The sequence below is a fragment of the Embiotoca jacksoni genome, unplaced genomic scaffold, assembly GCF_022577435.1.
Source record: "Embiotoca jacksoni isolate LCO1_2020_lvr unplaced genomic scaffold, fEmbJac1.0.p SCAF_8, whole genome shotgun sequence".
Taxonomy (NCBI): Eukaryota; Metazoa; Chordata; class Actinopteri; family Embiotocidae; genus Embiotoca; species Embiotoca jacksoni.
The window spans coordinates 19,249,205-19,354,870 of NW_027185436.1; the positions used below are offsets into that span (position 1 = coordinate 19,249,205).

Consider the following 105,666-nt stretch of genomic DNA (forward strand, 5'->3'; position numbering starts at 1 on the left):
ATGCCAAGTAGGTTAATAACATGCAGTGGATTAAGGTTTTAGTATAGCTCTGCAATGCTGCAATAAAGAACTGATTTACCAGGGAATAAAATAAATCTATCACAACATACTACATTCTTCTGACTCGCGGGCCTGTGCTGAGGTACATCATCGTCAAAATACAGTGACAAGTTCGTTTCTGTCTTCAGAACACAAAGCAAGCGAAGCAGCCTTCGATTGACTTCAGAGGCCCAGTATATTACATGAGTTAGTCATGGCTCATACTGAATTAAACATGGGAAGAAGAGTTTCTTTTTATCTACAGCCAAAGTCCTAAATCTGACCACTGCAACCGATACTCACTCACTTCAAATCCTCCCTTTGATAGTGAAAGCGTAGGAGCTTCAAATGTATCAGTTTGTCCTCATTTTTTCGCATTTCACTCGAAAAAACACCGGTTGATGTTTGCAGCAAAAAAAAAAAAAAAAAAAAAAAAAAAAAAAAAAAAAAAAAAAATCATACAACAAAAAGCATTTTCTCTGCATAGCAAACGTGTCAATGCTACATTTTGGTTCCTCTTTCATATCTGTATTTATTCTTTGTTTGCTTCACAGGTAGATTTAATCAACCACCAGCCGGCTGACAGTTTCCCTCCAAATCATCTCTGGTAGGTGCAACAATAATTGCACTGGACATGAATAGACAGGCTTGTGTGATCACCCGCAGTTCTTTTGGAGTTGGATGATAGTTGGATAATGCTCTGTTCAGTTTAGAGAATTCTGTTTTGGTTTGTAGGACTCATCTTTGCTGGTGTGGAGTTGTGATATTTTTGGACAAGTAGGGATGAAAGCCTAAGGTCTTGTGGCTAATGAGATACAGAGGCAGTGGGAATGATGGTTTTAATTACTGCCCAGGACTGGTCTAAAGGGGGTGATTGCTGAAGAGCATGCTGAGTGTCCTAGGTTGGGAGTTCAGACTGATGCCAGTCATGCTGTGCCTGGCTGCCTTTGATGCTCACTCCCCTCTGCTTTATTCCCACATTGTGCTTATTAGATTCTTTGCTGCTGATGCTTCACTGCACCTTTGTTCAAACCAACGCTTTTGACAAAGAGAGGCATAACCACTGAGATTTTAACTTCAAACCCCCTGAAATTTTTAGTGATGCAGAAGGGCAACTTAATCTTTTCTGGAAATTAAATCTGCAGCGCTCCCATTATGCAGTGGCTCTCCAGCACAGGAAGGAGTTTGCTGGAAGAGATGGTGTGATATTTATCGTTGAAGAATGAAAATGCAGGATAGGATACATGGACGTGAACTGAAACGGGTGCTAGAAATAACAATTGCTTCTGTGAAAACTGAATAGTGGAGGATTCGTCCTCGCTCTCCGCTCACATTTCATGGGCGATGAATACAGTAGATTCCCATGCAGGCTGTGAGTCCGCCGCCTCCTCGGCTGCTCCCAGTAGGAGGGTGTTGCTACGTGTCTGCTCTCTCTCTGTTTTCCTGCAGCCCAGCTGTGGACCAACCCTTGTTGACTTTTCAAAGATCACATGGCATCCTCACTGAGGTCGGCTCTGAAAGGGGTTCTGCCTCTGTAGGACTCTGCTATGGTCAATGCCGGCCTCCTCCTTCTCCCGCTGCCTTCACCCCCTGCCTCTCCAAAAAAAGGTTGGGCATGCTAGTGTTTGAACGAATCAAGCACATTCAGAGACACAACATTGAAAGAAGTCATTCAATTTCTCTCTTCCTCTGAGCAAACTGACAATTAAGTGACTGACAATGTTTGCTTTCCACTTTTATAGTATTCAATGAAGAAATCCATGCCCATTGAAGCAAATGTTTTTCTACCCAGATTTCCTGTTTCTGTAGACATAAATATTCTTTAATAAGTCAAGGCCACCAGCCGGAGGTTTTTGTTATCAAATGAACAGGAAACAGTTTATTTGCCAAGTTCTGTATGAACAAAATGGAGCTTGAATGAGATGTGTCCTTGGTGCCCATGAGAGCAGGAAGTGTGGATAAGGGGTTGAATCAATTATGAAAAAGCAGTTCTGTATTTTGAAAGCCATAATAATCATTTGTTTGAACCCAGTTAATGTTTTGGTTTTTATTGGTTCAGGAATTCAGCCGTAGCTTTTGGTTTTTGAAGGATAGGTTTTGTCCGGTTTATAAGAGAGGGTTGCACATGGAAGAAAAAGGATGAATCATACGTGAAAATGATCAAACATCAGACGTAAATCCTTGACCTCTAAAGTCTAGCCACTGTTTAGGTTCAGTTTGATGCACAAGCTACTGTCATCTCTCCTTTTTTAGATACATTGTTGCCCCAAATTTAAGCTTGCACATGGAAAACATGAGAAATATAAATACTTAACCAAAAATAAAACAACATTACTCAGCTACCTAAATCATTTACTATATTGAATTTTCCTGCATAGTAAATATAATATACAATAGGGTGTTAAAATGCAAAGTTCAGTATTATTATATTGCAACAACAATGGCTTCTCTTAACTTAAAGTTATCTTCTGATAATGATCATTTCCTATTAGTCAGAAGACCTCCAGTGAAGGTTATGAGACATTTAAAGGTCACAAATAGGGTTGGACTATGTCTCATATTATTACACTTCTTTAAAATGTGTTTCCAATAAGGGGTTGCATTTTTAAATATTTCCCTTCTCTCTGCTCTCTTTTAAACAAAAGGTTGATAGAGCACGATTTATGGCTTATTGAGGGAAGCACATTTCAATCTATAAATGTTGCAGGAACTCACATGTTTTGGGAAAGAAAATAATTTCTTCTGGTATTTTTCATTCAGAATTTGCTTGGAAATGATCCCCACACCCACTGATGGAGGACCGCTGCTGTAGATGAACTTCAGTGATTCTGACAATACCAACTGTGCACAAATCACTAACAAAGCCAGAACTGCCATGGTGTTTTCTGTCTTCATTATAAATAGAACACCCCAGTTTGTTTTATATTTTTACATACTCTATGCTTGCTTTGACTGCTCATTCTGCAAGGGTTTCAGAAACCGCTGGTGCAAGTGTGTGTTTGTTTGTCTGATGCAATGCCTGCGTCTTTTTAAGGGGGGAACACACTGATGCAGAGCAGATTAGGTTCCATGGCAGGGAAGAGAATAATCTAATTTTCCAAACCAGCTTACTGATATCATGGCATGGTAGATCCTTATTATTCAAAATCCCCTCCTGTTCTGGTTTTGCAATCAGGGGTTCAAGCTTAAGGGAGAGGCTCTGTGATGTACGTGGAACAAAAGCTTTGATCCAGTTTTGTTTTTAGTCACTGAACCCGGAAATGAGATTGAAAGCTATGGATATCATGCAATACTGTGTATCAATATAGAAATGATGATGATGTCCATGTGTTGATCACAATGTAAAAATGAAAAGTGTGCTTGCCAGTTTGATATATTAACTGTGTTCCATGTTTCCTTTCATCAGCTCTAGGCCGTAGTATCTCACAGAGCATGATTAGCGTAAGCGTGGAATCCACACCGCTGGGGGCTGCAGGGCGAGTTTGAAGCCTGAAGCGCATTCATCAACGTCCCTGGCAGGGTGCACCTTTCTCAGCCTCACACCACTCAGCTTGCAGTCCTCTCCCTGGACCCGTTTCTTCTTTTTCTTTCATTTTTTTTTTTTCAATGGCCTTTGTTGTTTTTTAAGAGATAGTAGAACTTTTTTTTCTTTCACATCAAATAATTTACAGTACTGGACCTTTTATGTAAGCTGCATATTGTTCAGCATTTTGACAACACAAAATTATTATGTTTGTATAGTTGAATTGCACCTGTAACTGTTCACAAGCTCAGACACACGCATCATCGTGTTTGTTTGTGACCCATGTAGCGCTGGGTTGCAGCTTTCCCTTTTTGCCCAACAGTCAGGATTGATGACACTGATGTCCCTGCCTTTTGCTTCAGCTCCCTTCAGTCTTCTTCCAGCAGGTAAACAGTGACTAAAACAGGTCCTCCCAGACTGGTCCCTCAGGTCTGAATATGTAATCACACTTAGATCTCAGACATGAAAGACTTGCGTACATCTTCCGAAAAATGCCCTCTGAGGTGCTAAATTATGTTTTAAATGGTAGGATGTTGAGAAGAGAGGACAAGCTTGGGAGGAAATAATAGCTCACGATCATAGGTACTTCTCAAAAGAAGGCCATAAGATACATTTTTTTACTTTGTGAAAGCATTCTTCACGCATTTCTGACTTTTTAATTGAAAGTTAAACTTGTCTAGAAAGGAAATGACACCAAGCCTTTTTAGTCCTGGAGCAGAACCTCATGAAATAATTAACTAGCCTACATAATCACAAAAGGTCCAGTCAATATCACTCAAAAATTCTGGCAAAAATTCTGGTCACACTTTATTTTTACTGCTGTCTCCAGGCCTCATTTCTTCAGCATTCAGCATTTATAGAGTAAAAAGTAAAAAGTAAAATTCACCATTATTGAGTTTGGAATCACAAAACATAAGCATGCTCTTTCAAGAAGATAACCTATCATTCAGTATATGTGTGTTTTATAGCCTACCTAACATGTTTTACAATGTTCACAATCTGGAAGTTATAGCCGAGTTCAAGGGACGTATTAGGAAATGTACTTTCTATCTTTGAGCTGTGGGTTGAAAGCTCAGCAGGGCATCTGTCAGTTATGGTGCTAATTTATAAATCATCAACAATATGTTTGAGCACTGAGTTTCATCAGAGGCTCAGTAAAGTAAAAGTGTTTGTAACGCAGCCAGAGCCTGTATACATTTACTGTGCAACTTTGCTGCCATCTAGTGGCCTCTATTGAAGTCGCAGTGTAAATTATTTTTACCCACCACAGCACCAGGTAAAATGGATCCTTGCACTTAAAAATATAGTACTTAGGCTTTTCATGACTTCATTTTTTTCCAGCAACCCTTAAATGCCACTTTTGAGTGGTTAACTTTGAATCGTTAAACTTGTAAAAGATAATCACGCATCATAGAAACTGTAAATTGTTGAAGAAAGTAAAGGAAAATTTACGAGCGTATTAATTTTTATGAGTGAAAAAAGGCCTATAACTGATTTGACGCATTTCTCTTCGCTCTTTCCATCTCGGATGCACTTGTAATGGAATAAGTTCCCCAAGTAGTTTCAATCTTAATTCTTCAAAAGTGAGTATATTTATTCAAATGCATACAGTGTATGTTCACAACGACTTTAAATACTGTAATCTGATTTCTTCAGGAAGTTGAAGATTTAATTGAAATAATATTACTTTAAGCGAGTCAGTTCAAGGTCTTTATGTCTGATCATTGGCTTGCAAATATTGAGAAATTGCCTTAACTTATGGTTAGCAATATATTTAACGAACATACTTTTAAAATGTGATGCTTTATCCTGTTAAAAGTTTGTTTTATAGGCATGTGGCTGTTAGCGTGACTTAACGTAATTATTCGGCGCCATTTTGTCCGCAAGAGGAACACGCATGTAATAATATTGCCACAGTAATAGTTTTCCTCAACTTTCACCCTCAAATCATGCCTGTTGCTACGTCGCTCCTAATTTTGCATTAAATATTGCTTGTTGTTTTTGCATCAGGGTCGAAGCTCGAGACTGTCCCGACAATGTCTGGCCGCGCACGAGCAAGGTCGAGAGGCAGAGCACGCGGTCAGGAGACCGCTACACCTGGAGCGGTAAGAGCAGCCCCAAAGTCACATGTCAATTAACCTCCCCCCCCCCACCTCCACCCCTCAGGCATGATCTCAGCTATAACTATATAAAATAAAATAAAAACACCTATTTGACCCAGAGCACTTGTAAAGAGATCATTTTACCCTAACTCATTTTTCAAGTCTTTAGTAAAAAAAAAAAACATCCCATTACTGGTGTGCATTAATTGTTCTGGTGCCTCAAATGGGTAAACCAAAGTCTCAAGTTCATAATAGTAGTATATTACGTCTAAAAAAAAAACGGACTTTCTTCTTTGGGAAAGAAAGGACGTCTTTAACATGCCTCATGTCTAACTTTTCTTCCCTGTTGAAGAGACAGATTGGAGAGCCTGCCCCGTCACCTGTCCCTCCCACAGAGGGAGACCTAGGTGGAAGAGGGAGGCAGAAAGGTGTTCCAGGACCCTTTTCTGAAGAAGGTAGTTGAATCCAAAGGCTTCGTGTATTTTGTTTCTTTGTCGAATGATCTCGGCTGTTCTTGCTTTTTAAGTGTATGTGGAAATTTGCGTTTAAAATGTAAATTGACAGAAAGGTCTTCAAGAAGGGTTTCATCATTGTCTACACTGTCCCCACACCGAGAGCAAAGTTGACCGTGGCAAGCACTGGGGTGTGAGGAAATTGGCATTTCAAATCATGGGAAAAGAGAAAGAACATTTTTTTTTTTTTTGTATTAGCTTCTCTGCAGATTTCAGCTGGATTTCAGCAGGTGAAGCTCGGAGAAAGAGGAGGACGCCGCCGGGATTTTCATGATGTTGGGGTTAACACCAGACAGGCGATGGAGCATGTCAAGGAATCAAAGTGTGGTCTGTCATTTTGAACTAACATGTATTCACATTTTCATAATGTCAATTTTTGTACTCAGTGGAGAAGATAAAAAAAAAATGTGTGCGTGTCTGTTCTTCTTCAGGAACAAGCGGTGCTGTCATTCCGTTGACAGCGAACTACTTTCGCATCCTGTCCCGCCCTGAGTGGGTCCTGTATCAGTACCACGTGGACTTCAATCCACCAATGGAGTCTCGACGCCTGAGATCTGCCCTCCTCTTTCAGCACGAGGAGATACTTGGCTCAGGACGAAGCTTTGATGGAGCTCTGCTTTTTCTCTCTGTTAGATTGCACAACAAGGTACATTAAGAGGCATAGAATATTTCGAGGAATACATATATATACATACAGCTGGTCCTAACAACATGTTAAGAGAAAAGACAGGAAGAGAGTTGGAGTTGAGAAGTTAAGAGATTGCTTTCCTTAGAGCCTGTTACTGTCCCTTTAAAGATAAAGTAATTGCTATACAGTGAGTTCCTGTATATCTTTCAAATCACCAATTGTCACGTAACACATTGTCAGACAGGGCAGGTAAACCTGAGAAAATAACTTGGGAAGCTGGAGTGCTTTATTTTGCTCAGTCTGTTCCATTCAGAGAGACTTGTAACGTGACCTGAAGGATTTATTAAAACCTCCTTTTGGAGGAAAGTTTCATTGATAGGTTTTCTTTTCCCCCTTCGGAGAAATTTGAGTCTCCTTCCTTGTCATGAAATATCCGACTTTGTGTTCAGGAGACCGTGCTCCATAGCGAGACCAGGAATGGAGAGAAGGTTCAGATAACGGTCACCTTGACAAATGAACTGCCACCCACATCTCCAGTGTGCATTCAGTTTTACAACATCATATTCAGACGGTAAGTTTTCCTGTTTTGAAAATACTTAATGCACAGCAAGGAATCAAATATGTGATGCATCAGCAAAGGTAAACAGATCTTCCTCTAGTAATTGAATTTTCTTTAAACAATACGTTCATTATTTCATCTGATAACAAAAACCTAGATGGCAGTACAATTCACCACAGTATTTTGTATCAGTGAAAACTAGTAAATGTGCCATTCATGGTGTTGTTTTTTTTATGTCTACAGGATCTTGAGGATTCTCGACATGCAGCAGATTGGACGCAACTACTACAACCCTAAAGATTCCCTCGATGTGCCACAACACAAGTATGTCAGCCATTACTTATTGTTTGTCATTGTTTTGGATATCACATGCAGTGTAAAATGCAATGAGCTTTTCTTTTTTTTTCTTAAACAAGCCAAGTAGTCCAGGTTTTATATAACAACACAAGTGAACAAATCAATTTAATGTCATTTTTCTTAGGGCACCTTTAATTAAACTCTGCATTACAGTAATTCAGTCTTGGTTCCAACAATTTAAATGTTCTCCACTGAAAGTCAAGACTTTCTTCAAAAAGTACTTTTTCCTCTCAATGGGTGTAATGAACTTAACTCCTGCTTTTGTAATTGTGTGCTGCGTAATAAATGCAGTCTATAAAATCGGACGGGTTCTACCAGGCCTGTATTCATCAATCAACAAAAAGTTTCTGCAACTACTTTCATGATTTATTTATTTTTTCCCCAGTAGTTTTTAAAGCAAAAAAAACAACAACAACAAAAAATCCTGATTCCAGCGATTTACAGCTTTTCTTTGTCCCGATACAACCATACATAAGTTTTGACTCAAAGTTGTAATATGGAAACAATAAATCAGCTAAATATACTTATTTCTTAAAATTAGATTTAGTATGTAAAAGAGTGATCCTGTCCTTTTTTTCTTTCTTTTCTTTTTTTTTTTTTGTAATTTTAGGCTAACCATCTGGCCGGGCTACACCACCACCATCCTGCAGTACGAGTCATCTGTCATGATGTGCACTGATGTGAGCCACAAAGTGCTGCGAAGCGAGACGGTCCTCGACTTTATGGTCAACCTGAGGCAGCAGGTTGGAAGTCAGCGCTTCACTGACATCTGCACCAAGGAGCTCATCGGTCTGATAGTCCTCACCAAGTAAGATCCACGTTTCACACTGAACTACTTACAGTGGACCTGGAGGGGAAGTTGCATCATCCCAACAAATACTGAACGTCATTTGTAAAGTGCTACTGTTTAACTTGACCGTACCTATATGACCCTACATCAGGGGTGTGCCATATTGTATCGTTCTCAATATTATACTAATTTCTAATACGGTTTACAAAAAAGAATATGGTGGTTTATGGCTTTATTCCGACTCGTAGAGGTGTTTGTAAGATGTCATTATGATTGTAACTTGCATACAGCAACTATAAACAAAGCCATTTTACACAGAATGGGAATCTCATTCTTAGTTACTGTTGTTTACAAACTAAACAAGTTAGAGATGATTTTTGTGTTTGTCCTCAATATTTGAAGGCAGAGGGTTATATTCATACTGACATAAAACCAATGATACTTTTTTGTTGTTTTGCAATTGTATGTCCTCTTCAAGAATATTGTTGTCCTGAAATATCATATAACTTTAGGGCCATATTGCCCACCCCTGCCTAATATTTGTGCTGAACTGAACTCTTCACTTTTTCATTTTTAGGTACAACAATAAAACCTACAGGATTGATGATGTTGCATGGGATCACACTCCCAACAACACGTTCACGAAGGGAGACAAAGAAATTTCCTTCAAGGACTACTACAAGTCTGTAAGTGTTAACACAAGTATTGCTATAACTGAGAAATATTTGACACAAACCTTCTTGCCTTACCACATCAACAATGACAACACATGGATATAAGAAACAAAGCAGATGCTACATTTAAAGGACTCAAATTGTACTAAAGCTGTTGAGCTTTTTAAGTGCAGAGTCCACGACTGAAATTTTACAGGCAAGTGATTACATACGAGTGTTAAATAGCGTCACTCGTGCCTCTGTCCTGCTTATACTTTCTGTTCTCAGCAATACGGGCTGGCGATCACTGATGGGAACCAAGTGCTGCTGGTCAGCCATGTGAAGAGGATGGGTCCTACTGGTGGTCCTCCTCCCGGTCCAGCCATGCTCGTCCCAGAGCTGTGCTACCTCACAGGTTCACCTTTATTCTGCAGTGTTTAACTCCTAATTTAAACTGAGCATATGATCATTTTGTGCATTTACAGCATCAGCTATACTATAGCAAAGTTCTCATTTTAGTATATTCTAAGGAAACCATTGTAATATAAACAAAGAAAGTTATTAGAAAAATATAAGAATCTGTTGTTTGAGAGTTTTGACAGGAACACTCATCTGTTCAGTGTTGACTGACTCTGACATCGTTGTGTGGTTACAGTCTGTAAGGTTTCATCCATGGAGAAACCATTCAGTGAAATCTGTTCAAATTCAAAAGTGAAACTGGTTGTGTTTGACAGGCTTGACTGCTAAGATGCGAGCTGACTACATAATAATGAAGGACTTGAACTGCCACACCAGACTGGAGCCAGAGGAGAGGGAGGGACGCCTCAACAGATTTGTGGCCAACATACAGAAGTAGGTTAAAACCAGCACTTGCACTCTGGAAAGCAGAATGGGAATTCTTTTGTTTTTAGCTTCAATTTAGCAGCTCCATGAATCATACACTGAACATAAAGCATTCAAGTTGTGTCTTTTGTCTTTTACTTCTAAAAAAAACAGAAGTGAGAAGTTACAAACATTACAACAGCAAATTGTCAGATGTTAACTTTGCCTACTAGAAATTAAACTTATTGTAATATTGATATTCATCATTTAATCAACCATGAAGATTCAGGTTCTCCGCTACTAGTTGTTCTCATCGCAACAGCTTGTGTAATCAGTCTGTTCATATGCACAGATGTTAAAATGGCAATTGTCCCTTCAATATCTCCTGGCAGTATAATCCCTGGTTTTGATTTAAATTCTGAAAATTATTTCTCAGGGATGCTGACGCACAGGCAGAGTTGGATAAATGGGGAATCTGCTTTGATAAGGAGCTTCTACATCTGAGTGGCAGAGTGCTCCCAGGGGAGAGGATGTTACAGGGACAACGATCGGTGTGATATGCTTGTAGCTACATAAATGTGTTCTTCTGACTAAATTCATTGGGTTTTTGTGATCTTAATTGAGAAATTAAAATCATTTGTGCCACCTAGTACACGTACAACCCGTCGGCAGGTGACTGGTCCAGAGAGATGCGTGGAGTGCCTCTGATGAACGCTCCTCCGCTGAACACCTGGATTATGTGTTACACCCGTCGCAACACCAACGAAGCTCAGGGCCTCCTGCAGACCCTCAGCAGAGTCTCAGGTCCTCTGGGTATCCGCATGCAGAGAGCTGTCATGTGAGTTCACTGTAGTCGCTGGGCTATTCTTTATGGAATACGTATGGAAGTTTCACGTTCACACTTTGAATCAGCTTTTTCTTTTATGTCATATTAAAGGTTAGATTTTTTTTTTTTTTGTATTATTGTTGCCCAACCTAATTTTTTTTTTTCTTTTCTGTTGTCATTTCATAATCAATGCTCTCCTTTTTTTGCAGGATTGAGTATCAGGATCATCAAGAGTCTCTCCTCAGAACCCTGCAGCAAAATGTTGGACCCCAAACACAGATGGTCAGTGATGAAATAATCAGTCTGAAAGACAGAAGACCAGTTCACATTCATAACATTTGACTAGTCAGTTCTGTGACGTTAACCATAGATGAATTGTAGCTTAGTTTACAACATCAACAATAACTTGAGATGGAGTACATCGTCATGTCAATAAACACCTGGGTGAGCTGTGTTGTGCTTTAAGGCATCGAGAGATGTCACGGTGATTTACAAAGCCGAATGAGACCCGAGTGTTTTCCATGTGTTTAGGTGGTGGTAGTCCTCCCCAGCAACAGGAAGGACAAGTACGACAGTGTGAAGAAGTACCTCTGTGTGGACTGTCCCGTTCCCAGCCAGTGTGTTGTGTCACGCACGCTCAGCAAACCTCAGACTCTCATGACTGTGGCTACCAAGCTTGCCCTGCAGATGGCCTGCAAGATGGGAGGGGAGCTGTGGAGCGTGGAGATCCCTGCAAGTCCCGTGCTTTCTAACTGATTCACACGTTGAAGAAATGAAACCTTAATTTGTCTTTCAGTAAACAGGAATGGGCATTTCAAGCAAAAAATACGATTTGAAAATTGCTCTGAACTATTCGTACTGCAGAACCTGATCTCGGAGACACGGTGTTACTTGGCAAAGCTCCGGAGTCTGATGGCAACATGTTCTCCTTTTTATGTTGATTAATGGTGGCTGACAAACAGCTGTTGGGTACTTTACAGCCACCTACTGACGGGAGCTAAATATTACATCCAGGCACGGGTAAAAATGGGAAATAACAATAGTCGCATTTACTAATCAATTAAAATATATATATATATATATATGTGTGTGTATATATTTTGATAAATATTCAAGACTTATGTCCCATTCCTAATAGGAAAGTAAGAATTAAGTCAAATGGTCAAAACCGTATCAGATGTGAAACCGTCTCCCACATTTGTATCAGTGTAACATTTAAACCCTGATCATTTTGTTTATTGGAAGATTTGGGGCAGGTTTCCCAAGAGCTTTATTAAACACTCAAAGCTCCATCTGTGCCCATAATGGGTATGGACTTTTTTTTTTTTTTTCTTTTTTTTTTTTACTCTGTAATGATGTTTGTGCTTGGTCATATCAAATATTTGAGACAAAAAAAAAAAAAAGATTCCCTGTTTTTATCGTTCTTGTATATTGTGGATATTAACCGTACTGTACCGCACTGCTCACCTGTTCGTGCAGCTCAAACAGCTGATGATTGTGGGCATCGACTGCTACCACGACATCACTGCTGGGAAAAGGTCCATCGGAGCTCTGGTGGCCAGCCTCAACCCGACCATGAGCAGGTGAGGAGCTACAGCAGACGGGCAACCGAAAGTCGCTCCACCGGCATTTGCCTTTTGTCTCCAATCAGAATTTGATTGTTTTTCACGCGCGCACAAGTCGGCCTCTGTCTTTTGAATACGTTTTAATAAATAAGTTGCATCGTGTCTGCAATTTCTTTTCAAGGTGGTACTCCAAGTGTGTATTTCAGCACAAAGGGCAGGAAATCATGGACGGGCTGAAGATGGCCTTGAATGGCAAGTTGATTTCCTCAGTTCAACAAATATAATTTGATTATACCCATTAACAACATACCGCTTAACTGTCATAACTTTATTTTCCAGGTGCATTGAAAGACTATGTGAAGTTCAACAGCTCCCTGCCGTCACGCATCATCGTGTACCGAGATGGAGTGGGGGACGGCCAGCTGCACAGCGTGGTCAACTACGAGGTTGCACAGATCCTCGACTCCATCAAGTCCATGGGACACGACTACACGTGAGTCGAGTCCAACCTTTTATAAAGCGTCTGCACGCCATGTCTCCTCAACATACAATCGTGACCCGAATTAAAAATCCTGTGTGCTTCCGACTTGTGAATTACATTGAAAAGTAATGACAAAAACTGATCAACTCGAACCAGACTCTGGTTTGAGTGTGATCCTCTTTGAACTTCTTTCATATTCATTTCTGACTTGTGGAACTCGTACATCAAAATAAGGAGACACGAGTCCCACCGGTTATGGAATTTCTGGAATATCAGGGAATTATAAAACAGGTGTTCAGACATAGAAAGGAGGGAGGGAGGGAGGAAGGGGGAGAGGGAGATCATCAGCGCTCTGCCGCAGCCCAGTGGAGGAGAATCTTAATTCAGGAGCAGCCCGAGTTAATTCATTCATTTTGTTCCTGATTATGAATGAATATTTTGTCAATTTTTTTTTGAAGCAGTTAAAAAAAAATCAAATGCCTGTGAACTAGTAACTAAAAAAACTCAGATTGCTGGAAATACAATAATGTGGCTGGATTTTGTCTGATCAGCACTTAGATGGGGTGTTTTTAGTTTTTTAGTCATTGAAATTCAACTTTTTGGTGAGTGAATGAGGGAATTTGACTTTATAGTGGGAACCCTGACGAGAATAAAGGGTCACCTTTGAAAACGTTTTTCTAATGGCGTCTCAATCTGATCGGCGTAGGCCCAAGCTGAGTGTGGTGGTGGTGAAGAAGCGCGTCGGCAGCAGGTTTTTCGGCCAATACGCCGGCAAGGTGATCAACGCTCCCCCGGGAACCGTCGTCGACTCCGAGGTCACCCGCCCAGAGTGGTTTGTTTTTGTTTTTGGTCTTCGTAGCTGTTCCTCCGTTCATTCAATCGGAGTTGGTTAACCGTTGCAACGTTTGTTTGCCAGGTACGACTTCTACATCGTGAGCCAGGCTGTTCGCTCCGGAAGCGTCTCGCCAACTCACTACAACGTGGTGTACGACACCAGCGGCCTGAAGCCGGATCACATGCAGCGGCTCACCTACAAGCTGTGCCACATGTACTACAACTGGCAGGTAACCGTTTGAAACCACTGGAAAAGTTGTTTTAATGTGAATTTTTTTTTTTATTTTTTTTTTGTGGGGGCCTGAAAAAGTTTTGAGAAAATCTTGAATAATTATTTTCATAAATGTTTAAACACACTTTAAGCAAATTCACTTTTTCATTCACTTTGCTCGTGTGATTGTGTCGTAAAATATTTAGCATCTGGAACCTTGGAGAGGCAGCACTGAGGATTCACCATAGATTTATCATGTTAGGGACTTTCATCATCAATTAGTCTGCAGATCAAAGAAGCCCAATTTGGGGCCCGTGGGCAAAGTGTGGCCCGCAGCATCTTTGTTTTGGCCCACCACACAATTGGACCGGGTGGTGCTTTTACCGTTTATTCTGAAGTGCTGTAAAAACCTAAAACAGAATGACTGCAAACAATAACGTTTGTTCAGGCTAAAAGTACATAATGAGTTTAGCATAGTGCTGTTAAGATTCCCTAATAAATTGCATTGGCCTTTATTTTATCTACAAAGAATTATTAGTATTGTCTGTCTCCTGCTGATGCTCGTGTGCTGTCAGTGTCCTTCAACACTGAGAAATCGAGGCAGTGGAGAACATCTCGAAAAAATTGGAAAGACAGCTGTTTTTTTTACAATCATTTCTGCAAAAATAAATGATTATTAAACAAATTGAAAAAGTTGTAATTATTATGGAATTTAATTTCAGATTTAGAATGTTGATCTTATGTCAAATATATTGTAATGATTTGTAATTTCACAAAACGGTAACATTAATATTTGACCTGCTGCCCTCAGTCCAGATTAAGTTTTGTCCCCGCATAGAAAAAAAAAATGCGTTCACCTCTGCTGTTGATTATGTTCTCCATTAATCGATAAACTGTAAAGTCTTTCAAATTTAGAAAATTGTAAAAAAAAAAAAAAAAAAATGTCGACCAGTGTTTGATTTCAGAAGCTGAAGATACTTTTTAGTATTTCTTTCATTGAATAAAGATCGAAAACAAATAATGGATTATCAAAATAGTTGATTTCATTTTCTGACAATGAAGTTTCTCCACAGGTCTTGAAGATGTTTTTCCCGTTGTCACACAGAAGTGTTGGTAACTGAATTATTGTTGACCGATATCATTCCCCCCCCCCCCCCGGGGAAATTGAAAAGGTCAACGTGGTTTTGGACCAGTGTTAAATATTGTTCATATTATTTTCCCATCTGCTTCAGGGGATCATCCGAGTACCGGCTCCCTGCCAGTACGCCCACAAGCTGGCTTTCCTGGTGGGTCAGAGCATCCACCGAGAGCCCAACGTCGGGCTGGACGACTACCTCTTCTACCTTTAAACGGACGCTCAGCGTACGCTTCTCAAGCAGTTTGAGTTTTTTTTTTTTTTCCCCACAATGCAAGTCAAAATATTTTACCTGTTTTTTTTGTTATCCAACAGCCTGGTGGTCGGAGATGGTTTGTCCTCCATACTGCAGAAGCAGCGTTAAAAACCTGCTGAAAAGTTTTTTTGTCGTTATTAAGGCTCGTGAATCAAACATTTAAGTTACGTCACAAATGGTTCTAATAAACTTTTCTTTGTGTTGTACGCCACTCGTGGTCATTCCAAGGTAAATCAGACGTACAAACGTTACAAAATATCAAATTTATTTAGATTTTTTTTATATAAAAGATTGCACATGCACACCCACACAATAATTTGTAACCATCAATATAGGCTGATAATTGTTATCATAAAGCTAGCACACAATTGCAGACTTTTTTAATTTTTTTTTTTTAAACAATATGGTCTTCAAGACACCATGGGGAAAGCTTGCACTGTTTGATTATAAATTTAAAATGTACAAAAAAGGCAGTTTGAAAATCAAGTATAAACATTTAAAAACAATTTTACAAATGGACAAAGTACAAAAAGAGCAACAGTCACTCAAAATGAACAGAAGCAATGTCTGAGGACGTGGTCCGGAAATAGGAAAAGATGGTCGTCAGTTTACTGGAGGTTAAACATGGCTGTCCGGCCGACAATTGTACACAAAGTTTCACAGAATGTTTTGCATACATTCCTTTTTTTGTTGTTGTTTTTTTGGCAGTTTCAGTTTAACTCTTGCATTATAGAAAAAATAGATTTTAAAATAGATGGGAGGAGGATGATGTGGAGAACAGAGTGGTGTGAGGAAGAGGAGGAAGAAGTGGACTGTTTTTCATTTCACGCACAAACACGGACATCTGCACAATCCTTTTGGGCAGCTTTAAAAATACATTGGCTTTCAATTCATTGTACATTCACTACTCTACATTAAGGTGTAGATATATATATTGATATACAGTACTTGTATCCTGCACCAACATAACGTGGGACACTGAACAGGCATCTATGACAGATTGGCTTGAATAAATATACTTCAGATCTGGTCGATTTTTTTTTTTTGGGGGGGGGGGGGGAGGGGGAGATGAGGGGCGGACGGGGGGGGGCGGGGCGGCAGCGTAGAGGTAGCCTTGTGTCTCTCTGTTCACTACTGTGAAATCCTCCAACCTGTAGTCTTTTAGTGAAGCTCTAAAGTGTCTGTACATAAACAGGACTTCAATTTGCTGACGCTATATCACACAGATCAACAACTTCTATTGACTCGGGTCTACACCATCTGTAATGTTGGTAGAGCTTTCAGGTCTAAATCAGACGAGCATCAGTGGCATCAAACACAAAAATAAAGTCCCGCCCTTTTCCTCCGTTGCTCCAAAATTTGGCATTGAGGGAGAACTTTGGACCTTTTCCGCACTCTTAACGGCGTTTTCTGATTTTCTGGGGCTCAATGGACGACAGACGTCGTCAACATGGGTCACTCTGGTCCAGAGGAAAACACCGCGGTCACACAACAATACCCTGCACGTCACAAGTCAGGATTAACGTCCGCAGACAGAAACGAATAGTCGGCATGAAACTGTACGCTCTTACCGGACAGAGTACGAACCATTGTGCGATTATAAGGCAAATACATGGAGGTTTGATCTACTAGGCATTTCCACTCAGGCTGATTTTACTGCAGAGACCCTGTAGTAGATACAGTATGTGCTTGTTTTGTAAGTGTGTGTGTGTGTGTGTGTGTGTGGGCGGGTGGGAGGGGGACACATGCCTCTATCACAGCTGGGCAGAACAGTCGTCCCAGTACACGGCACAGTATTACAGTACTGCATGCTCCAGGCTTTACACCGAGCCCGTCACATTGCACGTGCTCTTAAGAGGGGACGGGGTGCGGGGGGAGGGGGATGGTGGTGGTGTGTGTGTGTGGGGGGGGGGGGGGGATGTGCTGAAGTAAAGCATGCAAACCTCTCTGTTTTTTGACCAAGCTCGAGTCGGGACACTCCAAAGTCCGATTCTAAATGGACTCCAAGGTTTATCTGAGCCTTCGGTTTATGAATGACATTCTGGTGTCCGTATCCAGAGACACGAGTCACACTTCATGTCTCAGCAAAACTTCACCAGCCGCAGACTTGGAGGTAAAATACTCAATACTACATCGTCCAACACCACGAGGTCCTGGGACCAAAATATGAAATGTGTTATTGAAAATATGTCGTTGATACTGTTAACAAAATACAAATGTTCTAGTATACAACAGATGTACAAGAATAAAGCATCTGCTAAGCTCACAAATGCCACCTGTCCACTGTATCATATTTTTAAAACACTTCAAGGACGTGGATGAGATTATTTTACAGAGCCGAGTCTTTGCAATAGTTTCTTCCCTTTGGAGAGCAGTCCCTTTTTCTTTTTGGAGGAGTACATGTCCATTGGGGCCCTGATGGGACTGCCGGGCCCCACGGTGGCGGGGCCAGAGCCAAGGATGTGTGGACGCACTGTGGGAGAGGCTGCTCTTCTGGGCGCACCCGATTTGTCCGATGGAACCTAATGGGAGACCCGTAAGGGACAGTTGAGGGTGTTAAAAAGCCAGCCGTCTGTCTGTCTCACACCTCAGCCACTACTCCCCTCCTTCTCTGTAAGTCCTTTCTGTCTCTGCAGGGCTCTGAAGTCTACCTCCCTGGATGTTGTCCTGTGCACTCAGACATAGATACACCCCCCCCCCCCCCTCTCTCACCCCCCGCCCCCACCTCTCTCCTGCCACATACAAACAAATGTCTTTTTCCCCTCTTTTTTTATGAAGACGCTATGAATAAGCTACAACAACACATCATGACATCGACTAACTTCCACACCAGTGTAAAGGTGAAGGTATTTCCCAACATTGACTAACAAAGGTAGGGCAGTTCCTCTCACATTAACATACATTTTGCATTTTGGGGACATATTGATATCACATTCACTTTCTGGGTTACAGAGAAGCTACTAGTCACTAGTCCTTTTCTGTAATCATGAGCTAAAAGGCTGCTTTAAATTGCACTTTGGGAAGACAGAGGAGTAAAGATTCAATTTGAATATTGTCTACGGCTCGTTTTAGTGTCATCTACACACCAGAACATGTGACTTTAAAGCAAGACTAGGTAACTTGTGAGAGAGCAAAATAATTCTTCATCTTAAAAAAACTAAATGCAGCGCAGCTTCAGGGTTTGTAGCTGCAGCCTCACTTGTGCTGGTGTGAGCAGGAACACGGTGGTTAAATATTGCTGTATAACAGACACTCACTGATTCTTCACCATTTCAAGTTGCGTAGTCTCACTTTAAATCAATAATCAGACAATTAATCTTGGTTCAAAGAAGTAGCACTGATTTGAAAACCAAGACATTTGCTAACTAAAATGAATTTAAAAAAATATATTCCATCCATGAATTGTTCTATTTACTGATTCTACAAGAGAAGTGGTTTTAAATTTGGCTTCAGAAAAAAACAAAACTGAATTGCATTCTTGGGGTCTTTTGCATAGATTTAGAAAGTCTTCCACATTTCTTTCCTGGATGCAGCGCGTCACACTGCACTGATGTCGTTAGCAGTTCTGTTTACTTTTTAATCATCGAGCGTGGTTGTGCAACAGTGGCCTTTTAGCTTCCCATGAGTTACAGCAGGAGATTTATTGCAGGAGACGGACATTGTCATGTACAACACTCAGAGAAACAACTGAAGATACCATACTTCTTGTCTAATGCATTGGCTAGGGTCACTACGTCCTACCAACAGACAGCACTGAGTGTTGATTCCTGAAGCTAACTAGAGGCAGAGCTAAAGGAAATGTCATACAGAGTATACATGTTGCATACCAGAAACTAAGGTACCCATGACATCTGCATTAGACGAGGGGAGCGTAATCTTGGTATCCTCAGTTGCTCACTTACGTGACGGAAACAGAGCCTTTAAGGTGTGAAATGAACACTCTTCTTCTGTTTTGCCAAGCGGGTGAGGAAAAGAAATAAAAAAAAAATATGGTGATGGCATTTCAATAGTTTGCACTATGACAATGGTAAATCAGAACACAAGGAAATCAATATCTGATGACACCTAGTAATAGTTCAACAGTTGCATTATTTGTTTAACAACAAAAATAACATCACATATTTACATTTAGTAAATAATTACTTCTGAAATTACTCTTCTCTGATGGCAACATAGGCTAAGTGACCTCTGCGTGCTACTTTACAAGAAAGCAATTTACAAAACAAGGCGTTGAGGAGCAGATACAAAAGTTACACTAGACTTATCTTTATATAAAATGGTCAAGAAGTCATGCATCTGGACTATATACCATGCTGAGCTACAGACTACATAGTTCATCTTTCAGTACAACAAAACTATTTACTCTATTAGAAATGAATCAAACACAGAATATATTCATAAAGCATCTGTTCCAATGCTAAATATGCATGTACAAAAAAGAGTTAACTGCTGCTGTTCAGGACATGACGGGTAAAAAGTCACAGGAACTTCGCCTCTTCCATGTTACTCTCATTGAGAATGCTTTATGAATACAATAGATCCATGTATTATACAATGCAGAACCCCCCCCACCCCTCCCCCACCCTTCACAGCAGTAAACATGAAAAATAAAAGTTCCTCTGTCAAGTATTAGTCTTAAAGTTTCTTTTCTTTTCTTTTCTTTTTTTTTTTTTTCCATAGACATCTATTTATTTACAGTGTAATGCTCTAAAAGTCAGAAAAATCCCATTGGATCAATGAGACACACACACGCACAGACACAAAACTGAAGGAGATAGAGGGAACTGAAAAGAGTAAATGGATGACAGAGGGCTAGTACTGCGAAGGAGCATGTACCCTTTTGGTCTTTATCCGTGCTGGAGTGTCCTGGGGGTATCGAGATGGTGAGTCAGTGAGAAAAACCTCTACATCATCAGGCACTTCTTCTAGAAAGTTGGAGGGAACGAGACCCTTGTGTCCGTTGAGCTCGCCCTGCGGAGCACACAAACACAGTGAGACTCCCTCTGCTCCGTTTCACTTTAAACGCTTCTTCACAGGAATTTAAAATAAGACTGCAGCAGAGCTGAGAAATGAAACAACTGATACCACAGTTATATTTCTCCTCTGCTGATTGGCCAGTTGCTAAGCCCCGCCCCGTCTTTGATGGTGTTTCCATGACTGTTAAGGTTTCCATTCTCACGGAGGATCAGGCGGCTTATTCAAACTCATCGTTTTTACAAACTATTGAACCGGTCGAGCTGATAGCAGAGCATCACCTGCAGGCCGCCGAGGGGGTTCAAATATTTGCCCATCACTCTGTATGTAACCGCAGCGGGAACACTCAAACTATGTTTTCCTGTAATAAACTTTTTAAAGGCGTGTGAATTAAATAATATTGAGCTAAAAGACTGAAGCTAAAGCTGCATACTGCACTTGATAACTCATCGTCCTCACAGCATGTAGGAGATGTTTCAATAAAGATGCAGTGTTGTTATAGTGTTACAGCGTCGGGTCAAACTTATATTATTAGAAAAGATAAGATCAGACTGTTATTAGTACTCTAAACAGAATGTTTCTAACTTTACAACAGAACTGAAATATGACACCATCCTGCAGAGCATTTTCTCTAAATGAAAGTCATCCACATAGAAAACTGGTGGATAATTTAACAAGACATTTTAAATAGGTTTATATTCATTATTTATACCTGTTTAAGAGATTGCCACTAGTTTTAATTGCTTCTGCTTTGGTTCTAAAATATCCAGCAGAGCGCAAAAGAACTTTTCATTTGTATCTATCCTACTGTATATTGCCTGATTGATCAGATCACTCCCAAATTCATTTTGCAACAGGACAAACATGCGAGCAGACTCATTAAGAGTTGCGTTGAGCTACAAGAAGAAGGAGTCCTGCTACAGGCGGTGTGACTCCCACAGATCTCTGATCTCAACATCATGGAGTCAGTCTGGGATCACATGAGGAGCCAGAACTGACGGAGACCTAAATCCAGACCTAAAACTGTGGAAGTGCCAACTGGTTCTGTGTCAAAGGCAAAAGTGGGTCAACTGGTTTACTGCCGACTTCGCTGATAAATAAAAAACATACGTGGAGAGATTTCTGAAAGCATCCTTACTTTACTGTGAGTGTCTGAAACTTTTGAAGAGTTTTAAAAGCTGCTTCGTCCTGCAACAGGAAAACACAAACGTTGTGTACTTACATAGTAAAAGCCATCTTCATCTATTTCACCAAAAACATTGATGACATCACCGGCGCAGAAAGTCAGTTCGGCCTGTCGAACAAAAAACAGCGTTGAGATGCTCTGCTGGACTTTGACTCTTGTTTACAGCAGTTTACCGAAAACCTTCCAAAACATCAAATATAGTGGGATTTGATGAGTTTGAAATGTTGTGCTTCCTTCTCCAAATCAATGTGATGCATCTTAAACACGAGTGTCAATTCAGTCTCGGCAGACGGACTGTTGCAACTGTAAATGCATCAAATGTTGTAGCTTTGAAGATAGGATTGCAACACACCGGGCACATCTCTCCGATGGGGTTCTCGAGAACACACAAACCAAACACAGCGTATGTACAGTACGTAGGAGAGAGGTCGACACAAAAGACCAAACCGAGGAGGGGGGGGATGCTGACTCAGGCAATGCATGGGAGGGAGGGCGGGGCGGGGGGGGGGCTATATTCATGACCACTGAGGACAGAGGCCTGTCGTCCGAAGCCCACCTCCTCCTCTGCACTCCAACAAACGGGGGAGGAAACACACACAGAGCAGACAGTAGAGTTACCCTCCTCGCCCCCACTCACCTCCTCATTCAGTCTGTTGCCTTCATACTGTGTCGGTGGCAGTGCCAATAGAAAGGTGAGAGTAAGTGAAACCGGGCGGGGGGGACGGGCCAACAAAAAAAATAAACAGCACTGGAAAGTACTTTCAATCCTCCAGCTAACACAACGCTAACTGTAACTCCTCATTCAGCATCACCTGCTGCCCTTAATCGGATTTAAAGGAATACATGGACATTATTTTGTCAAGAGTCCGACAAGAGGATTGATACCACTCTCGTAAGTGCGATCAAAAGGTTCGGAGACTTTTCCTGTTGTGCACGAACGGAGCGCAGGACAGTAATATGCATGAGGCAGGGCGACGCTGTAACTTTTGTGTCTGAATATTTGAAGTTATGGTGACTGATCAACATCAGCAACTGTTGCACGTGTTTTTGTGACCACTGGTACGTGTGCATCTGGGATTTCACCCTGGACTTAAGCAGAGAGTATTCCATTCAATTTTGTGTCACACTCCAAAAAATCTGTAACGGAGACCCTTGAAATGTTTCAGAAAATCTTCAGCAACGAAGCAATGAGCCGGGGGAGGTTGTTAACAGACGAGCTCTCCTCCCCTGGATTCTTGTATCTGTTGATTTTCAACACACAAAGATGACAGCGGTATCAATCTTCTCGTGGTTCTCGGCAACAGTGCGACTGGGCGCATTTCCCAAAATGTCAAACTATTCCTTTAACTTCTGAACCTGGAAAAAAAAAAAATCTCAGCGCCCGTGCAGCTCAAAATGCTTCTGTGCTTTGACAGCGTCAATGCTTTTGCTAACATGATGGTTGTGACAGAGAATGGTCAAGACGAGGTGGAGAGCTGCAACTGTAAGGGGACAGTACCTCAACGTCAACGTTAGGGGAGCTCTCTCGGGGGTCGTAGTCGTACAGAGCCACCATCCTCCGTGTTGACATCGGATGCTGACGCCCGCTCCGCCGGTTTCTTTCTGCGAAGAGTAGAAGCAAAAAAACCCCACAGAAACAGAAGATTAATCTGTGATGATAATGTAAAATAACTTAACTAGAAATATGATTAACAGATTAGGGGAAATCTTAGCGACAGCAAGTACAGAAGGAATTAGCTACAGACACAGATGAGGGATGATGGGGAGTGAAAAAAAGCAGAGAGCAGAAGAACTTCTCAGCGGACACAGACCTCTCTTGGACTTTCTGGACCTGCGGTTTATTGAGCGGCCATCTTTGAAACGGTCGCAGTTCACTTCACAGGAAAGCAGAAAAACATAATTAAGTGGGGAGAGTAGAGGTAAGGAGAAGCGAGTCAGTACCAGACAGTTCAGAGCAGCATTAAGCTGGCCGCAAAGACACGGAGGTTAAAAGGGCAAAAGAAAAGAAACAGTGAGGCGTCCTTTAGGGAAAATCGTGTCTCACCTAACTTCTCCACAGGAGTGTTGAGGGGGAGGAAGCCCTGTTTCAGGAGCTGGTCCATCATGTCGTCGTCCTCCGTTTGGATCTCGGAGACCATGTTACAGGGAATCAGACCCACTCTGTCTCGGATCTGCGCCCTGTAGAAACCATCCGTGTCTTTATTCCCGAACACCTAAAAGGACGACAAATTGTCAGAGGAGGGCGCTCGACCAGAAACAAAAGGACAGATGCCATCGAACCTGCAAAGCATTAGCTTTTATTAACACCTTGTATTTGCCTTTTAAAGTTAGCTATGAAACACATCGATCTGTAGGACTTGGTATTGTCGAGAATGAGTCCACCACCTTGATGATCTGGCCCTCCTTGAATGGCAGCTCCTCGTCAGCAGCATCAGGATTGGGGGACATGGACAGCGGGTCGTAGTCGAACAGAGCCACAAACACTCGGGTCAGCTCCTCCAGCTCCGACTCCTCATAGTACTCCGGGGAGCGCCGCCCACGCCCTTGTCTGCGCCCGCCATAGCCGTCTGAAACATAGAGGAGGCCTCTGCTGCTACTACCAGCCTTATACAGCCACGCTGGCTGTAGAGGCAATGAGAGCAGAAGATGTCTCTCTGTTAGAGCTGACAGGGGAGAGGGCGATGAGATGCATGTGTGAAAAAAGAGCCAGGGGTCGAATGCCATAAATTATAGTTTTAATCCGTTTCAAAATTATGCTCCACGAAAAGCAAAAATACGTTTTTACAATCGAATCGTAGCACAGCAGGGTTCTTTGTTCACACATCTCGCCTGGCTGGCGTGTCAGTTACCAAATATCACAGAACACAGTACAACAGCACACACGGGAAACACAAGTCAAGCAGCGTTTGGGGTGCAAAGGGAAACTGAATGACTGTGCACACCAGGAGGACACAAATAACACTGCACTACTGTTCATTGCTGTTTCACTGCCTTATCTCACAGAGGCTGATTAACATGCATGCTTTTCCCAGGATTAAACATGACAAAAGAGATCATTCCTACATCGAATGCAGGTGTGATGTCATGCTTTTACGGCCACATCTGGAAACAATGTGCAGAAGAAAAAAAAAGGGGCAAAGGAGGCGCGTTCCCATGGGAGGCAACACATCGAATACCCCGACAGCTCCTGGCAACGCAGATATCAGGGACAGTGAGGGGGAAGGGATGAACCTGATATCAACTCCCCATGCTTCTCATGGATCACCATGTTAAATGTTTAAATGGCAGATTGTAAGTCTGAATAATGGCTCGGAGAAGTTACAACAGCTGCGAACTGAGGAATGTGCCTTCTGGAAGATGTAAAATGTGCGTCAACGGTGTAAAACACGTTTGTTTTGGATGGCAGCAGAGTTAATGAATGTGCAACTGAGTGATACCAACAAGGCAAGAATGCACTAATTCATCCAATAATGTATCTTTCCTTCTCACTGCACTGCACACGGGTCATGCAAAATCAACAAAGGAGACTGGCTACTGTCTCATAAAGGCAAGGAGGAGAAGGAAAAGAGGAGGGGAGGAGGAGGGTGGTGGGTGGTGGGGTGAGGAGTGGTCTGGACATGGAGGGTGAATGGGAAGAGTGGGTGGGTTGGGGTTTCTTGGGGTTGAAGGTGTAGGAGTACATACAGGAAAGGGATTTTTCATTCTCCAGCAACGGAAAAAAGTGGCCAGTCTTGTCTTCCCCCGTCAGCTTTATTCAGCTAAGCTGGGCTAAACTAAACAAAGCAGCTAGCTGTCCAGCACAGAACACAGACCACCATCATATCACTGCATGTGTTCAAGAACGGTTTCTTGGCCTTTTCTGGCATTGTCAAGGTGAATTGTCATCTTGGAGAGAAGCTGCACCACATACCATATTGATCCTCTGAGGACATAGATCGCCATTTCCTGCGCCGAGCTACCCTGCCATAGTAAACATCCGCCTTGTCGGGTGAGAGGTTCCCCTCACTCCCCTCACTGTTACTGTCCATGGTGATCTCTACAGAAGACACCAATCACAGCGTTACAGTCAGAGATCCCCCGCACACACACTCTGCTCTACCCCATGGCCCATTCACTCATGCCGAGACAGTAGGATGATGAGGTTGCCCTGAAGTGTGTGTGTGTGTGTGGGGGGGGGGGGTGTACAAGGCAACAGGTTTCACTCTGGAGTCACTGGGTGTAAAACAGCAATGCTTGCACTGTTGCGGGCGGGTCAGATTGGGTGGTCAGGTAAACATGTAAACCCACAGTGAACACAGGCATGGTCGAGGGGTGGGGGGGGGGGGGGGTGTCTGAGGTAAATTTCCTGCAAAAACTGCGTGTGAACATTTGGGCAACCCAGTTCATGAGGATGGACAGCTACAGGGTGAGCAAACACCCCACAAAGAGGGTCTACGTGGTTGTTAAAGCTCTATGTGAGAGATGTACAGCTCGGCTCATATGGGGAAGGGAAACACATGGTATAAACAGCACAAACATCAGTGGCCCTGCAGGTGGAGATCCTCATGTGGTGACCTCACTAACCAATGGATGGGATGGCTCGTCGCTGAGGGGGGGTGCCGATGTGAACCGGCCTCCTCCCTGAGTGGTCCAGACGATTGCCGCTGCCATGTGACGATGAGTTCCCAATGATCTTTAGGGTAAAAAAGAACAGAGACGAGGTTAGGATGACAAACCGCCTGCAATGTGGATGACAAGTACACACTTAAAATCATTTAAAAGAATCCCACAATCCTGTTAAAACAACTGAAAAACCGTAAGAGCAAATGATGTGGCTTCCATTTGTCCTTAGGGAGGCAAAATAATAGTAAAAAAAAAAAATAGAATAAGGAAACCCAACAAACCATCAAAACAAGTAAATCAAATCAACCCCAACACAACAACATGGACTGGGGTACAGGAAGGGTCAGATGTTTCGCTAAAGACCATTTGTTTGGTTTGTTTTGTTCTGTGCATGTCAGCTCCTTGATGAGAAAAGGAAGCAGATGATGGCATATGAGACATGATGAATGAAGATCAGAGAGAATGAAAGGATGAGAAGAAGAGCAGAGGTGGAGGGCGAGTGTGGTCCAAAATGGTTAAAAGATGTGTTTGGATGAGCAAAGCCATTTGAGCTTCAGCCTGAGGCTTTGGATTATACCAATCAAAACATTTGATATGTAATATGTGATATGATGAACAAAAGATTTTTTTTTTTTTTTGCTGAAACTTCTGAAAGAGACGAGCAAGAGATGATGCGTATGGGTTGAAGGCTAAATGAATCCCTGCAGGCAGCGAAAGTCTTGATCGTATGTAAAGCAATGAGAGGCAGCAGAAATAAAAGCTCCAAGCACAAGGTGGAGCACTACAGCTGCAGCTCTACAGGGCGACACATGGAGAGCAACATATGAGGCCGGCAGCTGGGCAGAGAGGAGGCAACAGGCAGAGGAAGAGAAGACGGGGGCAGCACGTCTCCATGCACTGCACGGACACTGTCCTCTAAATGGAGCCTTTCCCCTCAAGACATGAGAAGTCAAAACGGAGTTAAATGGCCTTTAGGTAATTGAAAGCTTTACTGTAAAAATCCACCTAACACTCTCAGTACAAGCAAAGTAATTCACACAAAATAAAACTCAGACCAACTATGAACATGTCAAGAATGGGAAACAAATGCCAGATGAAAGGGAAGGGGGGGGGAGGTTCATCATAAACCGAAAGAAAAAAAAAACAGACAACATTAAGAAAACAGAATGGCGGCAGCTTGCTGATGGAAAGTACAGCAGAAAGTCTGAATCACACACCAGCACCTGGTCCCGGTTGAGCCTGGACAAAGACTGGGCCCTAGCCTCCCTGTGGGGGCTGTAATAGACCCTGTCCAGCTCGTTCAGCCTGCCCTCGCTCAGGGCCCCTTCCCGGGTGTAGTTTCGTGGCCCGGCCTCCCGACCCGGCCCAAAGTGCTCCCTGTTCCTAAAGTCACCCGAGTGTATCGACTTGGCTGCTGTCAGTTGGACGTCAGAGAACTCCTCCTCCACGCTGCACTGGCGGGTCAGAGTTCTTTTACGACCCATGGCCAGCGCCCGCCTTTCTACCGGGCCTTCACAGTGGATGATGCGCACAGGACCCCGCATGGGGCTCCCGTGAGCATAGTACCCTCGATGACCCCGTCCTAAAGAGCCTTCTTCCTCACTGCCGCAGTCCAGGCCGCTGTCAGGACTCTTGGTGTTCTGGCGGTTGGGTCGTCCAAAGCTGCGGTCGTCTGCGTTGTAGCCGTAGCGGCTGTCGGTGAAGCGAGGGGAGGAGCGCTGGCGCTGCAGGCGCGAGTTCTTGCCGGGGTTAAAATGGTTGCGCATGTGAGAGTCCTGGGGGTACATCCTCCGCTGAGTGTGCGGCGTTCCCGGCCGGCTGCCGTCTTCAAAGCACAGGCGCTGGCCCATGCCGTCCACGCAGTCCGACTCTTCCTCGGCCACCTCGGGGATGCTGTGGAGACGCTTGCTGCGGAGCGACTTCTGCTTCACCACCTCCCTCTGGAGATCCCAGCAGTCTCTTTCCTCAGCTAAGTCCTGACGCTTGTAATAAGCCTTCAGTCATGAGCAGGTGGACACAGTTTTTACAGTTCATTCAGAGTCAGTTCAAGTCAAAAGGTTCAGTTTAGATTTTTGTGAGGGGGTTTGAAAAGTTTTTTCGAAGGTTTTAGAACAGGCAGGAAACAACACAGTATGTGAATAGAACAAATGGGGGGGAAAGACAAAATAAAGACAGAATTAGTTATTTGTGGCAATGTAGTAAGACATGCAGTGTCATTCCGTGAGGAGGAAATGGCATGCTCTGAACAGGAATCTGTCAAGGCTCAAAGATGGAGCGATATCTTTTAAACTGGGCACAGAGGTTATACGTGGAAATATCCAAACAAAAAGTAGGTGAGAGGCTGAGTTAGTGTCACAGGTGAGGAGAAATGAAAACATCAATGTGGATGAAATGAACAGATAAATATTTTTTTTAAAAGACAGAAATCAACAATGTGAAGCCGAGTGAGAAGAAAAATCAGCCACTAAGAACATGCTGTCTGTTCACAGAAATCAGTAGCAGAAGCAAAGTTGACAGTTCATCTTTAATTAGCAATATCTAACTGGTCTAATTAATTCTCAATCATGACTGTACATATTTGAATAATAATAATAATAATGTTTTTACAGACATATAAGGAGGATGGAAAATGTGCAACAGTGATTTACAAATAGATGGTGATGACCAAAAGGAGACGCAGTATTGGTGCATATAAAGAGTACATACACCAATGTACCCCTCATGAGCAACGCATTACTATACAAGTTTAAACTGGACAAACACAGGAAGAACCTCACCAAACCTGCAGGGATTTTCTACTGACTTCTGAGAGCAAGTCTGCTATAATAAGAGGACAAATCAACCACTACAGTACCTCTTACTCTCATACTTTTTTTTATCATGATGGCTTTACATCCACACTCCCCCACTGATGGACCACATGAAGACAGGATCATGTACCAACAACATTACTTACATACAAGACATGACGGACATAAACAAAAGTGAATATGTCCATTTAAGTACTCACTTAAATGAGATTCCCATATGCACTTGATATGCCATGACCCTTTGATACAGTACAGTATATTAATATTTACACTTCAATTTCAACATTTAACTGTAACACTTTGTAAAACTACTCTGGTGCAGTTAAAATGCAATGCACACCATTAAAAAAAACATTTCACAGCCTTCCAGTCTCTCATGCATCTTGTACACGCAGCCGTACCCGAGAGCTCAGCCTAGAATGAGTAAAGCAGCGCTGGTGGGGCGGGTTGGAGGAGCAGGCTGGGGTGGGGAGGCTGGCTCAGCTAACGAGAGGCACGGGAGTTCAGCCGGGCAAAGCCATGAAAGGCCTGGTTGTACAGCTCCAGAGAGGTGTCAGGACCCTCCCTCCCTAAACCCCCTGTCTCTCCCCACCGTCCCGCGTCCTCCCCCCTATTCACCACAGACTGAAGGTGCGCAGTGAAGTGTTTACCTTAAGAGTGTTGTGAGAGTTGATGCTGCGCCTGCGACCCTCCTCCAGCTGCATCTCGGAGTAAAGATCTTCCTCGTCCTCCTCCATGATGTCGGACAGGTCGGACCCCCGGCTGCTCTCTGTGTGGTACTCCTCGCTGTGGCTGTAGTGGTGATGATGGTGCTAAAGGAAACAAGGGACAGAACGATGAAAAAGATTATTACCAAGAGATCAGAAAGCTCATAAAGTTTTATATTTAGATATTTTGATTTTGGTGACATTTTGGTGTGATTATGTGGAAATAGACAAAGGAAAGTGTTTCTACACTCTACAGAGAGAATACGACAGCCCTGTCTGACTGCAGACAATGATGTCACCTAAAGACAAGTCCAGAAGCAGCTATAACCTCCAGTTAACTGCCTAGCACGCAGAATCTCCTTTAGTTATCAACATGATATTTAACAAGTCTACTGGCCGCGAGGTCCCGCTATTGGCTGAATCCAATCAAAGCCGAAATGTGGTGCTCACAATGTTGAGCACGTTGGTGAAAACTCCTCTGTAGCTACATCATCACTAAAATCATGCACGTTTAGCTAAAATTCATTTTACAACTGGATTACACTTTTTCCTCCAACTCTTAATGTCTTTGTTTTTGAAAATGAGGTATACAAGATTCTACTAAATAAAAACAATACAGAGACAAAGATAAAGAAGGGCTTCATTTTTAATGATTTGACAACGTGATTTGATTTGCCTACATGTAGGTAACTAATGCACACGCACTGACAGGCTGAGCACAGCTCGGGTTCCCTGTAACGTACCTGTCTGCCCAACTCTGAGCCCCTGAGGAATTCATCCACCGAGGCTCCTCTCCTCCTCGCATGAGGAGAGTCGTAGCCATCCTCCTCTTCATCAGAGTTGAGTGGATGCAAGGCATTACCTCGCTCACTGAAGATATTCCTCTTCTCAACCTGGAAAAAATAGACACGAACAACCAAGAAGAATGAAACAAAGTGATCACAATGGGTGAGATATTTACTTTTTCCCTTTTGTCATAATATAGTCCTACATGATTTTAATTCTGTAGTTTTAAGAGCCAATTTTAAACAGTGCTATCTTGCAACCTGATTTTCAGAAACAACTCATGTTACGGCATCAGATATTCCCAATAAAAAAAAAAAAAATCAAATTCCTTGACTCGGTCCTAAATTCTATTACATGCTCAGATAATGCTTCGTATTTAAATCCTCACTCACCCGGTTGCCCTCAGCAAACACTCTCTGGGCAGCTTCCCTGGCCATGGCCTTGGCGATAGTGTTGGTGATGGGGACTCCCTGAGGCTGCGGCAGGATCCTCTGAGGAGAGGGCGATCGGCGTGGCTGGAAGTGCGGCGGCTCCAGGTTGGGTCCGCGCATGGGAGGCAGCGGAGAGGGGGAGCGCTCCCATGGCTGGGCTGGCCGAATGCCCACCTCATGCTCTTTGGTTTCTGGCTCTCTGGCACTTACTAATGGTTTGGACTTGGGCATGGAGTGGCGCTGAAAATGAGTCTGAGAATGAGGAGGAGGGGGGTGGATGGGCTGCGAGTGCGGCTGTGCGTGGGGCAGCGTGTGGGGCTGGGCTTGAGACAGAGGCTGCACCTGGGGCTGAGGGTGATTCGGGGGGTATGTTGATGGGTAAGGAGGGTGGGTTTGTGAATGCACCGGATGGGACTGCGGGTGTGGCATAGAGTGGGGAGGTGCCATGGTTCTGTGGGAGAGGTGTGGAGAGCCCAAGAGGTTGTGTGGGATGACGGCCACAGGCGAGTCCTGTGACTCGCCTTGTGTTGATAACGTCCTTACAATGACTTCCCGGGCCTCCAGACACTGAATCCTGTTTAACTCCACGGTCACATAGTCTGCTGTGGGGTACAAGACCTCTGCTATCTGCATTCAGAAAGGAACCACAGAGTTCTTAACAAAGGGCAAAATGTCAGCATACACAAGCACTCACTCTGCATTCATACAAACATACATGTCTCCGATACCCTGGCTGCAGGAAAATACCTGTTTTATTCAACATTTAAAGTCACTTTATACCAGTCAAGGCAGACAGACTTGTATTCTTGTAGCTCTGGCTCTGATGGCTGACCATTCTTAACTATAGCACATACTTCACACCTGCACTACAATACTTGTTTGTAGCTCTTGCCAGCACACTTGCTTTTGTTTCTAATTTCATGCTTATGAGACAGAATTTGTTGGGGTAAATTTTGTGTCTTATTTCTTGTCCCTAGGGGCAGGATACCAGCATTTAATCATTTCTCCAGGAGATGGCAATAGAGCACCACTCACAGAGGTAACCTGTGTTGAAGAAGGCAAAGGCTACCTCCTCTAAGATCTGCACGTAAGACAAAAAAAAAAAAAAAGAAGTTTGTCACGTTTGGTACCTTTTGTCCCTTTGTGCACACGGCATAACCAATCACACTGGCCCCGTTGGAGGTTCCTGAAGGTGTCAGGGGCGGCGGCTTCCATTTGATCTGCAGGACCCCGGGAGTCTGACTACACTGGACCTGCACCTCCTGGGGAGGGAGAGGGGGCCCTGGGGAGCATAACACACACACTGGATAAGGAGAGAAAACAGAGACACCTCAGCAGCGGCTGAACCACTCCTACCTATTCCATCAACAATGAATGTGCTGACCTCAGTACGGTGGACTTCTTGCATTCAATATCCATTTCACTGAGGTATGAAATAAGGATATATTCATTCTAGGGGAACTGTAGAATATGTGTCAACTCTAAAGATTGCATAACAAGAACTGTATTAAAAATAATGTAAATTCAAATTATTCTGAAAGCATTTTTAAATTGACCAAACTGAACAGCTGGTATGTGCTAGAATTATAGACAGCCTAATATTAGCATCTATTACACCTCAATGTAGTAGTTTGTAGGATGATGTTGTTGTATTTATGTTCATCCCTGTGTAGGTTCATGATATGTATCCCATGGTTCATTCATATGCACATCGAGGGTCAGGTGCCACGTCGGTTGAAAAATCTGAAGTTTGCCAAAATACACCCATCAGCGTGTGTGCAGCAATATCCTGTTGCCAGATTCTTGCTGACAATTTTCTATGGAGCATCAGAAAAACACAGTTTGCTATTGCCACAATCTGTCGGCTATGCCTGCATACTAAACAACATGACCATCTGTCCAGTGCTGCTGCTCACCTGTGGTCACATGGTGAGCGAGTGTGCAGATGCGGTCAGCAATATGTCCGAGTCACGACGTGAAGCGGTGTGACCGTCCGAGAATCCACATCAGTGCAATCTAAATCACATTTCTACGCTGACTGTCAGCAGACAACACGCAGTCGTGGAACAGCAGCAGTGGCTGTTCAGAGATTTCATTTCCTCTTGTCATTTTTAAACTACATCTGACATAAACAACAAGCTCCTCTGAGAGCTGAAATCAGAGTTTAAATTAATAATTTAGTTGAGCCACTTTCATTAATACTGGACAAAAAACAGCAGAGACTGATTTCCAGGCAGTGAATTGGTGGCTGCTCTGTGTGACTAATATTAATAAAAATGTTGTATCGCTGAGGACTAATGAAGTCACTTGTTTGAGGACCACGTGCTGAGTGCGAAAGCCTAATATAGTGCTTCCAGACACTGTCCTCCATATTGACAACAGCTGTCTGCCACCAGTACTGAGACTATTTCAGACGCCTCTCATTAACATGTCCAATATATAGATCATTTAATGAACTCTCAGCATGCGGGCTCTTCAGCTGCCAACAGGAAATGTCAATCCAAACTTTAGTCTCATTCTCTCTCTGTCCTCCCCTCTTTCTTTTTCCTGACTTCCTAATTTCTTTATTATTTCTTGTTTGCCACTAACTTCTGAACTACTATCTATATAATGAGGGTGCTCTTCTTCTTTTCCATGTTAAATAATCACAATCCCATCTCTTGAGTGCTTCGTGAAATACATGGCAACATGTCTGAGCCACATTTAATCTGTGCCTACAATTGGCTAACCACACTGTGCCTCTACATTTACTCTCACAAAACAGTGGCATAAATGTAGTTAACCTTGGAGAAAAATCCCTCTTATTGCGTTCTCACTTTAAAAGACTTCCCGTGGCCAGACAGTCAGGCTGCGAGACCCAAGTTAGTGCTGGCAACAGTGAAGTAACAGCGAGCCTCCTGGGAGCAGAAATCCCAGAGATCTGTGCTCACTATTTACACTAATTTGGCTGCGAGAAACTCTTGTTTCCAGTGTTTGGCAGCTTTTTTCACAGAATGCTTCTTGAATGTTTTTTTTTTTTTCTACCAAGCATGTGTCTTATCGCAGTAGCACACACACAGATCCTTGAGGGCAATCTAAAAGTGGCTGGGGAGAAATGAAAAGGGCTAAGATGTTTGTCAGGTTGGTAAATGTAATGGGCTTAAAGCGTGTGGCTGAGTAAATAAATATAGACTGCTGTGTTGGATGTAAATCATCAGCTTTCATTGTGAAATAGATGACTTTGAAGCAGCACAGAGACGACAACAACTGAAAATTCCATTGGGGAGGGAAAGGAAAGCGAAATTTCCCATTTATCCTAAATACACATTTCAAACAAAACTCACAAAAATGATTGCGATTGCAAACACTGATAGAACTAAGACTCAGGTTCAGTCTGAGTGTTTCCTTTTCAACTTTGTTTCCAGACAAGGCAGGCAGTTGTATAAAGCTCTTATAAACCTACTATACACTATAACTGCCCAGCACCTATCAGCAGAAAAAAGTAGCGACTAGACAGTAAACAGAAATTGAAGCATTTTGCTGCTAAAAAAGCTGGATGCTTTTCTCAGGGCATTAAAAACAGTAAACAGGAGCTTAAAAGGGAGTGAATATCAGACTTTCATTTGCCAGGTGGGCAAACACGCTGCCAAATGAAAGCTAATGTTGCTGTGTGTCTGCTGGGTGTGGAAATAGTCAACATCCACTTCAACAACTCTCAACCGTGCCCAAGTGGCCAAAACTTGTATATTTAGCACAGCTGAACTTTACTACAGCAGGAACAGGACTTTAGGTTCAAAGTCACACCACCAAGGACTTTTGTGAGGCTGTTTTTTTTTTTTTTTCGGTAGGGCGGACTTACCAACCAACCAACGCTGCCATCCCTCGAGCCATGCTAGAATTACTTAAAACATCCCAGTAGGTACAACCATGGCCAAACAACCATACACATGGAGAAGAGAGTCCCTGCATTAACTGTGGTTTACAGATCCGATGAATGTGCTAATGTGAGTAATGGTTTAGAGGCTAACCTGCATGCTGAGTGCAGAACTCCACAGAGATTTCCCTCTTGTCCCTTTGATCCATCGGAAGCTGCCAAGGCACCTGATGTGGCTGCGCGACAACCTTCACCTTGTAAACTGTCATCGGCTTCAAGTTGAAAAACTTGTACTTGTAGCCCCCAGCCTTGACCATGTCATACTCTGCACCGTTGAGGAAGATGGTGTGACTATAGTTGCTGTTACTGGGCATCCAAGAGAGCTCAGCAGAGACCTGCGTGATGCCGTCCACCCGCAGGTAGTAAGGTGCCACCACCACATCCTTCCCCACCAGAAGAGTGCAGCGGAGTTCGTCCGACGGGCCCCGTTCAGTGATGCTCTGCACGGAGATACGGTAGGTGTTTGTGGCTAGATTGAGCTTTTCAATAAGAGACTTTGTCCTGCCCCCGTAGGGGACACTCATGCGAACCTCCTTATCCACCAAGACATTGTAGCCACTGATGGAGCCCCAGCCCGGTGGGACTACAGGAGGATCCCAGCCGATAATCACACTCTTGGCCAGTTGTTTAATCAGGTTGATGCGGCGGGGATAAGGCACAATGTCTTCACCGACTTCGTCAATGTTGACATCCAAGGTTCCTGTCCCGTTGCTGGAGGAGCCCAGAAGGTCCATGCCCAAGCTGCTGGTGCTTAAACAGTCTAGTTTGCTGTCAGACAGCAGGCTGCTTATGCCCGTTCCCGTTCCTGTGCCGACCCCCAGTCTCTTAGGCCCCAGGCTACTGTGGTTGAGGTAGCCAGGTTCTTTAGCCACTGTGTCCCTGTGCTGGACAGAGGGTGTCTCCTCATCTTGAACAAAATCCACAAAATTGGAAGGGACGAGTCCCCGCTGTCCATCCAGCAGCTCTCCTGAGAGACAAAAAGGAGATAGCTGGTACTGTGATGATGTCATGAAATACAAAAGATTAAACAATGTAAATAAAAATAGGCCGGACCTTCGTAAAAGCCATCCTCATCCATTGTTCCGTAAACATAGAGGTACTTCCCTGACACCAGGGGGAGCTCTGCCTCAGGATGCTCATTGGGCCCATCATAAGGATTGTAACTACAGTGAAAAACAAATGAACAGTTAACTGCCAAAGTATTGCAGTACACATAGTTTTTTTTTTTTTTTACAATAACTCTGCACCTGTTCTGTCAAACTCTGCTGCAAATCTAATGTATTTCAAGGAAAAACAATTTGCTGCTTTGAAAATATGAAGTTTGTTTTTATTCTATTTTTTATTTTGCTTTTTACAAATATGAAAAAGCAGTGGGCAGTGTTGGTTGGAGGCTCCGGCCCTTTTTCACACATCTGTGTGCTGAGGATTCCAATTATTTTTTGTGCTGACAGGTAATTTTCTGTAGCGATAGAAACACTGAATCATCTTTAGGACCACAGCCTAAAGCTCTGCAAGAGAAAGCAAATTTTCTCAGCAAATAATCTCAGTGATATTTGTCCACCACTTGTCTACACTGAGCAAACAGTTCGGTTCACTGTAAAGGATTTTTGACCACCTCTTTTTATAATTATCACGCTTTCCAAGTATTTCACTTTGGGTTTGAAGGTTTCGCTAATAAAAAGCACAAAGCTGTTACCGCTGACTGAACACTGCAAATGCACTGAAACCAAGAAAAATGTTACCAAAGTTAAAACGCTATTTGGACTTGGAAGAACTTAACAGTTTAATTTGGCACTAAAACAATAACAATTCTAAATAGCAGGTGAATAAGTAAGTGTGTGTTGTGTATACATACCTATAACGAGCAATACACAGACGAACCTTCCCTGTGAACCGTGGTTTGGACCTGGTAGTTGATCTGAGCTCTTTGTCCATCTGCAGAGGGAAAACACACAAGTAATCCTGTTTTTAACGTCAAATGCTCCTTTTTCATCTCGTATTGAGAAAACCAGAGTGGCAAGCTTTTAAAGTTGAAATCATTTCACATTAGAAGAAACAAGCAAACCCATTTGAACATTTCACATGAAAATACCAGGAGGTTCAGTGACAAAATTACTGGCTCTTTCTATCCTGTTGCCTGTGCTCTGTAATTTCTTTGAATCCGTTTCTTTGAATCTGTTATCCGCCAAATAATTATATTTCTCAAAGGAATAAACATGATATTCTTTTTGGTTAAATGTTTAACCTCGTGTGCCCCAAATATATTTTTGTCTGGTTGCCTGAGTAAACTGGGAGCCTCCCGGATCCCTGCTGTGTGGCTTTTCTCTTGTTCAGCCCAAACACATTATTCAGATTAAAATGAGACAGCATTTTCCCAAAATTGTTACAACATGCTGTCTATAGTAAAGGATAACAGTGATGCAATGGGTTTAATGTTAATGAGTTCAGCTCATCTAACGATGTTTCACAAACACTCTTAAAGCAACAATATGTAACTTATTGAGAATGGCACCTCTTTCATTCCATCTCAATGCCCCAAACGCCTGTTCTGGCACTATGTAAAAAGCTACGTCACACGTTAGCATGGCACTGAGAGCCATGTCTACATGGTGCTGGCTGTTCTTCATACAGACATCGTGGCAGAGATGGAGAAACCAGAGGGTAAATCCCAGACGGGCGTTTGGTAGTTGGTGAGTGCTTTTGCCAAATAAAAGGCTGCAAGGCAGATGCCGAGCTGGCCTTCTTGCTGTTCTAGTAAATAATATCATCTGGCTTGCTATTTCTTCTGTTGTTGCACTTGCTTGGTGTTTGTCTTTGTTAGCAAAGTTGTTGACTCGAGTTTTTGATCATAAGCCAGGTCAGCCCATTTCGACAGAGCTACCTAGACATCTCGAGGTGACGCTGACAAACTTGTTAGATAACCCAACCCAGACGTAGGTACAGGTAATAAGTGGTCTTGCATCAGTTGCTGTCCAGCTGCGTTGGTTAGCTTGCCACGTTTGCATTGCTTCAGGTGTGGAAAGCCAACTTTTCTAAGATGAATTCAGTTTACTAGCTGTTCTTTGTCCGTGAGCATCCTCTGTATTCTGACTTGATATTAATTCTGACTTGATATGAGTGTACAGTGATAACCAGGACGATTTCTGGTTTGTACTGAAATTATGATTTCGTGTGACAGCCCCTTGTGCCCTCAGAAGCCACTGTTTCTGTAGCTCAACAAAAGTAAATATTGTTGCTTTAAGTTTGGTTTTGTCACTTGCTGTTGGTGGAAGTCCACACACCTGCCAAAGAGAAATTCATCTGCGTAAACAGGGTGGAACAAGGCATCTAAATTACTGAGGATTCGTCTCTGTTGATATTCCTAGGCTGTCATTTAAGATGTTTTGAAAGTTTTGCCTTGTGCAGCATGAAGTTGATTAGATGCCATTTGTTTGAGATGTACGAGATGGATCAGATTTTGATCCGATCCAGGAGCTATATGAGACACAAACACTCAGATACCTCAGAGAGGAAACCCCGTGCTGGGCTGCTGGCTCGACTGCGAGTGAGGAATGTTGGCTTGACGGAGAGAAGCTCGGGCTTGTCTCCACTGATCTGGAGAGGTCGAATGAACTCGGATATCAAAGATCTGCTTGTCGGAGCCTCATTGCCTGTGGAGCAAAAATAATGTCTCTCATTAGATCCTCACATCACAAAACAGTAGAACTATTATCAAAGTGCAAACCATAAATAGTATTCATATCCTCATATTGCATTCGTATTTTCATGCCTAACCACATGCTGCACAATACTGCAAATATGGTAGTTTTTTTTTTTATCAGCTTACTGTCATTTAAAAGATTGTACTATTTGAAAAAATATGATTTTACTATCTTTTTGTTAATCAGATATAATTTACATGGACATTTCACTGTAATATATTTTTCTTTTTCCAGTCACTTTAATATAGTTAAATAGCAAGAGTTGAACAATACGTAGTACTGTAATTAGTGAGTTGTTCGCGTATTCATCAAAATAAGTCAAATACAAACCGAACAAGGTTTGCAAGCTGAAGGATATTTCTCACTGTTATTGAATACATAATTAACAGCGTTTACAGCTGATCAAGTCAGAAGCCTCTCGGACTTCATGTTTCAGATGTAATTCTTTCAACCTCATCGTGAGAGACTGAGTCCTCTCTGAATATGTACAATGTGAAGTTCCTACCAGCAGCTCTCACATGAACGAAATGATCAAGTGTACAGCGCTTCAGTAACAGGAAGCTGCATCAAGCCAAATTAACGTGGTGGCTTCTTATTCATTACTTTTAGGCGTAAGTGAAAGCTCAGTCTTTTAAACACTTGGGACGTATCATCATAGCTATTTCCTTTGCTAAAATTATTTTGTGCCTAAATGCTAATATGTGACCTGCAAGACATGAGTAAATACATACCTTTCCCTATGGGGGCAGCCAGTCCATTAAGGAGCTGTGACAGGGATTTGTTGGGAGACCCCGGAGATTCACATACAGTTAGAGGTTCAGTGCTGAGGATGTCAAACTTCCCAGCCTGGAGCCGGAACTTCTCCAGCTCTTTTGACAGGAGGTTGAACTGCTCACTCTGACTCCGGCATTTTTCCTCCAGCTCACGCACTTTGGCCTGATAACGGTGCGGGAGGAGAGTCATCGAGAGAGGAGTGAGAGAGAGAAAGAGAAGGACAAACAGAAAGATAAACAGATGGGCAGAATGGGAAAGGGAGGGACAGGACGGGACAAAGAGAGAAGCAACAGAAGAAAAATAAAGACACCACAGGATAAACTTACAGAAACAGTAGAGTATACACATGTACAGTAGGTACGTATATGACGCTATACGTCGACACAAATAGAAAATAGAATGACATTAACAGGGAGACTAATAACATGGATCAGTCATTACGGAGAAAAACTCCCTTAAAATGACTTTTTTAAACTTCTACTGAACAAATCACATGCACAAATACAGTACAGTTAAAACTGATAGTGAAATTTTATAAAATGTAGGTAGCTGATACTCTATATTTTTCCTTATTGTCAAGTAATACCTTGAAAAAACCAAAACCAACAATAATTTAACGCTACAAATGAGTCCTGTCTGTGTAGTGAAAGCCTGACATAGATCCTAAAATATTAAACTAAAAAAAATAGTATAAGCACATTTCTGCAGAGGGTAACATGTTTCTTACAACATGTGCAGTGTAGTTTATTTTAAGTCAATCCCACACACTGTACACCATCCTGCTGCTGAAAATACTCACTGGAGCCCCAATTCTGTATAAACCTGCAGCTGAAAATAGTCCCCAGCAAGTCACTGATTTTCTTCTGTTTGAGACATGTTTGCTGCAAATGCAAATGTAAATGCGTGACTTCACAGTTGTTTTGAAACATCACTGTGAATGAATGGACTTGGGGCTGAGAGCCACAGACAAGGTGTGTTACATTGCTGGCACGGGTCTTTTCATGGGATGTTAACAATAACAAAAATATTAACAAATAACGGCATCCACACACTTTAAGAGCAGGTAACGTCATTGCACAAACTCACACTTACAAACTGAACATAACTGTTTGGGCAGGTATAATGGAAATTCCAGGTGCTAGAGCATGATTTCGCAAGTTGAATGATGCAATGCCTCAGCAATCACCACTCAGTGGGAACAATCTGAAGCAGAGATGTTCTGAAAGACACTGAAGCTCCCGTGGAATTTTATAGCACTGCCCAACATGCAGCAACGCCTGCCGCTTCACTACTTTGTGTGCTGTTTTGTTTAAACACCGAGTCCATTTCATGCAGACAGGTTGCTGCTGAATATAACATGCTGCTAGCAAACTGACGACAAAGGAATTCCTGCATTAGAATTAGTAAATTAAAACATATTAGTTTGAATGGCGTCACACAGGTCTCAGCTGCATGGCAAGTTTTTAAAACACATGCTGGATAACATACATGCAATGCTGCAAAGTAAAAGGATCACATTCATCACTGAGTGGTGATGTATCCTTCGATAACAATGCAGTCCTTAACACTCAGAAAGCTAATACTTACTGTATGTTTCAATGTAATTTCTAATATTTACGTACTAAAAAACTGAAAAAGATCTCAAATACATGAAGCCTTCCAAAGACTTTTTATTGTAATATTTTACTAATTCAATATATCTTTTGCTTTCATTTATTGCAGTCTGATGTTTCGAACATGCTTTTAACCCATGTTTGGTCTCGTAAAGTGAAATTTGCACACCTCAAAAGTGTTGATGGGCTTTGATTTTGTTGAATTGAGGTTGCCGCATGAGGCCCCAGGAATTCATATTTAATTAAAGTGGATCCATATTCTGTAACTTGATGAGTCCTTTCATCAATTGTTAAGTGAGAGTTGCTGAATTTTTCTTTATGATCAAGTCTGAAAGACCTCTAGCTTATGCTGTCAGTCATGTTCCAGCCTTTCAAAAAGTCCTCTGCTTGTGAGCCTGCTTTGATGGGAATTGTGAAACTGAGCTTAGTTGGTAGTAGAGCCAGACAAAGACAGGGCTCTGAAGCAGGTCTGAATTGTTCTGAAAACTAAAAAGCGATGACCACACATTAAATTAGCTCATAACTGATGTATGCTTTGTGTTTCCATTTGGCCAGATATATCATCATGTTTAGCGTCAATTCAAGGATGATATCATGCGGAATTATTGGTTTGCAGAGCGTTATATCACCTCCTGGGCCAAAAGTAAATATGGGGGTGTATGTATGCGATTGACTCTACTGGCAGCAGCGTAACAAATATCAAGTAAATAAATAAAAGCAATTCTGAAATACCTGCATGCTGTCCAAGTGGTTCTGTATAAGCATAAACACACATCCATTCAATGACAAGAGATGTAGGAAAGAAATAAAGCACAATTACACGTGATCACTCATACACATCTTGAAAGTACAGCACTCTTGAAATTACAATCTTTTACACACACACACACACACACACACACACACACACACACACACACACACACACACACACACACACACACACACCTCATTACCATGCTAATCTAAAGATGAAATAACACATTGTGACATTTTGTTAAGGATGTATTCACCTGAAAAAAGCTATTTACAGAGCTCTGAAGTTTAAATGTGCATTTCAAAACAAATTCAAGAAGAAAAAAAAAATCTACATTCTCAACCAAGATTCAGATTTAAAAATAAGAGGATAAAAAAAAAAGAAAAAAAAAAAAAAGCATAAAGATTCGAGGAAGTGAGGTATACACATGCCTAAATCAGGGCTGATTGGTCCCTTATCGAGCAGCAACCACCAAAACACACATTCAACACCCCCAACCCCTCCCACAGTCCAGACGCTCACCTCTAACAGATGGACAGCGCCTTCATGTTCCTTTTTAGCCTCAACCTGAGCCTGGGAAACACAGGGTGCAGTTCACTTATATTGCAGTTTATAGTGCAGTTTAGTTTCAGTTTGAAGCACCACTGAAAGGCCGTAACAAGCAAAATGGAGAGACCTTTTGTGTCAGTGATGCCAATGGTGAAAATGGTTAAAAAGAAAATCGCCCATCTCTGCGCACGACGTGAGACTACACTAAAACCTGACACTTATCAGCAGTTTATTTACTCACATTTTATTTTTACTGACAGAAATCAATAGTTTTTTTTAACCAAAAGCAGCTCAACACATTGTAGCTTTTCTTTTACGATTTTCACCTTTTATATTTTATGTGTTTTTAAACTAGTTGTCATAACAGTGTCGGCAACATGAAACAATTACGAGCATGCAAGAAAATTCATAAAATAAAGGAGGCATTTATAGGTTTAAAAACAATTGCCTGAGACTCTCTAAATCCTGGGTGTTAAACTACAAGCCTGAGGTCAGTTGCAGACAGAGAAGAATTTCTTTATGTTTACCATTTTGGTTTTCCCCAATAGAGAAATACATTTTTTTTTCGAAAGAGGCTCTTTCACCAGCTGCCACACGAGCTACAAAGTGGTGCTTGATTTACATATGACATGTTGTGTTTTGTTGACATGTTATGCGGTTTAGGTTCAGCAATACATGAACAACAGCTAAAAGAAGGGCAGAACAGACGGTTTCAAGTCAAACATTTTTGTTGAATGCAACTGCTTCCTCAAGCATAGAGTAGAACAAACTGGCCACTGGGCTTTTGGTCATTTCAGTTTGAGAGCCCTCATCTACTTAAACTGTCTTAAATCAGACATAAACTAGATGTAGTTGTAATACAAATATGTTACAATAATTGTTCTGGCCATGATTTTTTTCTTCATATGACAGTTACCTATTGTAAATGGTCATTCTATCACTGAACACCTTGCCGGGGAGGATGTTTGAATGATTGTTTAGGCTACATCTAAGAAGAGTAGCCTAGACGAAGGCTCTACGCAAGCAAACATTTAAAATTATGTTTCAATAAGAAACTAAGGGCAGCTGGTACATTCAAGAGGAATGAGGTTTACATATTACAGAAGAATGGGACTGTTTAGAAAAAGCATAATACACATCATTTTTCTTCTGGGAACTACAAACATCTGTAGAGAAAAACAAGTGTTCCACATGAATATGACAGCATCTGTGGACTTTACAGTTTCATAAATCTACTTTGCAGGCAATTAATTTAGAAGAATACAGAGAGCAGCCAGTGTCTGAGGGAAGATAAGGCAGTAATGAGCTTCTGTTAATGAGAGAAAAAAGCTGAGAACCACTGCCTGTGAAAGGCTGACTGTGAAGTCAGAACACTGCAGCAACAGCAACACTGGGGTACACACACAGTTTCTAGAGAAGACACTGGTGACAATTCCTATCACGTTCACACTATCAGCAATTTCAGCCATTGCTGGGTTTGCTTTGACATTACAGTCAGCTCCAGTGTACAGAAAAGGAAGCCCGACCATCAAATGGCCTGGCCCAGCATTTTTTTTTTTTTTTTTTTAAACCAAGCCTCTAAAAAGTGTCATATCTACTTTGGGTTTTGAATGTCTGATTTGCTCGCTTGTAACAAACAAGAGAAGTGCTCCTGAAATGTTGAACACTCAGGGTTTGGAGAGTGATAGACAGCTGAAGGATGGGGTTTGGAGGATGAAATGAGAGAGCTTAGAGTAGTGCCAGTGATGAAAATATTGAGAGGTGAGTTCTGTAGTCAGTGGATAACACTATGCTCTCTATAATAATACAGTCTTTCAGTTGACTTTCACCTTTGTTGCACTGTATGTATCGCAACGGTGTTCGACAAATTGCTCTTTGACCCATGACACCGGCCAAAGGCTGGCCAAACAAGAAAGCCCGGCTCTCTGGTGAGTTTTCTTACCTTCTGAAGAAGGTCAATCTCCTGCTGCTTTGCATTGAGTACAGCCAAGGCCTGCTCATGCTCCAACTCTAGTTGCTGCCTCCGCTCCGCAGCCTCGCGCATATGCTGTCCGCAAGGGGTGTAGGGATGGAGAGCCGGAGGGGAAGATTGTGGAGGGGAGGCATAGAGAGGGCTGCTGTTAGTGGAACTAAAATCCAACGGCACTGAGCCAACACAAAATGCATCTCCAGTCTTCAATCCCACACTCAGAAACAACACAGGTGTTACATGTGCACACATCCCACATACAGAGGCTGAGTAACAGTGTACTGACCTTTAACCCCTTAAAATACAAGAATGACATAAACTATGCCACAGCAAAAATGCCATGTGAGAACATGTTTATGTTGAATGATCCGCAGGGAAAGATCTGATCAAATTTAGCACAAAAGGTGCTTAATGGATGAGGACCAGAGATGCTTTGCTGTGTGAACAAAAAAACTTCAATAAACAGTCACGTTTGCTGCCCCCTTTAGGTAACACAATACCTGTTCGAAGTCTGGTTACTAGGACTGTTTGAAAAGCTGCCCTCAGCGATGTTGTCATTGCATGATCAATACAAGGTTTTATGTTACATGAAAAGGGTGAGCAAACTCCGTAGCGTGCTCACTTGTCTGTGGTCATCCATAACAACAAAAGAAGCCATACAATACAAGGGACTGAATGCTAGACTCTTCATAATACAGTATGCCTGTGTCATCCAGTCACATCACTGCTCCCACTATGTGTGAAAATTTGCAACACTGTAAGGTGAAAGAAGCAAATGACATTTTCATGCCAGTAAAAATTAAGGTCTAAGATAGGTAATGCCATCAAGCTTGTGGGTGACATTATCATCATGAAGGGTGACCCAGTGTCCCCATCTCCTCTTTCTCCCCATCCCGTCATCATTAAGCCAAACTCTTTGTCCTGCCTCATGCATAAATCACATTCCACAGTGCTGTGGTCGTATAGCCACGTGACCATTTGTATGTCTGGTAAGCAGCCCACAGATAAAGGGAGAGATAAGCACAGCCACTGAAGTGGACAGGAAGCATTCAGAATGGGACTGAATAAGGACTGCTCCCCAACAGATGGACATAGCAGTGATACCTTATAAATCTAGCTGGGGTAGAGGGGACAGGGGGGGGAGGAAGGAAGGAAGGTAAGAAGGAAGGAAGGAAGGAAGGAGGGGACAGATCGGGTAGAGTAGGACAACATGAAATGGTGAAATAGGAAAGGGAAGAGGGCAGACTGCTCCAAGCTTCTACTCTTTCACAGCTCCTGGTCAGACCTCCCAACACGACACTGGAAGGCAACAGACATGTCGAGGACATTAGACAGTATAGCGGAACATAACCAGATGGAGGCAGTGTAGCACAGGTAGGAGAAAGGGTACTGGTAAAGGGTTAGGCTCCATTAAAATACCTGAATTATAACCCCAGGATAGATGGACTACTAGAACTAAAATGCACACAGGGTTGACAGATAGCGTCCGCCCTAGGAGCCAGCTTCCTCACCTTGAGCACCTGCTCTAGGTTCTCCAGTTTGCCTTGGAGCTGGTTCCTCTCCCACAGGGCTAAATCTCTCTCCAGTGTCACAGCACCAAGGGTCTCTTTGAGCTGGGCATACTCAGACTTCACCTATGCAGACAGGACAAGCAAGGAGCAAAGAGACTGAGAGTTTGAAAGTCCAACTGTGCCACAGTTTCTTTTTCCTAAAGTCAAACTAGGCAGTTAAAGCTCAAACAAGTTGCGATCTTATTTACTAATTTCGAGCCTTTTCTGTGATACTGTCAGGTTCATGTCTTTTGCTGAAGATATGTGGTTAGGTCTAGCTCCCCAATACAACAGGTCACCCTTAAAGTTCTGGTCTGCCCATCTTCTTATGTCTCTAAAGTTTAATGAACCAAAACTGGCCAAAAACTCCACCCTCTTTGTTCAGTGGATAGATAGCTTTAGTTTTTCACAGGGATAAGAATTATAGACATAGAAAATAGATAAATGCATCTATATTAGACACATTTGTGGCCCTCTTTTTTTCACGATAACAAGCTCTTACTTTTTGCTGTTGTTTTCGTTTTAATGCAGGTTTCTGCTGCACAAAGAAATTAAAGGGACTCTGTGGACTAAATTCAGTGTTTCTCATTAAAACTCATGGCATGCATCCTCAAGGCCATACAACTCTTCAAATGAATTTCCTTCATCTTAAAACACTTGCAAAGGTAGGCTTATAAGACAAAATGGAAATCTGCATTGTTTACATCCATGTTAACTTGCAAAGTGCTTCTTTCATGCATTTTTTTTTTTTTTTTTGCTATTTATTGGTGTATTACTGCCTCCTGAAAATCAATGCGTTTGCATGAGATACAAACAAATCTAAACATTGCTACTAATTGGAGAAGAATACCACAGGACACCCTGGTGTCACGGTGGTAACAATCTGTGCCACCATACCATTTTGGCAATAATAAACCTGCCATATTTCAAAAACTTTACATTATGTGCATAATGACAGACAAAAGTCAATGTAGAAGAACGTTTCACAAGTTATCATTGCCACAAAACTCGCTGTGTGATTTTAAATAAAATAATCCAGGTTCTGTTTGGCACAACGGTAGCCAGGCATTTGCAGCAATAGCCCAATTAATAGTTGGCATTTGCTTGCTTCTTTTATTCCAGGGTGGTCAAAATGTCAGAAATATTATTCAGTAATATATTCCAATAACACAACATCATCTCAATTGAGCATTTAGATGAAACCGTGTGAAACCGGGATAAGTCAAGTGATCTATCCAGTGTGTAACCTGCCTTCGCCCTAAATCATTGCCTCATTGCTACAATTAAAACTAAAACTGCGCATAATGTGCTCATAAAGGCAGAGGCTTTGCTGTTGTTATACTTCTTATATTCAGTGTTAATGTTAAGCACAAAGTATTACAAGCATTTAAAATAGGCAGAAACTGAGGCGTGGGAGCTGCCTGGTTTCAGTGATAGAACCCATAATTATTATTATAATGCTGGAGTAACATAATTCACTCACTCCCATTGCTATGGACCAAAACATTAATACATTATTCATGCGTCATTGTTAACCAAGCACTAAGCATTCAATTGAACCAAGCAATTGCACATTATATTTACACTTTACACCAATTCAACAGCAGTGAGGTCTCTATGGCCATTAAGAACAACATCTGGAAAATGTGACAATTTCTATTTCTGCATATTCTTCATAATCGGTCTCCCACAAATCAGTTGCATTGTTACTAAAGAAGCAGTATTTTTCAATCAGCTTTTTAAAGGTCCCCTAATCGACAGTGAGATGACTGGTTCCTGCAGCCGTAATGTGGTAAAAACCCCTTCCTCGGAGCAGCCATGAATGACTAATGATTCCTCAAGGAGGGCGTTTCAACAAACACCAGCAAAGCAAAACACAAACAGAGATCAGCGAGTCTGCCTCTGAACCACCCGCCTCCACACTGTAAAAACTGTCCGCATGGATAGGAGCGACCGTCAAACCTAATGTAGACAGATCGAACAACACTGTATTGGATTCAGCAGAAGCAGCTCAATAGTCTATTATGGGTAGAGGGAGGTGCCCTCTGTAGCCCCTCTTAGTTCAGTCAGAGACGACAGGTATCCGAACACAGGGGTTTTAAGCGAGGGCTAATATCCGCACTGCCCTGCAGAGTGCTGCTCTCATATCCGCCGGTCTGATAACAGTCCGAGATTGCTGCTCCGAGAGCCACCCATGTCCTGATAAGACATCAAAAACCAGCATCTCGCCCTTCTTCAACCCCAACAGCAAATACCTGCCAGTCAGCCGCTTCAGGAAATTGCCTCCCCATTCATACAGAGGCCTGCGGCTCTTTGTTTGTTGATCTACTTTGACTTCATGTTATCACTTCCAAAGACCTTCGAGGTCTTGGGGCTAATGGTAAGGTGAGGGTGTTTTAATAGAATCGGAGGCCTTGTTGCTTTCATCGATATGCTCCAAATATCCAGCATAAAGGTCAGTTCAGGTTAAGTTACAGCGTGACCCCCAAAGTCTTCAGACTGTGTTAAAGTAGTGACAGAGAAACAACAATACTGAGAGTTAAGTGCCAGGTTAGCCGCCGTTAGGCTGCACTTACACACAGCAAAGCTTTGTACAAGGCTTCTTCGCCTCTTACCTTCTCATACTCCGATGCCTTGTGGCTGTTGTTGAACAACTGGAGATTCAAGTGCTTGTTCTCCTGGAGGAAATCTTGGAGCTCATTCTCCTAAGCAAAAGAGGCAGAAAGAAAACAGTGTTTAGAACCCAAGAAGTCACCATGATTAGACCGGAGCACAGCACTCAAACCCAGCGTGTTGTTAGCAATAGCCTATGCATTATTCATCTGAGGAGACTGCTCGAGGTTCTCTGGTATGCTCTAGAAAGCATGACTAAAAGAAGCTGCCATTTCAGCCTCTACAGCGGAACAATAATAATGTCATAATAGTGTGCTTTAAACATGCAGATGTAATAAGAATCCCTGAAAACTTTCAACTTCATTGTTGTGTGTGGACGTAAACGAAACATGTATTCAAATACCACACACATGCAGACAACACTTATTCCTATTGAGTACTGTATGTCGAGCTGGGAGTAAAAAAAAAATTAAATCTTCATTGCAGAGGAGGAAAACGTAATTACATTCAAGCAACAGTCGTGAGGCGTGCCGTGGATGCAATTTGCAGTGTCAACTGGAGAGTTCTCTGAGATGTGCAATTGATTGCCGCTCCAGCAGCAAGTAGGCCAAAGGTTGTCAAGAGCTGAGAAAGCTACTGGGCTCATGCAGGATACATTTACAGTAAATACAGTGCTTCTTAATGGCCCGTGATAGTGCGCCTGCTCATGCTCCCTTCTGGTTTACTTATGAAGGATGTTTCAGAGGACAACTGGAGATAAAGACACTAACATTCATGCAAGGATACATATGTTAAAGGACTAAAAAAATGTGTAGCAATTTCCTTTGCTGTGGTGTTTTGGGAGTGATGCTTATAAAGCATTAAAAATCTGCAGAGCTTTTCTGCTACATGCAAGCCAGGAATAGTAAAAAAATGATTAACTACTCATATAATACAACATACCCTGACTGGGAAATGCCCCAAAACATGCTTAATAATGTGTATTATCATCTAATTATAATGCACATCATATATCCATACTAGATCAAATACCAGTGCTAATACAACTAACCCTACAGCTGCTTACTACAGTTACTAATGATAGTGATAGGTTTTGATGTGCGCATTAATTGTATAAACACAGTGCACATGATGTCAAGGACAAGCACTGCCAAGTAAACAACAGCCTGAAGACAGTACTAAAGTCACATCTGAGATCTGCTGCTTTTCCATTAATTTCATTTCTGTCACAAAAGAAATACAATTATTGGCATTTCAACCTGCATCAATTGTGTCCAGTCAATTTTAATGCTTCCCGTACAAGCAGTAGATTGCATTGGCATTCCTATTCATATCCATTGATCCTTCAATTCGGAGCTAATATGGGCTGGCTTAAGCCTCCGGGTGTTCGTTGTGAAGGACAAACAGCGACTGCAAAAAGAAAAAGTCTCACATTTTACTGTGCATACACTGACAGAACAATAGACCCGAGTACTTTAGAAATTCAAGCTTGTTGTTGATTTAAGCATTTCAACATGAATGCCATCCTCATTTGAAATCCTTTTTGGAATTGGGATGTGATAGCACACACATAATGATGCAAACCAAATTGTCTTGAACACAGAGAATCAGCTGTGTCTTTGTCCCGTATTGTTGACGTGTTAACGCTTTAAACAGATCAGTATACGTCATAATCCCTTGGCAAGACACATTTTTTTACGGAAAGCTTGTGAGCCCAGTGATGGAAAGAATCCCATGCAGAAAAAACTGTGTGGCCTATCCCAAGCTGCCTCCAGAATTACTCAGCTGTAATTTTTTGCTGAGGTGAGATTTGTTTGAATGCTACAGTCTACACATAAAGTGTATACACAAAAAATTTGACAGGAAAAAAGTATTACAAAAAAGTAGACAAAGGCACAAACAGGATGGTCGCTTTAAGTGTATTCTATTTTTTTTTTTGGGCAGAATAGCCAGAACAGTTCCAGGAATGATGAACTATTGAACAAAGTAATTAGGCCTGATGCCTCAGTGGGCGAGTTGCTGGCTACTCCCACTCCTAAAGTGCATTTCATCCAGACATGGTCTGACTCAGCTTGGTGTGCCACAGCAGCGTGTTTAATTTTGACACGCCAGACAGATGAATCAACTCTGCCATTTAACTCGTGAGGAATGCAAACAATTCACCCACTTAATCTCTGTTCAGAAGACTGTTCAGTGTGGGTGAAAGCAGAATTGGTTCTCAGTACAGATGACAGCCGCCTGCCTGGTTCTTTCCCTTGTTGTTTTTTAACCAAACTATCTGCATCAAAGATGTAAACATGTATTTGCTCCTGAAAACTGGTTTTGCATGAAAATGGTGATCTTTTATAAATAAATATCACTAAAATGTGACAGTGGGTACACAGTTGTACACATTTTAGAAACTCTTGGAGCCAGAAAGATGCCTAAAATATGATTCAAAGTTATTCAACTGTGCAGCTGACTTTGGCTTCACTGTGTAGTCCATTTGCACATACTGCAATTCCCTTAACACACTTCCCCTTTACCCCTTTCTCTTGGCACTCCGCTTTAACACCACATATCAGAACTCCTCTTCAGCATTGCACTGTGGTGTACCACTAATACAAACAAATCACTGGCATTAAGTGTGATGCCTGGATGCAAAACATTTCAATGGCTAATGCATATCTGAGTAATTTGCAGAAAAATAATGGAAAAAAAAACAACAATGAGAAATTCATTTTTGCTTTTTGCACATACAATGCATGCCATGTGTCCCAAGCAATGACAGATGCCAATCACACCTTTGATAGAAGGTGTTTATGTTTACAAACAGCTGATAATGACAGCGAAGGCAGCATTTCACTCCAGCTGCTACTGAGATGAATCTGAGGGCAAAGCTCCTCAGACCAGTTCTTCAACCTGTTGCATCTGCCTGCTGTCTGCCTCACTATTGATCTTCGATTAGCACTGATACATATCGAGCGATGCCTGGCACAGCTAATGCTTGTCACCATGGTAACAGGCTTTAAATGCTAGCAGAGGCATTCTGTGCTGATGGTCTGTAGTTATATACCCGATACCCAGGAAGGTGGAGGTGCCAGATGGCTATGACAGTGTTTACTGTCACTCACACACTCAGTCAGACGATGTGTTTATATACACGGCAGCTGAACTCACTATTAGGAGACATTAATGAAACCTGGAATTTCAACGCTGAAAGAAAAATCAATGTACATTCCTGTATAGACGGTCAGGGTTTGCTAAACAGACCTACATCCACCAGCAGAGCAGGTGCAGAGTCGCTAACAGCTGCAGCTAATTCTGTATTTTAACTTGACAAGGAGAGGACAGAGAAGGAAAAATCCGAGGAGAGACAGGGAGTGGGAGAGAGGTAAGTCAGCTTAGACCAAACAGGGAGTGACATTACTGTCAACTTGCCATCCCCTCACAACAGCGTTCATTGGTCTTGTCTGTGTTCGCGTCTCTGTTCTCGAAGCTTGGTGCGGGAGGAGCTCAGAGCCGTGCTGCAGTCTGTGGAGACCAGCCTGCCATTTCTGCTCGTCATTTGGGGACAGTTTGTCCTTCGGGTAGCTTCCCCTGGACTGAGCGGGCTGACAATGGGTAAGGAGGGAAGTGCTGCTGTGGGCAGGGAACGTGAGAGGAGGGCAGCAAGGAAAACAGTCCTAATGGAGTGTTTATTTGGGGCACAGAGCCACACACAGCTCATCTAAAGAGGAGGGCTTGGGGGCACGAGGAAATGAATTCAAATGGTCTAGGACCAAACAGTGCCATTTAAATTACTGCTGAATCCCTCCAGCTCCTCCTTTTCATAGGAAAAATCTCATTTCGAGCCATCTGCACTACTCTGTGCCCACTTCTGTTTCAAACATGAATAATTTTTATGTAGTGTTAAACGTCAACTTTCATGAGGAGGCTTTTATGTCAGTCATACAACACCCCGAATAGATTTTTTTTTCAGCTCCCAAACCACAGACTATAAGTGTAGTATAAATATCTACATTTATGTATTCTCTAACATTCTAGTGAACAAAAAAAAAAATAAGGATTTTGCTGCAGAGCACATGGGGATCCCATTTAACACAGACTACTGGAACATCATAGCAGCAAGATGTTGTTGTCTCTCAGACTAAAGTTTTAACAGAAGTTAAGCAGAACAGCTCAGTACACTGTGATTTAAAGTGACTCGTCATTCTGCTTAGTGGGACAAAAGCCCCTTTGAACAGAACTGTCCACGTCCTCTTTCTGAAAGACTGACAGATGACTCCTCTTGTCTCAGGTCCTTGCTCAAATAAAAACAACATAGCAGGGTAATATGTCACTGCTGTTCACCGGTTACTTCAATGTCCGTGGTATTAAACCTGGCTTCAACTGTAAATCCTGCACTTCCCAGTATAACCATAAAATGAAGTTGTTTCTTTTACACGAACTGCCTCATCCTATCAGGCATATCAAATTCACTCTCCACAGCCACTGTGGCCCACAACAGAGGACTGATACTGGTAGCCACACCAGAGTAAATATTTCGTCTTCAGCTCTTCACTTTATCACATCTACGTGGTGACATTACTGATCACTGAGTCATTCCCATGGCAGTGTATTTGTTTCAACAGAAACAACTGTACATACAACATAAACTAAGCACTGATTTGGATTATGTTGTCGTATGATGAGTAAAAACGATTAACGGATATGAAGCCTTTATTTAAATAACTCAAAGCTAAAATGCCAAGACGAGACCTACAGCAGAGTTTTCTTCCTCTTAGCAGGATCCCTCTGTTTATTTTATTTTTTTCTATTTCTTTACCTTTTGCCCTGAGTCAAGGCCACACCAGCAGGCAGAATGACATTTCTGGGGCATTGTGAGAAAATGTCCTTCAAGAAACACCAAGTGAAAACGCTGGGGTTGTGTAACATGTCTGACCTTTTACAGTGGTGATCAAGCACAAATAGTGTTGTGTACTTCTGTGTGTTTAAATCACAGCAGTGTTGCACAGAGCTTCATGAGCTTTCGTGTGTACAAAGGAAGCCAATATAGCCGCTGCCTAAAGGGTCATGCCTGCAATATACAACATGTTTATAAACAGCATAGCACTATATACTGTGTTTCCTTTGTTTGTGCACAGGTACACACAACAAATAATTAGTACAGCAAAAAAAAAATCTCATTTTTAAATGTAACAAAATCCAGCCCACAGAAACTGCACCCTGACATGACCGTATCTACTCTGCTTTCCTAATTTCAGTCATTGCCTGAGACCAAGCTATCACTGCCACTCATTTTCTCAGGGGATGTTTGTGTGTGATGATAGCAGGCAAGGCTCTCAGGTACAAATCAATTTTAGCCTCCATCCTTTCATTTAGAGGCCAGAGTATATTTTTAGAGCACTTACCAAAGTCTGACATGTTTGATTCTTTTTCTTCACCTCTGTTTCAAGTGCTTCACACTCCTTCCTTCTGGTGCTGATCTCAGTCTCCTGGGGAGAGAGAAAAAAAAAAAGCAGAGGACAGCTGCTGTGGTTTGTCAGGAACAGAAGCTTCCTGAGAGAACTCAGTGAAACTAGGCAGGGAGAAAGGGAGCTGGAGGATTTCTGTATTTAGGTGTGTGAGGGTATGTGTGTGGGTTTGTGTGTACTGTATATGAATGCATGTGCGCAACAGAGAGACAGAGAGATTTTCAGATATTATCCACTAGATATTACAAAATGTTCCTCTTGTTGGGGAAACAGACAGGAACGCTTCAAACTGAAAGGGTCAGATGTTGAGGATGTAAAATAATGTTCTGAGAAAGATCAAGCAGAAATCTGTTCAAAAGTAACTTATGCTACCTTCAAATCAGGTCGTGTTTACTGTGTTAACGAAGTGAATCAATATTAAAGAGTCTATATGAAAGTTAAAATTTTTAGCTAAGGTAATATATTGTAATTTTATTCGTAGAGTTAACAATATGTCTGAGGAAAATGTTGATGTCCCAAACAGCCTCTTCTTTTCCCTCTTTATGTTTCCCGCCTGCTAGCTTGCTATTTGTTAGCCTCTATGTCTACTTGATACCGTCCATGTTGTCATATCCAAACATACCGTGCACATATTTCAACCACAAGGTTACAAAAAATAAGTTACATTTCAAGGCAGCGTTTCATTTCACCATTTTTACATACAGATGAGTCTGAAATATGTTTCACATTTGTGTCACGTGAACAAGGATACGTATGCAGGCATGCAGTGCCCAGAAAGAGCAATGCCCCTGCAAAGCAAAGGAAAGCAAAAATACAAAGCTAGTAAACATTGATGAAAACAAGGCAGGATTTAAAATTTAATCTTTAAAAAAATTGGTTTTGGAAATGTTTCATAAGGAAGGAATTGTATTCAGTACTTTAGTTAGACATTGAGGATGTACACTTGCGTGTGTGATACATCTGTTTTGGTAAGTAACACTCAAAGTGAACATCATTTTGTTTCTTTACAAGAAATGCTCATAGGGCATCTTTGACTGTAATGATTTGTCTCCCACAATCTTTAACAAGCCTTTTATCTATCTTTTCCTACATTTTTCACAGATTTTTTTGAGAGCATTTTGACAGCAGAGGTGTTAACTTACCATGGCAGGAAAATCACAGGTGCATCTAATAACTAATGATGGCTGTGTTCTATTTAAGAGCCTCTGTGAGTCAGCAGGCACTGATGCTTCTAAATGCAGCCTTCATTATGTTATTAATTCCACCTGTGCATTCTCTGCTGAAATATGGCAGAAGGTGTAACATGTGTCCCATCTAAATAAATATGGACACCTAACATTTCCTCGAGGTTTCTGAATGCCTCAAATGTTTCTGCCATATCAGTCATTTAACTGATCTGACAGCTGAATGCTGCAGTAGCTGGAATTACAAAGAAAGGAAGTTCAGCTCTCTTCACAACATGCGATTAGAGCCAAAACATGACTAAAGTCTGCCACAGTCACCACGTCTGGGGATGTCTTGCTCATTCTATCTCGGTAGGGGCAGAAAGAGAGAAACAGGATATCCCCATGAACACAACCAGTGTATTCAGTCCTGTTCTTGTTTCATTTTTTTGGGACTCCACTCTAATATGGAGGTCAAATTTCTGACAAGCTTGGATGCATTTGGTAGCTAAGGGTATACCCATTTACACAGAGAATACACAGCTTCCCGATGGATATTCATTCATTGCATAGCCAAAGATTGCCATGCTTTTACAGCAAAAACATTATGAAGGTGTTACATAACCAACCAGATCCTCTGTTCATCAGCAGACTGAGCTTTCTATCAGCGTGTGAGGAACATGCTTGCTATGGATGGGGGGGGTGAAAGTGTGGCTGGATGTCCCAAGATCAGTGTATAGAATTAAACAGGATATAATCTGTGTCAGTGTGTGCTCTCTCTCACACACACACACACACACACACACACACACACACGCACACACACACACACACACGCGCGCACACACACACACACACACTGGCAGCAGCAGCACATGTCCCTGAGCTCGACTAAAATAAACACCAGCGGAGCCACCAGAACCCCACAGCGCACAATACATGCAGCATGTGAGAATGCATGAATGTGCACTTCATCACAGCAATGCTAACAGCTTGCTTTGACTTTGAATATATATATATTGAAACCCACTCAAATGGAAGATATTTTACTTTGCTACATCTGCTGTTTTCCCTTTTGACCTGTAAGTGCTGACAATATTGAATAAGACAGTGAGCTATAAGGTCAGAGAGCAGGATAAGCGGAACGAGGAGGAACAAGCTTTGACCCGATTGTGATCTATAACCTTGTGGCTTCTCACCCCAGGCAAGTGACAGTTGGCATGATTAAATCTTAGACCCCTTATCTGGGGTAGCTGGTCCACTAGTGATCCAGCTCAACCGGATGTACTTTACGTGCGTGTGCTCTTGTATTACTGTCCCTTTAAGGATTAAACTGTCACATGTGAGATGACGAGGAAAATAAATGTCATCTGAAGTGAATTAAATTAGGATGGTGAGTTAAGATTAGGGTGCAGTTGAGGTTATGATCTAAAATTGATATCATGTTTGAAGATTATTTAAATGTGTTTTTTTTAGTTTGGGATGTGTTTAAAGTTTGGGTAACAGGGGTTGAGCCTGAAAGTGATAATAGGGAAGTTAAGCTGTGATAACTTTACATTGGATATAAAATTTAATTAAATCAAAAGCTGCAAAAAAAAGAGGGATGTTTGTGCTAGGATTTCTAACCCATACAACTCCACAGTTCTTCCTTACACCCAAAACAAATACATGCAAATATGAATGAAATATTTTTTTGAAATGAGAGGAGTGTAAAAGATTGGAGATGAACTGTAAAGTATACACTATATACACTACCATGTTGACTCTAAACGATTTCCTGTGAGTGAATCACGCAGAGCCTCTGCAGACAGCTTGCCATCTCCCATGTGGGCTGGTATCTAATGTGTACAGTTTTCAGAACCAGACAGCTACAACACTGCGCTAACTTCCACGATGAATATTTCACTCACACACTCACAGACACACACATACGCGCGCTCTCTCGTGCACACATACAAACACACAGCTTGCTGAGGCCCATTTGTTTGGAGCACATTTGCCCATGTTCAATTAAAAATCCCTCTGATAAAAGATTCAAATGGCTGCCATTGTGAGTAATGAGCTCCTGTATAAGTGAAGAGGCGTTTACTGCACAGCAGATGAAGATAGATGAGAAAGACCGTACCCTTAGGCTGTGTCTAGCATTTGTGCCTCAGTGGCACTAATGCAAACGTATGCATGAGAGAGGTGCTTCCACAGCGATCTATACTGCTCTACATTTATGTCTCTCATGTACTATATGCAGCAGAGGTTTCACATTTGGTTTTATGCTCAAATAAATCAAAAATCACTATATTTTTGCAGGTCAAGAAAGGGTCTCCAAAAAAAGGTTCTGGTTTGGTTTTAGGTTACACTTCAGAGAGCTTAAGTGCAAATGTACTGCGATATAAAAATCAATCTATTCGAAGTTTGTGTAAATGCTGTCGACTTAGACTTTTTACCTTACTTGAAAAGATTTAGTAATTAATTGATGAGCCGATCCACAGAAAATGAATGAGCCTCAGTTTTAAAAATTCATCTCAGTTTCCAGCTTCTTAAGTATAATAATTAACTGCTTTTCTCAGACTTTTTTCAGTCAGCATGTTGGTTAAAATCACAAAAAACAAGGCTGAGGGAACATGTAGTGCACATTTTTTTGTAAAGTCTAAAAGAAATCACTGATACAATAATCAATATTGAAAATAATCACTGCTTGCAGCCCAACAATCTAACTTTCACCACCTCACCAAAACCATTACATTTTCAATCATGTATTAATTTATAGGGTTTTCAGCCATGCTAGCTGGATGGTGGTCACCAAAGGATGAACTGGTTACTTCTTCACCAACTTTTCTCTTTTCCTATTAAATTGTTTAACATCTACAGTACTGAATGACCCTCACGAAAATCTGTACAGCACTCAATGTTCACAGACAATAAATAATAAGGGCTTATATTGGATGGGTTGCCATAACATTTGGTAAAGATATTGATGTTTCCCTCAAATTATTCATATTAGGTTTACTAATTCCCTCTTTGTTATAAGGCAAAGTATAATAATATTATTACCAAATACCTAGTCATTAGTTTGACCTGTCAAACTAATGACGTTACATCAGTGTCTGCCGTACTTTGTGCTTTTCGCGAATTAGCTTATGATATAATGCTAACATGCGAAATTAGGATGGTGATCATGGTGAACATGACAATGTTAACATTAGCACAGCATATTGGGAGCATCTGAGCATGCTTTTGTCAGCATTTAGCTCCAAACACTACATGACTAAGTACAGCCTCACAAAGCTGCAAGCTTGACTGTAGACTTGTTAGTTTCTGTCGGTAAATATTGATGTTTGCCATGCTGATGTTAACTTTGACAAAGAAAAAGTATATATAGCTGATAAACTACCAACATGTTGCTTTACAGTGGCTATTCATAACTATAGTAGTTACTTTTTACGCATCACTCGTTTTTCTTTTAAAAACAAATTCACAAAACACCTAAAATCTGGCTTGACTACTAATTATCATTTACTACACCAACACATAATCAAGCTGTGGAGATTATCATATGTTCCGCAAAATAAAGCATGACCTGAAAGCTGCCGAGCTTCTACTGTGAGCCCTGTACACAGCTGTCTGGGTGTTCAGCACCATGGAGAGCTCCCCTGGGACACCATAACAGTAGCATGTGGCGTGTTCAGAGCAGCATACAGTATGTCTGTTGCTCCTGTCCCTACTGTGAGTTAACTGCACAGCAACATCTTGATGAAATGAGGTTTACATACTACAGTATTATTTCTGCAATGACTAATTAACACAGGAGGCTTTCCCCAACCTATTCTCAGTGTTCAGTCTTCTGATCCTTTGGAGTTGAGAAAGCTGTGTTTAATCTCCAGTGAACAGGGGTAACCTCATTACTCTCTCTCTCTTTCTCTCTCCCTCACTCTCTTTCATTTTTTGTTGTGTTGAATATGCATGATGGGTAATAATGGATACAGTAATAATCCTGCTTATGGCTGAACAAAAAAAAACTGCTGAACTTTTCTACCATGGGGTAATTTTATGCAAAAAGCAGTTATCTTATGGAGATATCGAATTCTGACAGGCATGCACAGGAGCAAAACTTGCTCCAGGATGTGTTTAAAGCCGACCCAGCTCTTCTTTCAAAATCTTTTAGGTTAACTTCACATCTAATTAGGAACAAGAATGAATGCTAATCCTCAGAAAATTGCAGGCATACAGCATGCTACAACTCAACTAAGGCACATTATAATAAAACTGATGGCCACAGAAGACAAAAGGCACTTGACTTTTTACTGGGAGTAGTTACGCTCAGACAAACAGTACATCACCTCAAACTGAGGCACATAGTGTAGCTTAATAGCTAATTTGTTACCTCTCAAAAATGTCAGTGGTACTCCCTATATATATAAACATATATATTGTCCAAAGACACTTTCTTGTTATTATATGTTTGTTTCTTTTCTCTAGCAAGCTGCAGTCAAAAGAAAGGCTATTAAAGAAGCAGTCAGAAAGACTAGCAAAGCAGAGTCTCACTTCCTTGATAAAAGAGGATTCCCATCTTTTACCCTGAACCTAAGCAGCAGTTCCACTTAGCATCATATAGTGTATGACTATACTGCACGTACTGCTGGCCCAGACACACAGTAATCTAGTGCAGCACAGCAAGAGCTCGTGATTTCAAATCATTTGAAATGGCAGAGTAAGTTACATAACCCCCACAGCTTAAGTCTGTGTGCGCAGGCACAGATGCTTGCGCTCCACTAATACTGTACTTGTCTGCCGCCTGCAAATCTGTATCAGCGTGCATGTTTGTGTGTGTGCATGCGTATGTATGCACAGGAAAATGCAGACTGACTGCTCAATCACAGATTTTCTGGACAAACGTGTAACTGCCAGAGGTCAACAAGCATATCCCTTCACTCACGCACACACACACACACACACACACACACACACACACACACACACACACACACACACACACACACACACACACACACACACACACACACAACAAATTAAATGACACCCAGAACAGGGAGGAGGGAAAAGTTAAGTGAGAGAGAAAAAAAAAGTGACACTGAATTAACATGTGATCATGGACGAGATATATAAAGGCCTACATGTGAATGCAAATGAAAAAGAAGGGAAGGTGGGTAAAACTAAAAATTGGATGGAGGCAGGATTCACCGTCTAAGCTCCTCAGGTATGCAGCATTCACTGTTCCTGGTATAACACCTCAGCGAGGAATCTACTATGAGGCATATTAAACACCATGCAGCAGTGGCAAAAGGAGTAGTCTGGATTCTACTTTTTCCTCTTCCTTCGCTCTCTTTTTTCCTCATACTCTCTCTGTCTCCCCATCATGAAACACAACTCTCAGCGTCCTGCAGAATCAGAAATGAAGCTGCCACTCTCGCCGGGGTCTGACCTCTCTGAGCCACCGAGCACTATACTACCTGCCTGCTGATGTCTAACACACTACTACTGAAGGGCACAAAGGGAGGAAGAGGAGAAAAGAAAGTGAAATAATGTAACTAAGGCCAAGGAGCAGAGAAGGAATGATAATAAATCAAAAAAACAGGGGGAACTACATCACAGGGTTCTATAATCGAAGGATTGATATAAGGGGAGTGATGTGTGCAGAACAAAAAAAATGAACTAAGATCTATAATCAAATGTAAGGTAACTGGAACAAAAGGCTAATTTGAAGTAGCAGGCTCATTGTGTATGAGAGGCTCCCGAGAGAGGACTGTAAATCTGATAATCCCACTGCATGAACCAAAAGATGTCAGAGGAGACTTTTACCTTAATGGAAACTAAACAATGACTCATGCATCCACAACAGACTCCTACGGAGATAAAGGAGGGAGCGTTGTAGTGCTGTGATATCTATTCATTTCATTATGACAATGCAGGAATAAATAATGCAGTGTTATATAGAGAAAGAGTATTCTCAGAAAATGAACAGGTTTTATTTCCTTGTTTTGGCAGCTGAAACCATTTCGCTGACTAAAGGGCCACTGAGAACATCTGATGATTACTGCTGCAACCAAGCAAATGCTACAAGCCCATAGCTGTTGCCCACTCAGACACAGAGGCTTACTCATCCCCAGCTGGATTTGCTGGCCAAGATTCTGCAGACTGTCATTCAGTTCACATGGTAACCTTCATATCCAACGGCAAAGCGGTAAGCACCTTGTAACAAACGACAGTTCTCGTAAACATGCATCTTTTATTGTGACTATTGTCTAGGGAAGACTGTAGACCAACACATCAGCACAAAATACAGAGTAATATGTGTGTGGGCAAGAAGGTATTTTATTTATATGGACTGTAAACTTCGGAGATTGACTCCCTGTACCACAAAAACAGGGTAGCGTGTTATTGTTCTATTTTTTTTTTATTTTTTTTTTATAAGACTCCACTACACGCTGCAGAGGTCCATGGACATGCAAAGGCTCACAGCTGGCTTAGTCACATAAATACACACAAGCTAAATGCTCTGAAACAAGAACCAAATAATGCCTCGATGACATGCTCCTGTACCTTTTGACTCCACAACCAAACATCATTTTTCTAGTTTTGCACACAAATTTGGCTTATCCCTGACTGAATGATTTTTTTTCCAATTTCCTAAATTTTTACAACCACTTTCAATTTCTGTATAATAAAAATCTACTGTACAGCCAGGATAATGATTTCAGGTGAACCAAAGTCAAAACTCAACGGTCAAACTTGCCTGTGTGGGTACAACATGCCTTTTCAGACAGTGTTTACTCCCAGGATTTGCAATTTCTTTCTGACCAAAAAGCTCCAAATTGCATCACATTTTTTCTGATCATTTTTGGACAGATTCACAGTACATGCTGTGATTTCCTGTTGAGACTAATACTTCAAAATATAAATGACCCAGCAAGACATTTACAGAAATGAATCCTGTGGGATGGCCAAAGGATGGAAGGCCAACTTTCCCTGTAAAATATACATAGTGCTTCTGGATACTTATAAACCTCGACTCATCTTGCTTTTACGTTAGTTCTTCAGTGTTGCCACTGCTGCTGTCAGCCTTAATTCAAAGTCAAATGTTTGTTGCAACATTTTACTGTTAGAAGATGAAACATTCACTAAAATATACATAAACCTGAATTAGCATCCCGAAAAACCAATACAAGAAAAGATGAAGTGTCCAGTATGTGTGAATACAAACACTGAGACCTGAACAGGGTCACGGCTGGCTTTACATTAGAGTAGCCAGTAGACATGCAGGTGGATTAGCTGCTGAGATGATGGACTGTTCTCTGAGTGGTCCAGACAGAGTGTTCAACCCTCAGGAGGCAGTGGCAACACTGGAAACTGAGCAGAGGAGCAAACACTGGGCTACAAAAGAACCACCAATCAAGACACACTAATACAATGCAAATATAAACACAGAAAATCAAAGTATTTGTGGGGCGCAGCTAACACATTAGCAACAGCAGAGGCCTCTGTTTATTCTTTTTACCAGTCAGTGAGACACAGAAATAGTAATGGAGAGCATAAATTGTCAGTAACAGATTGTATAAGGGGAAATGACAAGAATGTGTAAATTTTAGCATCTACTGTATACTTCTATAAATGTGAAGTTCCGGCTCCTTTCTGTCAAAATTAAAATAACTTTCCGACCCTCCCATTGTCTGTAATGCTAACAAATAATCAAATCAGTGAAAAAATAATACAAACCTCATGCTAAAAGCTTTAAAAAAAAAATTAAAAAAAATACGTTGCTCTTCAGTATTTCTGGGTTATAATTTGCAGTCCTCATCTGAAAAGATGAATGCCGCTGGCTAAAAATGTCATAAATAAAGCACAAAAGAAATTTGCTTTGCCATACAGCTGATCTGGCCAGATGTGTCTGGTCTACATATTCTGTAATTCTGCAGTATAAATTTTTCAATGTCATTATAAAAGCACAACAAATTACTTGAGAGTTAACACACAAACAAACAATCAGACAATATCAACCAAACATTTCAGAAAACTGATTTGTCTCTAAATAAAAGAAGCAAAAAGAGGCAAGCATCTTTCTCTTCATGCTCTCGTGGCTATGTCAGATTCACTCACAGCCTTTCTACGGGGAGTTGTGCTCTCACATCTGCGCCCCTCTCAGACAGAAGCCAACAGAGAACGAGATTCTCGCGAACCTGCCATGATCAAATTAATTCACATCGAACCAGGCTGCCTGTTTGTCTGCACACTTGGGCCCCAACCAGATAAGCTGATTACAACACAAAATATTACATGCTGTCCTATTTGTTCTGATCCACTGTTATCCCGATGTCCCTGCTAATACAAAATCACTGACCTATGAAATGTCAAGGTAGACTAAGATGGATAATTACAAGGTATGTACAATGATCCTTCAGATCCAAACTGCTGCTGCTTTTGGAACAAATAGGACTGTTTATCATCAGCTCTGACAATTATGGCCAATAATTTCATCTGCACCTGAAATGTGTGAAATGATTGAGGAGCCACAGGACCAAAGGGACTCCCTCTTCCACCCACTACCATTACCACCTCTGCTCTGCTGTATCAGACAGCAATAACACTTCAGTGTTGATGTTGTGATTCATAGCATTAGTGCAGCAGACGTTGAACGACAGTCTGCACTGACCAGCACAGCCTTGGACGGTACATCCCCTTTCTTTAAAGCTCAGTTCAACAGAATGTAATGATAAGCTATTAAATGTTAATTCTACACCGGCTTCTGCTAATTTAACCATCTTCCTGCCCCATACAGTGAACGCTAAGGCTGTTATGGGCAAAGGTGATGTCACCAGCTGAGGTGGCTCGTCTCCCGCTTTGATCCTGTGCCAGAGCCACAGACATATGCTGCTCCATCCTGCAGGGAGGAGCTATACTGGATGCAGGGAAAAGCTCTCCATTGCCTTTCTATTCATTAACTACATCGCAGCAGCTGGTGACCAATTAGTTTGCTCTCCGAGTTGTGAAAACAATATAATGAGTACAACTTAACTTTTATATGCTTTGTCAAAGGGAGACAAACTTCATGTTGGCAAAATGTAGTTTGTACAATGCTGCCATTAAACAGCCAAGAGCTGGCATACATGCTTTGACACTGGTTTCTATTAAATTCAGTTGGCTGAGCAGATCCTTGCTCTTACTAACAGCACCAGGCTCTAACCTCCCTGCCCTCACCACAATCGTCAATGTCTGCCAAAAGCTGCTGTGAGTCTGGGCCCACCATGATGTCCATGAATGGGTCTTTAATGCAAGGGGAAGGGGGAGAAAAGAGAGGAATAAAGTCGTACGTGTTAAGAGTCGAGAGGATCATTTGCTTGTAAACATGCAAGTTAGAAAGACTGCCTGTCTATGAATCGATTATTGGGAGGTGTCAGACTTGGCTTTTGGCCTTAGCAGAACCAGACAGACTGTGATGTGCAGAGTTTTCACATTAGGTTGCGGATGAGGAGCTCCTGTGTCCAGTAATGGGAGACAGGTGGTGCCCAGGAGGAAATAAAGAGTGAGCTTCTCACCCCACAGGAGTCTGGCACAATCGCAGCAGAAACAGACAATCTCTAACCATCACTGCCAATTACTGGTCAAACCTGAGCAGTGAACAGAGGACCTGCTGCCCACTGGATTCAAATGCCAAATCATACAAGTGGTCAGATGGAAAAACAAAATAATGTCAGCAATGGATAGGCACTAATTCAATTCAGCTCTATTATTACCTTCATGTTTGCAGTACAATTTGTAGGTTAACTGTAGATCTGGGAAGAAGAGCCCACAGCCTTGAGTGGTGCCAAACACTAGCATTAGAATGGCAACATTATAACACTAACAGTGGTACTTTGTTCATGTTTGGCAGGTATAAAGTTTGAACTCTTCATCTCAATTTTGTGTGCTAGCCTACAAGCATTTTCTAATTGACACTGATTGGCAAGTACAGGTGAGGCTGGGAATGTCATGAATGTCATTACTTCTGCAGATGTGTGATCACAAACTAAGTACAAACAAAAATGTGATCTGATGATGAGTAACAGAAGTGTGTATGTCAGGAGACAGATGGGAGAGAGGATGATAATGCAGTGTATGAAACTCATATTGATGAGAATATTGAAGTCTGGGGTTGTTTTGCTCCTCTGGAGTTGGACATCTGTAATGAGTCAGCCCCACCCTGACCAAGAAGCCGTGTATTTTTCAGAGACATCATACTAGCATGCTGTTTGCGTCTTTGGTTTTATACTGAAACACGATAATGATCCCAAACACACCAGAAGGAGATCAAAGAAGACTAAGGCGTGCTGACTGTCATGGATTTTCCGTCACAGTCACATGAACTCAACCCTCCTGAACATTTAAGGGGCACTTCAAGACTGAAAAAGCCAAACAAACATTCCTCAAATCACAAGAAGCTATTTGGAATAGAGGCAGATCACGCTGAGATTATAGGTTTTGCACAAACTTGCATGCAGCTCGAGTTCTGCTATTATTAAAGCAAAAGGGAGGCAAACAACAAACAGATATTCTGAAGTTCAAGTACATTTTTCAAAGATGAAACCTTTTATTCTAATTTAGGCTGATATTATCATTTGTAAATACAAAAAAAAAAAAGGTATTAAATTGAAACAAATGCATCATAGAAGTATCTTCACTAGTGGTCACAAACGTTTTTTTATCACACTGTTTAAAATAAATTACATTCTGAAATGAGAACTGTCTTGTGTTTGATAGAATGAGGTGTCTGGTTCCAATTTTGACAATTTACTCTTTTGGATTACTGTTTACCAGTTTTCTCTTTTTCGGGGTTAGGGAGAGAGTTCCCCTATTATTTCAAATTTGTTTGCATACAAGGGTGGTATATTTGGATTTGGTGCCAAATAAACAAACATAGTTTTTGTTATGTTTCTTTAGAGCCCGACTGATACTGCATTTTTGGGGCTGATGCAGATATTAGGGGTAAAAATCTTCTGATATCGACACAAATATTATTTTTTAATAAACTGCATATCTAATTGTGTATAAACTTTATACATAATCACACATAAAAAAAAATAATAAAATAAAATACCCCAAGCATTTTTTTTTCTGTATTATCCTCTGTAAAAAAAGATTTTCATATCAGACAACGTAAACGCCGATACAGATTTTTTTTTGTGATAGGCCAATGTTGCCCACTAACATCCACCAGCGGCTATATCAGCACGGTTCCAGTTTTTTTTTTTTTTTTTTTTTTTTAATTGATTCTTAATTATTTTTATTCTAATTGTCAAACTGTCCAAATTGCAGGACAATATTGTTTTCCAAAATATGTCAAATAATTATTTTTTTTAACAACATCAATGTAACTGGTGAGCTATGCAGAGTAAAGTTAAATTTATAGTCTAATTTATAGTTGGTGACAAAAACTGCACCTTAAAAGAAAATCTATACCCCCACACACTACAGCCAGGTTATTGCAATTCATTCTGAGGTGATGTGAACGTTCATACCTTGAATTTATTTCACAGCAACATTAAAGCTCTAGGAATTTAATGAATCGAGCGAAACATACATGGAAGTATATCAGAAAAATTACACACAAATTTACATGTACAGACACTGTGGTCACACAGCCAAGTAGCCTGGAACAAATTAGTTGGTGGCCCTGCTGAGGCTCAATTGAAAACAAATTATTAATTTCTACAGCAGAGAGCCCTGAAACTCTGGGGTAAATGAGGACTGCAAATCTGAAACTAATTTTGTTTCGGCCTGTGGCCCCACAGAGAGGATACATTTTGTAATCAGCAGACCTTTGCTGCTAAACTAAATTGTACAAGGTATCCTGATCTCACAGGCTCTCGACAAAAAAGATCATCACAGGGGACATTTTTGTCAAACTGAATAGGAGGTCGGATTTATATAAAGCTTGCTATGCACGACCAACAGGATAACAGAAAACACGTCTGTTATGCAGGAGTGAGTCCAGCATTAGCATATAAACAAGAGCTTGGAGTAGATGGTTGCTGCTGCACGAAGCTCAATTGTCAATACGTTCGCTGGTCCTCATCCAGGAATCAGAGCGGGGCTGTCAGGGCTTTGATTCCTTCACACAGGGGAGTGGATAAACATCAGAAAAACAACACTCCAACATGTCAATCACTGGACTCTCCATTTCGTTCACTGTAAACTCCAATTTAAGAATATGGCGAGACAAAATAAAACTCCAATTTGGCTTTTTGTGTTGGAAAATTGGACTGAGATGGGTTCAAAACAGACCAGTAGGTAGAAGACAGAGAGAGTCTCGAATAGTTTTACTGCCATAATAATGGCCCTAACAAGTGTTTCTGTTTTCCCAAGTCTAATTCACTCCACTGCAATTATTTTTTATATGACGGGAAGTTAATATGAGAAGTTATTGTTCTGTTCAACAAACAGCATAAGAAAAAAAATCCAGGCCATCTCAGTTCAATGTGAAATTGTACCAATAGCCACAACATGTGACACCACACACCTCCAGATCGCCAGACAGAGTGAACATGACTGCGGGCATCGCGCGTGTGTGTGTGTGTGTGTGTGTGTGTGTGTGTGTGTGTGTGTGTGTGTGTGTGTGTGTGTGTGTGTGTGTGTGTGTGTATGTGTGTGTGTGTGTGTGTGCGTGCATGCGTGTGTGTTTGCACCAGTAGCTGTGTGTGTGTCTGTGTATGCGGTTATTGGAAAGGACATCACTATAAAGCCATCAATATTTGCTGCCTCCAATCAGCAGGGGGATGTGTGATGGCTGTTTGGAGGGATCAGAGCCAACATTAGAACTCATCCAAGAGTTGAAGGCTCACTGGAACTTACTACTCACTACCGCGTGTATTTACAGGTTTGATTATCCTTTTGCTGATAGGATACAGTAAAAAATATCCCAATGTACAGCGTTTGATGGTCACTTCTATTTCAGTAAAGTCCAGTACAGGTGGTAATTACACACTGCAAAATAAGCCATGTTGTATCATTTCTGTGACGCAGGACCACGGAGAACACTTGAGTAAATGTCGCACTGCTTTCGACAGTCACCATGACATTTGTGCTGGCAAGGCAAGAGTTTTTATCTGAAACTGATGTAACACTGCTTTGCAAAAGGTTTTAGAGCTACAAGTTGGTGCAGAACTTCAATGTGATTCTCGTCTCTCCACAGGGAATATTATGTCACATCAAAAGTGTCTTAAAGAATGTCTCCTTTAAAAAAAAACTTTTCCTTTCTTTGAAAATAAAGCCACAGACGGAATAGCATAAGACTTTCTGTGTGTGTGTGTGTGTGTGTGTGTGTGTGTGTGTGTGTGTGTGTGCGTGCGTGCGTGCGTGCGTGCGTGCGTGCGTGCGTGTGTGCGTGTGTGTGTGTGTGTGTGTGTATGCGTTTTTGTGTGACAGAGAGCGAGAAGGTCAACACAACTTCTCTGATATCCCTATTCATTCAATTAATACTCTGAACCACTTCAAATGTCTTTAAAAGGCTCATTTACCACCTTAATAGTCTTCAGCTAAATGATGATATCTGCGGTTCAGATGTCACATTAGACACTCTCAATACACTGAGAGGATTTGAACGTAACATAATGTGATTTTAATTTGTGGAAGATTATTTTCTGCAACTTCAATGCGTGTTGGTTAATTTGCAGGAAATTGCATAGAACATGGTGTAAGTTGATATTTACTACTTTCACTAAATTACTGCTCTTACAACTTACAGGAATTTCTCAACATCATCGGAAAATACGCCTTTTTGCTTTCTTGCTGACATTGAGATGAGAAGATGGACACCACAATCATATCTGTCCATTAAATATAAAGTTACAACCCATTAGCTTCGATTAGCACAACGACCGGAAACAGGGGCAAATATCTAGTCTGGCTCTACCCAGAAAACCAGAACTTGCTCTTAAACTGCTGCCTAGTGTAGCCTTACATGTTCACAAGCTACATTTTTTTTTTATAATAGCCCAGAATGGACAAACTAAACACTGGCTAAATCCTACACACAGCTCCTTTAAGCAATCATTTAATAATTTTTGAAAGCAAATATTCTTATGATATCTCCATACTTCTGACACAACGTTATACGGCTAACATTTGTGTACTTTCACTTCTTCCACAATGGATTTGCTTTTTCAGTATTTGTATTATTCAAACCAATTCAAGAATCTTACTACAATAATGTACAACTATGAGCCTAGAGAACAGACTTCTTAAACACAACTCTCCTAATTCCTTAGTCACACAAAAGACATACAAATGCAATCTAACTGGGAATTTCAGGTCACAGTGTGTCTTTGATAAGTATAATGATCACCATGTTACACTATATGAATATCAGTAGTTTGCCAAATTAGGAATTCAAGGCACATTCAAGGCCCTGTTAAACCTGCCAAGAGCACTGTGCAATACGGCAGATCAAACAATTTGTGCAGTATTGCCAACTATGTCCGTTCAGGGGTCTTAAAATACAAGCTTCTACTTTGCATTAAGATGAGCCAGAGCACACAGGAACCCCACTGACAACAAAGGACAGATCATCCTTTCTCCTTTCACTGGCCCCGACTGACCCGCCTTCACACTCCCATACACCAAGAGAGAGAAAAATGCTGCGTGCCAGTTGCAATACACAGCTTTAACCAACTCCCTAAAACATACACTGCTGCAATATTGTACGTGCAAACAAATCAGTGCACCGTGCATTCTTTACCTTGAAAAATATGGACTGAGAAAGGACCAAAAACAGAGTGACAGAGAAAGAGATGAAAACATTAGAGAAAGGTAAGATGAGAGGCAGAGTGATTGGTAGCTGGCTGCCATTCTGGCCCGGTGGCCCCGCGGCTGATGCACACAGTTGCGTAATGGTTCTGCATGCAATGTGAAGCACAGCAAACGGGACTTCAGCACATGTAGCTGAAGAGACCACTCAAGCCTTCTGGGGAAGGGAAGTTATTTCAGTGAACACATACATACACAGGATGAGACAGCCGTGTTTTGACACAGTGCGCTAAAAATAGCGCATTCTTAATAGAAAAAACAGAGTGCCATGCAAATCCAGACTGGCATGAGGGGGGGGGGGGGGGATAAAACATTTCTTTCAAAGACAGTCCTGAGAGCTGAACTAGAGGGCATGGTAAATAAGAGGAGAGCGACCCGTTGTCGGGTAAACCACTCACATCTCACTATGACTGTGATCCCACCTGACACGCGGGCATCGCACAAGGCCATGCAGCCACATTCACATACAATAAATGAACTGAAGCAATTAAGAATCAGCATGAGCAACTTTGCAGATCTGTTATGTAATTCTCAGCCTGTGGGGCCATGTGATAGGAAATGGCGGCAGACGGGCCTGTTGTGTTTTCTGCTGCACATATATGGTCATTAATCACGCTCGGTCTCTTTGCTCTTTTTCTATTTCCAGAGTAGCAGAAGCCTGAGGGCAGCGGACCTACGGCACTGCAGCACGTGCAGGCTGGACTTCAGCATCACTGCAAATGTCACACAATGTTAACTCGCACACTGGAGGGCAGCCTACGGTGAGAGGATCACGAGGACAACCTATAAATGGCACCTTTTCACCCATCTCTTTATGAATGCAAAGTTTGCTAATGCTTTGACTGGACACTCAACTGCTAAAATAAAGGCTGCTTTATTTAAAGGTTTTACTTCCCCCTTTTAAAGCTACTAAATGCATCTGATGAATGTAAATGCACTACTGAAGCACATTGGTTGCAGAATAAGTTGCCCAAATAAATGCATTCAAGGGTTTAGCAGGGCAAAAACTCCAGCTGCATTTCCACCCTGCAGGAAACCAAAGGGAATACTGATGAGTCCATGTATCTTTGTAAACACACAGATGGAGCAGGTAGATCTGGACACATGAAAAGAAGAACAGGTATTGTGTGTGTTAGAGCCACACTTAACTGTGTGTGTGTGTGTCTCTCTCTCTCTGTGTCTCTCTTTCTCTGTGTGTGTGTCTCTCTCTCTCTCTCTGTCGGGTGCATGAGAGAAGATTTCTGCAGGGCGTGTTGGAGTGTGAGTCATCATCATTGCAGAGAGAGAAAGAGGGGAGAGGCATTCTTTAAGTCGAAGACAGTGCTTATGGCAGCAATGCAGCAAGGAAACACCAGACACCCAGCACTATACCAGGGATAAAAATCCACCACAGAAAATAAACAAACACCGGTAAAGGACTCCCATGATAGCATAGTCATCCCAGCATAGGAACACTGTGTTACACAACACCAGGTCAGCACAGCAGCCCAAATGTAGCCCACTGAATGATCAGAGCATCAGACACTGTTGGGTTGGGCCAAAGCCTAAATGTTTGAATAACAATGAGTGACTTTCCATTGTGATCATGTTACTGTAATGAAGACACACTGCTGCGGCTCACTCGGTTTTAAAATGGTGTAGAGTGTTGGGTAAACAAAGAATATTCTTCAATACAAATTCAGTAAAAAAAAAATTCTTAAATGTTCATACTTAGAGCCAAAAGGATTAGCGGAGTAGTTGATTGACAGAGAATAATTGTAAACAATTTCAACAAAATTGTTCAAGTCAATTAAGCAAACACGTAAATTTAGTCTGGTCCTAGCATCTCTAATGTAAGGATTTGATGTTATTCTTTGTCTAATATCGATTTCTTTACATTTAACGGTCATACAAAATAGATAATATAATGATTGAAACCAAAGTGAATAAAATACAAAACATTTATCCTCAAAGCCAGCAAAGTGACATCATCATGCCCCCTGAAAGTTCAACAATAAATCCAGTGTCTGCTGGAAAAATCTGCCCCATTGTGACTTGTTTCATGATGTAATAAACTGATGATGCTTGTTTAAACACACTTCCAGAGATGTTAAGAAAATTCCTAACGGACTGGAAGGAGTTGGAGCTATCTCACACCATTTCTCGAAGGCTCTGTGTAAAGATTACAACTGAATACTAATTGACTATTTTTCACAGCAAACAGATAAAAACAACTTGATTACCAAATCCAGATCTGAAAAGAGGAAATTAGGTAAAGCGGCACTTGAACATGTCAGAAGACTGACACAGACAGGCTCCTTGTCCCAATGTAAACATATCAAACAGACAGCTGCCTGAACCGTCACCTTACCTCCTAAATGTTCTCACCCATTCTGTAAAAAGATGATTCGATCTCTGTAGCCTGGCCTTACCTTCTCCCACACAGAGACGGTACAAGCCTTAAAGACTAGTTCCCTCATATCCAAACCACGAGCAGGTAATCAGCGATAGGTTTTGGGCTCCACAAGTCTCTTTGGACAGTCGCGTAGCTGCCGAGGTAGACGGACCTCTCTTCACAGAGTTCTGAAACCGCAGCATAAGTCTGCAACCTGATCCTGAAGTTCAGCTGAAGTCCATGCTGCTATCCAACCCTGCTGATTAAATTACTGCCTGCCAGAGATACAGCCGCCCAATAACACACCATCACAGACTCTAACTGATAAGCAAAGAGTTTAACGGTAAATTAATATGAACTCAAGGCCAGCATAACAACTACATGTGGTAAAGAAAAAGTGTTTAGCTCCCTGACACTTTGGTTAGCTCTTCTTCTCTAAGAGAGTGCAAATAGTTAAATATCTAGTCCCTAGTAATTGGCTCAATCCCATATTTTGCCCTGTGAAACCTCAGTCAGACTCTAAGCTTGCAGAATACGGTTATATGCAGTTTTAGGGGTGTGAAAATGGCTCCTTGCTATCTTTTTGGATGCCAATAAAATAGAAAATACAGGCTGTTTATTCACTCTGATTTTGCTCTAATCGCCAATCTGACAGGGCTTTCCCAAGCTGGTTCTCATTTCACTGGAAAGCTGTGTGATATCCAAGACATCAAGTGGAAGAAGAAAAAAAAAAAAAAAAGAGAGAAGGAGAAGAAGAAGGAGAGAGATGCAATCTAAGTAAAAGACCCAGAAAACAACCTTTTTCATTTGAACTCATTGGACAAAAAGTCATGTCAGTAATATGAGTCAGCCCAAGTTGGCCTGTCAGGACCACTTGCCCCTCACATTTATCCCAAAGTACCTACTAACAATGAAACCTCAAAAGGGACAGTATCTCAAATGCAGCAAGAGGCAGGAGTCTGAACTTTACAGTCAACAACAAGCTCAGAGAAAAAGACGCCTAACCACTGAATGCTCTGATGAACAAGCACTCCTGACTGAGACAATGGAGCAATTCGAGGGAGCAGGGGAGGGTTATAGAGGGATACAATAACAACACTCCAGACACAGCTCATCGCAACTCCTCTGACACTGTGACTGGCCGGCTTATCATACGAGAAATGCTGGTGGCCATCGTTGGCCTTTAATTTCACCCCAGCACCAATCTAATTAAGGGGCACTAGACTGAGCACAGTCACCCACTTACTGATGACTTACAAAGATTTCAAAACAAAGGACCTAACATGGTCAACCAATAGGCATACCTTTGAAAAAAAAAAAAAAAAAAAAAAAAAAGAGTCAAATAATTAAAGAGAATAGAATAATAAGAGCACTGAGGACAAGACAAATGCAACAGCACGTACTATACTTATATTTTTTGAGTTTCTACCATTATGTATACTTAATCTATATATAACATATATGACCAGCTCTGTTTAATTCTGGAGGGGGAATCCTGTCGTATCTCTTCTCTTAAGTTATAATTTACAGTCACTACTGTCAACTCTCTAATGATGGCAGAAAATGTCAAAGAAATCAAATAAAGACCAGAATGGATAAATGAAAACAGTTTGGGTCAAACGGACTCAGCATACAGCTTGCGCAGCAAAGAAGAGAACAACGAGGTCATGTTTGTTGTGCTGTTGCTGAAAAAACAACAAACAATCTGTGAGAAATATTGGATTTAAGCATTTGTATCTCCCTAGGCAACGATATGAAGCTGTACAAAACAACAGTACTGCTTTAAGCATAACAATCTTAAACTGTTAATATGATCTTAAAGGCAATGCTAACACGCTGAGGTTTACTGGCTTTAAAGTTTTCTGTAGCTTGTCCTGTTAATGGTCTAGATGACCGATCACCCAAGTTATTACCCTGCAAACTAAGGGAAGCCTGAATGTCTGTGCAGATTCCATGATTATCCATCCAATACTTATTTAGACACTCTCCTAAAGACACATTATGGTGGTGCTCAAGAATAAGTCAGGATGTCTTCGAAGTCATGAGAATTCGCCATCTGCAGACCGAGAATAGCTCTACCAAATGCCATCTACATCCAACAGTTGTGGAGATATTTATATAAAGAATGGACCAACTAAGGGACATGGAGCCAGACGATTAACATGGCAAAGGATGCCCAAAAGCATCTAAATTAAGTACTGTGGGTTAAAGGAAAATACAAGTTGTCATTGTGTTTAGGTATGAACTGTCCCTTTAAACTGCTCTGTTACTTGACAGTGCAGCTTGGGGATTTCAATAACAGGCATTGTAATTAGCCACCACATAATAGGAATGACCTTATTAAGCTGCTGCTGGGTCACAAGCAGATTTAGGTTACCAAAACACATGTGCTACCAATTAAGTCTTTTTTTTTAATCAAGCACTATCTTTTCATACCTTTTCCTTTATCTCAATTGGCGCATGAGTGAACAAACACACCAATACACAAAGTCAAATCTTTCTTTAGGAGAGCAAGTATCAATATTTATGCACTGACTGAGTCCATAAATACCAGCGGCCAATCCAAAAATCAATGCTCGCCTGTTACATATTTTAATCTCCTTATGAAGGTCACATTACTTCAACAACGCCTGAGAGGGTGAAGCACACACAGACACTAAACTAAAGGAGCTAGCAGATTTTGCATTCACGCCGCCCGACCCTATCCTAGTACAACTGATGTCACTGAACCACATACTGTACTGAAGAGTGTAAAAACAAATAGAGCTCATCAGCATTAAATAGATTTACAAAAGCCATTATGTGGCAAATGCTGTGTCTGAAAGTCTGCGTTTCCAGGGTTTAGCCCTGTGTAAGTCTTGTACATTATAGATGAGGCAGAGGAGAAGGGGAGTGTTCAGTGGAGCACTATCAGTTACCAGAAGGCCAATCTAAATCTCCTATATCATGACTAACCTCTACTTCAGAGCCACAGGGGTGACACAGCAAGAACCTCAGCCTTTCCACGCAGGCGGCTGTAAACTTTGGAACAACACTCCAGCCTACACAGAACTCCATCAAAATGACTGTGTTCTCAGTGCTAAAACTGAGGGACTGCCAAAGTGATTCCTGCCATCATATGAATTTGTCACTTTGCTAACAGAGTTTATGAAAGTTAGATGAACATTTTACGATCTTGTTAAAACCGGTTACATTATTAAAAGGGCACATTCATCCTGCGAGGCGAGAAAGATAGCCTGTAGGAGATTGAAAATTTAATAAGCTCAATGCAGTGGCTGGAGATTGAGAAACTTGGCAGAGATTTAGCTTTGAAATCCTGAATATGGCCACGAGATGATTTACCCTCATTGTATCATGCATGCACTCAAGCGGGTCAAAAGACAGGGGATTCTGCAAACCTGTGATAAACCCATTAACTGGCTTAACTTCAGATACTTCCCCCAACGTTTAATCTGTGATATGAAGCAATGTTTCTGCTGCTATTTTTAACATACACCCTTTTAGTTCAGCGTAATGGCATACTATCAGATCTACATGTATTTTTATTCCACAGGCTTTATTTAACATTGCTGTACCGGCATGTTATCACAAATCTGTATGGTTGTTGTTTTTTTCCTTCGTGGTAATACACCGCTGCTGAATGAATAAAAAGAGTAGTGGGATGGTAATGCTCAGGGCTATCATGACAGGCCAGGCAGTAGATGAAGGTGGCTGGTGTCAGCAGGCTCAGAAACAGCTGACCCTGGAGGAGACTGGGAAGGACTCTCTCTACTATCGCTGATCAGGCCGTGATAAACATTATCTCAGCATCATAAGTGTACTGTTATCTGATAGGGTAAAAACCACTGACTACATGCAGTGCTGCGTATGTATGTTTGTGTGTGTGTGCACTTGTCACGCTGGCACCCGACACCCTGTGTGTTAAGTCATGCCGTCAGCTCCTCGCAGACCTGTTACAGCAGAGAAGCAATGGGCCCTGTTCCAATAGCAACACTGTCTTACATTCGAGGCTTGTATCTCAATCAAGAAATAACACAGGATTAAGAGCCATGTTTACTGCTTATAAATGACAGCAAATTTCTCTGCACTGATTAGAGCTAAAAATATATTTTATTATCAAACAAAAATGTATTAATAACAGTTTGAAATAATTTCTAAAGCAAAAGAAGCACGACACATTCATCAACACTTTTGAATTTACTTTCGGAATTTGAGATAAATAGAATTGTTTAGTTATTGATTCCTCGGAGGGGTAAAAATAAAGAACTATTTTTTTGTATTAATTAAATAATGACCATCATTTTCAAGTTATCATTTGCCAGACCTCAGTATTGGATCATGAGGCAAAAATCACACCAGTGTAACATTAGTCAAACGATATCCTGCACCACCCAACAAATCAGGTGAAGACTTGTAAAACGGTATTAAAGATCAAATTTAGCCCATATCCTAGTCCTGCACTTCTCAGCATTAGCTATCTCTTTCTTATTGACATATCAGAAATAAACAATCACTAAATTATAGTCGTTGATAATATAAACAATCTTTGCATATGTAACAAGAATAGATGTGAACGAAACATGGCAACGTAGAAGCAACAGAAAAAAAAGATCCTGATGCTCTAATCCTACTGTAGTTTCCTATAAATGTTGCAGATTGCAAACTACTCCCTCTTTTGCTGTATTTGCTATCACTGAAGAAGAGACTTCATGAATAAACAAACTGGTATATGAGGGAGAAATCTGGATGACCCCTGTGCATCAGTAAGACAATGATAACTAGTCAGTCCACTGGAGAAGCAGAAAGGGCTGCTGAGTAAATGGTGTGTAGCAAAAGCAGCGTGCGGTCCTGGGTCAGCCAGCAGCATCTGAGCGTTAATAAGGGGAGTAATTGAATTAGAGGATCAGTGGAGGCCTGTAGTGTGGGCGCCACGCGGCTCTAATTTCATTACAAGTGATGTAAACATGAGGTTGGCCCCCAGTGCAGGGGCCTCCCACATCAATACATACACAACCACACATTCACAAACATCTATGATGCTCACATATGAAAATAAATGACAAAACCACATACACCTGTTTGTTCCATGTAACATCCTCTCCTACAGGAACCTCAGCCTGTGTTTGTGAGAGTTGAGGTAATAAATGCAGATTGTGTGGCACAAGAAATAAAGAAATACAGAAGCATGGAGTTTGAGCAGCATCAGCTTTTCATGGTATAGTATTCATTAAATTTGGTGCAGCACAGTGTCTCAGTGGTAAGTATTGTCATCTCATAGCAAGAGGAGAATTGATTCTCAGCACTTTCTGTGAGATGTTTATGTTCTCTGAATATCAATATGTATGAATAAATGATAAATCTGGCATTAACGTTGGTGCGAAGAGACTACACGAGGCATTAAGTTGGCACGACAGAATATTTTTGTTTTTGTTTTGTTTTTTAGATTACATCTATACTGCAAAGTCATTGTTTATTTCCAGTCTATGTGGCACATGATTTTGATCATCATCTTAATGTGCCCTGGCCTTATGATTCACTTGACCATCAAACAAAGCACAGCTCAAATAAACCCGCAGGTCTGACTGCAGGCCTCTTCACACTCAACAATGGTTATGAGGGCAGGAGTTAAACAAGAGGAAACTGTTCACATTCCAATAAATCTTGCCCCTTTTCATCTCAGCTCAGACAATGAGATACTCCCAGAGGCAGATCACTTATCAATATGCAAGTGGCACATTTTGCCTTAGTGCTTTCCAAAACATCACACTGCTGCATCAGGCAGTAAATCTGTGAATTTTCTCCACTTTAAACAGCGTTAAATGCTTGCTTCGATCAGCTTTTGATGTATGCACATGTTTGTTTTCTAACACCCTGCAAAGCCTGTCAATTATCTCACAAGTTTACCCTGCAACAGAGCAGGAGGAAAGTATGGGTGAGGACTGACTTATCAAGTAGACAGGCATCTGACCTCTGAGGCCATTCCCACTGGTTTCTAAAGACAATTTCAAGCAACACTCTGTTACTTAGAAAAAAACAAATAACACGCTCTTCTTCTACCAAACAAAAAGGTGACTATTTGTGCAATAAAAAGCATCTTAGCTCAGTTTATTACAGTCAGAGGTTTGGCAGATAAAACATTGCTTGGTCTGGTATGACCGGTCACTTTTTATGGTTAATTTAGCCAGATATAGCTATATAAAAGACATTACTGTGTCATATAACTCATGTAATGACTCTTCTGTGCATGTTCTATACTGAGACAAAATTTTACATTATTCGATAACCGTCACTTTTAGCCCCAGACGCCACTGTTCAGTCAAGATTATATGAAACTGTGTTTTTCAAAGACAGGGTTTGGAGGAAAATAGGTGCAGTATTATGGCTGGGCTACATCTATGCTTTGTTGTCTGCTGCTTTTGCATTCTTGACAACAGCTGTCAGAAAATTTCACAATAGTCCATTTTAAAAAGGGTACAAAACTAGCTCACTGGTTGAAAATGACTGTTCTGTATTAACAAATCCACACAGTTTGAGAAGGCTCCTACTCAAAATATGAAGTACTGTGCTGTATCTTATCTACATGTAATTGAAACAGTAGACAACACCTCAACTGCATTATATTTCTATGACTGCAATTTCCAAAACTGTAGATGCATATTTTATAGGAAGGAAAGTGAGTAAAGACAGAGAATGGCTTATTTCTTCTGCCACTTACATTGATCTCAAAAACTTCTGCACACTATAAAGTGCTATAACAGAGGAAAACGTTTTATTATTGTCAACACTTGCAGAATAATAACGATAACTCAGTGTCTGTGAAATTCCCTCTTCAGCACAAATCTGCAAGCCTAAAAGAGGACTAGCAACAAAGCCAAAAAAAAAGGGTAGAAAAATCTCTAGGGCAAAGGGAAAAAAAATGACACTTTCATCAAGTTTTCTCTGAAGAAAACACACATGCTGTAAGACTGAAAGATGTAAGACAGAAAGATGTAATGACTGCAGACAGCTGTGTTTCCCAGGAAGATACCTTTACCAGGGTGCATCTGCGGTTTGTTGATTGCATCTCCATCATAAGATAACAGAGCTGCAGGCTAATGGAGCTTGCTGAAGAAGTGCCTCATGCTCTGTCAGTTTTTCATTATCACTACACTCAGTCTTACACAGGACCATGCAGTATTGGTAATTACTGATGCTACGGAAATCTTTCAGGACTCATAATCGGCTCTTTTTCCACTTGAGGGAACTAACAACACCGCCTCCAACCCACCCACCCCTTCACCAATACCCCTGTCCCTCCCAGTCCATTTCTCTGTTGACTGAGTGGTGCAAAACACCAACTAATGACATGATAGGATTCATGTTGACTTCAAAAGCAACCACCGCAGGAACAAGGGAAGGACTTTTGTGTCACCAGACCTTGCTCATAGATGATTATCACAAGATAGAATGAATTCGGGTTCAGAAGAAAGCCAAGTAATTCCAAAAGAAACCTCCATATCTCACATTAAACAATCTGTCTGGTATGTACGTGCATGCAGGAAAATGCACAATAGATGTCCTTTACACATAAGTGTTGGAATATCTTTAATGATTTTTACAAATATATTTTATATATAAAAAAAAAACATTTTAAATGTCATTGTTCACATTTGGTTGCTTTAAACATTATGATGCACATGACTGAAATGGCAGGCGAGCCCTTAAGAAATGTTGACAAGCTAATTATCAAGTAGCCCTGTCACAAGCAGGCAGAGAGTTTAAAAATAAAGTTCACACCACCCTCATTATGTAAACAATCAGTCCATAGTGCTAACCTCGCACCTCTATAGATTGCAGCTGGCGGACTTAAACACAAGAAGGCCACACTCTCCGTGTGTGAGACAGGACGGTTTGAGGGTTGTGAAAGCTGTCTGAGAATATATCTGTGTTTATTTGTGTTTGTACCCACCAAACCAAAATCAGGAAAAATGGCAGGAGAAATTTGATATAGACAACACATTCGTTAGTTTCTTATGTTACTATTACTGTCAGTATGATTCCTGAACCCCGTCATATCACAAGGAAATATCAGTGACATTGTTCATCAACACGCAGGAAGAAGCTGTTAATAACAAAGCTTCAGTTCAGCCAAAAGATGTCACCCATAACATCGCCCTCCGCGAAAACAGTCTGGTAAGTGCTGAGGAGACACAGTAGAGGAAGCCAGCAGCCCCATGCATGCACACGCGCACACACACACACACACACACACACACACACACACACACACACACACACACACACACACACACACACGACTCATTCCCTTTGCACAAGCACCACACTGAGGTCTAATCGATGGAGCTCATTCATATTGAACCACAGTTGTCAGGGGAAGCCGGGGGAATTACAAGCAGCCTCCGCTGTGAGATCGCAGCCTGAAGGAAGCTTGAGGAAGATGAAGCCAGCTTCGCTCTGGAAAACCTGCTGTTTACTGTCCACAGCATTTTCAACAACACGGTTGCTGGGTCTCTTCGATACAGGAAAAATCACAGTTAACAGGTACGACAGTACTTAAACCAGATGGTTACATAACGATATGCCATTTAAACATTGTCATTTAAAGATTGTAAATCCCAGTAGATGTTTCTGATACTCTGTAGTAGCACCAGTATACACTGTGACGACAGAAGGCACCAAACCAGAACTTTGATATCAATTCTCTGAAATTCACATTTTATTGCATTCAAATGTTTTTGAATAAACAATAAATTATTAACTGAGAACAACTGATATGCTTTATCAGATAAGCAGCAGGGCCAAATTAAATCAGAAGTGGGCCTTGGGGCAAAAATCAGCCGTGGGATAAACCTCACGTTCTCGCCTCATTTGTCATTGTCTGATTTCGAATATGATTCATGCAAAAATGGCACTCGCTAATATTATAAAAGAAGTAAAACAAGACAAGGTGTCAATACACTGTAGTGAAAAGCAGCACCTACAGGATCCTTATCATTTTACTTTACATTGTATCTTAGTGGTGAATATCAGTAAACAAATGTGTAATCATTAAAACTACCACCGCTAAAACACAGTGAACCTGAGACCTTGATGAGTACAATTGTAGGACAATCTATTTGCCTTGCCGTGATTTCACTGTAATTACAGTATAGCTCTTATTACTATCCTCACTTCCTCTAGAAACATCTTCCCTGCAATCTCCAACACATAACTGATGTTCAAATGCTCATTATCACTGACAATAAATAAAACAGATAGAAATGACCTCTCAAGCGAGAAGAATCCAACAGGCCAATATGCCAACAACCTCCTGCAGGCTTGATCTTTTCTTTGGACAGGGAGGAGGTGAATGCACAGGTCTAAGTAAAGAAGCATTGTCTCCTGACTCTTCCCCTACACGGGTGGTCAGTGGTCATGAAACACCAAGAAAGGAGCCACTTTGACCCCAATTAGCTTCAATAACGATTCTAAACGAACACAAGCACAAGTCAGCAGAGCTCATTTCAAAATTAAACCAACAACTGGAGGAAATATTACTCATGGTTCACAAGTTCACAATCCGTAGCAGGGAGACGAACATGGAAGCCTGAAACTGCTGACAGCAAATGCCTCCGCTGCAGTCTTCAACTGCCCTTAATGGGCCGTGCCAAGCCCAGCATCAACAAGCCTTTATCTCCCTTTCACACAGAGAACTCACCAGTAACTTCTGCTGCAGCCTCTGGTGGCTCAGGGTGTCTGGGCTGAGTGGCAGAGCTCTGCTGTTGTCCTCTAGAAGACAAACGCTGTCCAAACGCTGGAGGGGTAAAACTTCATTTCTCAGCTGTAGGGGTGGCAGGGGGCAGAAGAGAACACAAGGCTGCAGTCAACAATATAAATTAATAAAAAGTGCCTTTCCTTAAGAAAGAAAATCTTTACACAATGATGAGTTTTCACAATAGCAATGGAAGTTTTACAACTTGATTGTGCAGTTTCTGGCTATCTCACTGTATTTCAAATAACCCTTCCCCATTGCTGCTGCGTCCCACTGGTGATGAAATCTGTCCGCAGTCTATCTGCAAGTGTAGGTGAGTGGCCGCTCAGAGCCAGCGGGAGGTCTGAGTGGGAAAACAGATAACAGCTACGCTCACACAGTGCAAGCAGAATGTGTTCTGCGTTCATTGATCTTCACAGATTCACTTTGACAATACAGAGAATAAAGCAACTACCTGCCCACCTGCTGCTTTCAGCATACTTTGAACACACCACTTGACTAAAGTTTCATCACAGGGAAAATAGAGGTACTGGTGTGAGGTGAAACCAAACAAAACAAAACAAAATCACACAATAAAAATATAAGAAGAATGTTTTTATAATGTGCTTTATATATATAAAAAAAAAGTCCTCATGGGATTTTCTTGTTAATCTCTGCATGTCACATAATATGACCTGATTTGTATAATATTGTGTTATTCTCGTCACCCAGATGTTTTACACAGGTGTGTTAACTTACAGTCCAAGACCTGCAGACAACCATGCAACATGTGAACCGAGTGTATCGATGAAAAATAACGCTTCAGCACTCATTCAACCAGATACTTACAAACCCACAAAAGTATAAGATGCCAGCAAGGTAAAATAACATCCTCTCTCCATGTTCAATCACTTAACCAGCAACGCTGATAGCACTACCTAAACTGCTTGTTATTGCCAAGCTAGTGGAGCTGGCTGGAAATAATAATGCCCCCTATTAAAATATTCATGGCTCCAGTCAGGTGGAACCAGATGCTGCTTTTGTGTCATAGAGGGAGAGCTGTAACTCGACTCAAGCATGGAAGGCCATCACCACATGGAGCTAAAGACTTCATGGAACAAACATGGATGCTGCTGACCTACGAACAAAACACAGGATGTCATGACACTCACCATGTGCCATTTTCCTGCAAGTCCTCAGACAGAGGGCAATGGTTCAGTAGGTTGGTCCATATGGGGTTGAAGGCTGAGGTGCCGCTCACAGTTCACCACCCTGCGTCGGTGCCGCTTTGTACCCCACCCTGACATTTGTGGCCATGGCCAGGAGATGACCTTTTTTGTCCATGCCATGCTTTAGTGATGAATACTAATGCTATGGTGCCGTGTGCTCGCCACTCATGGGAACAAGCAGGGCTATTTTTAGCCACATGTCCCCAGCTGCACATCTCCAACCCGGGGCCAATGGGCAATTAGTGTTTGTTTCTCATGGCAGGAGGCAGTGCTCGAACCTCCATAACACAAACAGACATCTGGACAGAGGCTGTCTCTGTCCTGCCCCGGACCTCTGCCAGGGGGCACGGCACTTAAAGCCACGTAGTCCCTCCATTCATCTCAACTTTCATAGGTGCTCGGACACTCCTCTCTCTGATCTGCTGCCATTCACACACTGATGTATAAACTTCCTCAAACCATAGCAATTGCCAGAAAAAAACTAAAACATAATGTGTTTAAATCTGAGCAGCAGACACTTTCAAACAAACACTTGTTTGTCAAATGGGCCACGAACTGTATCAATCCCAGTGTTTTTCAGAATGCGTTTAGAAAAAAGTTACAGCTGTAATTATCAACTACTTTCTAAAACGATGGTAACAAGTTGTTTGTTTTGTTCAGTCCAACACTGTAAAAAAAAAAAAATCAACTTAACATGATATAAATTTTCACTAGTAAGAAGCTGGAACTCCTTTAAAAAAAAGGAGTGATTTTCAAAATAGCTGTAGATTAATTCACATTAAATCATCGAATAGATTAATCGAGCAGTCCCAAATTTATGGCCACAATTTTTTGAGAGGTAACGTTCAAGAACATTTCATCATCACGGTGTAAATGACTCTTCAATCATGTACAAAGCATCAGCGTAATCAACATTTGTTTATTACTGTTAATTGTCATTCTGAGAGTGAGCTCTCTGTTTTCATTTACGTTATGAATATTACATTCAGACATTTCTAATTAAGCAGAATACAACCCTGACTATTATTCCAGCATGCAGCCATTTGCACATACTCATGTTGTGTGTTAGTCCCAGACCCAGACTTTCAACATTATCTAAGATAATAAAGTATAATATGATATATTTGGCTGAGCAGGTATAATGAGTCAGTTTAGGAGTCTGCATGTCATGACGACCTCTTTAATTCATTTTAGTCAGGGCAGAGCTAATTCAATCCACCTTATTACAGCTTCTTCATGCAATTATCCTGTGCCCCTGTTCATTGATGGGCCAGCATGGAGGCAGTGGATTGGACAGCAAGCTTACTGACCCCACAAAGATCTATAATACAGAATAATGTAGCGTACCCTATCATAAAGTTAACAAAAATGAATCACAGCAAAAAGGGAATCACTGTATTGTGGAAGCTACTGCACAGCCAAGCTTCTTTTCTTTTAGTAATCTGCTGTGAAATTCCACTTGATCGGGACATTAGAATCAATTACATACCCACATAAAAACAAAGCATTACCTCCGGAGCACATTAGCATCCAATTAATCATTATCAGTGTTAAAAGTGGTGGAGAAACAGCAAGTGTGCCTTGAACTGATTGGCACAGTGTGTCTGTAGCACTGCCTGCCAATAATATGTTATCAAAGAGTGAGCAATTAACCTCCAACACAATGGACAATACACAGAGTGGAGTGTGTCTGTGTAAAGGGCGTGGACATTGGAGATGTTGTTCAACAACCACTTCAGACATCACAATATCCTGCTTTTGTAGCCTGCTGTTTTCAGCTACATGCTGAATAAATCAGAAAGAGCAGGGCTCTTTGGATCTATATCCAAAGGTAATAATTCAGAAACTTTAGGTTCAATTATCCTTTAACATGAAACTGAACACAATCTTGATTTTTAAAGAAAGTCTCAGCACAGCATGGACAGCACACACAGCAAGCAAAACCTATGAACAGAAAGGCAGAGACAGACAGAGACTGAGATTGAACCTTTAGAGATAAGCTTTTTTATTACAAAGCAAATCCTGACAAATAATCATCACTCCCTGTGGATTTTGGCAAGATCCACATAATCATCCCCGGCATCCCCGCCCTTAGTCATGATTGTCTACCTTTCAAAACGGATCCAAACAGCCCTCCACCTCAGCTGACCACAAACACAGACTAAGTGACAGCACACACAGACACACGGCAATCTTTCACATGTGTTTCATTTATATGCTTTGTAGTTTTGTTAGCCAAGACTAGTGCTAACTAAAATCCTGCTAGAGTGAAAGAAAGGTGTTTTTCTTCTGAGTGCTTCTTTTCCTGAGCTTAGCTGCTAAACTGGACCTTTATTTGGATTATTGCATTATTTAACATATCTGTTGTATTTCTTTTTCCTTTGGTTTTCTGGTAATTAAAAAAAAAAGAAAGTTTTTAGACATGTAAAAGGCACATGATAGGCTGGTTGGAGTTTGCCTAACAGCATTTGAGGTACTCTGAGAACACGAGGAAAAAGATTGTCTAATCTGATGAGTTAAAACTGAATTTGGTAGGAAGTCCAAGGCACTATGTCTGGGAAACACCAGGCACTGCTCATCACCCAGCTAAAAACAAGGCGGTGGTAACATCATGATATGGAGGTGCTTCTCAGGGGCAAGCACTAGGACAGGAGTGCTGAATTGAAAGGTGAATGCAGCCAAATACAGAGGGTGTAGCGAGCAGAGACTGGGGCGACGGTTCACCTCTGCGTGACACCATACAGCCAAGATAAGAGTGGATTGGATTCGGGAAAAGTCTGTGCCAGTCTTCGAGTGTCCCAGTGAAAGCCCAGTGACGTAAACCACACAGAACATCGGTGAAGATGGGAGTTCATAGGCGCTTTTCATCCGATCTGATGAAGCTTGACGGGATCTGTCAGGAAGAGTGGGATAATCTACCCAAATCCAGGTATTCTTATAGCGACTTACCCAAGAAGACTCAAAGTTGTAACAGCAGCCAAAGGGGTTTCCACAAAGTAATAAATTTAGGTTCTAAATATTTATGGAAATTATTGTCATTTCTAAAGATTTCTAAAAAATATTTTGGGTAATTGAATGTAGATCAATGGGTAAAAGGGCTAATATTATTAATTTAAAATTAAATTAAAAACACTATAAGGTGCAAAAAGTGAGGAAGTGAATACTTTCTGAGGCAAATATCATTACTCTTTGTAGTAATTGCTATAAAGACAGTCAATATCCATAGTAACACTGATTTTTTTTTTTGGCATAAGCTTTGCACCACCAGAGTAGGGCCTTCAGCCTTGACTGTGAAAATGTCACAGTAATAATGAGCATTAGGACACATTTATAAACTGAAGCTGCAGCACTCAAACAACAAACCACAGCTAACTTCTAGGGGATCTGATAACGTGCCATTCGCACCAGAGCAGCGTTGTCCATCCAACTGAGCGTACAATCCTGATCAACTACAGGAACAATCAATTATGAATGTAGTCAGATTCCTGAAGTGATTACAGGCTACCCTCCTCTGACCTCCAGCGGTGTCAGCAGCCAGTCCACACCACAGCAGTCAGTCAATCTGCCAAGATGACGACAGCTGGCACAACATATCTACTTACATTACATTTGAGCTGCGGGATCTATGGTGTAACACAATCATGTGCTGTATGTAAACATACAAATGCACATATGTCAAGAAACAGACTGTAACACTTGCACACATGTGTAAAGACATATGCAACACAGAGATACACAAAAGAACATGTGCACAAAAACACTGACTGTGTTTAGAGCGGATCTAGTGTCAAGGCTTATAGAGTACAAAACATCGATATAAATCTGTCATCACATGGAAATACCCCGAGAACAAACAAGAGGCATACGCCTGCTTTTCATGCACGGGACAGTGCAACAATTAGAGCAAGTGATGGGGTTGCCGACGATGATAATGCACTTTCACTCTGCTGTCACAGAGTCTCCCGGAGCCATCTTTACAGAGATTTCCCTATGAAGATGGTGTTATGTAACAGCGGCCGTGGACCCTGCTGTTCATATCACTAATGCCTCACACTGAGGCAGGGTCACGTGCCTTATCCAGGCCACATCGAGGCGCCAGCAGCAGCACAGTTCCAGCTGTTACTACACCCTAGCCTCAGTCACTCAGGACCATGCTGAGCCATGCTCTTCGCACACTACTACATCCTCCACTGAGCAGCCATGTTCAGCACCTCAGCCTATTTCTCTTTAATGTGCTCCTCTGACACAATTCTTCATATTACTATTACTATTCAACAAATCCACCAAACACTGCACACACTACACATACATGAGACACTGCTGCATTCTTTTGTCAATTTAACTGGACAACCAAGTTACACACGACACCATGAGGAAAAATATGAATTTAATTTTGTCCCCTAAAAGGTAGCCTATTGTGTTAGCACGTGAGGATTTGTGTCTGTAGTGCACAAAGTCCAACACATGTCAACAGAAATACCAAACATGTGCTTGAGATCATTTATAAGTACTTTCTCCCTCACAAGAATTATCCCCTGAAGAGTACTGACAAGTTTATTTTTCTAATTTTGAGGTGCTCCAACTAATAATGTTACATTTGCAGAACAAATGTGCACTTGTACGCAAAAGGAGCAACTTGCAGTGACAAAACAACTGAGACTTATCATCCAACTCCACAGTTCCTCTCACCTCTACTGACCATTTTAGCATCTTTAACTAAATGTTTGGGTCGTACGACCCACAACTCTACTGTTTTGGTTCTTTCTCGGTGGTCTCATCAACCTTATTTCTGTATTTACAATGCTGGTCGCTGTTTTCAAAAACTTCATAAATAAACACCACCTGCCCAGCACAACAGCAGACAGACAAAGTTAGCGGCTAGCTCGTGAAGACTGTGGAGCATTTAGCAATTCAACAGACAGATATTTCCATTAAGAGTTGCTGGAGACCAAAAACAGGAGAAAAAATAAAGTAAATATTGGACTTTGCTTGTGTTACTCCAAGCAAAAACGAAAACCAAAAAAATTAGTAGAGCAAAATAAATGTCTTGCTCGGGAAAATATTGGTCACAATTTTTTTATTGCATATTTAGATTTATGAAGAATACAGGAACAGTTTTCTATTAAAAAAAAAAAAGACAAAAATTACATCAGTTATCAGACTCATAAAATCTAGTATTTTTGTCTCTTGTGCAAATACCAAATGGCATCCATATGGTATAAAGTCAGTTAGCCGTGAATTTACAAACAGTACTTTTCTGAGCCAAAAAACTATGTATAAAGGGTTTTCCTTAACATTATTATACTTGGGCACCGTACCCAAGTGTTTTTTCACAGCCAAATGAAAGAAACTATTTTGAGTGTGGACTAGGAGAATTAGAAATCTGCAGTTCAGAGCCATTCATTATAAGCCTTGTTTAACCAGTGTTTTTGTGATTATTATTTTTTCATGGCATACAATGTTTTCTGCTAAATAATGTAATGATAATAGTCCAAAATGATGTGAAAATGCATAGTTTTCAACAACCACCTCTCCCACCCACATACCCACAAATCACTGCGACCACTGAGCACCTAAGCCCCCCAGAAACCTAAGGCAAACTTGAACTCCTAATGCGGTAAACCCTCCCATTTGGTGCATATGCAAATGTTACTTGGCCCAGGGCTGGATTCAAATTTTTTTTTTCAGAAGCTGTCTTACTCCCTCCTAGCACACCCACCACCACTACACCACCCCACCACATCCTCTCACGCTATCAACTCATTGGAGAGCAAACACATTTGAGTTAGAAATATGAATACTTGTCTCCTGTGCATAGTGAAGATAAAAGTCACCTGCCGGCTGCTCAGGGATAACCAGCAAAATGATGAATGGCCATGCCTGCTTGTCAAGGTAGGCAGGAGGAGCTACGGTATGAATGGGAGTTTGGCGTCAGAGTACTCTCTCATACCCGAGGTGTGAGACTGACAGCCCTAATTATGGAAGCGCTTCAAATGAGTGACCTTGTGAGGCAGCGGAAACAGCCATACCTGTGCGTACACACGCACACACGCAGACACACAGACAACATGTTTTCCCACAGTGAAAATCACAGCTCAGCCTTGACTGTCTATGCAGCTTTCTGCTCTCATGACTGCCACCTATAGGTTTTTGTGGCAATGCAAACTGAGTTCTGAAGCCATTGGCACAAAATACAAAAAACACTTACACCTTTTACATATCAAAACACGGTATGAATTCATACTTTACACACACACAGCCATTAGTTTGTTCAAATAAAACAAGCCAATCATACGTTATCAGCCTGGTATTGATAATAGTCTACTGACAGACAACGTTGATGGATAATCTGAAAAAAACCTATTCAAGCAAATTGATCAATTTCAGATGACAGCTGTTCTCCAATTAGTGTTCATATCATGCGTTCATTGGCATAACTTTAGTAACCCTAGTACCTTAAAACTAACCCCTCTCCTCTGCATGTAGAATCTCGAGAAAACATCTGACAGACATAGCAGTGACAACCAGAGCCAACATCAACCCTTACAAATATCACACACAGTCATTAAGCCTACAGCTTCTTCTCTTGTAACTGAAGTGTCCTTTGAACATGCTGCAGGATGTTTTCCATCAGGTCAAGAAGCTGAAACAACACAAAAATATGTCAAGGAATCCTTACTGCATGCAAATGATGTCTTATGTCCTCTGGCTCCTCTCTGTGCTGTCAAACCTGCACTCCTGTGCAGAACAGCTCAAAACAGGCTGATCCATCTCTCAAGAAATGCACACAAGGGCAGAGGGCTGTGAGTGTGAAACAAGCAGCAGGGTGCATTTCAATTAGCTTTGCTACTGAGAGACGAAGACACTAAGACATGTTGTGGTCATCCTTATCCCTCCACCAGCAGCAGCATGGGGAACCTGCAGCAGAGTCTGTCCCTGATTCAGAAAAACATACACGGCTTGACAGCAGACAGTAGATTGTACACTACCTTAGCAGAGAGGACCGATGAAATGGCAGGTGTTTCCTACTGTACGGGAAGGACAGAAAAGCAGCCAGCAGCAGGACCGGGACGATGACTATGGCAGCTATGTAGCATAAAATGGTTCATCAATGCTCTGCAGAAAGAGGCACAGCCAGGCAGCGCAGGGGGAGAGAGAGAGGGACGGCCAGCGAGCATCATTCAGCTCACACTACCGTGGCTGTGCAGCAGAGCACACACATCAACACGCCCCCTTCCCCCCCCTCTCTCTCTCTCTCTGTCTCTCTCTCTCTGTCTCTCTCTCTCTCTCTCTCAAATACACGCGCGCGCGCTTAGTCACAGACACAAGTACGCAGGGGTGCAGAGGCAGTGCAGTGCGCAGCAGCAGAGCATTGCTCCCTCTCCAGGATGTCTTTGGTCTTCTTTAATCAGAATTGGTCATTCTCTCTTATTCTCAGCAGTCACAGACAATCCTGTCAATAAACGCTTCCAGCAACGTTATCCATCGTACTGCCTGCTCACCTAACCACCACCGATGAGCAGCCATGATTGAAGCTGGCAAGGTCATGTGAGGTTCTCTGGCGTTCCCTTTGGTCCATGCTCCCAGTTTTGTTGCAGTACCTCGCAGCAATTCTTTTTTGTTGTTTTTTTGCGAGCTGACACAGGGACCCTGTCTTGCCTTGTCATGGGTCATTATGCCTCAGGCTCCCCGGTGGCTCAGCTTGACAAACCCTCACTCAATGAACGGTGGGCCAGACCAATCAGCTATCACAAACAGCAGCAGCACCCTTGCCATCCAATCACAGATCAGGAAATCAAGTGCAGAAGGGTATTAAAGGGGATTATTTGGGGCATCCTGGTTTTTTTCACTGTAGGGAGATATGTAGGAGCCTGTGTAGCGTGGCTGCCCTCTGTGGCTGACAGTGGTGCTGCACTCTGTTGTGGGAAAAGGGAGAGAGGAGGAGCAGGGCCCAAAACAGATACAGTATGCTTTTCTCAGCATGGACGCATAGCAACCACAACAGCTCCTTACTTCTGTTTAGAGCCTTTTCCCTCCCCCTCCGGTGGGACCCTCCCTGCAATCCCAATTGAGAGCATATATTGCAAGGCATCTTTTAAAGACTCAAGGCATCGTGACATCACGCACGATTGATGTCAAACGTTCCTGCCCATGTCCTCTCTCTGCTGTGTAAACACTAAACGGGGAGGTGCTGAGCTCTGACAAAGAGCAGGAAGCACACCTGATGTTTTCACTGTAACATCAGCTGCTATGGGCAACTTCACTGTAGATCTCCTCGAGGGCCATTAGTAAAAAAACAGTACAAGTAACAGAAGCACTGCAAGCACGACACTTCTTCAAATCATTTTGACAAGGATACTGTGTGATTTTATTCTGTTATTCATAAATGTAAATCAGTGCCCTTCAAATGACTGATTTAAGTGTCTCCATGAGGGAGAATAATAGTCCTTTATTTCCAGATCTATTGTGCTTTTCCTCCCATCACATCAAAGCTGCGCAGGTCAAATACTGTACTTTTAAAGTCAAGTGAGGAAGATAGAAGACTGACGGAGCATTTTAATAAAACTGTTAACTGATTAATGACCAGCTGCAAAATATATCTACGTTATCTGGGATCTCTCTTCACCGAGGGGGTCAGAGCTCTACAGGGTGAAGCAACCACTTGCTACTGCGGCTGGTCCTGTGTCGATTTATTTTAAATAATGATTCAGTGCATCCCTGTCTACCTCGGGATGTTAAGAGGAACCAAACCTGTGCAGACAGCTGTCACAGGATGTCAGAAGGCAGAACAGGACCTCGAGGCCTGCCTTAACCCAGCTGACTGAGACACATTCGGAGGTGTGAACAACTGTTTTGACATTCCCTTTTGTGAAGGGGTTCTGCATATTAACAAAAAAACTGTGAGGTGTAAAAAAAAAAAAAATGGAGCTCAGCTTATATACCTAGAGGCACCGAATGTTTTGTGCATGAATATAGATGCAGTCAGACAATATTTGCATAAGAAAAAAATAATTTGAATATGATGACCAGAGTGGTAGAGGTCAGATAGTTTCTTCTTCCCCATTTCAAAGGGGAACATAAATACTTGTCTCAGCTGGTGCAGACTAGTGGCCCTGACTTCAGTGATATTGAAGTTCCTTATAAAGTAGGTCCTGCCCTGCCTCCTGCTGTTTGCTTGCAGAGTGAGCTATTCTAATTCCCTTTCTATACCGCTGAGCACTTGCACACCTCTTTTACAGACTGTCACAATAACCGTACGCAAGGCGAATCTAATGACATTATACACGTGTTTTTTTTCAGTGGATTGTAGATTTTCTTCAGAGGGTAAGAGGCAAAGGCTGTATGTGAGACCAAACCTCTGCTGCTTTCTTCTTTGCAGGTTCAGGACAGAATGATTCTCCTCTCTCATTATCCCTATGAGCAAATGACTGCATCAGCAATGATCATTTAATCAAGCAAGCACTCCAATTTTATGAACAATAGTGATATAACCCACTCAGATGGTGAGCCACTTGCACCTGTGTTACAACATAATTTTAATCAGATTGTACAATTCTACTTGGCATCTTCTAACAATGAAGATAATCAGTTACTTTCCATCAAATAACTACCCGCAACAGTTTCCTTCAGGCTGCCGTGTTCTTCACCCATTCCCACATCCTCATGGTCTTATACACACACATACAAAACAACAACACACACGAACATGTAATGACAGACTCTAAGCCTGCTCGTAGACATGGTTGTGAATACTCAGGTTATTTATCAACTAAGCTGTATTTTGCACATCTAAAAAATAACTTGAATTAGTATTTTGTATTATATAATTTCTGCACTGCTGATACTTAAACAGCCATTTTCATTTTATTCTCATAAACTGACTCTTAATTGTGAGACTATTGTCACCAGTAAAGCACCTCCAGTAGTTCAAAGTCTCAATCATTACTATTGAGAAAAGTCACTATTTATAGACTTGAAGAGTTTTTCAGCTTCTTACCTGTGCTTGTGGTGTATTTTGTTTAGTTTCTATGAATCCCTTACATTGGCATCCTTTTAACCTGGTCTTCGTTGGTCTATGTTGCTTAAAATGTTTGTTCAAAACTAACTAAATTGCTAAATGAGTGAGTAGTATTTTTACAAATATAATAAATACAGGTTTAGGCGAGGGTATTTATGATTATACAAAACTGAAAAAACAAAACAAAAAAAGACTGCCCAAATGCAATTCATTATTTGACATTGTGTATTTTATGCTTTATTTACCTAAATGCATATTATGTAATGTCATGTTGGGTAATCTCTTTATTAACAACCAAATGACACTAACAGTCAATACAGTTTTTCAATATCTTGTTTGTACAGTAGAAACTGTAAATCGTGTACATAAGAGATAAAAGTATAATCGCTGAGTGATACATATGGTGGAGTTAGTTAATGATGAGCCTCGGTGACAGTGAAGAGCCGTGGTTGAGGAGTGCACAGTGAAGTGAGATTATGGCTGCAGGCATCAACAAGTGCTAATCCTGCCCGTGTTCAGGCACGGACAAATCAAAGCTTATTCATTGAAAGCTTAAGAAACAACACGTCACGCTCACCTTATCTGTGCCTCTCGTCCAGCTGTTCTTCTTTGCTGTGGCTGACCTTTGTCTCTGGCTCCACGCTACTTCCCTTTGAGACTGTCTCAGGAGTTTCTCCACCTTGCAAGCCTTCTGACAGCCCATTGTCCCCTGGCACATAGAAACAGACATCAAGTTAAGCCATGCATCAGTCACATTACATCTAAATCATGCATTTCCTGTTTGTTACAAGCAAATAGCCTACCATGACAGAACAGTTTGCATGCTTCCCCAAACGCTTCTCATCGTCAGCAGTGCAGCATGATGTCATAACTCCAGCGTGTTCAGATTATAAATATCTGTATTCAGTAGAGTTACATAATAAGGGATGTTGGATTATTGTCAGTACACAGACAGAAAAGACAGCACAGCTGCCACAGGAAGTACATAAAACTATAAACCCATCAACAAAATACATTTTAGTAATTAAAAATAGGTAAGAGCTGCATGTAAAATTACTTCGTATACAGGTTAAGTTTACTTCCTCTGAAAGCATCTGATTTTGTCATCAAGATTGTTGTACTCCATGCATGTGGAAAAGTCAACAGCTTTAAACAGTGCAACGGTAGAAATCATAAAAAATGTAGGTTTATTTTGCCTTCGTCAAATCAAAAACCATGGTGTATTTGCAATGTCTGCTTAATTGGACTGAAGTTGATAAATTAAAGCTTTTATTGCTCCTATAATTATGATTCACAGTAGCTGTGGTCTCCAATGCGACGAAAGACTCATAACACCCTACAAAATCAAATGATCCGGTTATAATACAGTTACCACTGGGTCATCTAGGCCGGCGTGTTCCAAACCCACTGCAGAATATACTTTTAGCTGGTGAATTTTCCTTTCCTGTCAGCTCCCATTCCAGTGACATTGCGCAGAGTGTTGTACTATGCAATTCAGTCTTATCATTTTAAGATCAGACACATATCTCAGGCACGGTCGAACAAAAAAATTATTCTGCAGCACCGTCACCTAAAGTTAAAAGCATATATTAAAATAACTGCTTGAGTTAGAGTACAAAAGTATCTACTGATAAGATGACTTCAGAAGTGAATAACTTAATAACTAAAAGAATTAAAAACTGAAATTACTGCCCTGCATTTGTCCGCCTCCGCCAACCATTCAAGTTGCAATTTACAGCCATATCTGTCCACTCTCATATGATATATGTAGTGAACACTGTGAAGGAATCTTTATATGTTCTCACATGCTTGGCCAATAAAGCTGATTGAGAGTAGGGAACGCTTCAAATATTAATGTTGCTGCGAAGAAGCTGCAAATTCTAAAACGTGGATGATTCACAGACATCTTCAATCCGACAGCAGAGAAGATCTAATCACTACAGTTTCAAAGTGGACACCCAAGATTAGTGTCAGCAATTCAATATTTGACCAAATGTAAAATATGGTCACAACCTCACCTTCTGTTTCTGAGTTGGGGTGTTAAACAATGGACCAAAAAATGTCAGCATCTTACAGTGTCCCTAAATTTTGATAATCACAGAAAGAGTGTCCCAGTTCCCATCACTGACACCCACATATTGGATGCGAGCCTACCTCCCAGTCTTTCCAATCACATGAAGACAATACGACCTCAGAAGTAATCAGTAATCAATCTCTAACCTTAATGGAAATGTCTAATATCAGTTAAATCATTTAAGTTCACTGGGAGATAATAATTTGGCATTTCATCATGAATTGTTTCACCTTTGTCACTTTTACCTGAAGAAGACGCAGTCACAAAGACACGCACTGTTTTGTCAGTAGTTTTCTGTTACAACAGACATAGGCTACTTGTGTGCCGTCAATTCGCTGATGTACTGACGTCAGACCAGCGTTTACAACCAGTTTTTCTGAACTCTGTGTTGTGCTCTCCTAATATTGACTGCTCTGACAATGAAAAAAAAAAGAAAAAGGTGAAGCCAGGGACGCTTTTGTCTCATCTGAATCTCCACTTGTAGCTTCAGCTATGAACAGAGTAATGAGAAAAGTGGCTGCAGCCCGCCATAGGATGACAGGACGACAGAAAACCTGGGATCAACAGACCTCCAGCCTTTTTAATGAAGTAAAAGTACATTTTAAAAACTACTAAAGTGAGTACTTAAACCTGTAGTGCAGGACTTTTACAGATAAGTGGGCATTCGTTAGACTCATGCCTTTGCCAGATCAGTTCAATTGCTGATTAGACCCATCACTGCAAAGTCGATGTCAGTGGAGTTTTTAAATTTGTCTGATGAGAAGACGTTCCCCTAAGTAGCCTGATCAGTTATCCTGAGATCGATTGCTTTTGTCTTCCCTTGGAAGCGTGTGTTTTCCTCGTTCCAGTAAATGCGTTCACTGAGGAACCAGCGCCGCATCACTCTCGTGATTATTTCTCCGTTTTCGGGGGCGTAACAAGTGCAGGTATTTTAAGTATTTCATGCATTTAAGAATTTTGTTAGACCCAAAGGACACATACATTTTGTTTTTTTGGTTAACACTGACTGTGAAAGAAAACTCTACAGGGAACTTTAAGTTGGCTATTTTATTGGCGTGTTGCTTGCACTGTATTTGAATTGTGCTTCAAAAGACACTTTTGACTCACTAAAATAATCAAGAAAGACATATTTACACTTTTAATAAGTGCTGCTCCAAATACTCTAGTTTGTGAATAATTCATAAATCGTCTTAATTTTGCCAGTTGTTGGCATTTAGCCTATCGGACAATAGTAAGGAACATAGTGGATACGATTGACTAACATCATGACAGTATGATTCAAAATAAAAGTACACTAATTACATTTTTTTTTAAAAACATCCGTATCTTTCTCAATAACCTTTCTCCACGTGTTCTCCTTCATCAAGCTTCAACATCTACAGACTGCCACTGAAATTACTCATCCAAACAGACTGCGGTAGCATCGTCCCTTGATTTGACATCCAGGATAGTCTTACTCGGTGAAAACAGCCCTACGTACCAATTTTCAATTTTTAGGGGCATTCACTGGCATTTCACTCGTAAGTGCACCTCTGAAGTTTCCTTTGATCTAATTCAAAGGTAGAAAAGAACTTGCCCTCCAGGAAACTGTTTCCACTTTCTTCGCTAATCTTGTTTGGTTGATTACACAGAAGTCAAGCGGCTGGTGCAAAGTGCTCATTAGGCCTGAAGTAAACAGCAATCTCCGTTTCTTTCTGTTTTCCTGTAAACAATCTGAACCTCCCAAATATTTGGAGAGTTCGAAGAACAGAAAACTTTTAATTTAAAATGTCTTGAGTGATCATGCAGTTTTTGACCATTAAGTTCAACTTACATCACTTTCAAAATGGCAAAACAAAAGGAAAAATAATCAAGCACACATTCTGCAGAGGCTTTTAACTCTTTATTTTATACTTACATGACTTAATTGTTCTGCTTTAATATAAAATACAGGATATAACTTATAAACAAAAAAGGTTAACAACATCAAAATGAAAATGTGTACTCTTGAATTAATCATCCAAAAGTCCTACATTACCGTATGACTTTTTTCACGACTAATATTTCAGTCATCACACACAGTGATTGCGATAAATTCAATAAGTTAAGGTTTCAGTAAGGCACTTCTGCAAGATTGCTGAATTAGAGTCATTGATTGAAGTGGTAAATTCCCTTTTGATTGAGCTGAATATACATATATATATATATATATATAGATAGATAGATAGATAGATAGATAGATAGATAGATAGATAGATATAGATATATCAGATATATAGATGACTCCTGAGATTGTAGTAGTTTTACATTCAGTTCACATGAATTGCAGTAAATATACAAAAGGTGAAGAAGACATAAGTAACATACACTTGAACATATAAACACAAACTATACAATCAATTTATAAGGATAATTACAATTGTTACATCTTTTGACTACTAAAGCTATAGTTCAACTTTTTAGGGCAAATGTTTGTTTGTTTTCTTATACTGGAAGTGTGACATACTCTCAAATAAGTGTCCATGGTATGTACACCACTGCAGACATGAGAGTGGTATCAATCTTTTCCTCTAACTCAACAAAATGTTAAATAATTTTCCAAAATGTCAACAGATTTTTTTTTTTTAAGTCATTAGCACAAGAAAACAATGTCCAAAATGAAAAACATGGCAGCAATACAGAATGTACACCAGTGTATAAATCTGATGTGCCGTCAATCAGGCCTCTATGTTCTAGCTGTAAACAACAGTGTACCATGAGGTCTGGTGTTACTGGTGCAAAGTGCATCCCACACACAACGCTATACTTACTTCATCGTGGTCAGATCCTCCTCTCTGTAATGCTGTTGGATAGAGAATGACAGTCCGGTAATGAAGCTGGTCAAAGCTTCATCACTGCAGGTGCAGCTGATTGTTGTGAGGTTGTGAACCATGACATCCATTACTCAAAGACTCCGACTATTATGATGAGCAAAAGAAGGAAACCTCCACACATGGCAAGGCAGAGAAGTTTCTGTCAAAAACAGGACATAGGAGTAAGTGGCTGTACAGTGAAAAGTACAGTTCACAAATCCATAAAACAATTTAACAGATAAAGAAATGAATGGATTATTAATGAATAAAGGATGGATAGGATGAATGTTTGGTTCAAGAAATGGAAGCTGCGCATGTGGGAGTGTTGTTACCTCACGCAGTAAACCACAGTAGGTCTCATACAGGCGGTTTGGTTAGTCCGACAGACAGGCCAACAATTAGTGCAATGACAGCAATCAGGATCAACAGAGCAAAGGCAAGGATAATGTATTTCTGCAGAATGAACAACAAGTTGTTATTTGAACTTCAACTGAAAGTGCCATCACATTAACAAATTCATATGGTAGTTTTAAGTCATGACACATTTCAGAAAGTTGTCCCTCAAACCTTAATAGCTTGTACAGTTTACATTCATGTTTGTATTAGTTAAGCTACATATGTTAAGAAAGGAGCACATACCCTTCGGGATTTCTTCTGGTATCGCACAGCTTTTTTGGTCTCCTCCTTTGCACTACAAATGTATTCAGCTGCATTCAAGACATTCTTCTCAATGTTGTTGACCATATCCCCCTGGAAATGATTGAATCCAAATGCTTTTATTTATTGCAGCTAATATTGGGATTTGTCCCGTTTGCTCCATATTAATACACTGGTGAGGTGTGAGATACAAAATAAACACTGATAAGGATCATTTTCCTTGTAATAGATCAGGAGTATTTTTTTTATTTTTTTTTACCAATGAAAGTTACCAGTTAGATTAAGCTGCTACCTGAGTTTCTACCAGCATTGCCATGTCCATGAACATGGCGTGGAGCTCTCTGATGCTCGACTCCAAACGCATGATGTCCTGGTGCCTTGACTCGATCTCATTTAGGGCCTGGCGCGTGATCTGGGAATCAGAAATGATCTGAGGGAGAAAGATAGACGATGTCAGATAACCCATCCAAAAACACCGGTGACATGTTTTCCAGCTGTGTGTAAGGGATGCAGTCGAACATGACCCCACCTCAAAAGATTTACTCATCCGCCACTAGATGGCGGTAATAAAACCTTGCATAAACAAAACAGCACAGTAATGCATAAGGGAACCTACATCAGATGTGAAGATGGATGGATTTCCACTTTCTAACATGTCCTCTAGTTCCTCATTGGTGGTCACTCTTCCAGCTAGAATAATGCAAATGAAAAGAATGATTATTTTTTTAAATGATTAGTAATTGTAGTTGATTCATTGTGTTTTTGTATCCCAAGCAAAAGTGAGTTTTTTGGACAATTTATTGGGACGCAGAAAGTTAGTACTGTTAGTACTTCAAATACTTTAAATGTAATGGTAATGGTAAATATGGAGGAATGTTATCATAAAAATACGGTATGCAGTGTTAAATTTTTGACAACAGATTTGAGGGCGTAGTCAAAATAGCAGATGTGTTACTCATGACATCACCTGTGTACTCGCGAGCCACATTACCAGGACACTGAAACTGAAGCAGCTACATGGTATTCAGCCATTACTCGTTTTATTACTGTGATATGTTAAAAATGTCTTCAGTGAAAAGGCCTTTGCTGCGTCCAAATCGCGTTTATTTACTCAATGGATTGCTGTAACGTCAGGGCATATGCACTATTTTTTGCTGACAATACCACAATGCAACGCAATGCAGGGCAGTTTACAGAAGCAGCTTTTTACAGTGATAACTGAAATCATGATTTAATGCTCATTTTAGAGTCAATTGTTGAGTGCATGTTACATGTTGAATGAATAAATAAGGGAGTGACTACATTTTAGTGTATGGTAAATATAGGTTTTTTTTTGTCATACAACAGTAGATGTAGGCCTTTCTCCATAAACATTTACATTTATTTTTATTCTGGGGACAGAGAACATTCAACCCCTCTATCAGGGTGTGAATCTCCTAAGTGTTTTGGAGGAGGGCTGTTGAACAATTTTGTTCATAACTAAAATTGGATCCCAGATCAAAAAGATGCTACTGATTGCACGTCAGGCCGTACTTTAAAAACGAACAAGCTGGAGTCCCCAAACACTGAGAGTCTCAGATGCTTTGATGCAGTTTCTGTCATTTGAGTAAAAGAAGAATAAATTTACTGATCTGAAGTGAAGCTTTTATCCTAAAAATTAGCACCGACTGATTTGGAGAACACAGAGCCCTGAGATTTGTTTAATATGACACCACTGCTTCTCGTGCCCTCCTGCTCTGCTCAGGAAACTGATTTAATAGCTGGTTTAAAAAGGCAGTGGACTGAACAAGTTGGAAGGATAGTTTGGATGTTTCGGAGTAGGGTTGTATGAAGTATTTATCCATAGCCAGTGTAAATGGGGGTCGGCAAGAAGCTGTACCAGTGCGGAAGCTACATTATGTGCTGCTGTAGGCGGGGTCAGCAACAAAATGTATATTTACGACCCTACCTTGCCATCAGACAGCCTTTTCCCATGGCACTAAAATGCATACACAGGAGCACTTTGGTATTTCAGCGTATAGACGTACCTATGCCGCACAGTGTATTGTCTAACGTTGAGGTAAAGCGCATCGACAGTAGAACACTGCTTAGTTTCAGCGCCGGTATAGCTGCCTACGTTTCCCAACTGGGGAAGTCCTGACCCACATCTACTGCAGTTTAGTAGGCTACTTTAACTATGGATAATACCCCACCTCCAAAAATGCAAACTATGCTTTTCCGTTATTGCTTTAACAACTTCCTATATGGCTTAAGGATTTATTTTTCGATATTCCCTGTGTTGTGAGGACTTGTAATCTTGCAAAAATGTGTAACGTGGTTGTGAATAGTAATGATGTGAATAACAAGTGTGAGTTTAGCCCCAGTACAATATGTACTGTTTACTGTTATGGATTTAATCCCAGGGTACTAGATTTGTCTTGTAGTGCTGTGGAGCTGCTCTGCATAAAAAAAACGACTCTTTAAAGGAAAGAAGCCTCTCTGTAGCTCAGTCGATTGAGCTGACAGATAAAATAATGTCTCTGTTGTCCACCCAGGAGACACAGCTACCAACACAAGGCTAACTTCCCCCCGAGTAGTGAGAGATGGCAGAAACAGCAAATTAGGACATCAGTCTAAAAGTAAAAAAAACATAATGTTTCTGACGGCGATAATAAGGCACACTGAATGTCATGACCGAAACATGTTTTAAGAACCAAATGATTTGAGGTTTTGAAAGAAATTCTCAGAAAAATCTCCAAATCGAAGCGCAACAATTGTTAAAAATGCATTTTCCAGAGGACTGTTAATTTAGATGGTTTCATGTTTAATAATAATGACTTCCTGCTGCAGTTATCAGTTGAGTCATTGAATTGTAATTGTGACTAAGATTAGAAGTGTCAGCGGTACAAAGGAACTCGGCACTCCTCACATGGAAAGAGCTGCTGAAGCTCTATAAACACACAGCTTTCGTTTCCTGAGCGTTGCCTCCTGTTGCACACACCTCTCCCTGGAGAGACGGATCTCTGTGCAGGTGCTTACTGTGTTTTGCACACCTTTGGAAACAGCTGCTCCTCAGAGAGACGGACACAGTTAAACACACCATGAGTGCAGCAAATCAATAGACATCGATCACAAAAGGTATCACTTTCGATTGATGTAAATTAACAGTGTGAGTCTGCGACAAAACAAACCGAGGCTCGCGTGCTCGTGTCAAAGACAGGTGAACCACTGCTACGCAGGCCGCTGAGCCCTCTGCCCATTTCCCAGGCAACGCAAACACAGCGAAGCGTCTCCAGTATCAGGCTCTTCTGTCTGCAGCGTGGAGAACTAGAGCCTTTCATTAACGCCGGCCGCAGGGACTGTGGGAGAAAGTCCTATTTTTTTTCTTTTCACTATTGTCTCATATGTACATGATACAATGCACCTGAATTTTTGTGACTGTGATTTTGAACAGAGGAGCGAAAAAAATGGTGGAGAATATAAAGCTGTCTGGTTGCCAAGATAAAAAATATTCAACATAAATTCAAAAATAATTAGCTAGTGTGAATGGTTTGATTCCTCTATACTAATTTCTTTTGTATATTGCGTTTATTATTAAGCAAATTTTTAGTGACAAAATGTAGATTAAATTTTACACACTGTGTTAATGCTGGACATGTTTTCAGCACATTTTTATTCCTCCTGGTTTGTTAGTATTTGAATCTTGCCAGTTATGTCTCTTTATATAACCAGTTGGTGCTCTATTTTAATCAACTTTCAACCTGTACTCATTTAGGGTTCAATCCAAAGTCTTAAAACACTGAAAATCAAGTGTCTGAATGTGGTCGTTATGTGACTTTTCTGCAAATGAGAAGCCTATCATATTGAAGAAAAACCAAAAATAATCCTGCCCTGCTATTTGTGTCTCAACAGTTAATTAAGTATCCAGAGAAGCAGAGAGGAAGCTGGTGAGGTCTGTTTCCTGGACCCCGTCGTAACACAGCTTCGGTGTTTTATCTATCGCTCTTTTATCTCTAGATTTGTACTCACAAATCTTGAACGTGCAATCAATGACAAAAGAGGCGTATTTCATGTCTGTATATAGATGAATAATTATTATTTTAAAGCCTCAAAGACTTTCTAAATGCAGCCCATAGTTCCAGGCCTCGTGCAGGCACAGGGGGTCCATTATTTTGTCACTTACTTATCTCCAGTTGTCTCTGGATCCTTCCTTTGCTTCTTTCCCGAAAGGACACTTGAGTCTCATTGTATTGAGTCATGACCTCCACAAACTTCCTGGACAGCACAGTGTGCTGAGGACAAGTGAAAACACAAGGACAGAGGGTGAGTATATATATTGTAGACATTTCAGGCTGCTTACGACCCAATAACCCAGAAAGCAGTTCGGATGTGAACATTGTTGGAATTAAAGTTATATTTTAATGGGTTTTTACGCATATTACACTCAAATGGAAGAAATGGAATTTAAATCTACAAACAAGTCTTCTAAAATAGTGAATATGGCATGTAAAGTTTGGAAATAGTAAATAATTATTATGGTCGTCGTGTGTCTATGGCATGGATAAATTGATATGATATGTGATTGCTACTTTATGACAGTGTTAGGATTTTAAGAGGATATACATTTTAAATAAAAATCAGGAAAGTTAAAATGTCCAAAATATACACTAACATTTCAACTTTATGGTATTTATATTTTATTCTTGACATCGCAGAATCGCAAAACAAAAAACAATTTTCCTCTTAATTTTTTTTTTTTTTAACTTAAATTGGCCTTAATACCATGTCGTACTATTTCCCTCGTGATGTTTGTGTACAGCTGACAGATGGGAGTTGATGACCTTGTATGGATAGGATATGTAATGTGTGTGTGTGTGTGTGTGTGTGTGTGTGTGTGTGTGTGTGTGTGTGTGTGTGTGTGTGAGAGAGAGGAGTTAATGATCTTAATTTTGTTTCCTAACCTGTGATTTCTGGATCCTGAAGTCAACAGATGATCTGTTAGCAGCGTCGTCTTTGGGCATAATTTGCTCAATGGCTTCAGAGGGAGAGAGTTATGATGACAGCATTAAGACAATGTTTGTAAAGTTTAAGTTTAGTCAGTAAAGTGTGACAATCACGATACGGTTCGACTCACATTTTAGTTTAGTTCGCACCGCATTGGCGTTCTCTTTGATGTCGTTGGTCAGTTCACCGAGTTGGTCCTTTGTTCCTTCACACACAAATAGGAAACATCAGACTGAGTTTATTAATGAGGTAGTAATCTCATCATGCAGCTAATCACTAAGTCAGTTTCCTGTAAATATTAGATTTACTCTGATTCATTTTGTCACTTAGCAACATAGTACAAGGTTCTTTACCGGTGACCATTTCCACATCATGGATCTTAAAATGCTGTAATTGTGTTACATTAAACATTATCATCGATGATGGGGAACTGTTAACTGTGGTGTCTTTGCCTTGCAGGTCTCAGCTCACACACTGTGGACGGCCTGATTCTTGGATTTCACTGCTGCTTTTACACTTCTATAAACATTCTGCATTATAATTTCATTTGAAATATAAACTTTTTTTTTGTTAGCGAGAGTTAAAATTATAAAATGACAATGTTTAAGTCCCTGATTCCAAACAGGACAAGTTGGTGCTGAGACTACAATAGTTTGTGAGGTTTTGGACCAAAATGGGTGAGCAGTTTCCTTCACAGGTTTCCGGCCAGCCAGCTATTCATTGACAACAAGGAGGAAAAATGCAGCAAAGGAAGTGAGACATCTGTTGCATGTTCACTCCGTGCCCCCAAAACTGGCCACGCACTTCCCAAAACAATGCAAGAGATGTAAACATTGAAATTCATATAAGTCATGGTCTGACCTTCATCCTGAATGTTTCATACAGACATAAACTTACTGTCATCTGGGTTGGGTGCAGACAGGATCATGCTGTGCATCTTCCTCACCTCTTCCACTTCGTAGGAGATTTTATCAATGAGTCCTCTAACTTCCTCCACCTAAATCAGACAATAAATACGCCAATGACTCATCAGCATCTTGAGTTATCCCAGTCCCCTGACAGTGCATGTCCTGGAAGTCACAGTCATACCCACCCTTCTGAAAAAGCTCTCCATGAAGCCATCTCTGTCCACTGTAACTGCCACATCTTCCTCTGCTTGAGTGTTACTCTGTGCCAAATGAAACATGTTTAAGTGACTTGTTCTGCTGTTATGGGTAATTTACCTGTTAAGGCCCATCCAGGAAAAGCAAGAGAAGTCACTTACAGGAGTCAGCTCAGCCAGTCGATCCTTCATCACACCGATAAACTCGTATCCTGAACAGGTAATTCTAGCAAAACATCCGCTGGGTCATCCCGTAAGTCTCCATGAGTAGATTAACATCGAGCCACCGTGTCGAGGAGTGAGGTCCAGATGGCTGATAAAAATGATCAGATGATCCTCGAGATACGGGCCCACATTAACACGGTTCTGAGGCGACAGTCACGACAATAGGAAGAGAGGGCGTCAGGTCTAAAAGTTGTAATTCTATCAAAAGCTCTAAAAAGTATCAGCTCTACAAAATTAAACCATAAAGTGGTTGTTTCTAGTCGATATTTCTCACTGCACAGGCGGCTAGGATACGCAACAGATCCACAATACCTCTTTCTCCGGGATACGCCTCTTCTCCCATCTCCCTGTCTCTCTCTCTCACACTCACACACACACACACACACACACACACACACACACACACACACACAGAGAGACAGACACACAGCTTCAGGGCGGAGAAACTAGTCCACCCTCAATTAAATTTGACCGCAGCATTAAATAACAAATAAACTAAATTAACCTAATCCTATTTTATTTCTGGAACGGTAGAACAAAGAAGGAAAGAAACTTCACCTCTTTTAAAATACTCCCATAACAACCATGACGAGTCATTTCTGGCTCATTATATGAAAATCACAATGATTTCTCTTATATATTTTTTAAATATCAAGATAACGATCTTTTTTCTTTTTTTTTTTTCTATTTTAGTTCCACAGCAAACACACCACTCGAAAGTCATTTGAGAAGGTTTGATAAATAATAGAGAAGCACGAATGGGTGGCCACCAAATTATTGTTCACCTGGCCACACAGTGGCGCTGT

The 105,666-nt window shown here is 41.2% G+C and overlaps 3 protein-coding genes across 14 annotated transcripts; 1 reads left to right on the plus strand and 2 right to left on the minus strand.

The window, feature by feature from the left end:
- The first annotated feature begins 3,892 nt into the window (after window positions 1-3,892).
- piwil1 (piwi-like RNA-mediated gene silencing 1) lies at window positions 3,893-15,251 on the plus strand. The gene is made up of 21 exons (XM_069178561.1): window positions 3,893-3,948; window positions 5,573-5,691; window positions 6,032-6,119; window positions 6,375-6,503; window positions 6,608-6,822; window positions 7,254-7,375; window positions 7,607-7,687; window positions 8,331-8,528; window positions 9,088-9,196; window positions 9,452-9,578; window positions 9,898-10,015; window positions 10,422-10,536; window positions 10,636-10,823; window positions 11,021-11,093; window positions 11,343-11,543; window positions 12,291-12,394; window positions 12,558-12,628; window positions 12,716-12,869; window positions 13,564-13,689; window positions 13,774-13,921; window positions 15,135-15,251. The coding sequence occupies exons 1-21, from the start codon at window positions 3,894-3,896 to the stop codon at window positions 15,249-15,251; spliced, it is 2,658 nt and encodes an 885-aa protein (XP_069034662.1). The 5' UTR covers window position 3,893.
- Window positions 15,252-15,537: 286 nt separating this feature from the next.
- Window positions 15,538-81,827, minus strand: rimbp2b (RIMS binding protein 2b). Of its 12 annotated transcripts, none has more exons than XM_069178159.1 (27): window positions 81,709-81,827; window positions 53,622-53,705; window positions 48,231-48,320; window positions 45,577-45,699; window positions 44,039-44,143; window positions 42,070-42,120; window positions 41,523-41,543; window positions 39,135-39,339; window positions 38,204-38,352; window positions 36,558-36,637; window positions 35,756-35,865; window positions 34,797-35,669; window positions 31,920-32,071; window positions 30,751-31,416; window positions 30,316-30,465; window positions 29,516-29,677; window positions 27,273-28,049; window positions 26,017-26,125; window positions 25,364-25,489; window positions 23,839-24,020; window positions 23,498-23,666; window positions 23,265-23,327; window positions 22,952-23,055; window positions 22,091-22,117; window positions 21,490-21,561; window positions 20,130-20,264; window positions 15,538-17,815 (listed from the first exon to the last, which is right to left on the minus strand). In XM_069178159.1, the coding sequence occupies exons 5-27, from the start codon at window positions 44,138-44,140 to the stop codon at window positions 17,618-17,620; spliced, it is 4,683 nt and encodes a 1,560-aa protein (XP_069034260.1). In that variant the 5' UTR covers window positions 44,141-44,143; window positions 45,577-45,699; window positions 48,231-48,320; window positions 53,622-53,705; window positions 81,709-81,827; the 3' UTR covers window positions 15,538-17,617. The 12 variants fall into 12 exon arrangements, with proteins under 12 accessions (XP_069034260.1, XP_069034250.1, XP_069034256.1 ...); XM_069178155.1 differs by lacking the exon at window positions 15,538-17,815 and adding an exon at window positions 18,019-19,240; XM_069178149.1 differs by lacking the exons at window positions 45,577-45,699; window positions 48,231-48,320; window positions 53,622-53,705; window positions 81,709-81,827 and adding an exon at window positions 19,196-19,240 and having other exon boundaries at window positions 17,735-17,815; window positions 31,920-32,092; window positions 44,039-45,162.
- Window positions 81,828-96,950: 15,123 nt separating this feature from the next.
- stx2b (syntaxin 2b) lies at window positions 96,951-105,123 on the minus strand. Its single transcript, XM_069178496.1, has 10 exons — window positions 104,798-105,123; window positions 104,627-104,701; window positions 104,431-104,530; window positions 103,664-103,738; window positions 103,491-103,564; window positions 102,713-102,821; window positions 99,167-99,240; window positions 98,843-98,980; window positions 98,533-98,643; window positions 96,951-98,053 (listed from the first exon to the last, which is right to left on the minus strand). The coding sequence occupies exons 1-10, from the start codon at window positions 104,825-104,827 to the stop codon at window positions 97,982-97,984; spliced, it is 858 nt and encodes a 285-aa protein (XP_069034597.1). The 5' UTR covers window positions 104,828-105,123; the 3' UTR covers window positions 96,951-97,981.
- Between the last annotated feature and the right edge of the window lie 543 nt (window positions 105,124-105,666).

Coding starts and splice junctions, on each gene's coding strand:
- piwil1 (XM_069178561.1), top strand. CDS start 3,894: ATGACACTGATGTCCCTGCCTTTTGCTTCAGCTCCCTTCAGTCTTCTT. Junction 6,120..6,374: donor AGGACCCTTTTCTGAAGAAG/GTAGTTGAATCC, acceptor TTTTTGTATTAG/CTTCTCTGCAGATTTCAGCT. Junction 10,537..10,635: donor TGTTACAGGGACAACGATCG/GTGTGATATGCT, acceptor TGTGCCACCTAG/TACACGTACAACCCGTCGGC.
- rimbp2b (XM_069178149.1), bottom strand. CDS start 44,317: ATGTGTGCACATGTAACACCTGTGTTGTTTCTGAGTGTGGGATTGAAG. Junction 28,050..29,515: donor ACTCTCACAACACTCTTAAG/GTAAACACTTCA, acceptor TCATGACTGAAG/GCTTATTACAAGCGTCAGGA. Junction 23,667..23,838: donor AGGAGGGCCAGATCATCAAG/GTGGTGGACTCA, acceptor TCGTCCTTTTAG/GTGTTCGGGAATAAAGACAC.
- stx2b (XM_069178496.1), bottom strand. CDS start 104,827: ATGAAGGATCGACTGGCTGAGCTGACTCCT. Junction 104,702..104,797: donor GACTGGCTGAGCTGACTCCT/GTAAGTGACTTC, acceptor CATTTGGCACAG/AGTAACACTCAAGCAGAGGA. Junction 98,981..99,166: donor CATCCATCTTCACATCTGAT/GTAGGTTCCCTT, acceptor TTTCTCCCTCAG/ATCATTTCTGATTCCCAGAT.